Source organism: Panthera leo, chromosome A1 (genome assembly GCF_018350215.1).
Source record: "Panthera leo isolate Ple1 chromosome A1, P.leo_Ple1_pat1.1, whole genome shotgun sequence".
NCBI lineage: Eukaryota > Metazoa > Chordata > Mammalia > Carnivora > Felidae > Panthera > Panthera leo.
This window is the reverse complement of record NC_056679.1, coordinates 130,210,210-130,354,388: the sequence shown is the minus strand read 5'-3', so window position 1 is coordinate 130,354,388 and position 144,179 is coordinate 130,210,210. Positions and strand designations below refer to the sequence as shown.

General features: G+C 37.5%; 1 protein-coding gene across 1 annotated transcript; it reads right to left on the bottom strand.

Moving 5' to 3' along the window:
- Positions 1–81,835: 81,835 nt before the first annotated feature.
- Positions 81,836–142,888, bottom strand: LOC122230141. Its single transcript, XM_042955847.1, has 9 exons — positions 142,719–142,888; positions 141,863–141,987; positions 114,968–115,078; positions 110,341–110,521; positions 102,250–102,331; positions 96,756–96,833; positions 94,715–94,747; positions 83,928–83,993; positions 81,836–81,946 (listed from the first exon to the last, which is right to left on the bottom strand). The coding sequence occupies exons 1-9, from the start codon at positions 142,736–142,738 to the stop codon at positions 81,914–81,916; spliced, it is 729 nt and encodes a 242-aa protein (XP_042811781.1). The 5' UTR covers positions 142,739–142,888; the 3' UTR covers positions 81,836–81,913.
- Positions 142,889–144,179: the final 1,291 nt, after the last annotated feature.

Below are 144,179 nucleotides of genomic sequence, written 5' to 3'. Positions count from 1 at the left end.
TGTTCTTTACCAATATATTTTAGAGAACATGAATTTAGCCTACTTTGAATAAAAATAGTATTCAAAAGGTACTGGTTTGGCAAAACCTAAACAGGCCTATTTTTCAAAATGGGAGACTGAAGGTACATAATACCTTTTATGCCTTGTTATTTCAACATTTTAGCCACAGTTTACAACAACAAGCTAAAGCAGAAGTTTATCAAATGTGCTTTCAATTCCATGCGAAATGTCTGGGTTGCCTTCAGGACAGATAGGCTGTCTCTAAAAGGAAGGGACTGGTTGCCACCCAAACAGACTTTCCACTCCCACCCCACCATTAGCTTGAACAGCGAGGTTTTGTGTGTTATCATATTAGGATCCTTTGAAGAAAGAATGCCTAGTGTTGAACTGAAAGTGATTGAAAATAATTGGACTAAACCAACAAACCCACATTTTTATCTAGATATATCCTTTGAAGAGGAAAATGGCCATTCTAAGTTGGTGAGGGGTGTTTTGATCACTGGGACTCAATTATATGTCATTATTTTCAATTATCAGCACCTCCATTTCAGAGTTTTCTTTCAAATCACCTGGGGAAGAGAAAGTATGGGAAATCTAGAAAAGTCCTGGTACAAACGCAATGCCCCTCACCTCTAAATAATTCAGTGCCTGCCACTCTCTCTAAAGCATTCCCATATCCTTGTTTTGACCTACTAGCATTTCTGCCTCTGGTCTGTCATGGTATTTTTAAGACACACTTTAGCTCAAACATTCACTTTAAACTCCTCTAAAACTGTCACTTCAAAAGGAAATGTTATTTGTCAGAGTATATGCACTTTTAAGCTAAGAGTTTGAAAGGTTTTATAAACATAACTTCTGAAAAGAACACTAGGGCAGAAAAAGTAAAGATACCTTAAAGTTTTTGAGGTAAAACCATATATTAACCCTTGGTTTAGAGCAGCTACCATCTTCACATTTGTGACTTTATCATTCTAAATACCTGGAGCCTTAAATGATTCTTGTGCCAATCCCCATTGCTTGTTGTTAGATTATTTCCTCCTTTACTCATGACCATCTCTGGACAGTTTGCACATTGCTCTAGTTAAATTGCTGCTTCGTGGAAATCACTGCAATTCTTCTGATAGCAAGTAGATAGTTTACATGTGGTTAAGACTGTGGAGTGGGAACCACAGTCCTTGGATTCAAACACCATCTCTTTTCTTCACTAATCTGTGACCCTAGGCAAGGAGACCTCTCTGTACCTGCGAGTCCTCACTTGTAAACCGGGAGTAAGAGGAAGACCTACCTACCTATAAGGTTGCAGAGAGACTCTCAAGATGTCAGCGCTGAGCCCAATGCAGGACTCGATTCCACAAACTGGGAGATCATGACCTGAGCTGAAATCAAGAGTAGATGCTTAACCCACGGGGCCACACAGATGCCCCCTAAAGACCTTAAATCCTTATAGGTAGATCTTCCAGCCGTGTACTATCAGGCCAAATATGAGTTTTCACTGCTTTTCCTCCTCAGGGTCTCTCAGACCTGATTCCCCATACCCCTACCACTCTATTTAAATATTCAAATCAGACTTTACCTATATCTAAAATTTGTCACCAAAGGAAGCGTATATATAAGTAATTTCTATTTTTTTTTTTTTTTTAAGAATTAAACTAGGGGGTGGAAGAGGGTAATGGCTACTTCAGTAGCAAAAGGGATTATTCAGAACAGCTTAGTTCAAGGTCTTGGAAACGAGTTCTCTTGAAGGAACTGCTGCATTCATTTCAAAGTAGGCAGAATTAATCTGACTCAGGATCCATTTTCTGTGAGTCTTTCCCTGGGCATATGCCTGACCATCAGAGATTATAGGGAGCATATAGGAAGGAGGTGAACTGTTTCAAGAAAAAGGAAACTACAAAGGAGATGTGATTAATTGGCTTCCTCTGCTGAAGCTTTATCAGGGCCATATGTAATTCTCCACCTATCTCAGTGGAGCACTGGAAAAAATCAATCCCTGCAGTCTTGGATAAGCTTGATAGGGGCCACTGGCTTTTCTTTATATACTTATTCTTGCTAAATAATTCCTAAGTTTTCCAATATAGGCCATGTTTTTCTTCAAAACATGTTTTCCATGAACTCTTTAAACCAGTCTTCTTACTCAATAAATTCTCACTTATCTGGAGTTTCAACTTAGGTCTATCTTTAAATATATATGAAATTGCCACAAAAAGAAAATCATAACAGATGTGACTGTGAAATTCATAAAATCTCAATTAGACTCAGTTCTTAAATTCATTTCTGAGTAGCTAATATTTTTTTCAAAGCCCAATTTGCACTTGGGTGAAATATTCAAAGCATGTTGTATGTTTTTGAAGAGTCTGTTTCTGTATTTGTAAAAGAACACAATTCTCAAGTGCAATTTATTTTCAGGACTTTCATCAGAAAGACCTGAGAGGATTTCATTTTTGTCTTGAACAAATTAGATAAATGTTATTACTACAAGATCAAATACAAACACCTAATTTTTAAGATTTCTGGAGTATTTTAATTTGAAGGTAATATATTCAGATTTTATTTAGCTGACAATAGTTCTAATTAGAGCACACTTTTTTCTTTCTCTTAATATCACTTATCTCTATTTTATGTTCAAGAGTCTTTCCATTTTTCCTAATATAGAACCACAAATCTTTTCTCCAGTCTGTAAGACTGAAAGTTTTGTGAAATAGTCTACTTTTTGTTCCAGTTAAAGTAGAATTTTTCATCTCTTGGAAGAAAATGAAATAAGAACCAACAGAAAATGAGGCTAAAATCACCTTGTCAGGAATGACTGAAGGCTACAGAGAAAATGAACAAGGGAAAAGAGAAACAAACATTCAAATGAATATAAATGGATCGAGCCAGTCTGCAAAGAGAAGCAAATAGGTCTCTGAGAAAAATGGCCAAAGGAGCAAATGTTTAGAAAGTACACAAACCCCTCTGCTCAGCTATTCTAACTTCACTGCACCTTCTGTCATGTTCTTGGTAAAATTAACAGAACTCTCTTACTTATTTTATTCATGTAAACTTCCCTGACCAATACAGCTTCATTCTGCCTTTTTAGAAGTCAAAGTAAATAGATAAATATTTGACACAGCCACCCCAGGAAGGAGCACTACAAGGAGAAATGAAGAGGGCACTCAGCCATAAATGAAGGGGTCTAGGTTCTGGTCCCAGGGCTATTCCCCCCGCCTCCCACCAAAAAAAAAAAAAAAAAAAAAAGTGTTTCACAACCCACCTGGCAGAATGTACCAAACAACTTACACTAGCAAGTGATGTATGCAAAAGGATGTCAGAACAACGAATGGAGTTAAGAGGTCATGGTGTGAACTGTCCATAGAGACATGAAAACAAACTCAAGACCTAGCACATGGTAAGTGTTCCGTAAAGATCTACTGAATGAGCAACTGAATGAATGAATAAATGCATCTATTGATAGACAATTCCAGCCTGACCAGTAGAAAAAAGAGAAGCTTAAACTTTTTGTTATTCTCTTTGTACATAAGAACATTTTATATCATTTTTTCCATATATACTTTATAGATCTATTTTTATATAACACATATATTCATGACTCACATGCAAACATAAAATGAACATGTTTCATTTCAAAGATTTTACTTAACTCATTAATTAATGAGGAACCCAGTAAGACATATAAAGTCAATTCAAAGGAGAATCCGAAGAACAAACATATATGTGGGCAATCAAGAATGCTGAAATAAATATGCTAAAAGATACAAAACTAATACATATCCACATGATAAGCACAAATTATAGCTCCACTGAACAAAACTAGTTTGCAGCTTTATGGACAAAAAAATATTAATTACCATCAGTTTTATACAACTGTCCAAGTTGTAAAGTAGCTCAAAGATAAGGAATGATAAAAATTGATGGATTGGGGGCACCTGGATGGCTCAGTTGGTTAATCATCCGACTTCTTGCTAATAGTGACTTCCAGCCCCTTGTTGGGCTCTGGGCTGACAGCTCAAAGCCTGGAGCCCGCTTTGAATTCTGTGTCTCCTCTCTCTCTGCCTCTCCCCTGCTCTCTCTCTCTCTTTCAAAAATAAATAAACATTAAACAATTTTTTTTAATTCATCTATTGAGAAAACCCCTAGAAGAGTACTTTAGACATCTTCAAGCTTCCATTTTATTCATTTTATTTTTTTCACAAACTTTTCTTGATATAATAGAGATACGAATTATTTTCTGCCTGTTTATCTTTTCATTGAACTCTTCTTCTAAACCCCCAACCCGGGATGGACTTAACTATCTGCTTTCTCCTTGCCTGAACCTGAGGAAATCCCATAATGATGAAGACCATACATTCACAATGACCACCAGCAACTGAACCAGTGAAAGAGCCTTCAGGAATGATACTGCATTTCTGAGGTCATTTCACTGTCCCCCTCTATATAACATCAGTGCCAAATGTTTCCTCTCTCATTAAAATCTCTAATCATGGTAATCTTCAAAATATTTAACTACCAGTAAAAAATGGCCATACACTGATCAGAAAAGAGGTCATAGGTAGCCTCAGTGCCAGACAGCTATCCTCTAAATGCTGGATCATGGGAACAATCTGGAAGTACTGGATAAAGGTAGGGCACAGAAACAGAGCAAATGGAGACTCAGCATGGCTTAGGACTATTTACATATTTTAACCACCTATCAGGCCGTATTTCTCCATGTCTCCAATTCACTCCACTACCTCCTGCCCCAATTGGCAATGGATGACCTCACTTCCTACTCCACAGGGAAAATTCGAGCCATCAGAAATCCCTTAGCTTTCAACTAACAAACCTATCCTCCTACTGCTTTCAGCCCATCCTTTCCTCATTACTGAATGTAGAAAGAAATCTGTAATACACATGGAGAATATATCTGACATGTCTTACAAACAGAATATCAGAAGAAGAAGAATATAATAATATTGGGCTAAAATTGTCCAGTAATATAGAGGGAAGGAAGGGGCCACTGAAAGGAAGTCAACACCACTGGTGATTCTGTTTTATATTTCATGAAAACTACCAGATAGTATGAACAAGAATGATCAAATATACATGGCTTCTCTAAGAGGATCCCTTCAAGGAAGATTTACTAAGCATCACTTCAAAAGGCTGAGAGAGTCACTCCCCAGCATGAGTGTATTAGAGAACCTGATTATAAATTCAATTGAAATGAACCCAAGGGACATTTGCAATATATCAAATCCCCCCAAATAAGAATTTTATGTGTGCTTCAGACATAAGCACTTATGAATTCATAAGGAAATTGAATTCATAAGGAAATTGAATTCATTTTAAGGACAACACCAAGATACAAAGGACCAGAAAAACTAGAAAAACTTTTTGTACTTCCACTTAGCAGACAAGGATAAAAATTCTGTTTATTCTTTTGGGAGCAGAAAAGAGATTCACATACCACAAGTGGGTAGAGAAATACCACAAAATAAAAAGACTTACAAGAATCAAGGGACTAGGCATTAGACTCAGCAACCTCTAATAGGAACTCAAGAAATGAAAATTTTGGTATGAAACACTGAAAGTTAGCATCCTTGAAGACAGTTTTTTATATTTTAACCAGTACTTCTTAAACTTCAGCTTACATCAGAATTTTCTGGAGGCCTTAAGAAAGCAGATTGCTGAGCCCCACTTGCTGTGTTCCTAATCCAGTAGGTCTGAGACTCAGCCTGAAAATTTTCATTTCTACAAATTTCCAGATTATACTAGTGCAGCAGTTCAGGGGCCATACTGTGAGAGCCTCTGGTTTAGAGTATATCTGAAAAAAGTGAAATAAACCAATGAGTAAAAACTTATTTGAGTTAATGGAGGGGAAGTAAATTAATGGCAAGTTTAAAAAATAATAATCCCAATGAAATAATTTTTAGGAGCTTTTGACCAAACATAATGTTAATGAACTCAGGACATCAGAGTTGAGGAAAATAAACCGTCCTTTCTCAAAGTCCTCTGGCCATATTTTTCCAGACATGATATCGTTTATTTATTTTACAGTCTTCTCCCCATTTGCTTAGCTTTTGTGGCTTCTGCCATTTCCCTGATATTTCCCTTTCTTTTACATCACTGCTATTCAATTAGCTGATACTTGTTTGAGCCTTTTTTCTCCTCAACTTCTGGAACTCCTTCTCTCCCCACAGTATGCTGTTCTGACTGGCATCAGTGAGTCACTGACTCCCCTAGATTTTCTGTTTGTTTTGTCTTACCCCCAACTGATTTCAATTTACTGAAGATTAGGCTAACTAGAAGTGAACATTCTAAATTAAAATCACACAACTAAAGTAACATAAATGGGATAGTCTCCCCTCAGAATGTGCCCCATCTTATTTTTTGCAGGGTCAACAAAGTCCACCCACACAGTGTAAAAGTATCATTTACTTGACTGGCTTTGCTGGTGGCCAGAGATCTGTAAAGAACAGGAAATCCTGACCAGCCTCTTGCAAGATGTGGTAATGGATGAGGTTGGGTGGTACTACATAGCATATTCAGAGATATAAGATTACCAAAAAAAAGAGAAAACATTGTAGCTTCTCTTCTTTTTTGAGAAGAGCTAACAAAAGAATAGAGATAAAGAGGTTTGTGAATTTTTAAATACTGTGTTGGAAAACAAAGCTATATAGAAACTTATACAACCAAAAGTTAATGGAAGCCTCTGTCACCTGATTCAGAATGTAGTAAATTGTGTTGGGGAAGCGACAGTGGGAGGAGAAGGATAGGAAATTAATACTGAATAAATACATCTGAAATAGCAAAATTCATCAGTTATTTCTAAAATCCAAATACTAAGTTCGAGGGTTAGAAAAGTGTTTTCCAGCTGCTTGAAATTGATTTCTCCAAGATTGTATTCCTAGACCATATAATCTCTCCCCCCTCCCCCCAAGGAAACAAACTAGTTTATAGGAGATTTTAAGTATTGTTTTCTGTGAGGCTCAGTTTTATGTATCAACTTGGTTAGGCTATAGCCCCATTATTCAAACACCAATCTAAGCGGTGCTGAAGATATTTTGTAGATGTGATAAAAGTCTGTCATCAGTTGACCTTAAACACAGAAGATTATTTTTAGATAATCTGGGTGGTTCCAACTCAACCAGCTGATGTACTTTAAGATTAGAATTGATGCTGAGGGAGGAGCCAAGATGGCAGAACAGCATGGAAGCTTTTTGTGGGTCTTGCGTACATGAAATACAGCCAGACCAACACTCAACCATCCTAAACACCTAGAAAACCGATTGGAAGATTAACACAACAATCTGCACAACCTGAACCACAGAATTCAGCAGGTACGCGACACGAAGAACTGAACTTGGGGAGCAAGAAGCCCCAAAAGGTAGGGAACCCCACAAAAGGGAGGAGAGAGGACAGAGGCTCAGGAGGGGGAGATCATACAGGAAAACACCCCTCCCCAAAAGCAGCTGGAGAGAAAGCGGAAAATTGGAAGCAGCCGCAGGGACTAAACTAAAAAGTGAGAAGAGAGGGTTTAAATTCCATTAAGACTGTAAACAAGGGGAGTGCAAAGTCTGCAACTCTGCAGCTCGATACCTGGTGGTGCTCTGGTGGGAAAGGTGAATCCCCAGGAACAGAGTGGGGTCCAGGAGGTCCTCAGGCCACACGGGGAAAAGCGGTTCCACTGCTGGAAGGAGATTTGGTAGAGACTGTTGAAGCCACCTGGTCCCAGCAGACCCCGGAAGGCAGCCACATTCTCTGGTGCTGGGGCAAGGTTGTTGAGGGTGAAGCCTGGTGCCAGATGTGTGTTGCGATTTTCCATAATCCCTTTAACTCTGATGCTATACTGTCTCACAATCTTTTTTGGGGGCGGGCTGGCACGTGGCCACAATCTCTGGACATCGGCATCAGCAGGGTCCAGCAAGCGTTCCTAGGTGCAGCCGACATTTGGCCATTGCTCGGTGAGACCCTCCCGCAGAAGGGCAGAGTGGTCAAAGCCAAAGTCCTTCGGAAGTAAGGGGCTGGGAAAAACAGCCGCATCTGAGACAAAACGTGGGAGAGAGGTACTGCCTGGGGCCTAGTCATGGAAAGTGGAAAAGTGGGGAGTGGACGAGAGCTGAAGATGGAGGACCGGGCGCGACTGCTGATCCCGGAGAACAGACTGGGTAGCGTCATTTTTACCGCTTATGCGCATGCGTACCTAGGAGCACCGAAACAATCCATCCCAGTAGCCTAGCACCGCCATCTAGTGGAGAGCGGAGCTAATACACCGAGCCCCACCCAACTGGGCCGACTTCACTCTTTAATACAAACCTCACTGCCGGCTTAATTTATGGACCATAAAGAGCTACATGGACTGACTTCTAGGGAAAAACGAAGCAATTTCAGTCCTACTTCAATCTGTTAGCAGGTTATCTATTTATTTTTTTTCTCTTTTTCCTTTTTCTCTTTTACAATTCTTTTCTTTTTCTTGAATACAGAAAAAGAAAAACTCATTTTTATTTTCAATTTTTATTAAAAATATATGTCTAATTTTTATTACTATATTTTTTACTTTTGTGTAAATTTTTTCAAATTCTACTTGATCATTTTATTTTAGTCTACTTCAATGTACTCACCTTTTCAAATTTTCAAACAATTTCCTTTTTTTTCTTTTTTTCTCTTTTTCATTTCTTTTCTTTTTCTTGAATGCACAAAGAGAAAAACTTCATTTTTACTTCCAATTTGTTTTAAAAATATTTTTATTTAATTTTTATTACTGTATTTTTTGCTTTTCTTTAATTTTTTTCAAATTCTATCCTACTCCCATCATTTTATTTCAGTCTACTACAGTGTGTTCACTTTTTCAAATTTTCAACGATTCCTTTTTTTCTTTTCTTTTTTCTTTTTATCTTTTTTCTCTTTTTAATTTCTTTTCTTTTTTCTTAAATACAGAAAATGAAAAAATTCATATTTCTTTTTAATTTTTATTAAAAATATTTTTCTTTAATTTTTTTCTACTATATACTCTACTTTTGTGTATATTTTTTCAAATTCTATTTTACCCACATCATCTCATTTTAGTCTACTTTAGTGTATTCATTTTTTCAAATTCTCAAACGATTTCCTTTTTTCCTCTGCCCCTTTATTTTTTTCGTGTCTCTAATCTGTCAAACCACTTTCAACACGCAGAACAAAACATACCTATGATCTAGCATCATCTACTCGATTTGTGTGTGTGTGTGTGTGTTTAATTTTTAATTGTAATTTTTTTTAATTTTAATTTTTTTTCATTTCAATTTTTCTACCTCATTAATTCCTTTTCTCCCTTCAAAATGACAAAATGAAGAAATTCACCCCAAAATAAAGAGCACGAAGAAACGATGGCCAGGGATTTAACCAACACAGACACAAGCAAGATGTCTGAACCAGAATTTAGAATCACAATAATAAGAATACTAGCTGGAGTCAAAAATAGATTAGAATCCCTTTCTGCAGAAATAAAAGAAGTAAAAAATAGCCAGAATGAAATTAAAAATACTATAACTGAGCTGCAATCATGGATGGATGCAGTGGCAGCAAGGATGGATGAGACAGAACAGAGAATCAGCTGAATACAGGACAAACTTATAGGGAATAATGAAGCAGAAAAAAAGAGGGAGATTAAGGCAAAAGAGCACAATTTAAGAATTAGAAATCAGTGACCCATTAAAAAGGAAAAACATCAGAATCATAGAGGTCCCAGAGGAGAAAGAGAGAGAAATAGGGGCAAGAAGGGTTATGTGAGCAAATCATAGTAGAAAACTTTCCTAACCTGGGGAAAGACACACATCAAAATCCAAGAAGCACAGAGGGCCCCCATTAGATTCAACAAAAACCGACCATCAACAAGGCATATCATAGTCAAATTCACAAAATACTCAGGCAAGGAGAGAATCATGAAAGCAGCAAGGAAAAAAAGTCCCTAATCTGCAAGGGTAGACAGATCAGGTTTGCAGGAGACCTATGCACAGAAACTTGGCAGGCCAGAAAGGAGTGGTGGGATATATTTAGTGTGCTGAATCAGAAAAATATGCAGCCAACAATCCTTTATCCAGCAAGGCTGTCATTCAAAATAGGAGAGATTAAACGTTTCCTAGACAAACAAAAATTAAAGGATTTTGTGACCACTAAACCAGCCCTGCAAGAAAGTTTAAGGGGGACTCTCTGAGGGGAGAAAAGATGAAAAAAAAAAAAAAAAAAAAAATATATATATATATATATATATATATACCAAAATCAAAAAAAGATTAGACAGGACCAGAGAACACCACCAGAAACTCCAACTCTACAAGCATCATAATGGCAATAAATTCATATCTTTTAGTACTCACTCTAAATATCAATGGACTCAATGCTCCAATCAAAACACATAGGGTAACAGAATGGATAAGAAAATATGACCCATCTATATGCTGTTTACAAGAGACCCACTTTAGACCTAAAGACACCTACAGATTGAAAATAAGGGGATGGAGAACCATCAATCATGCTAATGGTCAACAAAAGAAAGCTGGAGTAGTCACACTTATATCAGACAATCTAGACTTTAAAATAAAGACTGTATCAAGTGATGCAGAAGGGCATTATATCATAATCAAGGGATCTATAGACCAAGAAGACCTAACAATTGTAAACATTTATGCGCCAAATGTCAGACTACCCAAATATATAAATCAATTAATCACAAACAAAGAAACTCATCGATAGTAATATCATAATAGTAGGAGACTTCAACACCCCACTCACAGCAATGGACAGATCATCTAATCAAAAAATCAATAAGGAAACAATGGCTTTGAATGACACATTGGACCAGATGGACTTAACAGATACATTTAGAACATTTCATCCTAAAGCAGCAGAATATACATTCTTCTCCAGTGCACGTGGAACGTTCTCCAGAATAGACCATATACTACAACACAAATCAGCCCTAAGTAAGTACAAAAAGACTGAGATCATACCATGCATATTTTCAAACCACAATGCTATGAAACTCAAAATCAACCACAAGAAAAAATTTGGAAAGGTAACAAATACTTGGAGACTGAAGAACATCCTATTAAAGAATGAATGGGCTAACCAAGCAGTTAAAGAAATTAAAAAGTATATGGAAGTCAATGAAAATGATAGCACCACAACCCAAAACCTCTGGGACGCAGCAAAGGCGGTCATAAGAGGAAAGTATATAGCAATCCAGGCCTTCCTAAAGAAGGAAGAAAGATCTCAGATACACAACCTAACCTTACACCTTAAGGAGCTGGAAAAAGAACAGCAAATAAAACCCAACACCAGCAGAAGACAGTAAATAATAAAGATTAGAGCAGAAATTAATGCTATCAAAACCAAAAAAACAGTAGAACAGATCAATGAAACTGGAAGCTGGTTCTTTGAAAGAATTAACAAAACTGATAAACCACTAGCCAGTTTGATCCAGAAGAAAAAGGAAAGGACCCAAATAAGTAAAATCAAGAATGAAAGAGGAGATCACAAACAACGCAACAGAAATAAAAACAATAATAAGAGAATATTATGAGCAACTATATGCCAATAAAATGGGCAATCTGGAAGAAATGGACAAATTCCTAGAAACATATACACTACCCAAACTGAAACAGGAGGAAATAGAAAATTTTAACAGACACATAACCAGTAAGGAAATCAAATTAGTAATCAAAAATCTCCCAAAACACAAGAGTCCAGGGCCAGATGGCTTTCCAGGGGAATTCTACCAAACATTTAAAGAAGAGTTAACACCTATTCTCTTGAAACTGTTCCAAAAAATAGAAATGGAAGGAAAACTTCCAAACTTTTTCTATGAAGCCAGCATTACCTTTATTCCAAAACCAAACAGAGACACCACTAAAAAGGAGAACTATAGACCAATTTCCCTGATGAACATGGATGCAAAAATCCTCAATAAGATATTAGCCAACCTGATCCAACAATACATTAAAAAAATTATTTACCATGACGAAGTAGGTTTTATACCTGGGATGCAGGGCTGGTTCAAAATCCACAAAACAATGTGATTCATCACATCAATAAGAGAAAGGACAAGAACCATATGATCCTCTCAATAGATGCAGAGAAAGCATTTGACAAAATACAGCATCCTTTCTTGATAAAAACCCTTCAAGAAAGTAGGGATTGAATGAGCATACCTCGAGATCATAAAGGCCATATGTGAACAACCCAATGCTAATATCATCCTCAATGGGGAAAACCTGAGAGCTTTCCCCCTAACGTCAGGAACAAGACAAGGATGTCCACTCTCACCACTGTTATTCACCATAGTATTGGAAGTCTTAGCCTCTGCAATCAGACAACACAAAGAAATAAAAGGCATCCAAATTGGCCAGGAAGAGGTCAAACTTTCACTCTTTGCAGATGACATGATACTCTATATGGAAAACCCAAAAGATTCCACCAAAAGACTGCTAGAACTGATTCACGAATTCAGCAAAGTTGCAGGATATAAAATCAATGCACAGAAGTTGGTTGCATTCCTATACACCAACAATGAAGTGACAGAAAAAGAAATCAAGGAATCGATCCCATTTACAGCTGCACCAAAAACCATAAAATACCTAGGAATAAATCTAATCAAAGAGGTGAAAAATCTATTCACTGGAAACTATAGAAAACTTATGAAAGAAATTTAAGGAGACACAAAGAAATGGAAAAAGATTCCAGGCTCCTGGAGAGGAAGAACAAATATTGTTAAAATGTCGATACTACCCAAAGCAATCTACGTATTCAATGCAATCCCTATCAAAGTAACATCAGCATTCTTCACAGAGCTAGAACAAACAATCCTAAAATTTGTATGCAATCATAAAAGACCCCGAATAGCCAAAGCAATCTTGAAAAAGAAAACCAAAGCAGGAGGCAACACAATCCCAGACTTCAAGCTATACTACAAAGCTGTAATCATCAAGACAGTATGGTACTAGCACAAGAACAGACACTCAGGTCAATGGAACAGAATAGAAAACTCAGAAATGGACCCACAAATGTATGGCCAACTAATCTTTGACAAAGCAGGAAAGAATATCCAATGGAATAAAGACAGTCTGTTCAGCAAATGGCATTGGGAAAACTGGACAGCGACATGCAGAAAAAATGAACCTGGACCACTTTCTTATACCATACACAAAAATAAACTCAAAATGGATGAAAGGCCTAAACATAAGACAGGAAGCCATCAAAATCCTCAAGAAGAAAGCAGGCAAAAACCTCTTTGACCTCAGCTGCAGCAACTTCTTACTCAACACATCTCCAGACACAAGGGAGACAAAAGCAAAAACGAACTATTGGGACCTCATCAAAATAAAGAGCTTCTGCACAGCGAAGGAAACAATCCACAAAACTAAAAGACAACTGATGGAATTAGAGAAGATATTTGCAAATGATACCGCAGATAAAGGGTGAGTATCCAAAATCTATAAAGAACTTATCAAACTCAACACCTGAAAAACAAATAATCCAGTGAAGAAATGGGCAAAAGACATGAATAGACACTTCTCCAAAGAAGACATCCAGATGGCCAACTGACACATGAAACAATGCTCAACATCACTCATCATCAGGCAAATACAAATCAAAACCACAATGAGATATCACCTTACACTTGTCAGAATTTCTAACATTAACAACTCAGGCCACAACAGATGTTGGCAAGGATATGGAGAAAGAGGATCTCTTTTGCATTGTTGGTGGCAATGCAAGCTGAGGCAGCTACTCTGGAAAACAGTATGGAGGTTCCTCAAAAAATTAAAAATAGAACTACCCTACGACCCAGCAATTGCAGTACTAGGCATTTATCCAAGGGATACAGGTGTGCTGTTTTGAAGGGACACATGCACCCCCATGTTTATAGCAGCACTATCAACAATAACCAAAGTATGGAAAGAGCCCAAATGTCCATTCATGGATGAATGGATAAAGAAGATGTGGTATATATATACAATGGGGTATTACTCAGCAATCAAAAAGAATGAAATCTTGCCATTTGCAACGACGTGGATGGAACTGGAGGATAGTATGCTAAGTGAAATTAGTCAGAGAAAGACAAAAATCGTATGACTTCACTCATATGAGGACTTTAAGAGACAAAACAGATGAACATAAGGGAAGGAAACAAAAATAATATAAAAACAGGAGGGGGCCAAAACAGAAGAGACTCATAAATATGGAGAACAAAGTGAGGGTTACTGGAGGGGTTGTGGGAGGGCGGATGGGCTAAATGGGTAAGGGGCACTAAGGAATCTCTCCTGAAATCATTGTTGCACTATATGCTAACTAATTTGGATGTAAAATTTAAAAAATAAAAAATGAAGTTAAAAAAAAAGATTAGAACTGATGCTTTCCTGCAGAGGTAATACTGCCTGTGGACTGAAGTTACACTTGGGCTGGAGAGTTCCAGCAACCATTCCTGCTGGACTGTCTATGGATTTCAGACTAATTTTTTTTAAATAGAGTAAAACATTAATTTTTTTAATTGGATAATACTCATAAGCCAGAAAAAAATTTTAATTACACAATCTATGACATATGTGGAACCAGAGAGGAGAAAAAATTTACTGAAACTTGAAGTGATTGCCAGGAAAGTGAGTAGACTATATGCCTAGCATATCACCAGCCACTGCAAAATCAGATTAATAATTGTAACTGACATCAGAGCACTTACAATGTGCCACGTGCCTGTTCTAAGTACTTTGTAAATTACAACGCAAGCCTCGCAACACTCCAGTGAAGGAGGTACCAGAAATAACATCATTTTACAGGTATAGAAAAGTAAAGGAAAACAATTACACAATTTGCCCCAAAGCACTCTGACAATGCCAAAACCATAACTCAAACCTAGACTGTGGCTCTAGAATTTGCATTCTCAATCCATATTACCTTGTGAGTTGGCAAAACATTTAGAATCTACCATGAACTTCATTAGGCAGAATGCCAGCATCAAGAATGGCATGAGCAGAGGAACCCATCTATAGTGTCATTTCCCCCTGGAGTAAATGGTATGCTGAGTGAAGTCACAGCTCCTGAGGCAGGCAGTGTGCCAGAAACAGAAGGGTGCTACCAGATAACTCCAGGCTACTTTGGCAAATAAGAAAATGAAATCCTTGTTTCTCATGAGAATTATCAGTCATCCATTCCTCTTCATGATGCTTTCTCCCCTATACATTTCTTAAATATGTACACTAAGTTTTACCTACATTACAACAAGCCTGATCCAAACCACAGTCATGTCTTGTCTGGATAGATGCGAGAGCATTCTAGCATTCTAGTGTTTTCCCCATATCCACGTGGCCTCTGCAATCTGTCCTCCACAATGGATGCTAGAGTGGGCCTTTAAAACACAAATTTAAATACACTATTCACCTACCTCATATTTATCAATGGCTTTCCATTGCTTTTGGGTTATTCTCAGCATACTTAATTATTCTCAGCATACCTCATGGTCCTGCATGATCTGTCCCGTCCTACCTCTCTAGACTCTTCTGTCTGCTCACTATACCCTGAACAACAGTTTCTGTCTGTCCAACTAACCAGGAACCCAGTAAGTTTATAGAACTGTTACCATTACTGGGAATTAAGATCTGGGGTAATTATTTGATATATGACTTCCCCAGGAACTTGTAAAGGATATGAGAGTGAAGAAAAATATTTTAAAGCAGGAAGATGATTGAAGTTAGTGCATAAAAGAAGCCACTGAGGCCTGGGTTCATATTCTGACCTTGATGAAGCTTTGTGTTTTAAAGCAAGAGACTTAATGTCAAGGAATCTATTTCCTCATTGAAAAAAAGTGGGGTAGTAATATCTACAGGGCTGCTGCAAATATTAAATAACATATGCAAAGCACTCAGCTTGCTACCTGGAACATAGTAGGCACTCAAGTTGAAAATAAAACTAAATTTTTTAATAGAGAAGAGTATGAGTTCATGTATCCACTAGAAGAAAAGAAATGCCAAGTAAAAATAGAAAATTGCAAAGAAAGGGGCACCTGCGTGAATCAGTCAGTTAAGCATCTGACTTTTGATTTCGACTCAGATCATGGTCTCACAGTTTGTGAGTTCTAGCCCCACATTAGGCTCCATGCTGATGGTGTGGAGCCTGCTTGGGATCTCCTCTCTCTCTCTCTCTCTCTCTCTCTCTCTCTCTCTCTCCTCTCTCCCTCCCTCCCTCCCCCTCTCCCTCTCCCTCTCTCTCTCCCTCTTTCTCTGTCCTTCCCCCAATTGTTCTGTCTCTGTCTCTTAAAATAAATAAATAAACTTTAAAAAGAAAAAGAAAACTGCAAAGTAAACCCAAGTATCAGGAAAATAAAGGGAAACAAGGAATATAAAAAATCAGAAGGCTGAATAAAATAGGATAGGTATATATAAAACCAAATTATGAGAAAAACAATGACAAAATATAAATTCATTTAGCCCCGGTTAAAGTAGAAGATTTTATATACCTATCTCAGTTGGTAACAGAGAAATATAATCATAGAATTAAAATACAGTTTCTACCAAACTTTGTATCTGCAGAACATATGGACTAGTTTTGAATATTCAGAAAATATTTACAAAAATTGATCAAATTCTAGGCTGCTAATAACTTCTCCATAACTGCCTTGGAAATGTCTAGAACTCATAGGGGCAAAAGGGTAATCCAGGCAGGGAGCAGAATCAGTAAAGCCCTATGCCCCTGGACTCAGCACAATAGAGAAGCACATAGTTTATCTTTACACATGATTCGGATCAACCAACCAACCAACCAAACAAAAACAAAAAACAAAAACAGGAGGTTTTTGCTGTGTGTTGTTTCTTAGACAAAAGCCTCTGTCCTGTGATGAATCAGCTCCTATTCAGATAAAAATTGACTCTCAAGAGGAACAGCAGTGCTTGCCAATCAGTAGGGTGACATTTCATACTTCAAGGCTTCTTTGTCTTTGAATTGCCCTCCAGTTACTACATCTTCCAAAGGAAGCTGGGAGGGAAAAATTCAGCAGCCACTACATTTTTATTTTATTTACCTACAAGGAGTATCTAATAAAAAGCAATGACTGTCCTCGACCAGATAAATGAGAAATCTTCAACCCAGGGTGTCCCACCTTCAAAACTAAAAAAAAATAAACAAACAAACAAACAAAGAAACAAAACAATGACCAACATAAAAATCCTTATGATACTTTGCAACTATGAGGGGTCACCTGCCATATCAAACTGAGACACCTTGCCTGTAAATTCAAATGTGTTTGGAAGTAACTTGCCTTTGAAAGGAAATTATTTTTATCAGATGCTCTCTGACGACAAATGAATTTGAAGAAAATTACTGTCCCACATAAAACACATCATACTCATTCTGTTTTCTAGACCTCATGCTTCCTCCCCTGGCCTCTTCTTTCACACATGCCTCATTGTCCGTTGAGGGTCCCTATTTATTTTATGCAACTTCCTAACTTCTCCCATCCACGTAAACCGCTCTTTCTCTGAGTCTTACTGTTCGCATGGACCCCATTTAATACTTGTTTATTCCTTATATAACATAAAGACCATGTCTTACTTTCTAAATAAGCATCATAGAAGCTGGAATGATGCTAGATACAAAATTATGGGCCTTTATTTAATATTTTCCTCCATTCTCTATTGCTGGTTTTTTTTTTCAAGTTCCTTTAGATCCAGGACTCTACTGAAGTGATTTTATTCCTTGTTGTCATCTGATTTCTGCTGAAATGATAATTCGTTAGTTTTTCAAAATTTTGCAATGAAAAATTTTAAAGCTATGTGATATCAATGGGACCGTTTATGCCACAAACGCAACACAATTTTCCTTGAAGCTGAAAAAATGAGAATTAGAGTAGTGAACTTGAAAATAATCTAATTTTGGCTTTACCCTCTATATTTAAGGTCTTGACATTTTTTTAGCAATTAGAAAAATCTGTAAAACATAACAAGTTAACAAATATAGCTATGGAATTCATAACATGTAATGCTTAAGAAAAATGCAACTCTGAAGGCTTTGAGATTCTGGAGACTGCATCAAATCAGCAGAGCAGTGCAAAGGCAGAATGTTATTTGCATAATGTGAAAAAATATGTTAATAACCTTTCATTTGAAGAACTGCACTGAAACCTATTTAAACAATATGATTCTTTTCAAGCTGCCATGAAAAAAAAAAAAAAGGCAGATCAGCCTGACTGAAATAATAAATGATCAAGCCTTATAAGAGAAACTGATAAACTATTCCTTTTGACTACATTTTTGGCAGTTTCAGATATTATTACTCACATCCAAGTGCCTCTGCCCCTTTTAGTTCCTCACTTGGAGGACACCAAAAAGTATGTAAACAACAACAAACTTTGAAAACATAAGCATGTTTGGTTTTACACATCGCCAAGGCCACAAAATTTCAAAATAACCTTTCTAGCACCAGGAACTTCAGAAACTGGTAACATGTATGGATCGCAGGGAGGATTTGAGCACTGTTTTTCTCCTCACCCTCCCAAGACTACATTCTTTCCTTTCATCTAGTATTTCATACTGTTTTCAAAAAGAAATTGGGACTATGCCTTCTCTCCCTAATAGAACCAAGTATTAAGAAATAGAGATAACTATATAAAAAGCTGGACTCCTTTGTAGCATCATTACACGAGTTTCTCTTCTACACTCCTCTAAGATGAGGTCCGAGAATGTGGTATATGAGGAAGTGTCTTGAAAAATTGTTGAAACACCCTTTATGGTTTAGAACATGTTCATTTTTTTTATAAATATTTTATCAGCCAAGAAACTTTTCTATTTTTTTAACTTACTTTCATATTTGTTTATTTATTTTGAGAGAGAAAAAGAGAGCATAAGCAGGGGAGCGGCAAACATGGAGAGAAGGAATCCCAAGCAGACTCCACACTGTCAGCGCAGAGCACGATGAGGGCTCAAACCCATGAACCATGAGATCATGACGTAAGCCGAAATCAAGAGTCAGACACTTAACCAACTAAGCCACACAGGCACCCCAAAAAATTCTATTTTTAAATATTTACAAATACATATATTTTTCTCCAAATGTCGGAGCAGTCAGTGTTAAAAAAAAGTACCTAATTGGATGGGGTGCCTGAATGGCTCAGTTGGTTGGGCGTCGGACTTCAGCTCAGGTCATGATCTCACGGTTTGTGGGTTCGAGCCTTGCATCAGGCTCTGTGTTGACAGCTCAGAGCCTAGAGCCTGGAGCCTGCTTCAGATTCTGTGTCTCCTCCTCTCTCTGCCTCTTCCCCACTTGTGCTCTGTCTATCTCTGTCTCTCAAAAATAAATGAATGTAAAAAAAAATTAAAAAAAAAAACTAATTGGAGGCTAAAATTAACAACGCAGGAAAAAACAGATGTTGGCAAGGATGTGGAGAAATGGGAACCCTCTTGCACTGTTGGTGGGAATGCAAACTGGTGCAGACACTCTGGAAAACGGTATGGAGGTTCCTCAAAAAATGAAAAGTAGAACTACCCTACAACCCAGCAATAGCTCTACTAGGAATTTATACAAAGGATACAGGAGCGCTGATTCATAGGGGCACATGTTTATAGCAGTGCTATCGACAATAGCCAAATTATGGAAAGAGCCCAAATGTCCATCAACTGATAAATGGATAAAGAAGATGTGCTTTATACATACAATGGAATACTACTTGGCAATGAGAAAGAATGAAATGCTGCCATTTGCAACAATGTGAATGATACTGGAGGGTATAAGTCAGAGATACTGTATGTTTTCACTCATATGTGGAACTTGAGAAACTTAACAGAAGACCACGGGGGAAGGGAAGGGGAAAAATAGTTTCAAACAGAGAGGGAGGCAAACCATAAGAGACTCTTAAACACAGAGAAAAAAAACTGAGGCGTGATGGGGGAGGTGGGGGAGAGCAGAAAATGGGTGAGGGGCAAGAGGAGGGCCCTTGTTGGGATGAGCACTGGGTATGTATATAAGCCATCAACCACAGAAATCAATCCCCAAAACCAGAAGCACACTGCATACACTGTATGTTAGCCAACTTGACAATAAGTTGTATTTTAAAAAAAGTAACTAATTGGATATATGACATTATACACTTGTGTAAACCCAGACAATAAACATTAGTGTCAACTATGGACTTGGGGTAACTATGCTGTATCAATGTAGGTTCACCTGTAATAACATCTATAGCCTCCAGTGGAGGCGGTTCATAATGCGGAAAGGTATGTGTGTGGGGAGACAAAGGGTATATAGGAAATCTTTGTCCTTTCCACACATTTTTTTCTGTGAATTCAAAAATTCTCTAAAAAGTAAAATAAAGATAACCATTAGATCAAGACAGTTGATAATATTTTTCAAATCTATATCCTTATTGACCTCTGTCTCTTTTACTCATCAGTTAATGAGAGAGAGAAATAATCCCATTGTGATAACTGGTTTGTCAGTTTCTGCTCATATTTTAGTTCGATTTTTATATTCCATTCAATTGACATTTTTTGAACCTAAGCTAGAGTACTTCAAAATTAGAAAATATTAATATCTTTCTGAAAAAAGTGAAAATTTTATCAATATGTGATAAACTTCTTTATTTCTAGTAATGTTTTCAAAATTAAGTCTACTTTTTCTAATTAATATAGTTACACCAACTTTCTTCTCTGCTTTCTTATTTCCTGGTATATATTTTTCCATTCCTTTACTTTTACTCTTTCTGGGTCCTTATAAACAGCACAAGACACTCTGTCTTTTGTAAACAGCAAACTGTGCAATGTGTTTTTAAATCCAGTTTGAAAATGTTTGTACTTTAAGTACAGTATTTATGACACTTACATTTATGTGATTACCAATGTAACTGCAGTACTTTTGACTATCTTATTTTATGTTTCTTCTTTGCCTCAACATTTTCTTTGTCCTTGTTTGTTCCTCTTCTAACTTTTTTTAAATTCTTTTTAATTTTTTTTAATGTTTATTTTATTTTTGAGACAGAGAGAGACAGAGCATGAATGGGGGAGGGGCAGAGAGAGAGGGAGACAGAATCGGAAGCAGGCTCCAGGCTCTGAGCAGTCAGCACAGAGCCCTATGTGGGGTTCGAACCCACAAACTGTGAGATCATGACCTGAGCTGAAGTCAGAGGCTTAACCAACTGAGCGACCAAGGCATCCCTTTTATTATTCTTTATTCTATTTTTTCAAACCTAGTTTGGAAAATATAAACTCTACTTTCATTCTTTGGTGATTACCTTGAAAATTTTAAGGTGAATATTTAATTTACTAAGGTCTAAATTAAACCAGTATTTGTAAAAAACACAAAGACCTTAGAATGTTTCTACTTTCATTATCCCCCTTATCGATTTATAAATTATTGTTCAGCGATTTAGCTCTGTCCTTACTCTTAATCCAACAAACTAGAGATTATATTAGATGTGTGATTCCAACATGTATGAAATTTTTCTGTAATATTTCCATTCCTTTGTTTCTCGATGCAGCATTCTGAGCCATTTCTCCAGAGCATGCCTGCCTGTTTGCTAACTGGTCTACTTCTCCTCACTATGTCTAACGTGCTATTTACCTTGTACAACATTTCTAACTTGAGTTATTAAATATTTTTATACCTAAAACTTCTCTTTTGGTTCTTTTTTCAAATATCCCTAAGTATTTCCAATAAACCTGTGTTCTTTTGCCATACTTTCGATGGCTTATTTCCTTAGACCATATTATAACATGGTTACTTTATATTTGGCATGTGAATATTCCAAAATCTCTATTCTTGAAAGTTTGATTCTGTTATTTATTCTTTCAAGTGACTCTTGTTAATGCTGGCTTATTCTTCATATGTCATGTGATTTTTTTTTAACGTTTATTTATTTTTGAGACAGAGAGAGAGAGCGCGCGCAAGGGAGGGAGGGGCAGAGAGGGAGAGAGGGAGACACAGACTCTGAAGCAGGCTCCAGGCTCCAAGCTGTCAGCACAGAGCCCAACACAGGGCCCAAACTCACGAACCCTGATCATGATCTGCACCAAAGTTGGCACTTAACCCACTGAGCCATCCAGCCTCCCCTTGTGATTTTCTTTAATCGCACACTCATGTTTGTCAGAAATGTATCTCTAAGAATACTTACAAGTCAGTTTAAAATGCTTTCCTCCAGAGATATGTTTCCTTCTCCAGGGATCTGGACACACAGCCAATCCAGCAGCACTTTAGACTAAATATTCTATAGGTCTCACAGGGAGTGTAATTTCTATCCTCAAACTCAGGTATCTGTGGGAATGAAATTAGCAGTTTTCTGGAGAGATGTGTTTTCCCCACTCTACCCAAAACTAAGATAAAAACACACAGTATTTCTACCATCTGCCTCTGTGATGTGGGGTTTTTCCTTGCACATTGATGGGAGAAGTGGCTTTATTCAAGCGTCTCTGATCTGAGCTCTACCCTCCTCAGACCCAGCCTTTATCCACCCATGCAAAGTGTGACCCACCATGACAAATGCCCCCTGGCAAAGGCCAGATACAACATTCACTACCTGCCTAGACTCACACTTTCTTATTGTCTCTAGCCTATTATAACTTCCTTTACTTTGCTACTAGCTTAGCCATTATTAAATATATTTTAATAAGTAGTTTCTATAATTTTTGAGAGGATATATTCTCCAGATAACTAGTCCAGAAGAGCAGTAAAATCAGAATAGACCCTTTTCCACTAAAGTTCTGCAGGAACTTTGGATTGACCCTCCATTACTCCACTGAAAAGGGTGCACCAGTAAGTAATTTTGAACACTTCCGAACTTACCAGGGAAATTCTCGAACACCAGCCTCTGTTTTTTTTCAAGGAATGACTTGATGACATTGGACCGGTTTTGCTGCTTTCTCTACGAAAAGCGATTACTAGATGCTCGCTCTCAACAAACCTCATTTTTCTTTTACTGTTTGTAGCGGAAGCATAATTTTCCTTATTTACAAATATAGATAAAAAAATAACAGAATGCATAGGTCACTGTGAGCAGCTGGAGGTGAACGCCGTGGGTGGAGCCTAAGGGAATGGAGTCTGGTCATTTCTTTCATAGTGCTTTGCTCTTCCCATGCAGGCTGTGCAGTTCTGCACAAATTAGAACTAGTTTGTAAATAAAAACTGCACCAGGCAATATCTTAAGCTTATCACATAAGTGTCTAGTCAAAATTGTAATAGGAGTCCTAGAAAACCATTTGGCATGTAAATGTGGAATGTATGTCCCATGCTAAAAAGGAAAAAAGTTGGGGGGGGGGGGACTTATTTATGCTGATGCAAGTAATAAGGTTAAGAAAAATCTGTTCATTTCTCAAGTCTTTCACCAGTGCTCTTGAATTATGAGCAATGACACATCAGCTCCTTCAGACCTCTGTGGCTTGCAATTGTCACACATCCATTATAGCTCTTACTGCACCAGCCTGATAACATCTTCTAAGGGATTTGTCTGTCTTGACTAAAGCACAAATAAACTGATGGTTGGAAAGGGCACATTTTAATCAAAACTGAACACTCACACTCTGAGACAGGGCAGCAACAAGAAAAAGAAAAATTAGTGTCAGTTTCTCCTTGACATCTCAGGAATTTAGCAAACAGCCACTGTCAAAATATATGTCCTATATATTTTGCTCCCAAAATGTGCTGAGACCAGTTCCCTATGACTCTGATCGCTGCCTTGGGAAAGATGACAACATTCGGCAGGGGATTATAGGCACACTCAACCGAACAGACCCTTCAAGAGACCAGCAGGAAGTACCTCCCAGCACTCTCCTAGAACTCTAACCTTGAGGTCATGACAGGAACTCAGCTCTTTCTCAGTGTTGCACCAAACACTGATAGGTGGGTCTAGGTTCAGCACGTACCAAAAAGGTCAGAATCTGGCTAACAGCTGAGCAGACACAGGGGCAAGTAATAAGATAAAGATTAAAAACATGCCTCTACTGTTCCCATCAAGTTGCCTCTCAGTTCATAGGAAATCAACCCCAGGCCAGTCTGAAATCCATCTGTCATCAAGTGATCGGTTCCAGGGCCTTTCTCCTGACACTCTCTCTGTAATAACATTGAGAAGATCACCATTCCTGCTTCTCTTCCTGGCTCTACCCTTGGATATTTCCAAGTGGCACTTACAGGAAATATGTACGTCTCTCTTGCTCAATAGAGATTGCTTCACCTAGCACTACTTTGATGGGTTGTTAGCCTGAAGGATCCCTCTCCCCACCATGGGTAAGGATGTGAAGAGTCAAATGGCGTGAAGGGAACAAAGAACCTTATTGTCCCACAGCATAGTCACCACCCTTGAACAGGATGCCAAATTTCATGTGACAGCTGGACGTAGCACAACGGACTCCTTAAAACAAAACATGCCTCAGTCTAATCATCAAACCGTATCCACAGGGACAAAATCCTAAGTGACATTATAAGTGAACATGGAATCCAAATAAAAGATGAGGCCATGGATGAAAAGACATTGCCAAGTCAAATCTTAGTCATTTTCTCACTTGGAAGATCTAGGATTCTGGGAACAAAACGCCTAAGAGTATCCATTTGAATTCCTGCATGACATGGGGTGCCCTCCGCCGCTGAAGTTACAGGACATGAGCCGCAGGGCAGGGATTCAGTAAGGGAAGGAACATAAAGGCAGCAGGCACTCCCTCTGTTAATAATCTCTTCATTTACCTTATCTGTAAAATCAGCTCTAAGCTGCAAATCATCCAGTCGGGAAGGACTCCAACTGCTCTTGCTCTGCATCGTGGGAGGTAACAACAACCCACAGAGAGGTGCACTCCTTGCTGTCCAACTTCTGCATCCTTCCTTACATCCCATCATTTTACCAGAGATCTGTGAGTGGGAAGACCAGCATGGATATCTGCAAATGCCTAGGCAGATTTGGCAAAACACCCCAATAAGCATCTGATAATGTCTACAGAGAGGATTCTGTGACTCTCGCGCTGTGCAATCTGAGTCTACTGAGATGAGCCTGTCTAGAAAAGATTCAGTATGACAATAAGGAAAAAGGGGATTTAGCAAAGGAGACTGAAGACTGGCTGCAAAGACACTGCTGGTGGACGCAAGAAGGAGGCAGAGGAATAGCAGGCAGTGTCTTCGGAAAGACAGCTTTCCTAATCAGTTTTTTTAATTTTAAAAATTATATGGGGCGCCTGGGTGGCTCAGTTGGTTGGGCGTCCCACTTCGGCTCAGGTCATGTTCTCATGGTTTGTGGTTCGAGTCCTTCCTCGAGCTCTGTGCTGACAGCTCAGAGCCTGGAGCCTGCTTCGGATTCTCTGTCTCCCTCTCTCTGGCCCTCCCCCACTCACACTCTGTATCACTCTGTCTCTCAAAAATAAGTAAACATTAAAAAAAAAATTATAGGACCACTTTCAGAACATTTGGAAAAGGGAAAAAACAGTCATCCATAAATGTAAAAGTTAATGATATCTTCTTGCTCAATTACATTTTTAGGATTTGTCCTTATGGATCTGGTTTTTGACTGGGTCACTATCATCAGGGACATACACTATGTCCGAGTCTTACTGTCATTTTTTTTCTTCCCATGTACCATCTTGATTTTTCCTGACTTACTATCTTCTAAAACTTTCTCTCTGGGCCATTTTCTCCAGACACAATATGCATCTTTTCTATAGGCTTGTTTTGTGGCCTAGGCCTCCTCTGAAGTTAGTCAATTAAAGGGCTCTCAACAAACTGCAAAATCTGTGCTGTTGACTCTTGTTATATGCGCCTCCTGTCTTTTTTCACTTCCTCTTTCTGCCTCTATAAGTACCCACCCTGCACTAGGCCATGACCATTTAATCCTAGAAGAAAAGAATGATTCTATCTCCCTGGTAGGAAGAAGAAGTTTCTTCCTATAGATGAGACAAGAAATTTTATCCAGTTCCATGGAAGCAAAAGCAAAAAGTAAAACAACATGGGAGCAGGTAAACTGATATTTTGCTTATTGTGTTTCTGTTTTCTGTCTTTGAATTGTGTTTGTTTCTATTTTGAACAGTTTAAGCAGTACCCAACTGAGGGCTTCTCTTTTCTCTGTGAGAGACAGATCATTGTTTAAATAATGAAAAGAGACATTTGGAGACCTTGATGGTATTAAGGAAGGGTTGAGAGAGGGGAAAGCAAGACGGCTAGATAAATATAGCAAAATCACTAGGCTATGCCAAAGGGCCCAATTCAATGTCAATGTCATAAAGGCATCAAACCTTCTCCTGGATTTTCTCAGCCTTGATTCACCTAAAATGTAATTTTTGATCCTATGATGTAAGGTAAAATAGTGTGCTTTTCTTCTCTTTTAAACATGTTTTGCCATGATGTCCCAATGTATGTATCAAACAATTCATCCTTTGCCCACTGCTTTTAAACTATAAGATACGCATTTATATACTTAGAACTGTCTCAGGACTTTCTATTTTAATCCTCTGATTTGTCATTCTATTCAAGCTCTAATTATTTACAGATATTGCTTTATGATATACTAATATGTGGTAAGATGTGTACCTCTTAATTGCTTTTTTTGCACTATTCTTCAAATTTATGGTTTGTAAATAAGAATCCACACATCAAATGTTAAATGTTGATAAAAAGTTCTATCCTGGTTTTTTTTTTTTATCTCTGATCATTTCCATGGGAATTTGATAGTAGTGGTATTACACATAAGAGTTCTTGACCTCAATTTAGTTTTTTTAAATCTGAACTCATTGTTTAACACAACACCTGTGTAGCTCCTCAAAAATTATGGAGTCCAAGCCCTAACTCTACAAATTCTAATTTAACAAATGTGGGATGATCTGTGACCACACTCTTTTTCTTACAAGTAATTTTGATGTACAGCCAAGATTAAAAACATTTGAAAAATACAAAAAAATAGAAGCTAGGTTTAATAACTTAGTGTTTCCTTGCTGGATTTTCTATCTTGATTTTTAAAAATAGTATTGTATCTAATTTTCACTTATGTATTTTTACTCTTAACATTTGTCCCCTGTGACAATTAAAATGTCTTTTAAATACCAATTTATTGCCTGCATTACATTCCATCTTATGGATGAATGTTGCATAATTTGCCTAACTGTTCTCTATGTTTTCTCTCATTTTGTTATCAGATTATACAATATTATGTCTTTGTAAGGGGGGAATAAAGAAAACAAAAGTAAAGATTCCAGAATCCTAAATATTTCATTATTTTTCACTAAAATGTTCTAGGACAGACACCTTTGTTCAACTCATAGTTTTACCATGTGACCTAGTTGATGTTACAAGAAATGAAACTCTAGGGGCGCCTGGGTGGCTTTGTCGGTTAAGCGTCCGACTTCGGCTCAGGTCATGATCTCACGGTCCGTGAGTTCGAGCCCCGCGTCGGGCTCTGTGCTGACAGCTCAGAGCCTGGAGCCTGCTTCAGATTCTGTGTCTCCCTCTCTCTCTGCCCCTCCCCTGTTCATGCTCTGTCTCTCTCTGTCTCAAAAATAAATAAACGTTAAAAAATAAAAATAAAAAAAAAAAAAACAAATGAAACTCTAGTCTATATCTTTACTTTTACTTCCTAAAATTCATACCAGTGTAGATACACTTAATGAAATAACCCTTGTTGCTAAACTGAAGCAGAAACTCTGATATAATTGAATATTTAAGGAAATACTATATAAAGTCATTTGTTATAAGAATCAAAAAAGGTTTACCAGTTTTATAGTATGGACCAAATGTTTCTTCTTACAATTTGTTAAAAAAATCATGCAAATATTGTCTTGTGAAATCTAGTGGAAAGTCTTTTAGGCTGAAATGAATTTATAAGTCATGTGTATTCACATAACATATAAAATGTTATAGCACAATTATAATAAATGAGCTAGAAGTACATGTACAAATGTAGATAAATATCAAAGTTATGATGAGGATGATTAAAAGCAAGTTGCAAAATGGTACTTACTGTTCAATCTACATAAGTATTTGCAATTTCAGGACAGTGCTAAATACTGTGCAAGAGCTAATACATATGAATTAGTATAAGAGAATATGTGGGAATGATTAAAATTCAGTTCAGAAATGGTTGCCTCAGGGGAGGGAAGAAGAAATATGAGAAAATAAAGGAGTATAGGGAAATACATATTTCAACTCTATCTGAAGTATTTATTCTTCCAAACTTGCAAAGTGTTAGGATGAAAAGATACTGGGTGATAATTTCATGAATATTTGTTATGCTAATTTTTGAAAATCACTAAAATAATAATTCAAAGCACTAAATTATAATCTTGATGTTAATGTTCCTATTTGATCTGGAACACATTACTTACTTTATCTGTTCTCCAATTATTTTGTCAGTAAAATGAAGATGTTAATATTTGTCCCTCCTCACTTTACACAGATGGTAATCGGCTAAGGAACAATAACTATAAAGTACATCAAGTTCTATGTAGAATTAAAAGACTTAAATCAAGAAGAAAAATCTTTTTCCCCTCTAGTAAAGAACCAATAATCTACAGGAGTAGGAAAAAAATCAATTGAACATCATAAAACTTACAAGTGATGTAATTTAGTTTTTTTGTTGTACTCTTATTAGAGTGAAAAAAATATTCTACTTGTTGACTTTTTTAAATTAACAAGAAACATAAAATGGTATACAATAAATACAACAAATAAACTTCCATTTTGTGTTATTTCTAGGTAAAAGAAACAGAGCAAGGAAAGGGAAGGAGGTGATGTGACAGAATAGGGGAGAAGGTATAAATAGAGCCACAGGGAAAAAGGATCACATATAGAAGTAAAGTGAGTCATTGGCCCTAAAAGAGAAACATGCAGAAAAGGATCATCCATTCACATACAGAGAAGCACCTACAAACAAAATGAGCACTGAGAAAACATGCAAGAGACCTTTAGTTATGAAAGAGACAAAATCAGAATCACAGTATATATTCGACTTGTTTGTAGCCTCCGCGTGCCTTATATAAAAACCTCTCCTTTCTTTAGTTCCAGTTGAAGACAGTGACGTAGGAAGACTCTCAGCTCATCTCCTCCACAGAATACACCAAATTACACCTATTAACAGAATAGTCCCTCCTGAAGAACTGAAGGCTGATCAGTTAGTGAACAAACAAAGATGGAGAGAATGGCAAGACATCAGCAAGAGAGATGGAGACATATCACAGTTTAAGAGTGACAACCATAGACAACCATAGCTCCAGCCAGCCAGTGAAGTTATCAAGCATACTTGCTCTGCACAGGGAACATCAGACAAAATATTACTCCTTCAACTTTTGGAGGAGAAACAAACACAGAAAGTCAAGCAAAATAGAGAGACAGAGGAATATGCTCCAAAAGAAAGAACAAAAAAAAATATATATATATACACACACACACACACACACACACACATATATTTTTAAAAGAACTAAATGAAAGAGATAATCAATATGCCTGATAACAAATTTAAAGTAGCAATCATAAAGATACTCACAGCTGGAAAAAGAAAAGGAGAGCTCAGTGTGATGTTCAGTAAAAAGAAAATATTAAAAAGAACCAATCAGAGTTGAAGAATGCAATAGAGGAAATAAAAAACACATTAGAGGAAATCAATAGATTAGAGAATACAGAAGAATGTATCAGTGATTAGGAAAACAAGGTAATGGAAAGCACTCAAGCTGAACAGCAAAAAGAGAAGTTGTTTTCTAAATGAGGATAGATTAAGAGATCTCTTAGACAATGTCAAGCAAACATTCACATTATGAGGGTCCCAGTAGAAGGCAGAGAAAAAGGTGTAGAAAATTTATTTGAAGAAATAATAACTGAAAACTGTCCTCATCTAGGGAGGAAAACAGACATCCAAGTCCAAGAATCACATAGAGTCTCAAACAATATGAACCCAAAGAGGTCCATAGCACAGCACATAATAATTAAAATGTCAAAGTTTAAAGATAGAGAGAGAATCTTCATCTTAAAAGCATCAAGAAAAAAAAGTTACATCCAAGGGAAACATTCTAAAACTATTGGCTGATTTTTCAGCAGAAATTTTGTAAGCCAGTAGGGAGTGCCATGATATATTCAGAGTGCTAAAAGGAAAAAACCTACAACCAAGAATACTCTACACAGCAAAGTTATCATTCAGAATTGAAAGAGAGAGAGAGTTTCTCAAACCAAAGCTAAAGGAGGTTATATAAATCAACAAACCAGCCATACAAGAAATGTTAAAGAGACTTCTTTAAATGGAAAAGCAATGGCCATAATTATACATAAGAAAAATACAAATAAAAAGATGTGAAATATGACAACGTATACATAAAATGTGAAGAAAGTAAAAAGGGAATAGAAGGGGGAAAAAGAAAAGATTTTTTCTTTTTTCATTTTTTTTTAAAAATGTATTTGAACTTAAATGACCATCAAATTAATATGCACTACTTAGCATGTTATACATAAACCTCATGGTAACCACAAAACCCAAACCTATGATAGTTACACAAAAAATAAAGATAAAAAAAGTCAAAAAAACACTATACATACATCAATTACAAATAAAGAGAGCAAGAGAAGAAAAAAAGACCAAAGAATAAAAAAAAAACAGAAAACAAATGTTTTAAATGGCACTAAGCACATGCCTATCAATAATTACTTCAAATATAAATGACCTAAATGCTCCAATCAAAAGACAAAGACTGGCAGAATGGTTTTAAAAAAATAAGAGCCATGTATGCGCTGCCTATGAGAGACTCACCTAAAATGCCTACAGACTGAGAGTGCGGGATGGAAAAACATTCACCATGCAGATGGAAGGAGAAAAAAAAGCCAGGGTAGCAATACTTATATAAGCTAAAACAGACTTTAAGACAAAGAGTGTAATAAGAGACAAAGAAGGTCATTAAGGAATCAATTCTACAAGAGGATATAACAGTTGTAATTATCTCCATACCCAACATTGGAGCACCTAAATACATAAAGCAAATATTAGTGGACATAAAGAGAGAACCTGATGGTAATACAATAATAGTAGGGGACTTTTTTATTTTATTTATTTATTTTGAGAGAGAGAGAGAAAGAAAGAGAGCAGGGGAGGGGCAGAGAGAGGGAGAGAGAATCCCAAGTAGGCTCTACACTGTCAGCACAGAGCCTGACGCAGGATTCAATCTCATAAACAGTAAGATCATAACCTGAGCTGAAATCAAGAGTTGGACTCTTAACTGACTAAGCCACTCAGGTGTCCCAATAGTGGGGGACTTTAAGTTTCCACTTAGATCAATGGACAGATCATCCAGACAGAAAACCAATAAGGAAACAATGGCTTTGAACATCACATTACACCAGAATGACTTCATAGATATACAGAAAACATTCCATCAAAAAACAACAGAATACACATTTGTTTTGAGTGCATATAGAACATTCTCCAGAATACAGGTGCCTGGGTGTCTCAGTTGGTTAAGCATATGACTTCAGCTCAAGTCATGATCCCACAATCTGTGGGTTCGAGCCCCACATTGGGCTCTGTGCTGACAGCTCAGAACCTGGAGCCTGCTTCAGATTCTGCGTCTCCCTCTTTCTCTCTGCCCTTCCCCCTCTCGTACTCTGTCTCTCTCTCTCAAAAATAAATAAACATTTTAAAAAATGGGAAAAAAAATTCTCCAGAATAGATCACATATTAAGCCATAAAACAAGCTTCAATAAATTAAGAAGACTGAATTCATAGCATGCATCTTTTCTGACAACAGTATGAAACTAGAAATAAATCACAAGAAAAAAACTGGAAAAAACACAAACACATGGAGACTAAACAACATGATACTAAACAATCAGTGGGTCATGAGCAGTCAAAGAAAAAATTAAAAAATACATGAAGACAAGTGAAAATGAAAGCACAATGGTCCACAATCTCTGGGACACAGCAAAGGAATTCTAAAAGGGAAGTGCACAGCAATACAAAAGGGAAGTATACCTACCTCCAGAAACAAAAAAAATTCAAAGAAGCAATGTAACCTCATTCTCAAAGGAACTAGAAAAAAGGAAATAATAAAAATGAGTGCAGAAATAAATGACATAGAGACTAAATAGAAAAAAATCATTGAAACCAAGTGCTCATCTTTGAAAAGATAAACAAAATTGACAAACCCTTAGCTAGATTCATGAAGGAAAAAAGAGAAAGGACCCAAATAAAGTCAGAAATAAGAGAGGAGAAATAACAAATGACACTACAGAAATACAAAGAATTTTAAGAGAATATTATGAAAAACTATTTGCCAACAAATTGGACAACCTAGAAGAAATAGATACATTCTTAGAAATATACAATGTTCCAAAACTAAACCAGGAAGAAATAGAAGATCAACCAATTATAAGTAACGAAATTGAAATGATAATCAAAAACTATCAAGTAATAAAAGTCCAGGAACAGAGTCACAGAGGAATTCTACTACACATTTAAAGAAGGGTTAATACCTATTCTCTTCAAACTACTCCAAATAGAAAAAAGAAATCTTCCAAATATGTTCTATGAGGTCAGCATTAGCCTGACACCAAAACCAGACAAAGACACCACAAAAAAAAACAAAGAAGCAACAAAAAAGCCCCACTATAGGTCAATATCCCTGATGAACATACATGTGAAAATCCTCAACAAAATGTTAGCAAACCACATACAACAACACATTAAAAAGAGCATCCACCACAATGAAGTGGGATTTATTCCCCAGGATGCAAGGATGGTTCAAAATTTGCAAATCAATCAACATCATACACATCAACCAAACAAAGGATAAAAATCATATTATCATCTCAATACTTGCAGAAAAAGCATTTGACAAGATTCAACATCCATTCATGACAACTCTCAATGAAATGGAGTTAGAGGTAACATACTTCAACATAATAAAGCCTTATGTGAAAAAACCACAGCTAACATCATCCTCAATGTGGCAAAACTAAGAGCTTTCTCCCTTATGTCAGGAACAGGAGAAGGATATCCACTCTTGTCACTTTTATTCAACATAGTACTGGAAGTCCTAGTCCCAGCAATATACAAGGAAAAGAAGTAAGAGGTATCTCTATTGGTAAAGAAGTTAAACTGTCAGTATTTGCAAATGAATGATACTATACACAGAAAACCCTAAAGATTTCACCAAAAAAACCTCCTAGAGGCAATAAATGAATTCAGTAAAGTGGCAGAATACAAAATTAATAGCCAGAAATCATCATCATTTCTATACATTAACAATGAAGTCACAGCAAGAAATTTTGAAAACAATACCATCTATGATTGCACCAAAAAGAATAAAATAACTAGGAATAAACTTGATCCAAGAAGTGAAAGACCAGTACTCTGGAAAACCATAAAACACTGAGGAAAGAGATTAAAGAGGACACAAACAAATGGAAAGGCATTCTGTTCTCTTGGATTGGAGAAATTAAGATTGTCAAAATGTCAGTATTACCCAAAGCAACCTACAGATTCAATGCAGAAGGCTCTGAATAGCCAAAGGAATCCTGAGAAAGAACAATGCTGGATGTATCACAATTCCAGATTTCAAGATACACTACAATGTGATAGTAATCAAAACAATATGGTACTGTCACAGAAAGAGACACAGAAATCAATGGATCAGAAGGGAGATCCCAGAAATAAACCTACACTTATATGGTCAGTTAATCTTTGACAATGTTAGGCAACAACATACAATGGGGAAAAGAGGGTCTTTTCAATAAATGGTGCTGGGGAAACTAGACAGCTACATGTAAAAGAAAGAAACTGGATACTTTCTAACACCTTATACAAAATAACTCAAAATGGATTAAAGACCTAAATATAAGAACTAAACCATAAAAACTGTAGAAATGAACACAGGTAGTAATTTCTCTGATGTCAGCCATAGCAACATTCTTCTAGATAGGACTTCTAAGACAAGGGAAATAAACATAAAAATAAACTACCAGCACTCCAAAATAAAAAGCTATTACACAACAAAGGAAACCATCAAGAAAGTAAAAAGACACTCTGTTACTGAATGGGAGAAGATATTTGTAAATGACATAGCTGATAAGTGGTTAATAGCCAAACTACATAAAGAACTTTTACAACACCAAAGAAATAAACAATCCAATTAATAGACACTTTTCCAAAGAAGACATACAGATAGCCAACAGACACATGAAAACATGTTCAACATCACCAATGATCAGGGAAATACAAATTAAAACCACAATGAGATATCACCTTACACCTTTTAGATTGGCTAAAACCAAGAAGACAAGAAACAAGTGTTGGCAAGGATGTGGGGGAAAAGAACCCTCCTGCACTGTTGGTGGCAATGTGAATTGGTACAGCCACTATGGAAAGAGTATAAAGGTGGCTCAAAAAATTAAAAATACAAATGCTATATGATCCAATAAAATGACTTTGGGTATTTACCCAGGGAAAAGGAAAACATTAGCTTGAAAAGATATATCACCTCTATGTTTATTGTAGCATTATTTACAATAGCCAAGACACAGAAGCAATCTAAGTGTGCATCAAGAGATAAATGTGTAAGGAAGATGTGGTGTATATATATACATGGACGATTACGCAGCCATAAAAAGGATGAGATAATGCCATTTGAGACAACATGGATGGACCTGGAAGGGCATAATGCTAAGTGAAATAAATCAGTCAGAGAAAGGCAGCTACCATATGATTCCACTAATAAATGGAATCTAAAAAAGCGAATAAACAAACAAAAGGGAAAATGAGAACTACAAACAAAGAGAACAAATAGATGGTTGCCCAGGACAGGGGTGGGGGACTGGGCAAAATGTGAGAAGGGGACAGGGAGATACAGGCTTCCAATTATGGAGTTAAGTCTTGGGAATAAATAGCAGAGCATAAGAAACAGAATCAATGATATTACAATAGTGATATAATGGGACAGATAGTAGCTATAGTTGTGGTGAACACAACATAATGTATAAACTTGTCATATCATTCTGTTGTACACCTGAAACTAAAGTAACATTGTGTATCAACTCTACTCAAAATAAAAAGGAAAGAAAAGGAGAGAGAAAGAACAAAAACCTCTATATTCCTCACCCACCAGCTCAGCCCAGCTCCCAGTTCCCTGAGCTAACACTCAGGTGAAGCAGGAGAGATTAAGCAGTTTTTATGGCTGTGCTTCAACATAAGTCACCATTCATGTTGGCTCCACCTTTACCTTTCCTCACTTTCATCCACTGAGATCTTGCCCCTCCTAATAGCCCAGTTTATCTTTTAACAGCTTGGGTCTGCTACTAACACTTCTTGAGTGCATATTATGGCAACCTATCTGTTTTTATTCACAACAATCACTTATCTGGATTCCCCACATTTCTGCTTTCTCTTCACCTATTCAAACTTAGTAACACTTTATCTTGGTCTCTTATCATAGATGGTCTGCTCACCTGGGAGATGATGCTATACCATCTGAAAGCTAGATGTACTTGCTTAACCAATTATTACATTTGCATCTTCAGCTGGGGTTATTCCCTGACCATGTAAACCTAATTCTAGGCTCTGGTCTCCCCATCCATGGCCAGATATGTCCTGAGATAAGAGGGAATACATCCATCTTTTCACAAAGTAGCAACTCAAGACTTTTGTCTAGGTTGACCATTCATCCTGATTTATCTGAGACTGCCCCAGAGTAATTATGAGCACTGCTCGCGCTCGCTCACTCTCTCTCTTGGAAGTGTCCTGGTTCAGGCTATAAATGACATGGTCATCTTTCGGTTCTTGCCACTAAAGACTCCCAAATCTGTTTCATTTTTTTTTAGCTAGAGTTAAAACTGGGCTATCAATTTTCAACTGCATTTGAGTAGATTAATCATTCCAAATGCTTAGTGTGACCACTGACTGAGGATTTATCACCCCAGTTTAAAAATTATATAATAATAATAATAATAACTTACATTTTAGTGAGAAGAAATCTAACACTAACTGATAGTATTCCAGGAAGTGTGCTAAATATGTCACCTGTATTTTTTCCTTCACTATCACAAAACCAGGAGGTAAGTATTTGTATTGTCACTGCTTAATAACATGTTGATGTATAATGAATAATGGCCACTCAAAAATTACTAGAAAACTAGTAATAGGAATATTCTTACAGGAAACTAAGCTATTCTCTGGATTTGTTCCTCAATACTGTATTCTATGTTTCTGTACATCTCATGTATTCAAGATTCTCACTTCTGAAGCATTTACTCTGGTGCCTCTGTCTACAGTTTCCAACTTAGTAAACTGACCATTTCTCCAAAGAACATCACTGAAATAAGCATTATACATAACATTTTTGAGGAAACTTTGTTCAACTGAGAATCATTTTTTTATTGCTGTTTACATAGAGCTGATATGAGGTGTCTCTCCAGACTAACAGATTCAATTTTGTAAAGCATTAGGAAAACTGGAAATAGTTCAATGTTTCTGAATATGGAGGAAAGGGCTTCATTTTACTTCATCTTGGGCTTTGAGCTCAATAGACCTATCTGATTGCCTCTAAATGCAACATTGCAGCACAGAGAGATACTTTTTGATTTCATACATCATTTATAACTTCTATAGCAATTCTACAAAGCTAATACATATTATTCTTCCAAATCAAAGAAGCACTGTCCCAATTTTGTTATTCTACTGGTCACTGGGACTTCTGTTCCAACATAAACTGCTTTCATTTCTATAAATAGTGCCGACAAGTTTTTATAACACCATCACACAATTTTATCTCAGACCAGACACTCCTCTCATTGTTTCTTTATTTCCTTTCTCCTTCCACTTTTAATAACAGGTGTTTCCTCAGATATAACTCATGGTCCCCTCCTTCCACTATATATAGTCTCTTTTCATCACACCTATGGCCTCAAATATCACCTGTACTCAAAATTCTCTCCTATACCTGATTTTAAAAAAGAAAAAAACTTAAAATAAATAGAAAGAACTCAAGATATCTTGAACATGATCATGCTTAAAAGGAAAAAATAGTGCCACTGTCCCCCAGTAAAGTCAAGAACAAGTGGAAATAATTCCAGTGTTATGATTACATTGTTCTGGAGGAACTAGCCAATACAATTAGGCAAGACAAACAAATGAGATGCATAAAAGTTATACAGAGAAAGGTAGAATTATCTCTCCTCCAGGTAAAATGAATCAACTGGAACATCATGTTTCACAACCCCAGGGACCATCTTCACCATTGTAGTCTGGTTGTGCAATGGAGCTAACTGGAAAACTGCATATACCTGGAAAACCAATAGAATCCACTGAAAAACTATTATCAACAATAAGAAAATTTAGTAAGATGATGGGGAAAAAATAACATACAGAAAATAATAGCTTTCATGTATAAAACATCACTAGTTACAAGATGTAATACTAGAAAAAATAGCAACCAAAAAAAGTACTAAATACATAGTAATAAACCTAACATGAAAAGGACAATATAAGACTTCTGGTTTCCATTCCAGCATGTAAGGGGCTTGGAAGTTGTCACTCTGCCCTAACGTGTAAAAAGAAGAACAATCTAAAAATCGACAACTCTTTACATCTGTCACAGTAATAACATAACAAAATTAGAGAGGTACACAGGAGAATACAAAGATCACAATTTACCAGAGCAAAAACCCAGAAACCTCCTCAGAAACCAGCACCAGAGTAGGAAAACCCCCACCATAACTGAACAAATGCAGGAGGCTCAGTGCACAAAAGTATGAAAGCTAAAATCTCTAGGGGTCCCAAATCATATGCAGTACCTCCACAGTTTTGTGGGTTACATCTCCAGCAGCCCTACCAGGGTCTCACAGTGAAGATCAGACAAAATACGTGTTCCAGTGAGAGGAGAAGGAAAGCAATCATTTTTAAATACACCAGAGAGGGGTACCTGGGTGGCTCAGTCAGGTGGTAATCCTCTGACTTCAGATCAATCAGGTCATGATCTTGTGGTTTGTGGGTTCAAGCCCCACATCAGGCTCTGTGCTGACAGCTCAGAGCCTGGAGGTTTCTTCAGCTTCTGTGTATCCCTCTCTGTCTGCCCTTCCCCTGCTCATGCTGTCTCTCTCTCTCTCAAAAATGAGTTAACATTAAAAAATAAATTTTTAATACACCAGAGAATGCTGTTCTCCTGAACAAAATCTGCCCTCAAGCAAACTATTTTGTGTGTGTTTTTTTTATTTTATTTGAGAGAGAGACACAGAGACAGAGCTTGAGTGGGGGAGGGGCAGAGAGAGAGGGAGACACAGAATCTGAAGCAGGCTCCAGGCTCCGTGCTGTCAGCACAGAGCCCGACACAGGGCTTGAACCCACGAACCACAAGATCATGACCTGGACTGAAGTCGGACACTTAATTGACTGAGCCACATAGGTGCCCCCAAAACTAATTACCAGAGCCTAACCTACTGGAGTTTTGTCAGAGCCCAACTGACCTAACTCTTAGAAATAATAAATTAATTCAATAAATTAAGATACAAAATCAACATACAAAAATCAGTTGAAATTTAATATACTAATAATGAACTGCCAGGTAGAGAAATTAAGAAAACAATTCCAATTATAACTGCATCAAAAAGAATAAAATACTTAAAAATAAATATAACCCAGGAGGTGAAAGATTTGTAAATTGAAAATTCAAAGACACTAGGGGGCACCTGGGTGGCTCAGTTGGTTAAGGTACCAACTTCAGCTCAGGTCATGATCTCACGGTTTGTGAGTTCTAGCCCCGAATCTGGCTCTGTGCTGACAGCTCAGAGCCTGGAGCCTACTTCAGATTCTAAGTCTCCCCCTCTCTCTACACCTCCCCTGCTCACACTCTGTGTCTCTCTGTCTCTCAATAATACATAAACATTAAAGACATTTTTTTAATGAACAAGAAGAAAGAAACTTCAAAGACACTGATGAAAGAAAATGAAGACACAAATAACCGGAAATATACTTTATGAACATGAATTGAAAGAATTTTTTAAAAAATGTCCATACTACCCAAAGCCATCCACTGATTCAGTGAAACCCTATAAAAATTCCAATGGCATTTTTCACAAAAATGGAACAAACAACCCTAAAATTTGAATGGAATCACAAAAAGAACCAACCAGAATAGCTACAGCAATCATGAGAGGAAAACAATGCTGAAAGTGATTATGTTTTCTGATTTCAAAGTATACTACAAAGCTATAGTTACTAAAACAGTATGGAATTGGCATAAAAACAAACACAGAGAGCAGCAAAGGTGGTCATAAGAGGAAAGTATATAACAATCCAGGCCTTCCTAAAGAAGGAAGAAAGATCTCCAATATACAACCTAACCTTATGCCTTAAGGAGCTGGAAAAAGAACAGCAAATAAAACCCAACACCAGCAGAAGACAGGAAATAATAAAGATTAGAGCAGAAGTTAATGCTATCAAACCAAAAAAACAGTAGAACAGATCAATGAAACCGGAAGCTGGTTCTTTGAAAGAATTAACAAAACTGATAAACCACTAGCCAGTTTGATCAAAAAGAAAAATGAAAGGGCCTAAATAAATAAAATCAAGAATGAAAGAGGAGAGATCACAACCAACACAGCAGAAATAAAAACAATAATAAGAGAATATTATGAGCAACTATATGCCAATAAAATGAGCAATCTGGAAGAAATGGACAAATTCCTAGAAACATATATACTACCCAAACTGAAACAGGAAGAAATAGAAAACTTGAACAGACCCATAACCAATAAGGAAATCAAATTAGCAATCAAAAATCTCCCAAAAAACAAGAGTCCAGTGCCAGATGGCTTTCCAGGGGAAGTCTACCAAACATTTAAAGAAGAGTTAACACCTATTCTCTTGAAACTGTTCCAAAAAATAGAAATGGAAGGAAAACATCCAAACTCTTTCTATGAAGGAAGCATTACCTTGATTCCAAAACCAGACAGAGATCCCACTAAAAAGGAGAACTATAGACCAATTTCCCTGATGAACACGAATGCAAAAATCCTCAACAAGATATTAGCCAACCGGAACCAACAATACATTAAAAAAATTATTCATCATGACCAAGTGGGATTTATACCTGGGATGCAGGGCTGGTTCAATATTCACAGAACAATTAACGTGATTCATCACATCAATAAAAGAAAGGACAAGAACCATATGATCCTCACAATAGATGCAGAGAAAGCATTTGACAAAATACAGCATCCTTTCTTGATAAAAACCCTCAAGAAAGTAGGGATAGAACAACCATATCTCGAGATCATGAAAGCCATATATGAAAGACCCAATGCTAATATCATCCTCACTGGGGAAAAACTGAGAGCTTTCCCCCTAAGGTCAGGAAAAAGACAGGGATGTCCATTCTCTCCACTGTTACTCAACATAGCATTGGAAGTCTTAGCCTCTGCAATCAGACAATACAAAGAAATAAAAGGCATCCAAATTGGCCAGGAGGAGATCAAACTTTCACTCTTCGCAGATGACATGATACTCTATATGGAAAACCCAAAAGATTCCACCAAAAGACTGCTAGAATTGATCCATGAATTCAGCAAAGTGGCAGGATATAATATCAATGCACAGAAATCAGCTGCATTCCTATACACCAACAATGAAACAACAGAAAGAGAAATCAAGAAATCGAACCCACTTACAGTTGCACAAAAACCATAAAATACCTAGGAATAAATCTAATCAAAGAGGTGAAAAATCTATTCACTGAAAACTATACAAAGCTTATGAAAGAAATTGAAGAAGACACAAAGAAATGGAAAAATATTCCAGGCTCCTGGAGAGGAAGAACAAATATTGTTAAAATGTCGATACTACCCAAAGCAATCTACATATTCAATGCAATCCCTATCAGACTAACACCAGCATTCTTCACAGAACTAGAACAAATAATCCTAAAATTTGTATGCAATCATAAAAGACCCCGAATAGCCAAAGCAATCTTGAAAAAGAAAACCAAAGCAGGAGACATCACAATCCCAGGCTTCAAGCTATACTACAAAGCTGTAATCATCAAGACAGTATAGTACTAGAACAAGAACAGACACTCAGATCAATGGAATAGAATAGAGAACCCAGAAATGGACCCACAAACGTATGGCCAACTAATGTTTAACAAAGCAGGAAAGAATATCCAATGGAATAAAGACAGTCTCTTTAGCAAGTGGTACTGGGAAAACTGGACAGCGACATGCAGAAGAATGAACCTGGACCACTTTCTTACACCATACACAAAAATAAACTCAAAATGGATGAAAGACCTAAACCTAAGACAGGAAGCCGTCAAAATCCTCAAGGAGAAAGCAGGCAAAAACCTCTTTGATCTTTCCCACAGCAATTTCTTACTCAACACGTTTCCAAACGCAAGGGAAACAAAAGCAAAAATGAACTATTGGGACCTCATCAAAATAAAGAGCTTCTGCACAGTGAAGGAAACAATCAGCAAAACTAAAAGGTAACTGAGAGTATGGGAGAAGATATTTGCAAATGACATATCAGATAAAGGGTTAGTATCCAGAATCTATAAAGAACTTATCAAACTTAACACCCAAAAAACAAATTATCCAGTGGAGAAATGGGAAAAAGACATGAATAGACACTTCTCCAAGGAAGACATCCAGATGGCCAACTGACACATGAAACAATGCTCAACATCACTCATCATCAGGCAAATACAAATCAAAACCACAATGAGATACCACCTTACACCTGTCAGCATGGCTAACATGAACAACTCAGGCCACAACAGATGTTGGCAAGGATGCGGAGAAAGAGGATCTCTTTTGCATTGTTGGTGGCAATGCAAGCTGGTGCAGCCACTCTGGAAAACAGTATGGAGGTTTCTCAAAAAATTAAAAATAGAACTACCCTACGACCCAGCAATTGCACTACTAGGCATTTATCCAAGGGATACAGGTGTGCTGTTTCCAAGGGACACATGTACCCCCATGTTTATAGCATCACTATCAACAATAGCCAATGTATGGAAAGAGTCCAAATGTCCATCGATGGATGAATGGATAAAGAAGATGTGATATATATATACAATGGAGTATTACTCAGCAATCAAAATGAATGAAATCTTGCCATTTGCAACTACGTGGATGGAACTGGAGGGTATGATGCTAAGTTATATTAGTCAGCCAGAGAAAGACAAAAATCATATGACTTCACTCATATGAGGACTTTAAGAGACAAACAGATGAACATAAGGGAAGGGAAAAAATAATACAAAAACAGAGAGGGGGACAAAACAGAAGAGACTCATAAATATGGAGAACAAACTGAGGGTTACTGGAAGGATTGTGGGAGGGGGATGGGCTAAATAGGTAAGGGGTACTAAGGAATCCACTCCTGAAATCATTGTTGCATTATATACTAATTTGGACATAAATTAAAAAAAAAAAAAAAAAAAACACACACACACACAGATCAGTGGAACAGAAGAGAGAGCTCAGTAATAAACCAACACATACATCATCATCTAACTTACAACAAAGGAGCCAAGAATATATAATGGGGAAAGGAGAGTCTCTTCTATAAATGGTACTAGGGAAACTGGACAGGCACATGCAAAACAGTGAAACTTGACCACCATCTTACACTGTACACAAAATTCAACTCAAAATGGATTAAAGATTTGAATGTAAGATCTGAAACCATGAAACTCCTAAAAGAAAACATAGAGCTATCCTATGATCCAGGAATTCTACTTCTGGGTATATATACAAAGGAAATGACAACAGGATCTTGAATAGGTATCTATACTCCCCGTGCTTATTGCAGCATTATTCACAATAACCAAGATATGGAAACAACATGTATGTGTCAATAGATAAATGGATGAACAAGATGTGGTATATATGTACCATGGATTATTATTGAGCTATGAGAAAGAAGGAAATTCTGCCATTTGTAACAACATGGACGGACCTTCAGAACATTATGCCAAGTGAAGTAAATCAAAGAGAGAAAGACAAATGATATCACTTATATGTGGAATCTAAAAAAGCCAAACTCATAGAAACAGAAAGCAAAAGAGTGGTTACCAAGGACCAGGAGTAAGGTGGGGAAAATGGGGAGATGTGGTTCAAAGGGTACAAACTTCCAGTTATGAGTTGTGGAGATCTGCGTATACCATGGAGATGATAGTTAATAATATTATCCTATATACTTGAAAGTTTCTAGGAGAGTAGATCCTTAGAAATTCTTACCACACATATACAAAAAATGGCAACTATGTGATGTGATGGAGGTGTTGTCTAACACCAGAGTAAGTATCGTTTTGCAATATATAAATGTACCAAATCAACACCCTGTACATCTTAAACAACATTAAATATCAATTATATCTCAATAAAGCTGTCAGAGGGTGGGGGAGGTGCTTTCACAACAGCAAGTTGCAGAAAATTTGCAGATATAATCTTTGCTCATTTTGCTTTCCGCACCTGCCATATTCATAATGAAAACCTTACATCAAAAGTTCAAGTCTCTTACATTTTAATGCCTTCCAAAAACAAAAACATGGGGTGATGGGAGACAGAAGAAACTTAATGTGCATGTGCCCTGACATTGTTTATTAGCTATTCTGATTTTATATTTGCAGTAAGGGTAAAATTACTTAATAGCAAACACACAAGAGTATTCTAGAAAATTTGTGTTTCCCAAAAAGTATTAAGAATCTCTCTGGCTTCTTTGTGCTATGAGAGACAGAATAATACCATTAGCTAGTTATCTACTGCTGAAGTGACCCATGGCTTTACTTTGTCTGTGTAGCTCAGAAAGAGAAAGTCTGGTTGTTGTCATTTTTCTAGTATTACATATGAATTACAAGAACAATTTTTAAAAAGGGATTACTCCAGGGAGGGAAAAAGATCAAATGGTGAATGGACATTCATTTGATAAGATGCCTTTCAGAGATAATAATGTTAATTTCTTAGAGATTTAACATCCTGTTGGGACAATTATTTTCTGAACACAAAAGAGAAAGATAAAAAGAGTGAGAAATTCTATATCAAAAAGTATAACTAAATTCTAAGATCTTACAAGATTTGCAAAGTATTTTATGTTTTCATAGCAGATAAACTTTTTTGATCCGGTGAGCTATGATATAATTTAATCTATAGGTAACACATAACATTTTTTTTCTCAAGAGATTAGTTGTAATTTAAGAATGCTTCTAACCACTTCAACAGTGTAGTCTGCTAGTTTTCCTAAGTGTTTTTAGGAGCTGGTACTCATAAACATACTAGCTAAACATGATTGAAGGTGAGTGACAAAAATATTTTAAGGACTTAGAGCAGCAATATCAACAACAGATCACATTTTAGTTTGAAAATAGTACTTATTAAGATAATTGATTTGGATTTTATTAAAATTCAGAGATAGAGGGAATTTATTTTTTCCCCAAATAAGATGATTCCATTATATCACTTGTAAATGGAAAAACTTTCCTGAAGACTCCTATCATCAATTAAACCAATTTTACACTTGAATGGGAACTTGAATGGGAAGAAAAAGTCACAGGCTATTTTCTCATTTCCCGGACATTGCTTATTTCTGGTTTCAGAAACTCTTTTCTGAAAGTACAAACTCTTTTCCCACACATTACTTATTTCTGAAATCAGAATCTGATTTGCAGTCACGTGCAACTTAATTGAGCAATTGTTTTCAGAAATAGCTTCTATGGAGAACAGATCAACAAACTTTGTATGCAGTGAAGTTCTTCATTATTATTATTATTAAAATATCTTTTATTATTAAAATAAATTAAAATATCTGCTGGTGACACATGAAATCTCTGAAATCAAAGAAGAGAATAATGTATGTTTATACAGTGCCTTACCTTAATGCAAGGTGGCTTACGAGACTGCTGAAGGCAGGATATCAGGATATATCAGGATATATATGATATCAGGATAGCATAAAAGTTGCATTGGTTTGTGCATGGTTTTTCTATTTTAGCCTATTAATAATTTGTGCCATCAAGTATCAGTAGATGAATTCACACAACACTAACAAAGCTGAGAAAAGCAAGCTGCTAGGCATGTGTCCCATGTCCTCCCTCTTGACTCAGTTCAGTCAACTACTTTGTCTTAGAAAAGCTTACTGTAACTTCTTCCAGATCTCTGTACCTTTTGCTCATGTCTCCCTAATTCAGCAACCTTTTTTTCTTAACTTTTTAATGTTTATTTATTTCTGAGAGAGAGAGAGAGAGAGAGAGAGAGAGAGGGACAGAGGGTGATCAGGAGAGGCAGAGAGAGAGAGAGGGAGACAGAGAATCCGAAGCAGGCTCCAGGCTCTGAGCTGTCAGCACACAGCCCGGCGCAGGGCTCAAAGTCATAAACCATGAGATCATGACCTGAGCTGAAGTCCGACGCTTAAATGACTGAGCCATCCAGGCACCCCCTAACTCAGCAGACTTGATCTTGTCTTAAATCTTCTCCCACCGTCCCTCCATCAAAGTGCCTTTTGTTTTTTGTTTCTTTGCTTTCAGGTAAAGTCCTACATTTACTGTAGCATTTCTCACATTTTAGAAATAGAACACATTTTTTGAAACTACTAAAAGCTATAGTAAGATCATTCTTGTTTTCATTAGTGCTGCGGTCACAAACCTCCATAGGTTTCTAATGATCTACCCCAAACCCATTTTCCTATAACTGTTGGTCTTTTTAGTGCATGATGGTGCAGAATACAAGGTTCCCCAGGAACACCTATACTGGCCAAATGGGAACTCAAGGGAGGCAAATCACTGGGTGTTGGAAGATGATCAGACATGGTGCCACTGGCACACAGCCTAATTCAGATACTGAAGGAAGTGAAAGACTCAGTTAAGCACAGAAGAGGAAAGTGGTGGAAAGAACAGCAGGAGCAAAAAGGGAAAAGCAATCAGGGTAAATCATATGTATAGAAATAGAAGTAAAATTAGATCAAATAGGAGAAAAGTATTTTAAATTAGCATTGTCCGGAATATAAAGAATATAAAGACCTAAGATCCTAAAATTTCTCTTTTAAAGAGTGAAGAGCCATTAGAGACTTTGGGGTGGAGGTGGGGGCTGGGGGAATGCCAAAGCAATTCTCTTCGGGGGCAGCAAGGACTTCTGAAAACATTCTAGCCTATCCCCATTCTTTTATGTTCAAAAACTGAGGTCCAGCTAGATAAATGACCTGTTCACATTCACATTTATTCATGACCTGTGTCTCCTGGTTCCCAGGCCAAAGTTCTTATGCCTATCCATGGAGCACTAAAGGCATTTAAAAAATAATATGATGAATACTGCAACAGTCAATAGTCCATGACCCAGGTCTATGAGGGATTAAAAGAAATACAAAGAAAGAAATTTATTTGTGAGACTCCACAGAAAAAAGTCTGCATTGAGGCATGGTGAATGACTAACAAACAATCAGTGTTTGCTCAAGTACTAACCTTATATGTTATTCTGTATACAACCACGTATGAGAGGTAATTCACATGTCTCTTTGGTGATATAACTGTTAGGGTAGTATTTGGTATTACTTACCAGGTATTTTCAGGGATAAAATGGAGACAGTATGTGTGGATCATCTCTAAGAAGTACAATTTTAAAAAGGAACAGGAAAAGCTAAGTTGTGCAAAGGATAGTAGAATTATTCCATGAAACTGGACCAAGGTAGGGCCTCTACTCTGTTTTGCCCAGGATGGGAGATGCCAAGTGAGAAAACCCTTTCCTCTCCATGATCTGGCTGGCTAGGAAGAGAGACTCAGTGGAGACCCCAGTTCAAGAAAGCAAATCCTTCAAAGTCACAGGTAGCATTTCAGAGCAATTATATCCATTTGTATTTCCAGAGATTTAGGGGAAATTGCCACCTGGGTGCAATGATCTAGTGCCTTAAGGACACCTTACCAGAGTGACATTTCCTTGGGGCAGTCCAGTGTTTTTTTTTTTTTTGGGGGGGGGGGCAGTCCAGTTTTTAAAGTCTAAAATTATTATTTTGTCAATGCACCCAAAGTTCACCATTCTTTAAGGAACTAACACCATGTTAGTTCTCACATGTTAATCAGATTCATAAAACACTGCTGCAATCACCAAAATGCCAATGAGAAAAAGTGGACCACAATACACAGGGTCACTCATCAAAGCATGCATTCTCTTTGAAAATCTATTTAGGACGTCAAGCACAATCAAAAAATTGTGTAGTGTGCATGGAGGCAGAAGAAGAACTATGCAAGTGGCCTTGAAGCCCACTGAGCAATCCACATGCACATCCACATAGATCCGCCAAACAGGAGAGAACACACATGTTCACTGGTCAGGGCTTAAGTAAGTTAACAATTTTTTTTCATGAAGTGTTTTATACTATTAAAAAAAAAAACTTGGAGGTAGATTTTTGAGCAATTCTAAACAACTATGTAAGAGGTGCAATTAGAATCTTAACATGATAAGTGGGTTAAAAATACTCAAAGCAAAATGTTACTTGGCTGAAAGTTTGTGTTTGTTAAAACTATTCTATGAACTCTTTCCAGGTAATTTCAGATTAATATGATAGCAGCTGCTAATTAGACTATGAAGGAAATTAGTGAATTAATTGCAGTTATCTTGGAACAGCAGCCTTCCAGAAGATCGTGGTGGGAGGGGGACTTGCTTAAAATTGCTTATTTCAGAAATAGTTTAGAGAGTAATATAGGAATACTAGAGAGACAGAAACACACAGCATTGTTAGAGAAAAAGCAAACACTTTAATACTGCCTATAAAAGTGATTTATGAAAATATTAAAATTAAAAAAAAAACAGATACTTCATTCAATTGGATTTATTTAAAGTGTACTATTAAAATTAATGGTACAAATATATGCTCCAAGTTAAAAATCTTATGTAGTCTCTGCAAAATCTCATAATTTGATGTTTGACCAAATGTTTTCATCGTTTCTCTAAGCTTGACTTGGATCTTTTGGGTGTTTTCAAATTCTTAAACTGTCTAACTAAAATAAGCTTCCATTTTATCTATTCTGGTGCAATGATCAAAATATCAATGGAGGTAATGAGCTCTACTGTCTGCTAATATAGCCAGGATACCCACTCTGCCAGATAACTTCAAGATTCACAGATCCTTTTATTCAGCTTCATGGTAACTCTATCACAGCAATACACTATCCGGCTGGCCTTCCTGATTACAGAAAAAATGGCTTTATTGCAGGGATGTGTAGATACGTGGGTATAACCTATATACAAGAGATACAATCCCAGAGGAAAATCCAAGCCAAGCTTTGTCCTTCTTTCAGTTAGAAAGAATTCTGACCATCAGATTAACTTATCCTACTATTTTTCTGGTCTGAAATGCTTCCACTTAGAAGTTGGTAGTTTCTTTCTTTCTTTCGCTTTTTTCAGAATTTATTATTTTTTTGTTTTTTTATTTTTATGGCTTTTTCAATTCCTGCCCCTCTTTCAGGCTGAACTTTTCTCTCACAGATATTCAAACAATCTTCCCATCCTTGTTCTTCAATTACTACTTTCATTTATCCATAAATGTACCATAAAAATCGTTTCTAGGCAAGAAGACTATAGAACTGCGCTAAAGATTGGAAACAATATAAAAGGGTAAGACATAGTCTCTAGCTTCCAAATGCTGTACTCTAAGTAGGAAGAGAAACCAGGCCCATGGTACAGTTAAACAACAGCAACAACAAAAGACTATTCAAATAAATTCTAATCCACCAATGCTGACCAAGCACAGAAAGCACTGCTGGAATTCGGATGCAGAGAAGACAGGCCGTCAACAAGGAGGAGCTCACAAAAGTGTGGGTGGAGCAGTGACAGCCTAATTTGGGGTGGTGGACCTTTTGCCACTGCCAAATTCTCAGGAAGGCTAGACTGTGACACCATCAAAAAAAGAAAAGAAAGGAAAGGAAAGGAAAGGAAAGGAAAGGAAAGGAAAGGAAAGGAAAAGAGAAAAGAGAAAAGAGAAAAGAAAAGAAAAGAAAAGAAAAGAAAAGAAAAGAAAAGAAAAGAAAAGAAAAGAAAATCCTTTGTGTGGAACAGAGGGCAAGAGCCTGAATTCTGAGAGCCAGATCGTCTGTTCACACCACGGATTCACTACTCAACAACTACTGGCAAGTAACATACTATCACCATAACTCGGTTTCCTCACCAGTCACAGAATTTGCTAAAGTTAATGTACATAAAATACTTAATACTGTGCCTTACACACAGTAAGTGCTATATACACATTTGCTATCATAACCATTATTAACTGCTGAGGATGCCAGGGGTTTCTAAAAGCACATTTCTAGCAATACCGTAAGGATGTATGTCTAGTCTTGAATCACAAGACTTGTCACCCTCCTTTTTTAGTAAGCAGATTCAATCAGCAGAAATAGTTATTTTGAAGAGGGAGTTTACAGGAATTTAAGTAGGAGAGAGGAAGAGAAGAAAAAGTAGAGATGGTTATCAGATCTTCTCCAATTTCAGGTCATACTAACCAAAACAGCCCAAATGATGATTCCTTGAGCTTTGTTTTGAAAAAAATTCACAAGTTCTAAAGTAATTTTCCAAAAAAAACCTGTTTTTTGCCTCCACCTTCCTACGTTGTGTATTAATTTCAAGAGCTGGCCCAAAAGCACAGCTTGTTTTTCTAAGCACCTTTCTCATTTATATATAAAACTCTGTCTCACCTTTCATCCTTGAGGAATATCAGTAAGAGGCTTTAAAACTTATCACAAGAGTCCCAGAAAACTGCCACATACTTTGCTCTTGCAGGCCATGACTACTATTTAAAAGCGTTATTGAGGCACCTGATGGCGCACTTGGTTAAGCGTCTGACTTTGGCTCAGCTCATGATCTCATGGTTCATGGGTTCAAAGCCCGAGTCCGGCTCTGTGCTGACAGATCAGATCCTGGAGCCTGCTTTAGATTTCTCTCTCTCTATCAAAAAATAAAAATAAATGTTAAATAAATAAATAAATAAATAAACAAAAGCAATGTTGGTTGCTGCTGGACAAAGGCTCTTTGGTGACAGGAGGAGTGGATATAGTTATGATATTTGCAGTAAATTATTCAAACTGTGATTTTTTTTTTTTTTTGTTGCAACATTTGAAGGAAGAATTTGAAAGCTGGGACAGCCTTTGAGCCAGAAAGGCAGGGTGTGTTCAGATGTAGATAAGAATTATAATCAGTAGTAAATACCAATATAGGAATGGGAGCCAGGCAACAAATTGGAAATCAGATGTTTATTTTTATTTGTTTTAATTTTTTTAATGTTTATTTATATTTGAGAGAGAGCACAAACAGGAGAGGTGCATACAGATAGGTAGGCAAAGAATCCAAAGCAGGCTCCAGGCGCTGAGCTGCCAACATACAGCCCCACGCAGGGCTTGAACTCACGAACCATGAGATCATGACCTGAGCCGAAGTCAGACGCTTAACCAACTGAGCCACCCAGGTGCCCCCAAAATCTTCACTTTAAATGTGCATTTCAAATCACATTTATGTGTCATTCTGCTAGGGAGACCTAGACAGTTCAAGTAACCTGAAATAATTAGCATGTGGAATACTTCAGAAGAAAAGTAAAACAAAAATTGAAAGTATCATTGTTGTCTACAAAAATACAAGTATTATTTGTGCTGTGTAACACATACTTTGATACAAGTTTCAGATCTTGAGGAAGCTGATGTATTTTATAGAACATCTCTTAAGAGCCCTGTATATAAAGCTATAATCTTAAAAAAAAATCCAAAAAATGACAGGAGAGAGCAAAAAGGAACAGATGGAGGAAATGAAAGGAACCAAATGGCAAAGGCAAGTTAACAAACATATGAGAATTAAACAGAGTGATACTGCTTTCCTTTGTAGCTACGACTTACCAGTAGGAAGACTAGAATGGGTTTCTCCTAACATTCTTTTAAAGCTCATCATTCCATGGGGCGCCTGGGTGGTTCAGTTGGTTAAGCATCCAAGTTAGGCTCAGGTCATGATCTCACAGTTGATGAGAACGAGCCCTGCATTGGGCTCTGTGCTGTCAGCTCTGAGCCTGGAGCCTGCTTCTGATTCTGCGTCTCTCTCTCTCTCTCTCTCTCTGCCCCTCCCCCACTCATACTCTGTCTCTCTCTCTCTCTCACACACACAAAAATAAATAAAACATTAAAAAAATTTTTTTAACTCATCATTCCTGGGCTCTTGGGTGGCTCAGTCAGTTGTGCAACTCTTGGTTTGGCTCAGGTCATGAGCCCAGAGTCATGGGATCAAGGCCCATGTCACACTCTACACTGCGGGTGGAGCCTGCTTAAGATTCTCTCTCTCTCTCCCTCTGCCCCTGGCTTGTGTTCTGTCTCTCTCTCTCTCTCTCAAAAAAAAAAAAAAAAAAGGTTTTAATTTAAAAAAATAAAGCTCATCATTCCTATTCAAATTGTTGAAACCACTAAAAATAAGTGAAAACACTACAAATCTAACATACCCTTCAAAATTCTTCATAGTAGGACAGAACATAGGATTTAAACCCTGGATTTACTGGATTCTAGAGATATGTGTGGCCAAGGGAGATGTAATAGCATATGTCAGAACATTAAAATGATTTATTATTCAGAAAAATAACAATGTTTATGAATTTTAGACTGAGGGTAGGGTGCATACTTAAAATAGCTAGGATAAGTACTACAAAAAGAATACGTGCAGTACATAAATTCAAAACAGTAAAGAGGGACTAGACAGAATGAAGAAAAGAAATCTGAAAAAATATAGGAAGGAAAAACAATAGACAAAGAAAAAATGGATAATATACCAGGCAAATATTAACCACCAAAAAAATGAGGTAGCTATACTACTAGCACATAAAACAGCTTTTCAGACAAAATACAAAACCACAATTAAAAAATTTTTTTACCGTTTATTTATTTTTGAGACAGAGAGAAACAGAGCATGAACGGGGGAGGGGCAGAGAGAGAGGGAGACACAGAATCGGAAGCAGGCTCCAGGCTCTGAGCCATCAGCCCAGAGCCCGACGCGGGGCTCGAACACACGGAACGTGAGATCGTGACCTGAGCTGAAGTCAGACGCTTAACCGACTGAGCCACCCAGGCGCCCCCAAAACTGCAATTAAAAATGGCTACTACATAATAATAAAATGGTCAGTTTACTCATGCACACCCAATCACATGCTCTTACAGGAAATACAACAAAAACAGAAATACCAGGAAAAAAATGACAGTGGGGGATTTTCACACATCCCGTTCTTTTTCATCAAACAAGCAAAATATACTCAGGAAGAATAAAATTAATTTAAACAGCACAACTGACAAGTTTGGAGACGATGAACATATATGGAATATTATATACATTTGGAGAATAAATCTTTTGAAGTACAGATGGAACATTTCAAAATTTGACCACATACTTTACCACAGAAGAACTAAGTTAGAAATCAGTAACAAGAAGGTATCTTAGAAAGAAAACATAGAACATTTTTAATCCACGAGAAAGTGAGAAAAAATCATAATGGATATAAGAATATGTTTATACTGAATGATAATTAATATAAATACCATAAATCAAAACATGAGTGATACAATTAAGGCAGTACTCAAAGGGAAATGCACACTTTTCAAAGCTTACATCAGAAAAATTAAGGCTTATAATTAATAAGAAAAGTATCCTATCTAATAAGGTAGAAAAAAGCAGTATAATCAATCTTTAAAAAAATTATGGAGGCAGGACTTCCAATTATCAGCATGCTAAAAGTTCAGCAAATTATACCCCCAAAGAAGCAAGTATAAAATGGCAACATTGTCTAAGTCAGCTCAAACTGGACTCTGAAAATTGACTAAAGGCACACAACTAAGGAAGACACCTTAGCAAAGAAGCAAGTATAAAATGGTAACATTGTCTAAATCAGCTAAACCAGGACTCTGGAAACTGACTAAAGGCAAACAACTAAAGAAGACACATTTATTCATGAACTACTGTGGGAAATGTGGACGAGGCCGCAGTCAGTCTGAGGCCTCTATAGCGAGGACTGCTCCTTCTGCCTTTCCCCACCTCATTTACTAAGAATGACAGTTTTGCCAGCATGGGGATGGGCATGAAAACCCACCTGTTTGTGGCCATAGGAAAAGGATTTGATTTGGGGTGGCAGACGCAAAGCCCCGTGGACACAATGACAGTGAAGGTAGGGAAACAAGTGAAGAAAATGTACCCATCTAGAGTCTTAATACGTAGTTCTGGGTACAATAAGTGACAGACGACCAGAAATTTAATGGAGAGATCCTGGAAATGAGAGAGCCACAGGAGGGCTAGATGTGCTGTCCACACATTCCTGGATCTCTATGAAAATATGTACATGTGCAGGAGAACACCAGAAGAGCTAAGCATAACAAAAGTCAAGACAGACTTGTCAACTGGTTCAACTTTAAATGAACCCATATTCAACCAGATGAGCAGAGGTGGGCAGGGGGGTCTTACACGTTTGAAGTGTTTGAGCAGAATCTCTGCCCCAGTCAGTGACTTATCCATAAGCTCTGGAAACACAGGGGTGACCTTTCAGAAGTCAGGCTATAAAACTAGAAATAGCACCAAACTACCCACTAGGATGATTATAATTAGAAAGACAGATAACAAGTGTTGGTGAGAATGTGAAGAAATTAGAATCTTCATTGTAAAATGGTATAGCCACTTTGGAAAACAGTCTGGCAAATTCTCAAAAAGTTAAACAGAGTTATCATATATCCCAGAAATTCCACTTCTAGGCATATACCCAAGAAAAACTGAAAACCTAAGTACAGTAGCCTCGCCTCATCCAGAGTTTCTCTTTCTGCATTTTCAGTTAACCATGGTCAAGCACGGTCTGGAAGCAGATGATCTCCCTTTTGTTTGTTTTTTTAATGGTTATTTATTTTAGATAGAGAGACAGAGCATGAATGGGGGAGGGGCAGAGAGAGGGAGGGAGACACAGAATCTGAAGCAACTCCAGGCTCAGAGCTATCAGCACAGAGCCCCACATGGGACTCCAGCTCACGAACCGCAAGATCATGAGCTCAGCCGAAGTCAGACACTTTACCGACTGAGCCACCCAGGTACCTCAGATGACCTCCCTTCTGATGTACTGTCACAAGCTCAGTAGTAACCTGACGCTACATCACAGTGCCTGTGTCATTCCCCTTATTTCATCTAGCCACTCAGGCCTTTTGTCATCTCACATCATTACAAGAAGAAGGGTGAGTACAACAAGATACTTAGAGAATGACCACATTTACATAACTCGTATAATAGTATATTGTTATAAACGTTCTATTTTATTACTGGTCATTGTTGTTAACTTCTTCCTGTGCCTAAATGATAAATTAAGCTTCATCAGAAGTTTGCATGTATAGGAAAAACACATGGTATACATAGGGTTAAGTACTATCAGGTTTCCAGCATCCACTGGGGTCTTGGAACATAACGCCTGCAGAGAAGTGGGAACTACTGTATACACAAAAACCTGTAGGCAAATGTTCATAGCAACATTGTTCATAGTAGCCAAAAAGTGCAAACAGCCTAAATGTCTACCTATTGATGAATGGCTAAATAAAATGGGTCACATTTATACAATGGCATATTATTTGAAATATTTGGCAGTAAGAAGGAACTAATTACTGACATAAGCTACAATATGGATGAACCGTGAAAACCTTATTCTAAGTAACAGAAACCAATCACAAAAGACCATATTATATAATCCCATTTATATGAACTTTCCAGAATAGGCCAATCTATAGAGGCAGATAGATTAGTGGTTACCTAGAGCTCTAGGGAACAGGGAAGTTTGGGGGGAAATGGGGAACGACTGATAATACATACAGGTTTTCTTTTAAAAGTGATGAAAATGTCCTAAAATTAAGTGTAAAATTTTATTGTTGCTGTTGTTGTTATTATCTCAACAGACTGATTAAACCTGCTTCCCTTCCCCCACCTACTCCCTCTATATTCCATGAGAACAGGCACTTGGTTGGTTGGTTGGTTGGTTGGTTGGTTGGTTGGATGATTGGTTGGTGTTTTTCACTGATGAATCCCCAGCACCTAGAATAGCACCTGGAACACAGGTTGAATCAATGTACACAATATAACTTTTTATCATGCCATTCATAAAGTCACAAGTAGCTTTTATCACCTCCTTTGTCCTGGTCAGCCCATTACTTGCCCTTCTCCTCTGTCAGTCAGGTGAACAATAGCTACTCAGCTGTCCTCCTGCTACCAGTGAATTGTGAAAAATCTCAACGTCCTTCCTCCCTAGTGAAAAGACAGAGGCGGTTTAAATACATACCAAACTCACTGGAGTTATTTGCTTATGTGTTATTAAAAGAGTACTAAACGTTATTCAGGCTGCCTGTTGTTCTTTGTCAATGAGGTTTAAATCATCCTCCCATGCTTTCTTTTTGCCACATCGGTTATTTTATGAAGCGATAACACTGTGAGTAAAAAATAGGAGTGCTCCTTTGATTTATGTGTGGGTTTGGGGAGGGGTAAGGTATGCTCAGCCATTTATGTTAGACATATTTCACAGAATTCAAGAGAGCCCATTTTAGAAAATCACTCCATTCTCATCCCTTCCTATCTTCAGAATTAAATTACTTATGTTTCATTTTATTCTGAAAATAGCTTGTCATAAGCCAATTCTTTGTACCTTGGAACCTACATTTTGCTTGCAGAGGGAATAAGTATAAAGTCACATTTGTTAAATCTGAAGCCCTTCAATTGGTGGTTTGATGGGTTTTTTCCAGAATTATAGACAAATGTTAAATTTTGAAATGTCATCTCTTCATTGTCAAATAGCCAGGCTTTTCCCTGAGAAATTGCTAGTTCTGAGATCACTGATTGTATTTTTTTGATTGCACCATATTCCAAATATGAAATTTTAGCAATTGTAACTTTTCCAGAATGAAACACAAAAAGTCTCAGAGCCAGGCATTTTATAAATAGGAGATGTCTTATAGGTTAATAAAAAATAAAGTCTGTCTCCCTTGCTTGAAACAACATATCAAAGTATATTCCAAATTTTAAAAGATACTATCTGCAAATTTTAAGTTTAAAAAAGAAATTATGCCTTTATTATAAAAGCGACTTGAAATAGTTCATTCATCTTATAATGTCTCTCAACAATGGGAAATTTTTAGAATTGTGCCTTTCTTTCTTCAGACTACTGTCTCAAACAAGTGTGTTCTTTTATTTCATCCATAATGTCACAACTTGTGACTAAAATTACATACTGTGCCAAAATTTAAAAAAAAAATTAGAGTTGAGCTCCTTAAGTTAAAACTACATGAACAGTGAGAAGAAAACATAAGGACAAAAATATTCCTAACATTGGACTTGGACTGCTTGGGTATGACACCAAAAGCACAGGTAACAAAGGCTAAAGTAGACAAATGGGACTACATTAGAATAAACACCTTGTGCATCAAAGATGTACAATGAATGTTCATTCATTATACAATGTACAGATGTTCATTCTGTACAATGAACAGAGTGAAAAGACAACCTATGGGTTGGGAGAATATTATTCTGCCTTAAAAAGGAAGGAAATCCTGTCTATGACACAGATGAACTTTGAGGACATTATGCTAAGTGAAATAAGCCAGTCACAAAAAGACAAACACTATATGATTCTATTTATATGAGGTACGTAAGTAGGCATATTCAAAGTTTAGCAGGAGAAAGGGGAAGTGGCACAAGGGGAGTTGTTGTTCAATGGGCACAAAGTTTCCGATTTGCAAGATGAAAAGGTTCTGGAGATCTGTTTCACAACAATATGCATCTACCTCACAATGCTGAACTCTATACTTCAAAATGGGTTCACGATGGTAAACTGTGTTATGTGGTTCTTACCACAATTTTCTCTAAAGTTACATGAGGGGTTTAACAGGCCTCATTGTCCAATTAAGGTGATCCTTCATGAAAGTGTGTTCTTAACACATGTCTAAAAAGTCCTTCAGAGAAAGAGGCCATTGCTGACTGCTTAACACTCAGCCCGGAGCTACGCAAGCATAAAATGGTAGGAAAGTACACAAAATTAAGGTTACCTATGCAACACAATTTAAAGAAAGTCAGGGGGCGCCTGAGTGGCTCAGCTGATTAAGTGTGCAACTTTGGTTCAGGTCATGATCTCACGGTTCCTGAGTTTGAGCCCCACATCAGGCTCTGCGCTGGCAGCTCAGAGCCTGGCCCCTGCTTCGGTTCTGTGTCTCTCTCTCTCTTTCTGTCCCTCCCTGGCTCACTCTCTCACTCTCACTCTCTCTCTCTCTTCCTCAAAAATAAATAAACATCAAAAAAAAATTTTTTTAAGTCAGAAAAATTCTGTATGACTCAAAATACCTGCCCCTTTGTAGTTTCAAAATTCCTCCTCTACTTTTGCATGATGCCTCAGTTACTTCAGTTAAAATTAGTATGTGTCAGTAGCATCTACTTCCAAAAAGGACTTTGCAGGAATGAATTTGGTCCTATGGTATTTTTTCTGCAACTCACAGAGATTTGCCAGAAGAGATATTATTGGAGAAGAGAGGATAGAAGTTTAGGTCACTGAACACTTCAATGGAAATCCATCCCAGGTGGAGTGCTATCAGTCAATGCTATCTATTAGCACTGAAAAGCTTATGTTAGACAAAAAGCACTAAATAATAGGGAAGAAAACTCAGACATACCAATGAATTGTCTAGTGGACATCTAGTGGACATGTGGAAGCTCACTGAGGCTATCCAGTTCTATCCAGCAAGTAGGGAATTTGAAGTTTTATTCCATTTAAATAATGATAGGCTAATAAAGTAGAAGTTTAATTACAGAGTGGGCTGTCTTAATTGCTTGGCGTCTGTGAAGGAAACATTATTTTTCATTTACTTTAATACAAATGTATTATTTTGTGTACTTTGTATTTAATATTTCAATACTTTAATTATTATTTTCTTACAATGAACTGATGAACTACTAAGAACATTCTTATGGACATGCATACTATGCTGAATTTTACTATAAAAATAGTGCCAATACAATACATATAAATAAAAAGTTCAGGAGCACCTGGGTGGCTCAGTTGGTTAAGCGTCTGACTTCGGCTCAGGTCATGATCTCATGGTTTGTGAGTTCCAGCCCTGTGTCAGGCTGTGTGACGAGTAGAGCCTGGAGCCTGCTTCAGATTTTGTGTCTCCCTCTCTCTCGGCCTCCTACCTGCTCGCACTCTCTCACTGTCTTTCAAAAAATTAATATATTTTAAAAATAGATTTAAAAAAATAAACAAAATAAAATAAATCAAATAGAATGTGATTCTAATGTGGTTCTCAAATTTAAGCAGATATTAGAATCACATTAGAGGGCTTGTAAAAATACAGACTGCTGGACCTAGCCCAAATTTCCTACTCAGTAGTTCTGGGGTAAGGCCCAAGAATTTGATTTTCTAGCATTTGAATTTCTAACATCTAGCTGATGTTACTGATGGTCAGGAACCAGTATTTGAGAATCCTTGCTACAAAAATTATGTTCTTGTAGCAAGCTGAGTGAATGCCATGAGACAAAATTTTGAATAAAATGTATTTCTCATTAAAAAGTATCATCAACCTCAAATTCATTCACTGTTTATAAATGACATGGCTGTTTGGTTGCCTAGGCTTACAGCTCAGTAGACAGTCCAAATGTTCCAGCATAAGGTTCGGCAAAAGACTGTAATCATTTCCACAACGGCTCCACTACTGTGTGAAGGTCCAGCCTGAGGCACGTGGGCACAGTGGATTTTTGTGTTGGTAGTTCTCTATTATACAAAGCACATCACATTCCGGCAATACCCTATGTCACTTCACAAGTTCATAAATAAATGATAAAACAAAACTGAATACCGAGTTGTCCATCAATAGGAACCACTGCTGTTAAGTGGTCTGTTTAATGTTGCCTTGAAATACACCAGTATACACATTTGTATTTATTTCAAAGGTCATACTGAAGTTCTCTGTAGTCTCTTTATTTTGTTTTCTGTGAGGTGATTTATAGAAAAGCAAGGCCCAAAACGTGATTGTGTTCATAAACACGATGTAAGGATAACACTAATTAACTCTAATTCTTGGCAAGAGAACACACATTCGTACCTCTTCAAGAACACATATATAGCACTGCACGTAATATTTTCCTCTCATTTATCCTGACAGAATTAAAAACAACCTGTCTGAGAGTATACAGATCGCAAATCACCATCTCTTTAGGCTACATTTCTCAGCTTTTGGTTGACAAGATTAGTAAACAAGCAACTCAGTCGGCTCTGAGATGACTTCTCAAAACTTTTCTGCCATGATCTTGGCACCTTCTCTTCCAAGACTAAACACAGCTTCTATCATGATACGTCTCTACGCTGACAGATACCTTGATTGGCGTTTTTCCCATGGGAAACAATTTGAAATAAAGGACTGAAGTGTTAGTCAATGCTAACGAGACTGACATTGTGCTAGGGTCCAACAGCTGAAGAGTCAGGGTCTTTGCCCTTGTGTACCAGACATGAGGGTTGGGGGACTGGCATCGAGCCTGTAGGGAGAGGCCTTCTGCACCTGTAAGTGAGCCTACCTCAGGTAGAGATGGGGCAGGAAGGGATCGTCATAGTGTGCCCGACATGTTCTAGAATATACTATAGATTTCTTTTAAAATATTTGTTGATGGATTCTATTGTTTTGTGATTGAAAGAAACATAAAATGTGCCAGACAAAGCCCTCTGGAGTCATTCCATCCATAAATATTATATGAACTGCCAGAAAATTCACTCATATGACTTTGATTTCTTCATAAATTTTAAGGTTTCCAGGAAAGGAAGTATTTCAGATGCCAAATTTCATATAAAAGTTGTCACTTCCTTCATGATCTAAAATACATTTTCTCTAATACAAAACATAAATGTGATAAAGATACATGCTTTTTACATATTTCTTTATTTTATTCAACCAACCAATATGCCTCATATTTTTAGCAAACAGAACAAACCAACTGGTGACTTTTGTATTAACTGCCAATTTGACTAAATTGCTCAGTGAGTCAATTTGCTTATAAACCTAGCCAATAATTTTAAGAGTATGCATGTTTCCTTATGTACCTCCAAAATACCTTTAAGCCTAAAGACAACATTTGGTGGGGAGGTGTTTGTTCCATTTAATTGAATAAGGACTTAGGTATGACCTGATTTTCAGTTTGCATCCCCTTAAAGGAAAATGGAAACCAGAGCTACCATATACTTTCTGTCTTATAACAAATGCTTTCAATTTCCTGGCTTTGAATTTCTTCTTCTGATCTTGGATTCATTCACTCATTCATTTATTCGGACAATATTTTTTAACAGAATTGTCTTCCAGGCACAGAGTTAGGTGCTAGAGGCAAAATGATAAACATTAAAATGACACAATCTCCTTCTTCATCATAGAGCCATATATAAATCAAATTATCACCAAACATATAAAATGACATCTGTAAGGGCTACAAAGTAGAAGACCATACTTTCATGAGAGAGCATATACTAGGGGGAATTAGCTTCCCCAGGAATGAAATGCTTAAACTGCAACGAGGAAGAATAATATGGACACATGAGTTAGCAGGGTGGTAAGGAAAGGTGGTTGTTCCAGTTACCAGACTAGGAAAAAAAAAAAAAAAAAAAAAAAAAAAAAAAAAAAAAAAAAAAGCTTAGTAGCTTAAATTAACAGTTAATCATTATATCTTACAAATTTGTAGATCAAGACTTTCACTAAACAATTTCCTGCACCATGTGGCATAAAATGCAGTTATTCCAGGATATTCAATTGGCAGCTGGGCTCTAGATGGTCCAAGATGGTTTCTCATTCACATGGCTGCATTCTTAACAGGAACAGCTAGAAAATGGGGCTTACCTGGGCTCCTTTCCATCTTCCCCTTCTCCCTATTCCCTTCCACATTTTCTCTACAGACAGATAGACTTCTAAAGTGGTAGCTCAAGGCTCTATGAGGCTAAGGTGGAAGCTACAGGTTCTCTTAAAGATTAGTCCCAGAAATGGCATAGTGATACTTCACTATACTTCTCTGGTCAAAGTATTTACAGTCCAGCCCAGATCCAACAGAAGGAAAATGGACTCCATTTCTCAACGGGAGGAGTGTTGAGGAATTTGTGCACATCTTTAATCCACCATGGTGGCAAAAAGAACATTCAAGGTATAGAAAATTACACACAGAAGGCCCCATGGCAGGAGGAACTAGGGTACAGCTGGGGAACTGGGAGATCTATCTGTGTGATTCCAATGCACAGATCCAAGTTGAGGCTAGAGAGGTATACAGAAGGCAGCCTTGGAGGGTCAAATAAGAATGGATTCACTGTCCTATCAGCAATGAGGAATCATTAAATGATTGTAAGCAGGGCATGAAGTGATCAGTTGTGTAGCTCAAAGAGATCACTCTACACAAGGTATGAAATAACAATGAGAGGGAGGCCACAGTGACTGCATGGAGGGTAGAGAAGAAAAAACAAAAAAGAATGATTATTAGGTCTGGTGTATGTAACAATATGATAAAGATTTCTTTTCATTGTGCCAGAAGTGCTAAAAGATGTGTGTGGAGGAAGTACATCATGAGTTCAAACCATTTTAGATTTGTAGGTGTGAAATCAGACCAATGATCTGGATTAGAGGTAGAAATCCTGTATACACATGTAAGAATAATCTCTCTGTAATAACACATTCATCCCAGCTTCTTTAAGAAACTATTGTGGCTCCTATTGTTTTGCAGCTCAAATATCTAAGGTTATTACCAAGCTCTGAAGTCTACCCTCCCTTTCACTGACACCCATATACGTCTCCTATATTATTCTCTATGTGACTTTTCTGTCACACAAGCCTTTATTTATTATTATCCATGACAATAACCTTCTTTAGGAACCAGCAGATACTTCACGTCTTTTTCGTGAACATTTTTCTGATTAATCCAACTCTCATCCACTGTATTTTGTCATCATTCTTATTGTTTTGGAGGCTACCTCATGTGAACTAAGGTTTACCTTTATTCTGTTTCATTTAGGTGAATCTTATTTCACCAAGCAAAGCACAAACTTTTGGAAGGCAAAAACTGTGGGTTCTACTTCTTTTGCAGTCTTAAATAGCATATAGTAGTCTGAACACAGCAAGCATGTCAAAATTGAATTAAATTGCATTTCAGCTTATGATTTCTCTACTTATGGGAGTTTCTAAGAAATCTTTCTTAGAAATGGAATAGAGGGAGAAATGGAGATTGCTGGAAAAATAAAGCAAAATCTTTGCAAAGTATGATGCTCTACAAGTAAGGAAGAGAAGCAAGTTTAATACTCTACCATGCACTATTCTAACTGTATTGCTTTTTAACTTGACTAAAAGATGATAGGGCTACTGACAGACACAAATAAAAACAAAAATGAGTGTACCACCGTATAACACAAATGCAGATTAAACTCACTGAGATAAACAGCTAACATCATGTGGACTTCATTCTTTGCCTGCCCCTTATGCTTTTGTAATTCTTCCATGTTACTATATGTCATTGAAAAATTGTGCTAAACGGAGTTACAAAATTCTTGAAGTATTCCTAATATTTCAAGAAATCGAATTTATGTCCTAAATTAAATACACTTCTAAGTGTGTTTTATTTTCTTCAAGCTTAGAAACAGCTTGAAATGTTATCTGTGAACTTTATTTTTAGATATAATTTACTTTTCTAATTTGCTTCACTGAGTTTTTATAATTTTCAATAAAAATTCTAAATGGGATAGATTTTGTGAGTCCTGAGCAGCCATTAGAGGTAGCCTTCCGAACAATGACCAGTTGTCTCAACCTATTCCAAGGGCCCTGTTTCCACGCCAGGGTAACTTTACTGAGATTCAAAATCACCAACTTTCACTGCAGTCCAAAACTGAGTAATAGGAACTGGATTTATTCTTAAAATGACATTTTGAATTAGAAACTAAATAAAACAAAGTCTACATTTTTTAGACATTGGGAAACACGTGGTAATGGAAAACATACTCCCTTAAAATAAGGGAAACAAATGAGATTAGTAGAAATCCAAATGGAGCTCAGCCAACTCACTGAGCTGGGGAGAGAGAAATATGGTATTGCAGGGGCCAAGATGTCCAGAATTTGTGGGATGAAATAAAAGAAAGGAAGGAACTGCACAGCGAGTTATCTGCAGAGGTCTTCAGAAGGGTTCCTAAAGTCTTTGACTGAGTACTGATCTTTTCATATATAAGAAGAAAGCACCAAAGGCCCTGGAAAACAACTTTCTGGAAGAAGTAGGCAAAAAATCTTTAGAGTTCACACAGGACTAGGGAAAATTTTTATTCCTACCACCCAGAGTGAAAATACTTCTAATACCTAGGGCTTTGGTAGAATCCTCCAAAAGATAGTACTTTGGTAGTGGGGAAAAATTAGTCCTTGACTAAGGGCTGACCCAGCACACACAAAGTTTTAAAAGAAGCTTTGGAAGGATCAAACCAATTTCACATAATTTTCCTATGTCCCAGAACAAAGCCCAACAATATATAAAGGAATACGACAAAATCCATGAACTATCAACGTGAAATTTACAATATCCAGCATCTAATCTAGAATGACCAGGCATGCAAAAATATCAGAAAAATACGAACCATAACCATGAGAAAAAGCAATCAATAGAAACAGATCCAGAAAGGACAAAAATTACAGAATTAGCAAATAGCAACATATTATATCTCTAAACATATAGTCCACACATTTAAGAATATATATCTATACGTAATATAGATAATCCACTATTATCTCCATACTCTCATGTTTAAGAAGTTAGGAGAAACTAAGACCATGAGGAGAAGGAAAATACTAAAGACATAAAAACACCCAAATAAACTTTTGGAGATAAAATATACAATATGAAATGAAATAACCCAAATGAAATTATCTACATATAGCAAAAGAATAAAAGATCAGTGAACTAAAAACATAATAAAAGAAACTACCCAAATGGAGGCCCATCCTTGCCTCTGTCCTGGCAGCTGTACCTCAAGAACCACTGTATCTTGATATTCAAGACATGCCCTTGGCAGATGTCTGTGCCCTCACCCTAGGGTGGACAGCCAAGAAGGGATTCACCAACTGTCCAACTAAGAGTAGACTCAACTTGGCCTAGTATTTCTTCTGCTTCAAGAATTTGGAAGGATGGGAAAGAGATGGTGACCCAGAAGAAAACCAACCAACTATAATCAAATGAATTAGAAGAAACTGCACAGAAAGTACAATATGCCATTGAGCATCTGGCTGCCTTACAGGGCATCTCTTGCCTTATTGACTCAATCTCAAATTTGAAAGAAAAAAAAAAAATTACTCCCAAGGCGTATCCTCCTAGGTTACCAATCTTTCTGTGAGACTCATTAGCCATGCCTTTGCCTTCAGAAGAAAGAACTTCAAAACTGAAATAAGAATTTTTAAACTATTTTTTCTTAAAAGTGGCAACAAAGACTACTTCGCTCCGGAAAGCTAGTGATGATTTCAATATATCCTTTCTCTATCTCTGTCTGTCTCTCTGCCTCTCTGTCTCTCCCTCCAGTAATTTTTACTTTATTGACTCTTGAACTCAATTTTACTTTGCTTCCTGAGAGGTATGTCTGAGGGAATAATCATAATTCCCCTTTTTCTAAAACTGATGGATTCGGACATGTTGATATAGTAACCCTTTGCATAGAGAATGTGAACAGACTTCATGCTGTTAACTAGAGGCTGCTCACTCACACCAGAATTTGAGAACTAGATTATTTGGTATGTAAATGAGATCACAGATCCATTGTGAATGAACAAATACAGAGTCAGGGAGGAAATTTCACAATTTACTCATACAATAATTTAAATTTATAGTGTGCATATTCTCATAAAATATTACGTCATTTTTCACATTCATGAGAACTTTGTCTTCCTCTTATTTCCTTAGACCTCTGATATTACAGCAGCTCCTCCTTACTCCAAAGTAGATTATCTAAAATCACATCACTTGACACACTTCTGAATTTACCACACATCCAAAGATTTTCCTTGCTTGTTTGTATTGGTTTCTGCCTTTTTCATCACTTAGAAGTGCAAACATTTCATCACCTGAAAATTCCATATATGAGAAGGAGGCAAACCTTAAGAGACTCTTAAATACAGAGAACAAACTGAGGGCTGATGGGGGTGGATTAAATGGGGGACAGGCATTAAGGAGGGCACTTTTCAGGATGAGCCCTGGATGTCATATGTAAGAAATCAATCACTGGCTTCTGCTTCTGAAGCCAAGACTACCCTGTATGTTAACTAACTTGAGGATTAAAAAAATAAAGTAAGAAAAAAAAAATAAAATAAAAATTCCACATATGAAGAGTGACATTAACTAGCAGGACCTTGCCTCTGGAGTTGATGTGTTTGGTCACATTCCTTATCAGGTGACTATAGCGTTGAAGGATAGAAGAAATGAAGGAGGACCAATGTCTTTGTCTCTTCCTTTAAGGTCAGTTGAAAATATTTATTTTATTATAATTTACCTCCAATGGGCTCATGGCAAGGCTCCAAAATCTCTCTAAAGCAGACCAGAAACTTTCTGAATGCCAGACAAGTTATTTTCCACAGTCAGCTCACTATTCCTTTCTCTACTTAGGAAAGTGTCACAAATTAGACTACTCACAGCAATCATGGCAAACAGGCCCAGGTTATTCTTGAAAAAGGTCAGTCTAAATGAGGTTACAATCTATTGGTGGTGAAGTGGAGGGAGTAAAAATTAAATCCCCATGTTAAAGACTTCCTGGTCTTCATATTCCCAATTTTAACCAAACAGCTGTTCCCCACTGATGACATGGATTAGTTGGTTGATAATTGATCTATGTATGAATCTTCCTCCCAGAAGGCAATGAGTCTAATTATTTGTTTAATGAACTGGGGGAAAAAAGAAATCATCCAAAATAAAACACAGATAAAAGAAAGGCTTAAAAAACATGAACAGAAAAGGACTTGTATACCAATATCAAGCAAACTAATGCATGGAATTGTAGTTTAAAAAAAGTAGTTGTAAAATAAAGGCCAAAATGATCTCCAAATGTGATAAAAACTATAAAATCACAGATCCAAGAATCTCAGTGAAATCTGAGCACAAAAAACCTAAAGAAAACTACATGAAGGCACATCATAACCAGATTAATAAAAAGAACTCTTAAGAGCAGCTGGAGTAAAAAGGACGCATTACATATTGAGGAACAAATACAGCTGTAACAGGAAACTTATCAGAAAATATGCTAGATAGAAGACCATGGGGAAACATCTTTAATACGTAGAAGAAAAAACTTGAAACCTCTAATTCTGTGACCAGCAACAATATCTTTCATTAGTTAAGCAAACATAGAGATTTTGTCAAGAAACAAAAGCTAGGATTCTGATTTCCAGCAGAGCTACTGCCTAAGAAACGCTAAGTTCTTCAGACAGAAGAAAAAATGATACAACATAGAAATTTGCATTTACACAGAGGAGTCAAGGAAACCATAAATGATAAATGTGTAGATAAATATAAAATTTTTCCTCATTTAAAAATTTTGTTTCCAAGATGATTGGTTGTTTAAAGAAAAACAGTAACATTTTGAATATAGAAGTGATATGTATGGGGGCACCTGGGTGGCTCGGTCGGTTAAGCGTCTGACTTCAGCTCAGGTCATGATCTCGCGGTCCGTGAGTTCGAGCCCCCCCTCGGGCTCTGTGCTGACTGCTCAGAGCCTGGAGCCTGTTTCAGATTCTGTGTCTCCCTCTCTCTCTGCCCCTCCCCTGTTCATGCTCTGTCTCTCTCTGTCTCAAAAATAAACATTAAAAAAAAAAAAAAAAAAAAGTGATATGTATGACAATAATACCAAAGAACATAGAAAGGAGAAATGACAGTGTGCTGTTTGGGATTCCTACAATACACAATAATTTGTGTAATATTACTGTAAATTCATATAATATTAGTGAATGTAGAATGTAACAAGATATATATTATAACCCTAGAGCAACCATGAGAAAAAGGGAGAGACAGAAAATTAGTAAGTCAATAAGAAGCTATATAATTGAATTTTAAAGCAATGCTCAATTAACTTAAAGAAAGCAATAAAAGAAGGGAGGGGAACAAAGACAATGGGACAAAGAGAAAACAAATAGCAAGGTAGTAATGTAAACCCCAACCATACCAATGATCACATTAAATGTTAAATGGTCTAAACCAGAGCTGTCCAGTAGAAATAAAATGTGAGCAGTGGCTGTGATTTATATTTTGTAGTAGACACATTTAGAAAAATGGGGGAGAAAAGTGTGTATTTTACACTTAGATCACATCCCAGTTTGGGCTGGCTATACTTCAAGTACCCAGTTTAGCCATGTGTAGTAAATACAATGTTGGACACCAAATATATAAAACCCTAAAAAAGTCAGACGTTGTAAGACTGGGTAAAGAAGCAAGATCCAGCAATACACTGTCTATAAGAAATCAGTATCAGATATAAAGACAGACTACTTCATTTTTTTATATTAAATATAATTTATTGTCAGCTTGGTTTCCATACAACACCCAGTGCTCATCCCAACAGGTGCCCTCCTCAATGCCCATCACCCACTTTCCCCTCTCCCCCACACCCCCTCAACCCTCAGTTTGTTCTCAGTATTTAAGTCTCTTATGGTTTGCCTCCCTCCCTCTCTATAACGTTTTCCCCCGTTCCTTTCCCCCGTGGTTCTATGTTAAGTTTCTCAGGATCCACATATGAGTGAAACATATAAAGACAGACTACTTCAAATTTAATAAGTAAAAAAGGGCATACTGTGCTCTAACTAATAAAAATAAATCCAGAGTGGCTATGTTAATAGACAAAGTGGATGTCAGAAAAGCAATATTTCCATGGATAAAGAAAGGTATTACATAATGATCAAAGGGACAATTCATTAGCAGAAGACCATAACTTTATATTCCATTTATATTAAATTCTAGAAAAGGAAAAAATGTACTGATATAAATCAGATCATTGGTTGCCGGATCTCAAAGTGTTGAAGGGGTACAATGAATATAAAAGGGCACAAGAGAACTTTTTGAGATGATGGAAATACTCTATCATATTAGGGTGGTGGTGGTTATGTGATTCTAAATATCTGCCAAAACTCATCAAATTATATATTAAAATTTAACAGTTGTCATCAGGAGGCTTTTTAAAAAATGATGAACATATAGTGGAATGAATACCAATGCTGAACTTCTATATTTTTTAAAAGCAGTCAAACATGTCTAGATCTAAAGGACTATTTTCAAATGTCATTATTAGGGAGGCCTCCCCTCCCTTAAAAAAATGCTTCCAAAAATTGAAATGAAGATACCTTAAATCCTTGGAAAAAGAAAAAAGGATGTAGATATCTGTCATCGATTAAAGAAAACTCCCATGGAAAGATGTGAAAAGAGCCTCCAATGTGCTGGCTTCTCTTCACTAGAGGAGAAATCTGCTCACTTATTCAAGAATCAGAGAGGGCACTATTGCGGGAATTTGCTGATCAGAAAATTAGTCTTCATACCCAAAATGTTGTGGTGAATAACATTACTAAGGGGAACATATCTGACTACCTAACTTAAAACTTAAGAAACACTTATACATTACTATCCTTGAATTCAAAAACTCATTTCATTATCATTTCAAGCTACATCTTATCAGACTAAGGCAGTGAAAAGCTCTAATATCATAGTGCCTAAAGATGGCCTATCATTCTCTGCACACTTGTGCAAAGAACAAAGATGGTGTTTTTGCAGTAGAAAAGCATATGAATGAAACAGGCATATTTTTAGGACCTTTCAATTGGTTCTGAACTCCATGTCATTTGAACCAAGAGTATCTAAAAAGAAAAACTTCAGCCTCTGAAAAAAACAAAAACAAAAACAAAAAACCAACCAACCAACCAACAAACAAAAAAATCGGAAGAAAGAACCAGAGCTCCAAGAACCAACAATATGTGTGTATATTTAATGGCATGTCAAATACCAAAGTAAAAATTGGTTAAATAAAAGAAACGGCTTAGAAATTCATGAGTACGTACTTCTGAAAGAGAAGCTGTGTAACAAGGATGACATTCAGCCAGTGAGGACCAGTATGATAAAGAATGGAGAGCCAAAGAACCCAAGATGTGAGAAGAATCTAAGCCAGGCTGACTGCTTGAAACTAGAAGCAGAGAGGGTCTGCCCTCCCTCCAAAAGGAAGCCGTAACAGTACCAGCTGAAACCACTGCCTGAGGCGGTATGCACCCTGGACAGACAGAAACAAACAAATTAGCTTCCACATCAGGACCTTAGTCCCAGGTCCACAGCTCAGTGATACTGATAATCAGAGTGCGAAAGAAAATTCAAAAGCTGAAGATACCTGGACAGTTGCTAAGTGGAAAAGTGTGAATGCAGAGAGAGAGACAGAAAATACAACTCAAGCTGAGACTGCAAACTAAAAACTTCCAAACACTGCACAACCAAACAAATCACTAGAAAAGTAAGTTTATCCCAAGCAAAATTAAAATGAGAGAATGAACTAATCTGAACCTAATATTAAGCAGAAATGGAGAACATTTGTATTTCCGTAATTCTGTAGAATATACACTGGTCCACGTATGAGAACATTTACTGCAGCATTGCTTGCAGAAGGAAAGAGTGGAAAGACAGTTGATTGATTTGGGATGAGAAAGGAAAATGTAGCACAATGGAGAAGTATGCAGTAATCAGAAGCAATATATAGCATGGATTAAGGTCAACATTAATGGTTAGTGAAATATAATTAAAGTTATGTAATAATATAATTGCACATAATATATAATTTTGCACATTAAAGCACAAACACAAAACGAACACTAAATGTATAAAAGCTCACACAAATATTGGGGACCTCTGGGTGTCTTAGTCAGTTAAGCATCCGACTCTTGATTTGGCTCAGGTCAGGATCTCATGGATTGTGAGTTCAAGCCCCACATTCGGCTCTGTGCTGAAAATGTGGAGCCTGCTTGGGATTCTCTCTCTCCCTCTTTTCTTCTCCTCCCCTGCTCACATGTGTGCTGTCACTCTCTCAAAATAAATAGGTAAATGTTTTTTTTTTTTTTTTTTTTTTTTTTTATTTTATTTTATTTTATTTTATTTTTTATTTTTATTTTTTTTTATTTTTTAATATATGAAATTTACTGTCAAATTGGTTTCCATACAACACCCAGTGCTCATCCCAAAAGGTGCCCTCCTCAATACCCATCACCCACCCTGCCCTCCCTCCCACCCTGCCCTCCCTCCCACCCCCCATCAACCCTCAGTTTGTTCTCAGTTTTTAACAGTCTCTAATGCTTTGGCTCTCTCCCACTCTAACCTCTTTTTTTTTTTTTTTTTTTTTTTCCTTCCCCTCCCCCATGGGTTTCTGTTATGTTTCTCAGGATCCACATAAGAGTGAAACCATATGGTATCTGTCTTTCTCTGTATGGCTTATTTCACTTAGCATCACACTCTCCAGTTCCATCCATGTTGCTACAAAAGGCCATATTTCATTTTTTCTCATTGCCACGTAGTATTCCATTGTGTATATAAACCACAATTTCTTTATCCATTCATCAGTTGATGGACATTTAGGCTCTTTCCATAATTTGGCTATTGTTGAGAGTGCCGCTATAAACATTGGGGTACAGGTGCCCCTATGCATCAGTACTCCTGTATCCCTTGGATAAATTCCTAGCAGTGCTATTGCTGGGTCATAGGAGACTATAGATGCTGGAGAGGATGTGGAGAAACAGGAACCCTCTTGCACTGTTGGTGGGAATGCAAATTGGTGCAGCCGCTCTGGAAAGCAGTGTGGAGGTTCCTCAGAAAATTAAAAATAGACCTACCCTATGACCCAGCGGTAAATGTTTTTAAAAAGAGGCGGGGGGTGTGCCTGGGTGGCTCAGTTGGTTAAGTGTCTCACTTTAGCTCAGGTCATGATCTCACAGTTCATGAGTTCAAGCCCTGAATTGGGCTCTCAATTGTCAGTTCAGAGCTGCTTCGAATCCTCTATCCCCCTCTCACTCTGCCCCTCCCCTGCTCTCTCTCAAAAATTAAAAAAAAAAAAAGCTTAGAGGTGCCTGGATGGCTCAGTCAGTTAAGACTCTGAATCTTGATTTCAGCTCAGGTCATGATTTCTCGGTTCGTGATTTGAAGCCTCACATCAGGCTCTGTGCACTGGCAATGTGGAACCCGCTTCTCTGTCTCCCCCTCTCTCTCTGCCCCTCTCCTGCTTGTGCTTTCTCTCTCAAAATAAATAAATAAACTTTAAAAAAAAGTAAAAACAAAAAAACCAAAACAACAAAATAAAGCATACACAAACATTTAAGTAAATGCAATATGATGGAAGTTTATGAGCAAGAATGAATGCATCTTAGGATAGACTGAGGATAAAAATAACTATTTTTAAAAAATAATAAAACTGTTGACAACGTTTGCATGAATTGATGATAACAGTGTACCATGAGCTAAGGAAAAGAAAACACAAACAGCTGGTCTTATCCACCTGAGGTACTTGAAAAAGAAGACAGGATATGAATTAGTCAATCATAGCTTAACATTACAAAATCTCTTCCCTTCTGTGAAATTTCAACAGAGAACAAAACAACAATTTTGATAAGACTGTACTTTAAAAAAATTATGATTCAACTACTGAACATAATACAATGAAGAAAAAAAATACTTCTCTTCAAAGTGTGGGATGAGTTAATTTCACATCACTTACTAGTGAATGGGGATGCCTCATTCAACAAGGATTTAAGACTTTAACTCAAAATGGCTGGAAATCCCAATTAAACTAGAAAACTAATGTTTCAATAAAACAAAAGTAGGAAAATTGTCTCCATGAAAGCTATTATTATATGTCATCTTTTTAAAAGTTCTTTTCTTATCCTGTAAATGGAAGGGAGCTAACCAAGTTTGCTCTCTATAAGTTGCTCTCTAGAAAAACTGATATTTATCCTGTGAAATTCAAAAAATATTTGTTCACTTTGTTTTTTGTTGTTGTTGTTTATTTATTTATTTTGAGAGAGAGAGAGCACAAAGAAGGGAGGGGCTGAGAGAGAATCCCAAGCAGGCTCCATCCTGTTAGTGCAGAGCCCCATGTGGGGCTCAAACTCACGAACCATGAGATCATGACCTGAGCTGAAATCAAGAGTCAGATGCTTAACCGACTGAGCCACTCAGATGCCCTTGTTCACTTTAAGTAGCAAAAAAAAAAAAAAAAAAATCTGTAAATAGCTGAGTGCTTTTCATTCCAAAATATCTTTCACCACTATTGTGTTCAATGATAAAATCATAACAATGTTGTTTGGTAACAGATGGTGACTGCACTTATTGTGGTGAGTGCTGAGTAATGAACAGAAATTTTGAATCATTATGTCATACCCCCAAAGCTAATATAACACCAGACGTTAATTTATTTCCATTAATAATAATGAATAAAAATACAAACTTTTTAAACATTATATGCTTTGCATAACAGAATCTACGACACGTCCCTTCAGTAGCCTACAAGATGACTATCTAAACCCTTCATGAGAGAATCAAAATCTGACAAGCCCATCACACTGCCCTTCAGAATTTCTGTTTAGAATAATCTCATAAATCACTGAAGCACCTTGGTAAGTATGTGTCTGTGCTGCTGCCCAAGAAAAAGCAGAAATGGTGCCTGAATTTTGCAGACAGTGAAGCTTATCCACAGAAAACTGGAAAAATATTTTGACAAGGAATGATCTAATGATGGTTTTTGAACAAAGGGTACTGGGCTGAATTAGCACACAAAATTGTTTCCACCATTTAGTCTTAATTAAAGAGTTCACTTAGTAAGTAATATCCTACTGTTGATAATAAAACCAATTAATAGATAATTATCTTAAAGGTGGGAGTAATTCATTACAATGAATCTGACAGGCTGTTTAAATAAATTAATCTGACAGTGTAATCAAAACCACTGAATCATTTAGGATATTTATTTATGCCACCAATATTACCATCTTTGTTTAAATCACTTTCAAGCAAAAGTCTCTCCAATCTGTAAGTAAGTTACTTTTTTAAATTAGTGTTTTCAGGGGCACCTGGGTGGCTCAGTTAGTTAAGCATCCGACTTCAGCCTAGGTCATGACCTCGCGATTCATGAGTTTAAGCCCCACGTTGGGCTCTGTGCTGACAGCTCAGAGCCTGGAGCCTGTTTCAGATCCTATGTCTCCTTGTCTCTCTCTGCCCCTCCCCTGCTCATCTCTCTGTCTCCCAAAAATAAATATATGGTAATAAAATTTATAAATTAGTGTTTTCATTTTCTTTTGGTAAATACCCAGTAGTGAAATTATTGGATCATATGGTATTTCTATTTTTAATTTTTTGAGGCACTGTTTTCCATAGTGCCTATACCAATTTACATTCCAAAGAGCAGGGCACAAGTTGTCCTTTTTTTTTTTTTCACTTTTTTGCCAATACTTATTTCTTTTTATTTATTTATTTCTTGTCTTCTTTATTTTAGCCATTCTGATAAGAGTAAGGTGATATCTTGTTGTGGTTTTGATTTGCATTTCCCTGATGACTGGTGATGTTGAGCATATTGTCATGTGCCTGTTTTCCATCTGTATGTTTTCTTTGGAAAAATGTGTATTCAGGTCCTCTGCCCATTTTTAAATCAGATTTGTGTGTGTGTGTGTGTGTGTGTGTGTGTGTGTGTGTGTGCTGAGTTATATAAACCATTTATATATTTGGGTATTATAATACCTCTTATCAAATGTTTCATTTGAAAATATCTTCTCCCATTCAGTAGGTTGTCTTTTCATTTTGTTGATGGTTTTCTTTCCTGTGAAAAATCTTTTTATTTGGATATAGAGGAAACATACCTCAATATAATAAAGGTAATATATGAAAAACTCACAGCTAACATCATACTCAATGGTGAAAAACTTATAGTTTTTTCTCCAATATCAGGAACAAGACAAGAATATCTATTCTCACCATGTTTATACAACATAGTATCTGAAGTCCTAACTGCAGTAATCAAACAAGATAAAGAGGCATTCACACTGGTGATGAATAAGTTAAACTGTCCCTATTTGCAGATGACATTATACTATACATAAAAAAGCCTAAAGACACCACCAACAAAGCATTAGAATACATTAATTCAGTAAATTTGCAGGATACTAAATTGCCATAAAGAAATCAGTAGTGTTTCCATATACTGAAATGAAGTGACTTTAAGAAGAAACAGTCCCATTTAAAATTGCACTGAAAGGAATAAAATACCTAGGAATAAAGTTAAACAAGGAAGTAAAAGATTTTTACTCTGATCAAAGCAATTGAAGATGACACAAATGAATGAAAAGATACTCCATGCTCATGGATTCAAAGAATCAACATTGTTGAAATGTCCACACTACCCAAAGCAATGCACAGATTTAATACAATCCCTATCAAAATGCCAACAGCATTTTTCACAGAACTAAAACAAATATTCAAATTTGTATGGAACCACAAAAGACTCCGAATAGCCAAAGCAATACTAAGAAAGAAAAACAAAGGAGGTATCACAATTCCAGATTTAAAGATATACTACAGAACTGTAGCAATCAAAAGAGTATAGTACGAGCACAAAAAAAGACACAGATGTCAATGAGCAGAACAGAGAGCCCAGAAATAAACCCACACTTTTTGGGTTAATTAATCTACAACAAAAGGAGGCAAAAATCTGCAATGGGGAGTAGACCGTCTCTTCAATAAATGGCATTGAGAAAACTGGACAGCTACATGCAAAAGAATGAAACTGGACCACTTTCTTATACCATCCACAAAAATAAATTCAAAATGGATTAAAGAACCTAGAACACAGGCAGCAATTTATCTGATATTGTTTGTAGGGATATTTGTCTAGAGATGTCTCCTAAGGCAAGAGGAAAAAAGCAAAAATAAACTATTGGGACTACTCTCAAGAGTTTTTGATCCATTGAAAATATATGTATTTACGTATCATGTGGTTTGATCTTCATAATCTCAGGCTGTAAAAAAAAAAGGTATTCTTATTGACAAAATCAGTTATAGCAAGTTTGTGGCTTACAACCTGCAAATGTAACTAAAGCTAAGGGATGCATAAGAATCAGTAACAAATCAAAATTGCCTTCTCTCTCCTCTGCCTTTATCAGCAATTGGACATGTCAACCCCTCCCCATGCCATTGGTGCATTATTTTATATTTAACAAAGTGCATTCCTTTCAATTGTCCTATATGTTTGTAACAACCAACTCTGAAAGTAGATGAAATATATTTATATTCTCAATTATTAGATAAGGAAATAAAGACAAGGAGATAATGTATTCACTTATTCAACAAATACTAAGCCCACAAAGGAAGAGGGGGAATGTGCTAAAGCTCTAGAAATACAAATATGCAAAAACATAATCCACACTGTCTAAGGTCTTGTAATCAATAAAGGGTAAAGAGATAAATGTAGAAAAAGAAAAACTACCATTTAGGAAGAAACTCTATATGATGTGTCAAATACTGTACTAGTCAGCTTCCATACAATATCTACTTTAAATTTCACAAGAACCCAGAAAGATAATTTTACAGTTAAGAAAAATTAAAATTTGCAGAGATTATCAATTAGCTCTAAATCTTACAGCACAAGCTCATATCCGCAAACTCACTTCATGATTCCAAAGCTTGCCTTCCAGAATAATAATTAGTGCAACAGTGAGCTCTATATGTTCTGATAAAAGAAGAGAGTACAATGGGAACTTGGGGTATGGAGACAAAGAGCAGAGAAGGTAGAAAAGAAAGATTTATAGACAAGAACTTTTATCAGTGTGGTAGGTGGAATTTTGAAAATGATCTCTGCCCAAAATTATATGTCTTAATCCCTAGAACCTGTAGATTTAATGACATATTGCTCACACAATTAGGTTAAGTTTTCTCACACAGCTGATCCCAAGATAGGAGATTATCCAGATGAGCCAGATCAAATCATAGGAGTTCTCAAAAGCAAAGAGCTTTCACTGGCTGGTGGCAGAAAAGGTAATCAGAGATATCCTAAGCATGAGATGGATGCCATGTGTCACTGCTGACTTAAAGATGGAGGGGGCCACATGATAAGGAAGGTTGGCAGCCTATACAAGCTGACAGCCAGCAAGAAAAGGACTTCAGTCCTACAAAAACCAGGAACTGAATTCTGCCAACAATTTGAACGAGCCTGGAACAGATTTTTTTCCCAGAGCTTTGAGCTAAGAAAAAACTGAACACCTTGATTTCAGCCTTGTGATCCCCTAGCATAGAATCCAATTGAGTCCACCCAGGTTTTTATAAAACTACAGAACTATGACAGCCAGATAACAATTAATAAAATATCAATAGTAAGTTTTTACCTATCAATAAGTACTTTAAATGTAAATGGATTAAATTTTCCAATTAAAAGATGTATAATGACTGAATGGATTTAAAAAAATAAGATCAATGTGCTGCTTACAAAAGACTAATTGATTGTAGCTTTTTTTAAAAATTTTTTTAAGTTTATTCATTTATTTTCAGAGAGACAGAGACAGTAAGAGTGGGGGAGGGGCAGAGAGAGAGGGAGAGAGAGAGAATCCCAAGCAGGCTCTGCACTGGTAGTGCAGAGCCCGATGCGGGGCTTGAACCCATGAATCCGGGAGATCACGACCCGAGCCGAAACCAAGAGTTGGCTGCTTAACTGACTGAGCCACTCGGGTGCCCCGATTGTAGCTTTAAAGACAAACAGCTTTAAACACTGAGAGTGAAGGGATGGGAAAGGACATCTCAAGCAAATTATAAAATAAAATCAAAGAGGAGAAAACACTTCCAAACTTATTTTACAAGTCCAGCACATTCTGATACCAAAACCAAAAAAGGACACTACTAGAAAAGAAAACTGCAGGCCAATATCCCTGATGAATATAAATGCAGAAGTTCACAATAAAGTACTAGTAAACCAAATTCACCAGGACATAGAAAGAATTATTCATCATGATAAAGTGGGATTTATCTTGGGGAGACAGGATGATTCAACATACACAAATCAATCTGTGATATGTCACATAAATAAAAGAAAGAAATGAATGATAGCATCATCCCAATAGATGCAAATAAATTATTTTTTAAACTTCAGCATCCGTTCATCATAAAAACTCAACAAACGAGGCATAGAATGAACATAGCTTAACATAATAAAGGCCATATATGACAAGCTAAGTTCACAGGTAATATCATACTCAATAGTAAAAGTTGAAAGCTTTTCCTCTAAAATCAGGAACAATACACAGTTGCACACTCTCACCACTCCTATTCAACATAGTACTGGAAGTCCTAGCTAGAACGATCAGGCAAGAAAAAGAAATAAAATATATCACAATTGGAAAAAAACTAATAAAACTTTCTCTATTTGCAGACAATATGATTTTATGTATAGAAAATCTTACAGACTCAATAAAAAACTGTCAGATCTAATCAGTGAATTTAATAAAGGTGCACGATACAAAACTAACATACAAAATTAGTAGTATTTCTATACACCTAATAATAAATTTTATAAAAAATAAATAAAGAAGGTGCCTGGGTGGCACAACCAGTTAAGCATCCAACTCTTGATTTTGTCTCGGGTAATGATCTCACTGTTTGTGAGACTGAGCTCCGCATTGGGCTCCACACTAAGAGCACAGAGTCTGCTTGGGATTCACTCTCTCCATCTCTCTCTCTCTCTGCTCCTCCCCCCTCTCCTCTCTTTCTCTCTCTCTCTCTCAAAATAAATTAAATAAATAAATAAATAAATAAATAAATAAATAAATAAACAAACAAACAAACTAACTTTAAAAAAATTAAAAATTAAAGAAATAAAATAAGAGAAATACATGACATTTACAAAATAGCATCAACACAATAAAATACTTAGAAATAAATTTACTAAGTATGTGAAAGATCTCTACTCTGAAAATTATAAGACATTGATGAAAGAAATTGAAGAACACAGAAAAAAGTGAAGAGTTTCTCATGTTCATAGATTAGAAGGATTATATTGTTCAAATGTCAATACTACCAAAAGTTATCTATAGATTCACTGTAATCCCTATCAAGATTCCAATGGCTTTTTTTTTACATAAATTAAGAAAACACTCCTGAAGTTTATATGGAGCCACAAGTTTTTGAATAGCCAAATAAATCCTGAGGGGAAAAAAAAAACAGAAGACACCACACTTTATTATTTCAAGTTATATTATAAACCTATAGACATCAAAACAGTATAGTTTTGGAATAAAAGCAGAAGTACAGACCAGAAAAAAAGAACTGAGAGCCCAGAAATAAACCCAAGCATAAACAGTCAGTTAATACTTGACAAGGAAGCCAATAATCAAGGGAGAAAAGACAGTCTCTTTAATAAATGGTCCTGGTTTAAGTGTACATTCAAATGTAAAAAAAAAAAAAATGGAACTAAACCCATAAACTTACATCACTCACAAAAATTAACTTGAAATGGATTAAAGACTTAAAAGTGAAGTCATGAAACCATGAAACTCCTAGAAGAAAACATACGAATAAGCTCCTTGACTTGATTCTTGGTAATAATTTTTTAGACATGACACCTAAAACACAAGCAACAAAATCCATAATAAACCAGTGAGACTATATCAAACTGAGAAGCTTCTGCCCAGCAAGAGAAATTATCAACAAAGTGGAAAGACAGTCTGCAAAATGAGGAAAAAATACACACAAGCTACATACCTGGTAAAGGTTAATAAGCAAAGTACATGAAGAATTCATACAACTCAATAGGAAAAAAAAATAACCCAATTAAAAAATGGGCAAAAGGTTTGAACAGACATTTCTCCCAAGAAGATATGCAAAAGGCCAACATGTAAATGAAAAGATATTCAACATCAGTAGTCAGGAGGTAAATGCAAATTAATACCACAATGAGTTATTTCTTGCTTGTTAGAATGGCCATCATCATAAAGACAATAGATGACAAATGCTGGATGTGAAGGCAAGGAAACCCTTGTGCACTGTTGGTGGGAATGTACACTGGGACAGCAACTATGGAAAACAGTATGGGAGATGCTCAAAAACTTTCCACAAGAACTACCACATGATCCAGTAATGTCACTTCTGGGAATACATCCAAAAGAAATGAAAACACTAACTCAAAAAGGTACCTGTACTCCAATGTTCATAGTAGCATTATTTGCAATAGCCAACACATAGAAACAACCTAAATGTCCACTGATGGGTAAGTGGATAAAAAATTTCTGGTATATACATAGAAAATAGATTTCAGCCACTCAAAAAACAAAAAACAAAAAACAAGGAAATCCTACCGTTTGTGACTACACAGATGGACTTTGAAGGCATTATGACAAATGAAATAGTCGAGAAAGACAAATACTGTATGATCTCACTTTTATGTGGGATCTAAACAAACAAAACAAAACAAACTCATAGGAAAAGAGAACAGACTTGTGTTTATCAAAGGCAGAGAGGGAAGGGTGGGAGAATTGGAAGAAGGTGGGTAAAACCTCCAATTTCCATTTACAAAGTAAAGAAGTACTAGGGATGTGGGGAGCCTGGGTGGCTCAGGCAGCTAAGTATCTGACTTTGGCTCAGGTCAGGATTTCATGGTTCATTGAGTTGAAGCTCACATTGTCAGCACAAATCCTACTTTGGATCCTCTTTACAAACCTCCCCCCACCCGGCCCCCACTTGTGTGCTCGCTTGCTCTCTCTCTCTCTCTCTCTCTCTCAACAATAAACATTTTTTTAAAAAGTACTAAGGATGTAACATAGAACACAGTGACTGCAGCTAACACTGATGTATGATATATATGAAAGTTGTTAAGAGACTAAATCTTAAGAGCTCCTATCACAAGGAGAAAATCTGTCTTTCCTTTTTACTCCTGTTTATTTTTATTATTGTATCTATATGAGAAGATGGATGGTAACTGACACTATTTTGGTAATTTCACAATATATGTAACCAAACCATAATGCTGTACACCGTAAATTTATACAGTGATGTATATCAATTATTTCTCAATAAAACTGGAAAAAATATATGTTTTAAAAAAACCCTATAGGACTGTTAGCTAATAAATGAATAGTTTTAAGCCACAAAGCTCATGGCTATTTGTCATGCACCAGTATAAACTAACATATCAAGGAAGTAACTCTTCATAGGGTTATCCTGTGTGTTCCTCAGAATAAGAGAAATAAGGAGAAACACATTCACAAGTATGGTGGTGTAGCAAATGCTTTAAATGTCCACACCTCTTGGGCTTTACCACTGGATGACTTTCCAATGCCAGATTCTGAGTTTCTTAGATTCAGGACTTTTCTTTTCTTTTTTTAATGTTTATTTAATTTTGAGAGAGACACAGACAGAGGAGGAGCAGAGGAGGAGCAGAGAGAGAGGGAGACACAGAATCCAAAGCAGGCTCCAGGCCCTGAGCTGTCAGCACAGAGCCTGATTAGGGCTTTGAACCCACAAACTGCGAGATCATGTCCTGAGCCTAAGTTGGACACTCAATCAACTGACGTACCCAGGCGCCCATTTGAGGGCTTTCTAAGAAGTTGGTAAAGGCTGATCTGCAAAGGGCATGGCAGATCAGAAGAGCTAACTGGTTAATACAGCCAGGTAACAGCCCCCAACCGATGGCTAAGAATAATTGTGTATGGGGTGCCTGGGTGGCTCAGTCGGTTGAGCATCTGACTTCAGTTCAGGTCATGATATCACTGTTCATGAGTTTAAGCCCTGTGTCAGGCTCTGTGCTGACAGCTCAGAGCCTGCAGCCTGCTTCAGATTCTGCATCTTCTTGTCTCTCTGCCCCTCCCTGGCTAGCTCTTGCTCATTTGCTCATGCTCTCTCTCTCTCAAAAATAACATTTCAAAATTTAAAAAGCAAAAGTTTTCAGGGGACCTTCTGAAAAATTCCTTTTACCACTATGCCCTTCCTCCTTCCAGCTTAATAGGAAAGCAGACACAATAGCTGAAGCTTCAGCAGCCAGCTTGGGACTATGAGAGAAAGAACAAAAGAACTACAGAGACTTTGGCCAGGAAATTCATGAGTCAGTAAACCAACACCAACAACTACCTACTTCAGACTTAGTGTTACATAAAAAAAAAAAGAAAGAAAAAAAAAAAACTTTCAAGCTGCTGTTGTTATATGTCTATCACTTGCTGAGCATAGTTCATAAATGATAAGGAGATAGATCTGGAAAAGGAATTTGGATGTTGATTGTTTGCCTAATGGTCTGACCCAACAAGGTCAGAGAGATTTATCCCAACTTGCCATGTAACCGGAGAAATACACCATGAAATCTCAGGACATACTTTAGAAACAGCAGGAAACCCAGCAAGAAATTTCAGGACACATGGCAGAAACATCAACAAAGCCTTCCAAATTTTACTTATGAAACTTCCATGCCAACTTTATATTGCCATTTCACATTTACTTACACAGAACCTTTTGTGTTTTCAAAGCCATTTCCAATAGTATTAATGAGGCACTAAGCGACCACGTTTGGTGATCTCTGCATTTTTTGATAATGCCAACAACACATATTTCACTTCAACATCATTAAAAAATATCTTACCACATTCTAAGATTTCTAACTATATTGAAAAGAACCCCCTCCAACAGAAAACAAAACAATACTATTTTTACAACTCTGAAAAGGATAAATATAGTTCATTGTTTTCTAATGCATGAGGGATGGGGTCTATTTCTCTCACAGCATCTTACTACTACCGCAAAAGGTGAGATGAAATAACACATAAATTTTGGCACATGTTTAGACAGACAGACAGATGGATACATAGATGACAGATAAGGTTGCTGAACATTTTATAATGCAAAAAAAAAAAAAAGCTTCTATTTCACTAACATTTGCTCAAGTCATCTTTTGCTGCATTGATGTCATCAAATTCAATAAATGGCTCCAAGTCGTGCACTGTTTTTTCCTTTTGTATTAATGCTTGTGTTTCTGTTCCTTCAGAGGCATCTGATATTAAAAGCAAGGAGGAAAAATGAGCAGAGGAACCTTGTGCCACCCAGAGCAGATATCTGACGTTCCTCAATATTAAAAGATACTTATCATATATATTGCCAGGAGGCTAAGAAACCTACCTATGTAAATATGTTATCTGTTGATCTAAAATCATTTCTCCTGTGTACGAGATCATTTGTATAAATGACGCTTGGAGTGGCATAAATACATTTTTCCTCTCTGCTTCTCATATTTATTCAATTTAGAAACCCCAGCAAGCCTTTATTCTTTTCAACACTGCAACATTAATACTGAGATGAAAAGACATGATGATATTTCTGCTTCATGCTTCAGTCCTAAGAAATTGCTCCAGAGTTGTACAAACTTTTCTTATCTTGTTACCTTTGTGACTTTAAGCGGCATTAAATAAGGAAAGCCAGGGTCAATTCAACCTTGAAGCATTTAGAGACACGTATCCTGCCCCAAACTAAGGAAAATCCATTGTCAAGAAAGGTAGTGCCATTCTCTAACGCACAGGTGAATGGTAATCAAATGAAAGAGAGGGAAGAAAATCAAAGGGATTCGGGAAGAGGTTCTATAAATGAAATCAAACCTAGAGGATTAAATTTGTCCTAAGGAGTTTTATTATTTCTTTGATTCCAAGATAAGAACAATTTTAAGAAGCCATTATCATTACAATAATGCTTCTGAGGTGAAAATCACTACATTTTATTGTCAGACACATCCTATTTTCAGGGGGTAAATATGGGGGGGGGAATCAGATAAAAAATAATTAAAAAGAAAGATGTTACTGATCAGACTTTGTCTTCCTGTCTGTGCTCAATTTCAGGCACGGATGCGTCCAACCTGCTCACTCAGCTGCTTGTTGCATTTATTTGGTAGCTATTAGAATCCCACATCCTTACCTCAAAGTCAGTGGGCACTGAGCTGTGCCACACCCTCCTTCAAGCTCATGCAGCTGTTCTACATTTGCCCTACCGTCCCTCCACATGACACAGCAGCCTGCTCTGGGTTCCAAAACAATAGACAGAGCCCCACTGACAACCGTGTCTATCTCCACTCCTGTCTGATCTCAGGTGCTGCCTGAAAAACATACAGGTGTGGCCCTGACCAGCAACAGTAACATTAGCAAGAAACTCGTTAGAAATGCAGGTCTGCAGGACATCCCCTATACCCTACCCCAGAACTACTGAATCAGAAACTCTGAGGGTGAGGTTGTAAAAAGGCTTCCAGATGATTCTGATGAAGGCTAAAGTCTGAAAACCACTGATCTCAATCATTTCAGTATTTCCCAGAGTTTTGCTACCAAATGGGAAATTCCCTCTGTAACAGAAAATAAACAGACTGCCATCTACTAGCAATAGTAGCTGACACTTATTGAGGAACTGCTATAATCCAAGGACTGTTTTAAGCTCCTGATGAGGGAGTTACTGTTATAATTTGTCCCACTTACACTTTGAAAACTGAAGCAAAGATGTTCAGTTATTCCAGGACGCAAAGATATGACACAAAAAAGCAGGATTCAAACACAACTGTCTGCTCCAAAGACGGGGCTCTCAGCCTCTTGGCTACACGGCCGCTGATCACCCTGTGTCTTGGCATTACGTCAGTGATTTCAATAAAGAAGACCAGGCACTCCAACACTAAGGGGCTTTAACACAGGCTTACTAAACCCTCAAGACAAAAAAGCGAGGTAAGCATTAATGGCCCAATTTCCCAAAAGAATAGGGAAATCTCACTAATCTGAACTTTGTTGATTTAGAATTAACAATAATTGGGTTATATTTTAGCTAACAGTTAGAATATGAAATTTTTCCATAAGAATTTTCAGACTTCTGCTTACAAAGGGAATCCAATTTGAAAATCAATCACATTTTACAAACGAAGAACCCGAAAGATGGACATTCTCTTCCTGGTGCCTTTGGTCCTAAAAATACATAAATAAATAAACAAACAAACAAACAAACAAACAAACCTTGAGTTGTCTTGTATTCACCCTGTGTCGAACACTCTCGGTCAAAAGAATATTACAAGTGGCAGTCTATAGGGAAGAGATCAGGAGAAACTGCCTGAATAAGTGACACACCTATTGGGGGCGAGTGGACATACAGGGCTGTCCGGGTGATAGTGCTGACAGTGCTGTTCCTATAGGACATTGGAAGCAAACTCTGATGGCACCAGTACCAATATGAAGGATGCTCCTCATTTCTGCACAGAACTAAGTGTAGGGCTCCAGGAACACTACAGTGTGGTACCCATGGGGCACTACGGCACTGAGCAAAAGAGCAGCAGCATCTGGCAGATACAAGCACACCCTGTGTGGACGGTGATTCCCAGGGGAAAACAGCTCCCCTGTGGGCTCTTCTGGCAGCTTAATCAACAGCAGACACCTGAGAAGCAGGCCTGAAGCGAGCGCCAAAGGAAGACAAGAAATGGCAGGGGCCACCCCTGAGCTCAGGAAAAGTGAGCCACCATAGCAAGTCCCAGAAAAGAAAGGGGGGGTGGGGTAGGGTGTGGGGGAGGGGGAGGTCATTGGTTCAAAAAGACCCGCATCAGCAAGGGAATTTAGGACAGCAGAAATTTCATATTGCATATTTATACTGCACTATTAGTTTACTTCTGTTAAGTGATGTCATATCCTTTTGGGGAGAGTTCAGTTTTTAATCATTCCAATCGCTACCATAAAATGACTGTGATGTTTAACTTTCAGATTAGTGATCGATTCTGTTGAATTTTTACCATAACATGCAAAGTAAAGCATTATCCTTTAACTTGTCTGCTTCACCTGATTTTGTATCTGCATTATACAGTTATCTAAAATGCTCTAAAATGCTTGAAGGTATATTTCCTAAAAAAAGAAAATGGAAATTGAAATGTTGTACCATGACTCATGTGCCTTTCCCCAACATGGTGAACTATTCACTGAGTGTGCTTTATATGCTGCAATCTCACTGCACTCGTGAAGAAACTATAAACCATTTAAAAGAAAAAATTATGTTAATTGGTAATGCATGTGACACATGGGAGACTTCATGCTATCTCATGCTGCACCTGAGTAACACAGTCAGTTAAGCATCTGTCTCTATTCTCAGCTCAGGTCATGATCTCAAGGTTTGTGGGTTGCAGGCCCTGCATCAGGCTCTGTGCTGGCAGCATGGAGCCTGCTTGGGTTTCTCTCTCTCTCTCTCTCTCTCTCTCTCTCTCTCTCTCTCTCTCTCTCTGTGTGTGTGTGTGTGTGTGTGTGTGTGCCCCTTCCTCACTCATGCATGCTCTCTCTCTCTCTCTCTCAAAATAAATAAACTTTAAAAAAATTAAAAAATATTTAAAAAACGCTGTTTCATTTATTTCATAACACAAAAGAAAACATTTTAACAAATGGAAAGAACAAAATAAAATGATGCAAAATATGTTGTATTAGGATTATTTTGCAGCAAAGGGCCATGGAAATTATTCTAGAATGACATTTTTTCCCCTAGCATGGCATTTTTTATTTCACATCCTATGACCAAGCAAGAAAGTTTGAATCCTGTGGCGTTTCAAATTGTATTTCCTATGTCACCTCCAATTATATAGAAAGAATTCCAAAGGCTGTTGCCTGAATAAGACCATTTGGATCACAAAGAAGCTTCTCTCGTTTGAAACAGATTAGCTTCTCAAACACTGTTCTAATTAAATCTATAGATTTGTAACTTCAAGATAAGAGGGGTTTAAGTTTTCAGTTTCCAAATCCATTTCCTCAACATAAGAGCACAAATTAGTCCTTTGAAGCACTAAAGCCAGTCACAACCTACTTATCCTTCAGGTTATATAATCTGATGCCAGGTTTTTTTTCCCCCAAAATTTACCATTTTCATCCACATTAAAAGCCTACTGAGGCAGATTTGAAGGGAACTCCTTGGCATCTTTGATGGGCAGACTCATTAACCCCAGTTGACCCCTATTAGTCTAAAGGGGTATAGAACAGAAGGGACTTTAACCTAATGAGCCCTTTTGAGTACACACACCAACTTTCCACCAGCAGCTCTTCCTTGTCCTGTTTTAAGTTCTCACAGTCTCAGAGCCCCCACTACCTGACCAACAGTGGGGGGTTACTATGCTAGCAATATCCCGAGCCCTCAGCCCTAGTCCTATAACGAAATAGGCAGCCCCTCCACACCCACTCAGATGCAACTGTTTTTTGTTTTGTTGTATTTTTTAATTTTTTTAATGTTTATTCATTTTTGACAGAGAGAGACAGAGAACAAGCAGGGGAGGAACACAGAGACAGGGAGACACAGAATCCGAAGCAGGCTCCAGGCTCCGAGCTGACAGCACAGATCCCCATGCAGGGTTTAAACTCACAAACCGTGAGATCATGACCTGAGCCAAAGTCAGACGCTTAACAGACTGAGCTACCCAGGCACCCCTAGATGCAACTGTTTTTTAAACACTGCCTCAAGATGAGTCCTAGCTTCCAGTTTTCATTAATCTAGCCATACACAATTTTTTATAGCTACTTGATCACTTGTCTTTGTCTCTTTCTAAAGGACTTGGCATTTTTTCCATGTGGATTGAATCACAGGCACCTACAGTGTGCATCACTTTTTATCATATTTTGATTTTTAAAAATTATCTTATTAACTATTTTAGTTATTTTATTTTAATGATTTTAGTTTCTGTCATAATCCTAACAATGCCAGGGCTTTTAACACTCTAATTAAAGTGTTGCCCTTCTTGGACACGAAAGAGTTAAGGTTTGAACTCACCTCGAAATAAATTTCAAAGAGCAAATGATCAATGACCACAAACAACTAAACTTGCTATTTGTTGAGAACAGACAGAGCTATTTCCTTGGCACACAGCTGCGTTCACATCTGTGGAAGTTACTACATAGAAAGCTACATTATGACAGCTAAGAGTTTGTTAGGATGTCACTATGAGCTAGGTGTTGTGCCAAGGACTTTGCCTGCATTATCTCTTTTGAAACTCATCACAATCCTAAAAGGTAGGCACTTTTATTGCCAGTATTTTACAGAGTTGGAAACTGACACATAAAATAGCTGTTAACAGTCCTAAGCCACATCCAGGTTGAGCGTTGGATATGAATCCAAGTGTCTGAATCCAGTCTGCAGGCTCTAAGTCTCTATGGACTTAATACAACTCAGAGCATACAAGATTTTATTATTGGAGGAAAGCCAAATTCTCAAATATGTAGTTTCTTTATTACAAATCATGCATTTAATACAGCCATTTGCAAAAATCATCTCACATGATGAATGAAATATACAATGCAAAAATCTGTATTTCAAATGCTTCAGTTTTAAGTTTTGGAAAATAAGTAGAGGCTATCTACAACTTGGTAAAAATCATTAACAATTTTCTGATGACATTCATGTGAAGATGAAAATTCATCCCCAAGAAATATTAGAATAGATTAGAAAATACGTGGATTAGGCTTTTACATACTAAAGAAATGAGTAAGCCTAACAAAATTATGAAGGCTATATAAACAGATGGAAATCTCTTTTAAGGGGAGAAAAAAAATTTAAATGTATAAAACTCAAAAATATTTAATCTTTTATGTATATACAAAAAAAATATAGGAGAAATACCAATATTCACAAGGTTATGCCAACTGTATCCCAATAAAACTGGAGGGAAGAAAAAGATCATCTAAAGAATCTTTTAAGAGGCAACAGTTGAGAATTTAATGAGAAAAATGTATGACAGGATCTACATGTCTCCCTGAAGCTTGCACTCCAAACCTGTTCAGCCAGGGCATTGTCATCCTGACTGTATTTGAACCCATGGGCATGAGCAGGAAAGCACTTCTGCACACAGTCAGAAGTGGTGGCCATTTATGCTAGCTACTCAAGTGACCATGAAAATCTTCTCTAAAAATACGTGTGGACAACAGACCCTTGTTTAAAAACCTGTGACACGGAAGCTACTGCTTTCAAGACAATTCATCCTTTGACTCTTCTTAGTTAAAAGTTCTTCCTTATTTTTAGGGAAAATTTACTTCCCTGAAACATCTATCCATCCTTGCTCTGCCCTCTGCAGCAGAAGTTGGGCTGCTGGGTGGAGAAGAATCACTGTGTGGGGGTGAAAGAAACACAAACTGATGAGTAGAAACTATCCCCCCCCATCCCCCGCCAGCAGGGTGGACCTTACACAACATGTGGGAAGGGCAGAGGAGAAGCATCATCATTACCTGGTTGGCTCTGAATTTCTTTCCCTGGGGGAATGTAACATTGTATGTGATTTGGGAAGAAATGTCATCAGAATCTTCCCTCCCCCTACCACAGAAGTCAACCCAAACTGGCTAACCACTATATTCTATCACCCTGGATCACCAGTTCTTTTGGGGTACAGATCCTGGGAAGGAAAGAAGGAGCCTCTCCCATGCTGAGATTGCAAGCTGTGCTTGAGAACTGTGCTGTGCAGTGCCCAAATCTGAACATAGCACAATAGGAACCTGACCTCATTATTTGAAACTCTGGATGCCTTCAGCTTTGCCTTCATCCTTTGGACCTTCTGGTTAAAAGAACCAATAAATCGTGGTTTTTTAAAGTAATATGAGTTTAAGTATTTTCAATCACTTTGAACCCAAAGAGTTTTGTCAAATACATCCCACAGGGACAAATTTCACCATCCTTACATGTTTTCCTAGCATAAACCCTAACTGGAGGAGAATGCTAGGCAGGAGGACTGGTGGGTGGAACAAGCCAAGTACAGAGAGATTAGCAGTTGAAAGAGTGGCACAGTAGAGAATTGGAAAGGTAAGAGATGAAGAACTGTCCCCTGAACCTACCTTAACTTATCTAGAAACTTGCCTGCCTGATAGGATTTCTGGAGTATTAAGGAGTATCATTAAGCAATAAAAAGATCCTGCATTAATGATCCATGACGTTCTGAAGTCTCTTTACAAAGTAGAGAGACCTTCATGAGAAGACTGGAGATGAACTGCTAATATATCTGACAAGCCCAAGTGTGAAGAGACAGGAATCACAAAAACATTAGGAAGAGGGTTGTCATCAAGGTACCTGGGTATTGAAGAGACACCAGGGACTATCTCTGCCCACTTCACGATTTTCCTGAGAACACATCATGCTGTCACAGCCCAACTCTCTGAAGCAGGCAAAGAAGACCCCTGCCTATAGCTTATCTCCACTAGAGGATTTACATCTGGCTGATGCCTTGGTGTTAATTAAAAATGCCCATAAAGATTTTCAGAGAGGTTTTCAGGACAAAAGTCCTATCCCCAAACATTTTACTTGCTTGTCCCAGAAAATTATGCCATACAGTGTAATTTAAAAATTTATACTAACATTTTAAAAAATTAAATAAAGATAAATCTATCCATTGACAATAATTAAATCTAAGCTGTAAGTAAGGAAAAATATGAAGTTTCACCCAAATGCAGTGTCTCATCTAGAACTCTCTGCCTCTTCACAGATTTACTCTTCCCCTGTGGTTCTGCATATTTTGCTGTCTTTCATCAGTACAACTAGAGAGTAAGCTACTAAATATATGCTGGGAATAAATTGTCTTCTATCAGCTACTTCCGTTTCCCTTCGCACCTTCTGTGCTGAAAAGTCACTTCTACAAATATTCTCCATGAAAGGTAGCAAAGAATCAAAATGACATTTCACTAGGAGTGAATCAGCATCTCTTCTCATTGAAACAGCCTAGGCTCTTCACACATATGACATAAGTGCCACCATATATGGGCTTGAGGAAGTAATGGTCCAGAGTGTGGGAAACACCAGTGCCAGCTCCCTTTACTAACTGATCCACCACTGGATGCTCCAGTGAGTTTCCAAATGGAGAAAATCCTTGGGCAAGTCTGAATATAATACGAGTAAAGTATGGCCTTGTTAATAAAAAAAAAAAAAAAATCCTCAGGCATTTGAAATTATTTCCAGAACCACTAGCCACATTTCTGTGTTAAGGAGGATTCTATATTAAAGAAGTAGTTTGCAGGCAGTCTGTTTGGAAAAAAACAACTGTGGGGTGATGTATTATATTATATTATATTATATTATATTATATTATATTATATTAATTATAATATTTAAGTAGACAGGATGATTAAAATAATTATTCAGTGCTACCAGGTTCCAGGCACCATTCAGGCACTGAGGATAATGAGGAGCAGCCCAGAAGAGTCCCTCTTCCCATGTAGCATACATTCCTGCCAGGGGTAACCTTCAGACACCAACCATTATTTACAGGGTGTTATAGACACATAAACCTAGATAAAGAGATTGAGAAGGATTCTTTGAGCAAGTAATAGTTGACCTGGACCTGGAAAGACTTGAGATTAACCAGCAAGTGGGGGGAGCAGGGAGGGCATTTCAGAGATGGGGGGAAATATGTGAAAAAGTGCTAAGGGGAAAGGAAATTGCTGGTCACTCATGGAAGTGAGAGATCAGCAGGACTGAAGCATGGAGGTATGGGTTCAGGGCGTCAGGATATGGAAAGGTAAATATGCCCTTGAAGGTCATGTTAAACATTTTTTTAACATGCCCAAGCTGAACACTCCTCTAAATCTGTTCTGTGGAAGATTCCTCCATCTGGATAAATGGCAATTCTGTCTTGTTGGCTGCTTGATATCATCTGTGTTTCCTCTTTCGTTCATACCCAACATTGAATTCATCAGCAAAACTTTCTCATTTTTATCTTCAAAACATACTCTTCTAGTGAACTACCTCTCATCATTTTCACCATGCTATCCTGGCCCAAGCCACCATCTCCTCTCTCCTAGATTACTGCAATTGCCAAATAAATGGTCTATTTCTCCAGTTGCTCCCCAAGAATATGCATTTAAAACAAGAGCCAGACCACATCACTGCCCTTCCCAAGGTCTCCAGACGCCCCCCTGTCTCACCTTACTATGGACCACAAAGCCCTACATTATCTGGTCCACTAGTAAACCTCTGACTTGATCCCCCACTTGTCTCCTTCTCATTCTGTGTGCCCCCTACCCAACATTCCAGCTTTCTTTGAAAGGTAGACATGCTCCCCTCTAAGAGCCTTTACACTTACTATTCCCTCTACCAACATTCTTTTTCTTCAAATATCCACATGATTGTCACCCTCTCAGTAAGGCTTTCCCTAACTATCCTATTTAAAGTTGTAAATCACTCTTCCCCTTTTCTTTACCTGGTTCACTTTTATCCCTAATAAATCACAGTAAATATTTGCCCTTATTTACTGTGTTCCACACACATGCTAGAATGCAAGCTCCATGAAGACAGAAATTTCTGTCAGCTGTAGTCGCTGTGGTATCCCTAGGGCCTGAAATATTGCTTGAGACAGAGTAAGTATTCACTAATATTTGGTGAATGAAGGTCTTTATCCTAAGACCAATAACAAGCCACTGAAAAGCTTTGAACATGAAGATTTATGATCAGAAACAAACTGTTAAGGTCTCTTCAGCTGCCCATGAAAAGAGTGTTCTGGAAGAAGGGGGCTAGGTGTGGTGGGCAACAGTGGATGCCTGGGAGAAAACTAACTTGTCTTCATTTCTAAGAGGAGTGAGTACAGTGAACAGAAGAAGCGAGGCTCACTATCGTTGGTGACGACTTACTGTGGTAGCCAGCTTCCAAGATGACCCACACCCCTTCTCCCAATGATCCATGCCATCTAGTATTCACATCTCCATGAGGTCCCCTCCCATGCTGAATGGGGGCTAGCCCTGAGGGACAAACTAAATATGACAGAGTGATGCCTTATGACTTTCAAGAGCAGGTTACCAAAGCCCTGACACCTTTCAGCCTGGTGTTTTAGAATACTCCCTCTTAGAACACTGAGCCCCTGTATAAGAAATTGTGCTACTCCAAGACCACCATGGTGAAGAGATCACTTGGGAAGATCACATGGAGAAGCCCTGAGACTACATATAGAGAAAGATGACTTACTAGTCCCCAGCTGTTTCAGCCTCCAGGCATGTGAGTCATCCTGGTTGAGGCCCAAGACCCTGGGAACCAAAATGGGCTTGCCCACAGTATCACATCTGAATGCCTGACCCTTAAAATCAAAACAAAAGTAGTATATTTGGGATAGTATGCTACACAGCAATAGATAACCAGAATGCTCAGTAAAGAGGATTCCTTTTCAGTGTAACTTCACCAACCAGGCAGAAGTTCCGGGTAAAAAAAAGAAAAAAGAAAGAAAAAAAAAAAGAAAACTTGAAGGACAGAATATCTCAAGGTGCCTTCTTTGTTTAAGGGCCTAGCAAGGATAAGCAAAATGGATCACTTTAATAAAAGAAAATGCAGCTGCATGCAGGTAGATTTTAATCTAAACTGTCAAAACTGTAGCTGCCTGATTTTTCCCCAGACATATTTTTATTGCATCTAAACCATTCAAGAAGCTGACAATTTGCTTGATTAGCTGAAGGAATTGGATTACCATGACACCTTCCTCTTCCAACCCTCTGGAATACGTTAGGGCAGTATCTCCTGTTAGAGCATAAATGGGAATGAACATTACCTTCTCTCAAGGACAAGGAGTTAATTGTTTGCTCTGAAGTTCATCAGAGAACTAATGGGAACTGTTTTTTCAGGAATATTTGATGCCTAAACTCTTTATGCTTTTTTGTACAAACCCAAGACTAAATTATTACATCTGAGGCCTTAAATTGTAAGTGGAAATAGTAGAAAATGAACTTCCCCTTTAAAATCATGAACAGAGTGTATGCAATAGATAGTTTAAATGACAAAAAAAATTAGTGACGTTTCATCAAAACGTGAAGAAAAAAAGAAGGCAAGAGTTCTACAAGCAAATATCAAGATTTTGCATAAAATTCAAGTATAGTTATTCTAGAAGCACTAATTAACATGGCATGTTGGAAAGCCTGTATCTGCAACAAATCCCACCCATGATAAGCTTATGCCAGGTTGTTGTCCTGCCCCATACTCTTAGCTTTATGAAAAAAAAATGCCAAAATTCTCAAAAGCATAAACCTGAACTACCTCAAACCCCCACCCAGAGCAACACTGACACAAATGTACATATAGTTCGTATCTTACTTAGATTGTGATGGTCTCTCCAAAGGTCACGGTGGGCCTTTGTGTAAGGGTGCCTAAGCTATTAGGGAAAGCCCATGATGCAGATAGGACAATAGTAAGAGGTCAACAACCTAAAGTCCTATTTTTTAGCAACACGCACAAAACCTTTGAGCTCACCCTTGCTGACACCTCCAACATCATTCTTGTTATAACTTCTCAAATCAGCATTATCCTTACCCTGCCTCTACAACATACCTACAGCATACCTACCTACTACTGTGCACATGTACACACATGCCTACACACAATCCTCCAGCACTACTGAATGAAGCTGCAGTTTCCTGGATATACTACACTATTTCAGGTCTCCCCGACTTTGTTCACATCCCTCTCCTTTCCTAGCATGTCCTTCTGCATGTTTTAAGATTCAGTTTAAGCATTGCCTCTCCTCTGAAACCTTTCCTCTTCCTTCCCTCCAGGCAGACCCTAGCCATTGTGTCCTCTGAGCTGAAAGAGGCCCCATACATCATTCTTTCACTTTGTGTCCCCACTTGTACTTGACATTTGGGAGAGCAAGTAACCTTATCTGATTATTTCCCTGTGAGAATCCCCTAAAACAGAGGCCAGGTCTCATTTATGGAAAGAAGAGAAGGAAGTGTAATAACCCCTCCAAATGAAAGGAAAAGATTTGAGGACCCCACCTTTCAGAGACAGTGCTGTTGACCCTTTCCTTACACAAAATAAATCATTTCCTAACTCCCATCATCAGCATTACTTTCTAAATAAGGTAATCTAAAGTGCTTCCAGGAGTTACCTTCACATCATGACATTTATTAGACATAATTTTGACTGACAAGTAAATAAATCCATGCCACACCATTTTGTGGAACAGAGAAATATTGTCTATTTTACAAAAACTACCACAAAACTGCAAGAGAGACAAAAGTGCAGCTAAGCACTGTGCATGATTCTGTTCAGCATGCATCGTATAACAACACAGAATTCTACTCCCAGACACTCTGTGGTTACAGAAATACACATAATATTTTATGGACAAAGTGTCTTTAAATTATTAAGAATTTTTAAGATAATCAGAACAGCTGAAAGAAATACCAAATATGCCAATCTGATGAGTAAGTAAAGAGAGAGGGTCAGGATGCATATTTAGTAAGGAGAAATGGCTGACAGAGTTATTCACCTCTATGCCTGGGAGCAAAACTGGAGCTAAAAATAGAGACCCCAAGAGGATGAGGTACACTTGCTTTGTCTTTTAGTCTTCATCCATTTTAGGCAGTGACTATTTTGCCAGTTCTATGGGGATTCTAAACATTTGAATACTTAACAGAAGATTTGCTTGTGGGTGGAAAATACCATAAAATGTTGAATTCCATAGAAAGTTTCAAGGTAATATGGTCATCAACTTTCAGCTCAGCCTTTCAACAATGAATATGACAGTCACAATATAAAAATTGTACTCCATATTATAATCTAGTCAATTCTTCCTATAACAGACCTCTTATTTCGATGGACACATAACCTTGAAGAAATGAATGAGGCAGAAAATAGTTTTAAGTCAGTAACCATTAGAAACCTTTGTCATTTCAAAGAACCTCTATCCGATAAAAGCCATCTTAAACAGAAATTGAGCAAAAACAGTACCTGGGAATTATGGAAGAAATCTCTGAGAAATAGAATCATTTCTCTGACAAGTAGAGGCATTTCCAGTGCTGGAGCATTTATAAAGGGAGATGACTGGCAGTCTTACCTTCTTTGACTCTATATAGTGGGTGATGGTGCCCTTCGGAGGAGAGGACAATCAAACGAGTGATGTGAAACAGAATATACACCTTCTTTACAGACTGCTTGACCCGCCACCTCTCAAATATACCCAAAAGTATAAAGAATGAATCTACAAAGAATGAGCACCACCCACCCTAAGATTTAGCAACATTCTATCATTTTTTTTGTTTTATCTATCCACCTTCCAACCTTTTCTTTTTCTTGAGAAGTATCAGATATGATATCATTTCGTTCACAAGTATGTCAGACTGCATCTCTACACATAAAAGCATTTAAAATAACAGTACCATTTTCATAACCAACACAATTTATAATTATTTCTTAATATCAACTAAGCCCAAAATCTACTCAGTTTTCTCTGATCATCTCAAAAGTGTCCCTTAACATGAGTAGTGTGAAGTAGAATCCCAACAAAAGTCACATACTGTATTTGTTGATATGTTTTGTAAGTCTCTTTAATCTATAACATTTCCTCCCCCCACCTCTCTCTCTCTCTCTTTTTTCATGACATTTACTTGCTAAATATTCTAGATTTGGCTGATTGTACCTTCATGATATTATATAAGATGATGCTCTATTCCTCATGTTTCCTATATATAGTTAAGTTTGAGATTTGATGGAATTCAGATTCAGTTTTTTTGGCAATAATATTTCAAAAATGGTGCTGTACATCACTAAGGAGTCACGTAATATCTATCTATCCCACTTTTAGTGATGTTAACACTGATCAGTGGTTCAAAGGGTATCAGCCTGAACCACTCATCACAAAGTACCCAAATATTATTTCACCTGATGATTTAGCATCTAGATTGCCTAAATCCATTATTTCATTAGGGGTTGAAAAGAGATTATGAAAACCCTTTATTTTTTCTGCTTTTATTTTGTGTTATTCTTCTGTTAAAAAGGAAAAAGATGGAAAAAAAAAAAAAGCCTCTTTCTCACAGGAACAGAAAAGCAGTCCCTAAACTCTAAAAGCTGGCCTGACATTCATTGCTAGACCTCAGGGTTCTTTTGCTGGATGTAAATAAATTCATAGAACATCAAATCACCTTGTGACTTTGAAGAAGTGAGGTTAACAGAAATAATAATAACAAGACCATTTCATAATGTTCTTTAACCACAGGCAAAAACAAGGTCACTGTGCAGACCACAAAAATATCAAACACTCACCTTTTCCAGATATGAATGACTGCTGCCTCTATAATAATTACAGCTTTAGTCTTGCTCTAGCCTTGTAAGATTTAGTAAGTACCTAATCATATCACTCTTTAAATTAGATTTATTAAAATATCCAACCATAGATTTATCTTCCCTTCCAATCTGGAGCAAAGTACCTCTTCCTTGAACCCTCCCCAGCATCATCTACACCCTCAAAAACACAACCAGGAATAATATTTAAGCAGTATTTGGGCACCCCAGGGCTCAGTCAAGTTGACACATAAAATTAACTATCACCAAAAAATCAGCCATTTCTCTATAATATTCACTTTAAACAAAATGAAAGTGGTGATACCTTGTATAAAGATAAACTTTGTATTAAACTGAGGGGAAGAAAGACCTATACATGAACATCATGGGTAGTTTCAGTTACTACTCCTTTAAAGGAATGTAGAGGCCAGGAAATCTCAGGGAAGAACTATTATAAATGATGAAAGAAAAAGAAAATGTGTCCAAAGAGGAAATATTAAGGAACTTACTCAAAAAAGAGAAAACTAAAGAATTTTTTTACTGTCCTTAAATAACAAAGATTTCTCCAAAGAGAGGTGTTGGGCAGTCAGTGCTGTGTTATGAAATATTCTACCAGAGAAAAAAATAATAAAGCCAAGGGTATTTGGCTACATCTACAGAATGTCAAATGATCCAGTCTTGGGTATAGAAGTGGCCCATTCAAGTTTCGAGAACAGCTCTAGATGATTCAAGAATTACCAAAATGTTAAAACCATATGCTGTCAAAAGATACTTTTGGGGATGCAATTCTATTGTTTAATTCAAACATATCCTCCCACCTGACAATGTGGAAAGTAGATAAGCCCATCTCTAATCCATCCCCAAAGGCTCCACTGCAAGCTGGCTGAGGGCTGCCTCTAAAAAGAGAGGATAGTTCAATTTTTAACTTTTTGGTTAACCTCCATGCTGTTTTCCAGGGTGGCTGCACCAGTTCACACTCCTCTTAACAGTGTTAAGAGGGTTCCCCTTTCTCCAAAGTCTTACCAACACCTCTTGTTTCTTGTGTTGTTAATTTTAGCCATTCTGGCTGTTACCTAATTGTACTTTTGATTTGTACTGCCCTAATGATAAGTGATGAATGGATAAACAAGATGTACATACATACATATACCCACAATGGAATATTACTCAGCCATCAAAAAGAATAAAATCTTGCCATTTGCAATGACGTGGACAGAGCTAGAGTGTATTTTACTAAGTGAAATATTCAGTCAGAGAAAGAGAAATACCATAATGATTTCACTCATATGTGGAATTTAAGAACAAAACAGACAAACACAGAGCGGAAAAAAAGAGAGGAAAACCAAGAAATAAACTCTTAACTATATAGAAAAAACTGATGGTTCCCCACGGGGAGGTGGGTGGGGGATGGGGTAAAATAGGTGATGGAACTTAAGGAGGATGCTTACTGTGATGAGCACCAGGTGTTGCATGTAAGAGATGAATCACTAAATTCTACACCTGAAACTGATATTATACTATATATTCACTAACTGGAATTTAAATAAAAGCTATAAAATAAAGTAACATAACATAACATAACATAACATAACATAACATAACATAACATAACATAACATAACATAACATAACATAACAATAAGAGTAGAATGGCAAATGGGGTGGCCCATTGTTCCCTGCGTGGGAAGGCAGGCCAGCAATTTCAGAAACCACTCTGAGGGTGGAAGTGAGCAATGAGCTTCTCCATGGGCTAAAAAACCCAAGAGGAACCCCTTTTATCTTCCTCCAGGAAGCTTGAGGCTTCCCTCGTAAAATTTCTAGAGCCCACTCTTGTTTCCAGGGGTGAGGACAGGGGCAAAACAAGTGAGTTTAATAATTGCAGATGCTGCTAAACTTCACAGAATACAGGTCCCTGCATTAAGGTCCCTGTTTAAAGTCAAATTAGGTAGACTAGATGTAAACATGAAGATGGTGCTTCTCAGAGGAAACAACTCTGGGGTCTTCAGACATCCCAGAAGAGAAAGTCATTAATTAGATCCTTAGAATAATTCCTCTCCTCTAATTTAGTAGGTGGAACTTAGGAGTTAAATGACTGAAGAAAAGAGCTCCGACAAGAATAACTATATAAAAGGAGGATTTCTTCCAGAAAGGTGGACTCAAGGACAGCACTGTAACCGTGCTTTCCTGAGCTAAGACAGCAGGGTAAGGGAATTGTACAGAGAACACTCAATGTGGCAGAGGAAATGACTCCAACAGCTTTAATAAAGCTACAACTATTCTTTCTCATCCCCTTCTAACTCCAGAAGCTACTTCCTACTTATATACCTGTTTTCCCTTTTTCACTGACAAGAAAAGACAGCAAGGTAAAGGCAGACTGTTCCTTTAATAAACTGTTTTACCACACTTCGCGATAATGCCTATTTAATCAATTTCTCTTCCACAGTTATCTGCTGCTTTTGTTCTGTATATACAATATTCAACAAGGAGAAAAGAGGTTTGGTTCAAATGCATTCTCTCATTACATAACCAAAACGGTGCCAATGAGTGCTATTTTTCAGTGGGACTATCAACAATATTTAAGTTACCACAAATCCTTTTCGTCAGATGGTTACTCAGAGACTAATTGAGGCAAAATATTGAATCCAACACTTGCACCCTTTATCCCCAATCTTATCCTTTAGAAAATGTTTGTCAAAGGGGAATGCCTGGGAAACATTCTTAAGAGTTCAAGTAACTGTGTAGAGTGGGCTGAACGGCGGCCCTAGAAAAGTTATAGACACATCCTAATCTGTAGAACCTATGAATATTACCTTACATGGCAAAAGAGTGAACACTACTTTATGTAGCAAAAGATGTACTTAAGGATCTTGAGAAGATGACCTCTCCAAATGATGCTATTGGGCCCGAAACATAATCATACGTAACTTTATAAGACAGAGGTAGAGGGAGTTTTCCAACAGACACACAGAAAAGGGACCCACCTGGAGAAGGCAATGTGAAGGCAGGGATTGGAGTGATGTGGCCACAAGTCAAGAAATGTCCAGACATGCCAGCAGGCACTTAGAAGTAGGAGAGGCAAGAAATGATTTCTCTTCTAGAGCTTCAGGAGGGTGCATGGCTCTGCTGCTATCTTTATTTTGAACTTTAGGCCTCCACAACAGTGAGAGAATACATTTATGTTGTTTTAAGACACCAAGCCTATGGTAATTTATCAAAGGAGCCACAGGAAATTAACACATTTTCTAATCCACACTGTATTCTTTACAATAGCCCATGATAAAGAACTTAAGTCTACACTGCGTGTTTGTTCAAGGTCTCCAAGACCTTCAGCTATAGCTAATGGGATCGGAAGTAGACAGTGACCCAAAGCTAAGACACTACAATGAAGCATTCAGGTTTTCCCTCTCAGCATTCTTAGCAAGAGACATAAAAGCCATCGTAAGACCATTTTGATCACCAGAGCTATAGAGTCTCATAGATTTGAAGTTAGAGTTGGTCCCATGGCAAACCAAAGTCATTTTCAAGCTAATATTATAGAAGAGTTCAAGCACTAAGTAATCTGGGAAATGGGAAAACGAAGAGCTGAGCAGAAAGAATCAAATACCAGAGACCTCACCTCATACTTCACAGAGAAACTACATGTAATCAGATGAGAAGGATATTTTCCCACCATCAAACTATCATCCTAACTGGACCTATGCCCACACATGCTGCTGTCTTCCTATTACTAAGGAGAAACTGTCCCTGCCCCTATCTAAACAAAAACCTTTCACCTAAGTCACAAATCCCAGTTCCTCAAGGACTTCACTCCTGCAATTATCCTCTTTCTCTCTTCTTCCTTTCTCCATCTCTTCTGGATATTTCACAGTGAAAATCAAACACATCTTAGTGTTTGTTATCCTTCTTCAGAATCAGTCCTTGGAGCCCATGTCCTCCCCAGTGACCACCGATCATCTATCTCTGCTCTCTTCTAGCTCTTCAAAGGGGTTGTCTATACTCACTGTCTCCATTTACTTGCCTCCAATTTTCTCCTCAACCCAATGCAAAGAGGATTTCTCTCTACTGCTTTTTTGAGATAAACCTTGTTAAGGTCACAAATGACCAATGAAATCCTCAGCTTATTTCAACTCTCATCAGCATTTGAAAGAATTGGTATTTCTCCTGGAAACAATTTTTTCACAGTTTTATGACACCACATTTCCTCCCACCTTCTGTAGTCTCTTTGTCTTCCTTGCTGACTTGTCTACCACCAGCCCCTAACCACTGTCATGCTGCCAGGATTCTGTCTTTGACTCTCTTCTGATCTCTACCCTTCTTCTCTTCCTAGATAATCTCCCTTGGCTTCAAAAAATATAAACATACTCTGATAATTCAATTTTGCATCAACAATTTTAGTGTGTTATTGAACTTCACACTCAGATATCCAACTACTTAATCCCAGTGGGTGTCTAACAACTCTCTCACCCTTAGTGTGGCCAAAGGAATTTTTTGATTCCCCAGTCCACACCTTCCTTGTCTTTCTCTTTTGAGCAAATGGCACCAACGTCCACTCAGTTGATCGAATCAAAAATCCTCAAGTCATCCTTAATTCCTCTCCTTCCTCATATTCTGTATCTAATCCAAAGCAAGTTCAGGGAGGTCTATTCTAGAATCATTCTTGACTCTACCACCTTGCACCAACTGTGTGCCACCATCTGTCAGTCAATTTCTGTAGCTGCCTTTTAACTATAACCAGTTCTACAAATAGCAGAAAGATCATTTACTACATCGCTTATTACTCGTTGATGAATTTCTACTGCACCCACATTAAAATACAAGTTTCTTACCAAAGTCTAAAAGGCCCTGTATAATCAGTTCTCTGCTTATTCCTTTAACATTATCTCCCTTACTTTTCTCCTCAGTCTTAAATTTGAGCTACATCAGCCTACTTCTTCCCCTCATACATTTCAAGGTCAGTTTTGTTTCAGAGCCTTCACCCTTCTTGTTCCTTCTAGTCAGAAGTATCTTCCCCAGACTTCAGGTGCCCAATTTCCTCTCATAATTCAAATGTCATCACAAAGGACTTTCCTGACTACCTGAGGTGAAGTAGAACCTCCTGGCCCATTACTGTCTGTCACATCTCCCTCTTCAATTTTCTTCACAGAATTTATCAGTATCTGAAATTTGCTCCATGAATCCACTTGCATGTTTGCTGTTTGAATTATCCCATTGCAATGTCCGCTCCTTGAGGGAATGACTTTGAGTTTTTCACTTTCATGTTCCCAAGGACCTGGCAGCACCCCCCCTCTGCCTATGCTGACCCTTGTTTCCCTAATTCAGGCTTAAAACATAACTTCCAAAGCCCATTTGAGGAGTTAAGAATGTTATCTCTGTGGATTATACCCTGCTTTCTACTACTTTATACTTCTCCCCAGGAAAAGGAATAAAACCTTAGATATGTATAATCTATTTTCTGACTTGTCAAGGACATTGAGCATAAACTAAGTGTAAGAGTTTATGTCATAATTAAACATAAGGCAGCATAAAAATAACACCTGCCTTGGAGACAGAGACCAGTTGACATGTTGGACGAGTTGACCACAATGTTCTCCATGACTATTATCCATCTTTTTCACCTATTTCTTTTTTGTTGGCTCTATTTTAAAACCTGCTTTTTTTCTCACTTTCCTAAGAGAATTATACCTCTGGAAAAGCAGCTGGCTAAGTTCCACTTGCAATGCACTGCTGATCACACAGAAATGCACACTGCTCCCCCGGCAGAGAAATGTGTAATGGCTGATTTGTGTCTTGCTGGTTGGAAACACGCAATGGCAAGTGGGAGTTTTACTGGGTTCCCGGCACTGGAGTATAGCAGGCATTCTATTCCTTTTAGCTCATGGGTATTTTTGTTTGTTTGTTTAGTTCGACAAGAAAACACATTTATTCAGGTGCTCAGTTGCAAAGTGAAATGTGGCTCCACGCAATGAAATCATGTGCAATGAAATTCAAACTGAAAGCTATAAACCTCCACATATTTAAGCTGAGCAAGCCAACTTCTCAGAGATTTTCAAAGGCAAAGTGAAATGCACATTGCAAATGCCAGGCTATACATATCTTGAGCAACATAATACACGTTTGACTAATCTTACCATGAGTGCAGGTTAAATTGAAGCCCCCTCCAAAGTAGATCTCTGGGTACCAAGCCTTACTGAGCAGATATCTGAGGCAGTTTTCACGTCCACTGACCACTTTCTGCAGTTTTATGGGCTTCCCATAAAATGGGGTGGGAGCAGTAAAACAGTGAGTAGTAGGTCACCCTGTGTTCATACTCACACTTGGGCACAGATCTTCATTTATCCTATCATTCTCCAATGAAGACAACCAGGACTCTTCAGAACAATGGCTGATTCTAGGACTAATACAAAAAATATACAAGATGAGCCTGGAGGTTCTTGTAGTAGAAGTAAGGAAATTCTTAAAAAAAAAACAGTAACAACAACAACAAAACTTAAAAGCCACAATCATGGGAGTATGTCAACAGGCATAGGAGCCAACTGAAAGAACTCTGTATGGCCAAAGCTCAAAATATTTAAGAAACAAAATAAACAAAATAATGTTGAGTTATAACTCTAAGTATAAAATAAATATCCATGAGTCCATATTAATGTGAATAAACTATTGAATAAATAAGTAAATGAGTAAGAAGAGACAAAGCACCTATGCAGAACAATTTCAAATAATCTACATAGATGCTCCTCCCTCAAGGAGATGGAGTACAACTTTCCACTCCTTAAGTCTGTGCTGCTTATACTGTCTTCCTTCCAAAGAGTATGGGAAAGGTAAAAAGATTAACTCTACAGCAGAGAAGCCAGACAAACACACATTTCCCCAGCCATGTGGTCAAGGTTCACATCAACAGTGATAAGTATGTGGTGAGAATGGCACTTTTCCTCTGTGGTCTTCCTCCTCACAATTTATAATCCCAGTGTAATCAGGGGAAACACACCAAGCCAATCCCAACTGAAAGACATTTCACAAAATACCTGACCAATACTCCTCAAAACTTTCAAAGTCATCAGCAAGGAGAGTCTGAGAAGCTATCGTGAACAAGAAAGGACCAAGGGAGACATGGCAATGAAATGTCCTGTGATATCCTCGATGGGATTCTGGAACAGAAAGAGGACATCAGGGGAAAACTTGGGAACTCTGAATGAGGTATGGACTTCAATCAGTGAAAAGATAGATAGATAGATAGATAGATAGATAGATAGATAGATAGATATGCATAATATTAGGGGATATATACATTAGGAATATATTTTTCTGTATATCAAAACCTATTAAAAAACTGAGTACTTATCTTCAAAAATTCTGCTGGTTCCAAATAAATTTCTTAAAACATAGATATAAAGCTACTTTTCTTATTCAACAGTTACTTCCTTTATCTATTATCTTGTTTACCAAACACCTAAAAGTTACTTTCTTGCCTGTTCCAATAAGTCTTTCTCTCTCGCTATCATACCATTGCATTTCGTAGAAAGAATGTGATTCTTTTTTTTATTGAACTGCAACTTTTCTTTCCTTCGCTTTGCTGTGAAATGTGAAACCCACAGAGTTTGTTCTAGTATTGATGTGATCCCATTTGTAAATTTGACAGGAGTACAGATTTGCAACATCTTCATTTATCTCTTTCAACATTAAATCTCAGGTGCTTCTCAAAGTCATTTACCAAGACTCCTCCACTTCAGCTCCTGATTGATTTTCTAGTTTGTTCCCTCCACCAGTAGTATAGAATCTCTCCTGGCTCTCCTTAAATGCTACGGAGAGCTGAGGTCCTCTATTTCTTCAATTTCCATGAACAGAAAGGTCCATTCTCAATAATAAACAGGACTGTTATAGTCAAGGATTTTCCCTGCTAGGAAAAACCATTGATAAAACTGTCTTTTGGTGAGAATGGAAGAAAAGGGAAGCTGGCATTTTTCTTTTCTTAATCACTAAATCCTTGATAGTCAGCATTTTTTTTTTTTAAATCTTCTTGAGACTAGCTTAAGAGTCTCCTCTATTATTTGGTAACTTTGGAGAAGAGTGACCATTAAGTTCATATTACAAATTATCAATACAAAGTTACATTTCCGGAATTTCCCCCAGACTTCCACAAGGAGAAAATGTTCACACGTCTGGTATGTAAGCACACATGACAGTGAGCAAGTGTGTGTGTTAATAAGCAGTGGCAAGGATTTGCACAGTAGGAACTGAGCAGAAAGTCAAGTCCTGTTGTCCCTTCCATTCTTCCAACAAGTCTGAGATAGCACTGCCTATTGGAATCTTCACCATTAGAACTGTTCTCCTAGTTTAAATGCTTTTTTTAGCCTTGAATCCCTGTTCCTCCTGGGCTCCTAGAGCCTTTCTAATATCAAAATTCTCTTTGTATGTCATTCATTTATTCAAACTATAACATATTTATGATGCTCAGGCTAAAACACCAAGAATGCTGATACTTATTTCGAGCCAAATGAAAGCTCTAATTAATAGGGAAATACATCCTTAGTTATATTTGTTCAGTAGACAAAATTCTCATAAAATCTGGAGTCAAGGGAAGAAAATTATAAGACAGACTGTCAGCGGTAGAAAGACAGGGAAACACTGGGTTATAGTCCTTAAAGATGGAGTTTGGTCTTGAAAAAGCCCCTAAAATTGTATAGAATTGGGGGAACTGAAGGAGAGCCCTTCATGTCTCCTCCAAGCTTCTCCTGTGAGAATTTAAGAGACTGATGAGGGACTACCTCTAGCAAGGGCAGAGGGAGGATGCGATCCAGAATATATACTTGTGTAACTGAAGCCCAACACTCTGGAAAGCCAGTATGACAATCCATGCAATCAGAGGGAAGGAAACCAAGAGGGATGACACAGTAGGGGGCCAGGGTGAGGGCACCATGAGGACACAGTCAGGAAAGTGGGGCTCCTGGCTCAAACAGCTGGTACAGGAGGGTTGGAAGAAAATAGGGGGAATGGTAAGGAGCTGTGTGACAAACTGGGAGGAACAGTGAAAACAGCTTTTCCATACAGACGTAAAATCGCTCATAAACATATTTAAATCTTCACAAGCTTGGCAAAGCTTCTGTTTTGTTCTAAAATGTTAGTGGTTTCATACAAACAGATCTTGGGAAGAGCTATGGAATCATGCGTTTACCAAAAATACCCTACCAAGGTCGTAAGGTTGGAAAAAGAATGAAATCTAGAATTATTATAAAACCCCTCAATGGAGAAGTTGAAAATCTTAGAATATAAGTGTGTTGAGGCTTTATACAGCTTTTCAAACACTACCTGAATGCCAGCTGTTCCTCTTATTCTAATTTTTATTAAATTGATATCACTTACATACACATTTGTATATAAATTCATTTAATTCATAATAGTCCATAGAAAAAATAGTTGCTTAATGCTTACTCCCCAAGAAAGAACCTCTCATGCACTTTCTCCTTCCCAGAATGACTTCCTTATCCCTCTTTTCCACCCATTGACATTGTATTCATCTTTAGGTCCAATGTGAATCCCATATGGGGAAGTACAATCAACAGAAGAATGGTAGCTTCAACTGCAAATTTCCCTTCTTCCTAGACAGTCCCATAAAATGTGTGTAATACTGACTCAAAATTTACAAATCAAATTGCGCACCAAATCACATGTGCACCAAACTGCCACAGCTTTTCTTAGATAGTCATACTATATCTTCCCCAAGTAAGACCCTGAGAAGTCCTAGAGTGAAACCATCACAGCTTTTTTTTTTTTTTTTACCAACTTGGCTTTGGAACTCTAGAAGTACCAAACACTAGTGAATACCACACAAACACACTTGTCTACCCCAATATTTGTTTGTTTTTTTTAGTTGAGGTATAGTTAACACACAATGTCATGTTTGTTTCAGTAGTACAAAGTAGTGATTCTGTAACCCTAAACCTCAATGCTTTTTTTTAAATGTTTATTCTGAGAGAGAGGGAGAAGAGAGGGCCTGGGCAGGGAAGAAGCAGAGAGAGAGAATGAATCCTAAGCAGGCCCCACAGTGCCCGTTTAGACCCCGATGCAGGGCTCAGACTTATGAACGGTGGGATCATGACCTGAGCCAAAAACAAGAGTTGGAGGCTCAACCAACTGAGCCACCCAAGAGCCCTATACCTCAATGTTTATTAACTTGACCTTGGAACTTTGACTACTATATATAAAGATTTATGTATTATTTATTTATTCCTTTATAGATAACAATTATAACATATAAGTTTACATACATTATAAACCCTAACTCTCAAGCCATACTAAAAGTCATTAATGCAAAGGCCCTCTCCAAGCCTGAGGTCAGCGACCCGGTCTCACTCAGTCCTGTCATATTTAGTAGCTAGCAAATGTTAGGCACACAGTAGGAATTCAGTGGGATGAATGTAGTAAAAGGAGAGCAACATAAAAAATAACTAGCACTTATTGAGGGACTGTTTTATGTCAAGCACTTAGCTGGAAGTGTCACATTTAATTCCTACAAGTCAATAAAATAAACATTGCTATCTGTATTTTATACAAGGGAAAACAGACTCAATGGTTAAGTAATTTTTCCAAAGCTCATACAACTAATGACTATTTGGGTCAGGATATTTCTGTTTTAAAATATTGGAGCTCTAGAATATTTCATTAGAAAAATATTTCTGTTGCTTTGAAAACCCAAGTCTACATAGGAAACATTCTAGTAAAGAAGAAAATACACTGAAATATTACTAAACTGGTTTCTGATGACAAAAGCATTTTTTTAACTTTAATTAAAAATTAAAGTCACCATCTAATAAAATAGTCTACGCAGCCATTCCAAGAATTCTGAAAAATAAATCTCCATCTGACATTCATTCTTTTAAAATTGCTTTAGGGTTTGAAATAAATGTATTATATTTATCGAATATATATATCATCTGAAAGTAAAACGTAAAATGAAAACAAGACTTTTTTGTTTAGTGTGTGATGTTTACCAGCTGCTCCAGGGCTTAAGAAAAGCATTTAATTGAATGTCTAAAAATATAAATTTTTAACGCTTCAAGTCCAGTTTTATAGTCATGGAGACCAAGGTATACTTTCTTACTTTAAATTTAAAATTGCCCCCCAGTGGAAGAAAACAAGCTTTAACTTTGCAAGTTTCAAAAAAAAAAAAAAAAAAAACTTTGTAAGTTTCATCTAAAGATGTCATTACAGTAAACAAAAATGGTACTTCATTTTATGGCTAAGAGCATATCTTAAAAGAACTAATGAACAAAAATAAGGCCATATTTTTAGGGATGTGTAAGGGCTAGCACCAGCTGCTATTTAACCAGAACAATAAATATGTGAATGTCTATGAGATACCAGGGGGTATCTACAGACACTTGGTGGAAATGCCAGGCACTGTACTGGGCACTTGGTGATAAAACAGCATTCTTGAAAAAGATTTACTCTCCAGGCAAGGCTAGGAACAAGTTATAAATAACTTGGCATGATCTCTAAAAATAACATACAACAGGAAGATGTGCTATAGAATGTAAGGAAAGGTGGTATGTGGAGATGTTTACAAAAACGAGCTCCAGAAGAAGAGTTCTCCAGGCTAAGGACCTCAGCCAGAAGTAAGATTGTCATATTCAAGGGCAGAAATAAGGCCTGTGGGGCCAGAATGGGGTGAATGAACCAGTAATATGAGGTCAGATAGCAGCAGGGATGAGGAAACCATATGGATCTACTCTCAGAGTAATGGGAAATCACGGAGGGCTCAAAGTAGGGGAATGAAACACTGTGATTTCGCTGTTCACTGTGGGGGGCATGGAGGTGGGCAGGTAGGTTGCATCATGGCTTAGGATGATCTGTTTGGAGGGCAGAACTGAGAAGACAGAGAGAAGTGGATGAGCCAGAGGATACACTTTGGAAATGGGGGGGAGGGAGAAGACTTGCTGGTGGACTGGAAAGCAAGGGGTAAGGGAAAGAGAGAAGCAAAAGGGATTCCTATGTTTTTAACTGGAACAGCCCAAGGCAACAACAGTCCATGTCCTGCAATGGGAACTACTTCCTAAATGTGTTTGACCACAAATCCTCTTCTGCTCTGCTTCTTAACAAGTTATGACACCAGTGTCTGTGAAGCACCAGAGGACAACGCAGTTACGGGTCTAAATAGGCATCACTTCATCCTCTCCTTGGAGTCTTAACATATGTCTATTCTCTGTGGAAAAGTGCAGTGCAAAATGTCATGTTGCCTGGATTTTAATTTTCCTTGTGACAGGCTCTATCAATAGGTACAGGGAATTTAAAGGAGTAATTGATCAAACGTAAACAAGTCTCAAATCTGACAATATTTTAATGTGACTATATTCACTGGGACTACAATCCCAAATCTTACTGGCTAATGAACCCATTACTAAATAATAATGACTGCCATTTTTGTTTGTTTTTTCTTTTTGTATTTGAACACATTTTATTGAACTATATAAATAAAATATGAAGTCTTTTGAATGAATTATATTCTCAGTGTGACTATGCCAATAATTTTTTATTAAGGTACAATTGGCATGTAATATTAGTTGCAGGCGTTCAACATAATGATTCAATATTTGTATGTAGTGTTAAATGATCACCACAATAATGTGGGTTAACATTCATCACCATACAAAGTCACAAAAAATATTTTTTCTTGTGATGAAGACCTTTAAGTTGTACTCCCTTAGCAACTTTCAAATATGCAGCGGCATTATTAACTATAGTCACCATGCTTTAAACTATATTCCTATGACCTCTTTACTTTTTAACTGGAAGTTTGTACCTTTTAACCCCCTCCACCCATTTCACACAACCCCTACCCTTGCCCCTCCACCAATTTGTTCACTGTATCTATGAACTTGGTTTTGAGTTTTGTTGTTGTTCTAGATTCCCCATGTAAGTGGGATCATACGGTATTTGTGTTTCTCTGACTTCGTTCAGCTAGCATTATGCCTGCAAGATCCATCTATGTGGTCTCAAATACCAAGATTTCATTCTTTTGTACAGCTAAATAATATTCCATTTTATGTATATAAAATTTTTCTTTATTCACTTATCCATTGATGAACACCTTAGCTTGTTTCCAAGGCTTGGATACTGTAATAATTCTACAATTAACATGGGGGTGCCTATTGTCCTTGTGAATTGGTGGTGTTTTCTTACACAGAAATGAAATTGCTGGATCATATGGTAATTCTATTTTTAATTTTTTAAGGAATCCCCATACTGTTCTCCATACCAGCCAGACCAACAGTGCACAACGGTTCCCATTTCTTCACACCATCCACAGCATTATCTCTGTATTTTTTATTATAACCATCTTAACAAGGTGATATCTCACTGTGGTTTCAATTTGCAGTTCCCTGATGATCAGTGATGGTGAGCATCTCTTCATGTACTGTTGGCCATCTCTATGTCTTCTGTGGAAATATATCTCTTCAGAACTTTTGTTGGATTTTGTGCTATTGAGAAATATGAATTATTTATATATTTTGGATATTAACTCCTTGTCAGATGTATAACTTGCAAATATTTTTTTCCACTCAGTAGGCTGCCTTTTCATTTTGTTGATGATACAACTACCATTTATGTTACATGTGCCATGCTAAGGGCTTCACGTAGATCAGAGCTTTTAATCAACATTTCAGTCCTGGGAAGTAGGTAGAATTACTTTAATTTTATAGAAGGGGAAGCAGCCAGAAATCACACAAGCAGGAAGGGAGAAGTGTCTATCTGTGTTTAATCCTGTGACTGTTTTTCCCAAAAATTTGGCTACCAGAGCTCCAGAGTTCCAAGTAGACTTCACCATTGAACAAAAAGCAAAGATAGGTAAGAAAAAAAAAATGACAATTTTATCTAGTCCATGGAGAGTTAAAAATTAATTGTTTCAAATTTCTTTTTCCTCTACATTTATCCTAATTGCCAAAAATAATGAAAACATCTAAAGACGCTGGGAAAATCCACCAAGTAGGCGAGAATTCTTTTTTGTTTCAAGTTGTAAGTTCTCTGGCCTGGGTTGATTTTATTTAAAGCTTACCAAAAGAGTGTGAAACACTTAAAGAAAACACTATTGAAAGAGGAGGCAGAATGAGAGAAAGAACTGCCTGAGACAGCATCCAGAGGTCACAAAGCCAAAGAAAAATCCAGAACTTGATATAAATACGAACTGGCTTGTTTTAGGAAAGAACAGCCCCCAGAAAAGGCCAAAGCAGACCATTCTTTTATTTAGTTAGTTTTTACTTGAATTCCAGTCAGTCAACATACACTATAACATTAGTTTCAGGTGTACAATTTAGTGATTCAACACTTACATACATCACAAGGAGCTCATCACAACAAGTGCCCTCCTTAATCCCCTTCACCTATTTAACCCAACCCCCCCATCCACCTCACCTTTGATTATGTGCTTTAATTCCACCTATGACTGATATCATATGATATTTGTCTTCCTCTGACTTATTTCGCTGAAGCATAACGCTCTCTAGCTCCATCCACATCATTGCAAATGGCAAGATTTCATTCTTCTTTATGGCTGAGTAATACTCTTTTACATAGCTGTGCTCTCTCAGGTCACCTAGCATGGTAAACAGTGAACAAACATACTCTTCCACCTGAAATTCATCTTCTGTTTATTATGGTTCTCAGCCATCCTCTCCACTCTAGACGATCTTAGATATTGATCATTTCAGTACGTTTGTCTACCAACTGTGTTTGCAGCATAGGAGAGATTATTATTATCCCCGAATTACTGAGGACCCAGAACTTCCTCACAGGTGGGGGAATTCTGTGTCAACAACAAATGGGAACAAAATCTACCACAAATCCAAATTAAAAGTTAATCAGCATCTATTGTAGCTTCAACCATATCTTCAGGATAAGGAGGAAATAAAAGGCATAAAAAGAACACCAGCTTTTGTTTCTTTATTGTTCTATAAGGTATTTTGTATTGTTTTGTTTTGTTTTTGAAGTTTTGTTTTAGCAACTAAAGCAACTGACACTGAAGATAGGTAAAAATTACCAAGTTTGTTTTTTTAGTTAATTTTTAAAAATCCTTAACTTTGGATATCTTTGTGAACCAAATTGCTAGAAAGCCTGTCCTAATATTTTTGAGGTAATGTTTGTTAGATTATTTCAAATAAACTGATACTTATTCACTAATTACTCTGTGCCAAGCATTGAGAGATACAATGATGTCATCGTATATATAATGAGGATATATAATGATGTCAGACTCTCTTTTTGCCTCTCTGGCTCTCACTCTCTCTCTCTGTGCATATGTGTGTGTGTATTTGTGGGTGTGCATTCATAAAATCCTGCCTAAACTTCTACTATGTCGGATTCATTCTCTAAAGTTACTCTGAAATCTAGTCTTTGTCTCCCAGGTACTCAAGACACTTACTTAACATGATCTAATTTGCACACTTAATAAAATGTTCTCCAGTCTGCCTTCCAAATCAAAGTATGAAATGGGACTGGGACAGTGTGACCTTATGCAGTGTCACATGACACATGCAGGCATTCGAATCATAGCTACAGGGCTCTAATTTCCAACAAATAGTTGTTGAAATTCATATTGTACCTATTCACAGGGAAACTCAACAGAAACCTTGTAATGTTGACCCATATCCCCCTGAGCATCTACTGAGACAAATCTACTGATTTGTCCCCTAAGAAGTGACAGAGAGTGGGTCAGAAGCTTAGCTGGCACCTGGTCAGCTAACTTGAAGGGATCTACACAAGAGACTTGCACTGAGAGGGATAAAGAAGGAGCCAAGATTAGAAAAACAGAGCAAGCACACATTTACACCTATGAGCACTTAACGAAGTACAGGCTTTTTGTGAGGACACAGATATGTGGCCCATGGAGGTTAGACAACTATCTGCCTTCTGAGCCTTTAAAAATTTTTAATTTTTATTTATTTTTGAGAGAGCCCAAGTGGGGCTTAAGAGAAAGAGGGAGACAGAGGATCCAAAGCAGGCTCTGTATTGAGAGCAGCAAGCCCAGTGTGGGGCTTGAACTCATGAACTATGAGATCATGCTCTGAGCTAAGTCAAGAGTCTTAGCTAAGCTAAGAGTCATGCTCTGAGCTTGGTATAGCCTGGGGAAGCATCTGTTGGTCTAAAGTGTTTTTGTTTCATTTGTTTTGTGCTTTTTTTCATAAACCTAAAATGATCAGGTGTATGCCCTGGCTTTTAGCAAAAAGTTCTAGGATTATATTTAAAAATTACTCAAAATTAAAGAAGGCATTAGAAATCCTACACTGAATGCCTAGTAGGGATAAAATGTAGCCAAATATACTAATGGAATAAATGTTTGTGATGACACTAAAGGCATTAAGGAAAAAAGGACAGCTCTCTGTAATGTGAGCAAGTGACATTTTTATCAAAATTATCAGTAACTTTGTCCGGACATCCACTGTTAAATGAGTGTTTGCTCTACCCTGAGCACAAGCTTTGTGATTGTGCACGTAGTTTCCTCTGCTTTTCCCAATAAAATTGTGAAGGAAATACTACTCTCCCAACTCATAGAAGAGAAAAAATAAAGCTTAGTGGAGGTAAGCAAATCACCCACAGTGATGATACAACTTAAGTAACAGAGCAGAGACAACTGTCCATCTTATTCCCAAATATGCAACAATCACAAAAAGAACACCAGCATGTGATCAAGCTGCCTTAAGTGTGAGGTTGAGTACGCCTGGTCTAAAATAAATAAATAAATAAATAAATAAATAAATAAATAAATAAATAAATAAATAAATAAATAAAATTAAAAAAAAAAAAAAAAGCAAAGCACCTAACTCCTTTCCAGAGATACCCTTGGAATATGTCCCGAGAGGCAAATTTCAAGCCAAAGGTGAAACCACAGCAATAGCCAACGTGGTCCTTGACTGACCACTTTGGCCCCAGTGGATGTTTATTCCCGGAATTTCACTTTGGCATTATTAACTTAGCTGGTGTGCTAATAAGCTGACACTTGGAAATACCAATTGTGTTTATTGCTGGAACGTGCTATGATGTTGAGGCTATGGGTCACTATTTCACATGGTTCTCTGGTATGACACAGAGCAAAAACTTTTCCCAGGTTTTGAAACCAGGAAAAACACATACCTTTCTTGAAGAACAGATATGTTTCTGGGGCTCTCGTGTGCCTGGGGACTGATCACGTTGCCCTGTTTTCTCTGAGAGCCAGGAAGTCGAAGACCAGCTGACAACAATGTTAGGTATTGCCTCATGTACTAACAATTTTCCAGGTGTAATTTTATCACCCTGACATTTTTACCCCCCCTTTCCTCATAACTTTACATTGGTTTTCCTATGGTATTATACTGCAGATGTTTACATACTGATTTTCAAACCCTACTTGGGATAGAGACACTCACACATTTCTCTATTTCTGAGTGTGACAGGATCTCTATATTTGTACCTGGAACAGATAAATGACCCCCATTAGACTGGGACCTCTTCAAGGAAAGGAGAGATGTCTTAATCACCTCGGTCTCTTCAGTACAAGCCCTCCACTAGGCATATTGTCAGCACTTACGAAACACATACTGAATTGAATTTTGAAGTATCCCCAGGGAACCTTCAGGAAGGTCTGAAAAATGATTTAGAGCTTTGAACGACTGTCTCAGCACTTCGGCCCCCATTAGATGAGGGATCTCTTTGTTTACACTCTGGTTCTTGGTATAAGTGAGAAGAGAGAAGATTCTGCTACACTAGAGTCCATGTCTGAAAGTGCCAGTGCGCCTAATGGAGTGCTCATGACACAATACTCTTAACACAGCGCCTCTAACACACCACCCCTCTGAGAGGTAATATCCTTCTAAGTGCCCCCACGTACCCCGGGGGACTTAATAAATGTTTCCTGAATTAATGTTGACAAATGGGCATCTCCTTATTTCTTATATATAAAAGTAAGAAACGGTTCCTCTGGTGCCTTCTTTTGACTCTCCTTAGTAATATATGTGGAGTGAATGGAGCACCGCATGGGGCTACAAACTAAGATGCTGGACTCAGACATATGTGTTCAAATCCTGATATGCCACTAACCAGCTTTGCAACCTTACCTCTCCTAAATAAGCAAGTTATCTGATACATTTGCCCATGTTTAAATGGTGAACAATCATGGGGTACCTGGGTGGCTCAGATGGTTGAGCATCTGAGTCTTGATCTCAGCTTAGGGTGTGCTCTTGTGGTTCCTGGGATCAAGCCCTGCATCAGGTTCAGTACTGGCAGCATGGAGCCTGCTTGGGATTCTCTCTCTTTCTCTGCCCCTCCCATACTTGTAGTGTCTGTCTGTCTGTCTCTCTCAAAATAAAAAAATAAACTTTAAAAAAATTAATAAATGATGAGAAATCTTAATATTTACCCATGAGATTACTATAAGGATCTGATACAGTGAGTTCTGTGCACTCAGACCAACACCATGCACATCGTGAGTACTCAGTAAATGGGAGGTTGCCTTACCTGTTTTCTTATATTCATTCCAAAGTCAAACAGAAAATATCTACCCTTAGGGAAGTGATCTCTGGCTAGCACACTTGTAACCAAAACACCCTCAATTTCAACCCCTAACAGCATCTCAAATTTGCTCAGTCCACTCTCTTTCCCCAAATCTAGGGTCAAATAAGCATGCACCCTCCTTCTTGCTCTAGAGAGATGCTGTGGGGAGGGACAGGAGGGGAGCAGCACTCATTAATAGATAGCTTCAAAATCCTCTTAACATACTAGGAATAGCTGGAAAATGACAGAGCTTCTTGACTATGTCAAAGAGATATTGAGAAATGGGATTTGAATTTAAAGCAAGCATCATTAACAAGAATGAAATATTTGGGAAGCTCATGGCTGATTTCTTAGGATTAGATTTAGAAAAACAAACACTCTTCTAAGTGAAGCATGGACTGAATTTATGAGCTAGAGATAATTCTTTGCTGTGAAAGATAAATCTCTTCAAAGTGATGACAATATAAAAGTATGTTTGCATTTAATTTAGTGTTTATGAAAAACATTGTATGCTTACCTACGTAGAACTCAAGCTCACAGGCGTACGAGTCAGTGATTAGTATAATCTCCTGCTGAAGCCTTGTCCTCGAGCCACCACAAGTCCATCTGGCTCCTCTGTATGCTCCATCTGTATGCAGGGAAAAGAGAATGACATTAGCATCATGTCTACACAAAGAACAACTTTGCGTTTAGAGACAGGATGAGGGAGCCACTGAATGCACAATTACCCAAAAGGTTGAGCCTCCTTAGTAAAGGAATGTACATCCCTGGGAACTGACCTCAAGGTCATGAGTACCATTGTTGTGGGGGGTGGTGTTGTGCAGCTACCCACAGTGGACTACAAAGAACTCATGTTCAAACACTTCAAGTCAATCTCATTTTTAAAGAGCCAAGCTAAGTGTTCTATCCATCCCCCCAACCCCACAGCCCTAAAGGCCTATCCTCTGGGCTCAAAAATAACACAGCTATTGTTGTTTTCTGTCCTATAATTATAAGTGAGCAACCAAATGACTACACCAGCTGCACTACACCCTGTCCCATGAGGAGCCACAATATGAAACATGAAGGCATCTCACTGAGCTGGCAGTGAGCCTCCTAGAATGAGCTCGTCAGTTCTAACAGATGGCTTATATTTGAGATTTTGCACAGTGTTTTCATATACTGCACAGTGGTTAAGAGCATGGGTTTGGAGTCTGACTGCATGGGTTGGAATCACGGTGACCTTGAGCAAGGATTTTATTCTCCATCTGCAGTTTTCTATCTGCAGAAACGGACTAATAATATGACTTATTTCAGAGAGCTATTGTGATGATTAAGTGAATTAATATGTGAATTAATATGTTTATTAGTCTGCTTGGGCTTCCATAACATAATACCATACACTGGGTGGTTTAAACAACAGAAATGTATTTTCTCATGGTTCTGGTGGCAGGAAAATCAGAGATCAAGGTTCTCGAAGTCTTTGCTTCCAGGTGTGGACCCTCTTTCTGGCTTACAGACTGCCATCTTTTCATTGTCTTCTCACCTCTCTCTCCTCCTCTTCCTAAAAAGCTCCTGATACCATCATAAGGGACCCACCCCCATGACTTCACCTCACCCTAATTAGCTCCCAAAGATCCCATCTGCACATACAGTTACATCGCAGGTTATGAATTTGGGGGGAATGCAATTCCTTTCATAGCAATATACATAAAGACTTTAGACCAGGGCCCAAAAATGGATTAAGTACTAAATAAATATTGACTATTATTATTCTTGTGCCAGCCACTTCATATAGAATGGTCTTACTTAAAAATTACAGTAGTTGGGGCACCTGAGTGGTTCAGTTGCTTCAGTGTCCAACTCTTGATTTCAGCTCAGGTCATGGTCCCAGGGTCATGAGATCAAGCCCCATGTCTAGACTCAGCATGGAGCCTGCTTGGGATTCTCTCTCCCCCCGCCCTCTCTCCCTCTCGTCCTCTCACCTATTAGCACTCTCTTTCTAAAATATGAAACAAGCAAAAAAAATATTAAAAATCACAGTAGTGCAGCAATCCCTATGAAAATAACACCAGCATTCTTCACAGAGCTAAAACAAATAATCCTAAAATTTGTATGCAACCAGAAAAGACCGTGAAGAGCCAAAGCAATCTTGAAAAAGAAAAAGAAAGCTGGAAGCATTACAATCCCAGACTTCAAGATATATTACAAAGCTATAATCATCAAGACAGTATGGTACTGGCACAAAAACAGACAGATCAATGGGACAGAATAGAAAACCCAGAAATGGACCCACAAATGTATGGCCAACTAATCTTTGACAAAACAGGAAACAATATACAATGGAATAAAGACAGTCTGTTCAGCAAATGGCACTGGGAAAACTGGGAAAACTTCTCTCATGGAGAGGAATGAACCTGGAACACTTTCTTACACTCTACACAAAAATAAACTCAAAATGGATGAAAGGCCTAAACATAAGACAGGAAACCATCAAAATCCTTGAGGAGAAAGCAGGCAAAAACCTCTTTGACCTCAGCTGCAGCAACTTCTTACTCAACATGTCTCCAGAGGCAAGGGAAACAAAAGCAAAAATGAAGGTCCCAATAGGGACCTCATCAAAATAAAAAGCTTCTGCACAGCTAAGGAAACAATCAGCAAAACTAAAAGACAACTGATAGAATTGGAGAAGATATTTAGAAATGACACAGCAGATAAAGGGTTAGTATCCAAAATCCATAAAGAACTTATCAAACTCAACACCCAAAAAAACAAATAATCCAGTGAAGAAATGGGAAAAAGATCTGAATAGACACTTCTCCAAAGAAGACATCCAGATGGCTAACCAACACATGGAAAAATGCTCAATGCCACTCATCATCAGGGAAATAACAAATCAAAACCACAGGAAGATACAACCTCACACCTGTCAGCATGGCTAACATTAACAACTCAGGCAACAACAGATGTTGGCGAGGATGCAGAGAAAGAGGATCTCTTTTGCACTGCTGGTGGGAATGCAAACTGGTACAGCCACTCTGGAAAACAGTATGGAGGTTCCTCAAAAAATTAAAAATAGAACTACCCTTCGACCCAGCAATTGCAGTACTAAGCATTTATCCAAGGGATACAGGTGTGCTGTTTCGAAGAGGCACAGGCACCCCAATGTTTATAACAGCGCTACTGACAATAGCCAAAGTATGGAAAGAGCGCAAATGTCCATCAATGGATGAGTGGATAAAGAAGATGTGGTATATATATACAATGGAGTACTACTCGGCAATTGAAAAGAATGAAATCTTGCCATTTGTAACTACATGGATGGAACCAGAGGGTATTATGCTAAGTGAAATTAGTCAGAGAAAGACAAATATCCTATGACTTCACTCATAGGAGGAATTTAAGATACAAAACAGATGAACATAAGGGAAGAAAAATAATATAAAAACAGGGAGGGGTACAAAACATAAGAGACTCTTAAATATAGAAAACAGGGGTTTGGGAGGGGTTGTGGGAGGGGGGATGGGCTAAATGGGTAAGGCGCACTAAGGAATCTCCTCCTGAAATCGCTGTTGCACTATATGCTAACTAACATGGATGTAAATTAAAAATTAATTAATTAAAAAAAGAAAAATTCCTTAGAGGAAAAATAAACATTAAAAAAAATTTTAAAAAAAGAAAGGAGATTTCAAATAACACAGAAAAAAAGGCACCTTGTTTTTTGTATCTTGATTTATATAAACTATGAAGAAGAATTATGAAGAAAATTGGTAAATATCATCAATACCTGGATATTTAATAATATTTAGGAATAAATGTCAAATTTGTATATTTGTATATGTAATAATGGTATTATGATTACATTTTTTTAAAGCCAAAAATAAAAAATCACAGTAGTGCAGACATAGGTATATCCTCTTCATCTGAGGAGCCCAGGGAATTATCTGCCTTGACCTGATGTAACAGAACTGTCTTGACCTCAGTCTAAGTCTAAAACTAATGTGCTTTGTTTTACCATACTACACTTTAAAAAAAAATTACCAAAAGCTATAAATTTTCTATACCATTTTTGCTATTAAAATGTGAACATTTAAAAAATATTTTTATAAAAACATATCATCTAATCCTACAAATACCCTTCTTAGATGGAAAGAAATTTTCACGGCTTAAAACAAAAAAGGCACCTTTTACACTCATACTCTATGTGCAACCACAGATAGGCAGGGAGACTTTGCTCATCATCATCACTCTGGGACTCAGGCAGGCAAAGCAGCCACCTTCCCTGAAATTACAGATCAATGCACAGAGGATGGAAAGAGTTCCGATGATCTCATACCAATGGCTCAATGTTCCAGCCTAGAATTGACACACGTCACTTCTCACAAATCTTTGGCCACGACTGATCCTTTGACCTCAGATAGCCACAATGTGGCTGAGAAATACAGCCCTATCATGGGCTTCAAGGGAAGAAAACCAGAAATATTTGGTGGAAAGCCCTAAAGCCTACACAACATAACATCTGACAGTCAAATGCTGAAGCATAATTTTTCTAACACCGCAACAGTATTAAGGACCTATTTATAAAACAAAGGGAAAAAAATGTCTACTTTAGTCCCAACTGATGGGGTGATTTTTGTCTTTCCCTCTTGGTTGGTAGCTGAAAGTAGTATAATTATTCTTTTACTCCTGGACAAGCCAGCTATGGGGAAAAACTATTAACTTATGGGGTTGGGGCAGTGGAGAGGGGGATGGGGAAGAAGGTCAGAGGATGGGTAAGAGCCTGATTTCCTATGTTTAAGGGATGATGTCTTCATCCATTTAGGCTGCTACTGAATGAATATATTTTTTTAAATTTTTTTTCTTCTTTTTTCTTTTTTTTTCCTGAAGGCTGGGAGGTCCAAATTCAGTGCCTGGTGAGAGCCTACTTCCTGGTAGGCTGGTATAGACAGCTGTCTTCTCACTGTGTCCTCACATGGCAGAAGGGGCAAGAGAGTTTTCAGGGTTTCTTTGATAAAAGCACTAATCCCACTCATGAGGGCTTTGTGCCCTTCATCTCCCAAAGGCCCACCTCCTAATACCATCACATTGGGTATTAAGCTTCACGATATGAATTTTTAAATATTCAGTCCATAGCATTTCACCCCACTGAACCCCAAAACGTATGTCCTTCTCAGACACAAAATACATTCAGTTCACCCCCAACATTAGCACATAATTAATACATAATTTGTGTTAATACAGTCATTAACCTGAAAGTGGCTTGACTCTTCCCAGCATCAAGTCTAAGTCTAAAGTCCAAAGTCTCCTACACATCGTCTCAATCAGACCTGCATGAGGCTGGAAGTACAATCCATCCGGAGACAAAGCTCCCATCCAGGTGCCAACCTGTGAAACCAGACAGGATATGTGCCGCCAAACACAATGGTGGGACAGGCTTAGGAAAGACAGTCCCATTCCAAAAGGGAGAAAGAAGAAAAGAGTGACAGACAGATTCCAAGTCCAAAACCTAACAGGGTAAATTACATCAGGCCACGAGGCTCAAAAATAACCCTCTTTGGCTCAATGCTCTGTCTTCTGGACCCCCTGGATTGGGAAGGTTGCTCGTGGCTTGGTGCAGTGCTGCCCACATCACAGCTGTCTTCCAGAGCCCTGCCCGTGCCACAGCTCTGTGCGGGGCCCCCTCACTCCCTCTGACCGAGACCCTGAATGGGGCACCTTGGTCCCCTAAACTACAGAGGCAGCCCCATCCTTTGAAACCATTGAGCCTTCTGGCCCATGCTCTCTGGGCCCATGGTGGCAGTGAAATCCCTGATGATCCCTCAGTCATTTAGGGAGGTCACTCCTCCCTTGTCTTGAAGAACAGCACCTGGCTTCTCAATCACAGAGATTAATGTCCTACACTGCCACACATACAATGTATGAAAACCACTGTTTTCTATATTTTGTCCAATTTTTATGTGGGAGGATAAAACCAGTCTCTATTACTCCTTCCTGTCTAAAAGAATTTTCTTAAGAGAGAAATTGGCTGTTTACTTTTTATTTTGTGCTTCATCATCACAAATTCGTGTTATATAAAATGCTTTTCTCTTACAGAAAATGAAAGATTGAATTAAACTAAGAAATACAACACTCTGAAGATTAACTCAATTTTTATTTCCATACATCAGAAGCCCTACTTACATTTAAAACGGTCTTTTATTTCCAGTTTTCATTTCTCAGGTTATCCTTATCTTCACTAATTTCAATCACCATAGGATATGTTTAACCTTCTAAAATATTTCTGGCATGTCTATGCCGTATTTTTAATAGGATCTCATAGAATTCTCAAACTAGAGAAAGTCTTAGCCAAGGTGTATTGAAATCTCTTATTTTTCCACCTGACAAGTGTACCTAGCAAGGTTTTGGGGGCAATATAATATAATGTGGTTACCCACATGCAGAGTAAAAGCAAAAATCATTCTTCCTTTCATTAAATCCCTGATGCACTAAGCAATCAACTAGGGAGCTCAAACGAGTGCCAGGCACTGATCTAGACATTTTTTGCAAGCTATTTTCTTTCCTACTCTGCTGGTGGTCACAGTCTAACAGTGGTGACAGTTACATAACAGATAATTAGAACATCCTGTGGAAAATGCAATAGTGGAGGTAGGCACAGGATACAATGGGAATAGAAGGGAAGGGATTTTGTTGTTGCTACTGTCACCAAAACCATGACTGCATTTTCCTCCTTAATATCAGACACCAAACATCCTCTTAACTTTGTATTTAAGTGTTGCACACAATCAGAAAAGTATAGATATCATTTTCACAAAACGAACTCCCTTAGGTACTCAGCACCAAAATCAAGAAGCGAAATGTTACCAGCGACTGAGAAGCCACCTCCAAGTCATACTACCCCTCAAGGACAATAATACTAGTGATTGGTTCTGCCTGGGAAAGTGGGGTTCCTCAACTCACAGGAGGTGCCACGTAGGGTAATTTCTACTTCACTGCTCTCTTCACTGCACCAAATGTCCCTCTCATTAAAGCCCTCTAAAATCTTCCCAGAGTCACAGATTCCACAGAAGCCTCTTCTATATGATTAAATGTAGGATGTTACTATATTATAAAGTGTACAAACACATGTGTATAATTTGTGTAACTCCTGTTCAAAAAGATTTTTAAAATACCATCAAGGAACTTTCTCTTTACAACTTTCCCGGAGACACTTAACACACTTTTAGGATAATTACACAGATGATCCTCTAAACAGCAGCAAATGCAAGTCTAAAAGTTAGGAGACACCAATGATTCTACTTCTCAGGCATAAATAGTTTTATCTTATTTGAGAACAAACTCTTCAATCCTCCCTTTGTCTTCCAAAGTCAAGATGATTCATCAGTTAGGAAAACAGAATAGATAGATAGATAGATAGATAGATAGATAGATAGATAGATAGATAAAGCAAGCAAGCAAGCAAGCCATGGGCTAATCCAAGTACCAGACAAGTTGTTTATTGAAATCTGACAAGAGCCTTCTTCAAATTAAAGAGGAGGTGTGAGCATGGCTCTGTGGCTATGGAAGGAAATGCCACATTCTGAAGAGGTTTACAATGAAGTAACTCATGCTATTAGGGATTTACTTTAAGTACAGCAAGTTAAAAAAAAAAAAGAATAAAGGGATTAAAAAAGCAAAAAAAAAAAAAAAAAGGAAAACAGAAAACTATAAAAAAATTTTCCTGTCAAAAAGGAAGTAAAATGTTAATTCTAACAAGAGAATGTAATGGGAAAGGGTAGATGTTCGTTGGGAAAAATGATTATGACAGTAAGCATACTGAAGAAACTGTTCCAGTACTGACAGGGGTTCTCTCTTTTTCCTGGTCTATTGTCTTTACGATATCATGCTAGTTTTTCTCAAGCTTAATGAAATGCTTTTATCCCTTGGATTTGATCTGGGTATATAGCTAGTAAAAAGAAAAGGGAGATAGAAGGAAAGTCTAATAACGGGAAAATGCCTAAGCCCCAAAACACAGGAACAAGTAAATTTCTATTTTAATAAATGTAATGCAAGGTTGCTGTGGACACCAACCCTAATTAATCATTAAATTAATTCTTAATGCGGGTAAATTTCCTTTTAAATTTGCACTGGAAAATGAACATGTGGTATGCTAATGGGGATCAAATTACAATAAACAAAATGTTGCCGACGAGGATTTAATTCACATTTACTGCTTGGTCCTTGGTTGTATTTCACAGGACCAAATTTGCCTTCCATTCCCTTGTTAGTTAGACTTTTTTCATTAAAAAGAATTTGTAACACTTCACAAATTTTGTAATCCCATAACTCAAACAATTAGCTAGCAAGTCAATACAACCAGATGTCACTGTATCAAAATTATGTGAAAAATGCTAGTCATTGCCCAAGTTTATATCACTCCAAAGACCCCAGTTAGTGCCATTGCTATGACTGAATCTATTTAAGCCCTTCAGGTAGCTCTGGCTTCGCAAAATATCTCTATTTTTTTTAAAGTTTGTTGTAAAAGTTTTGATACCATTGGATTTAGGGTTATCTCCGGGAAACAACATATGACACTTCAAATTCCAGAACAGCATTACTCTCCATGTTCAGATAATGCATCTATTTTCTCCCTGATAATCAAGCTCAGGAAAGAAACTTCAGCAATTCTTCAAGTTATAATCCATACCAAACTTTTACCTCTAAAACATACCACTTGACAAAAATAAGCTTAGGAACCAGAACTATTTGAAAGAGGATGAAACAGATCTCAACACACGCACAACACATCTATAGTTGTGGTCTTGCCATCTCCTACCCACCATGTGGCCCAATCTAACAGCTTGGCCAAATTTCCCATCACCAAATATTCCTCCCTCTTGATAATGAAATCAGAGGCTCCAAGTTACAATCTAATACAGATGATTCTTCTTCCTCAGCATTATTCCAACATCTTGGCTATATGTTAACTCCACTAAGCTTAAGGATCAGGCCTCCTGAGGTCATGGCAGAAAACTCCCTGCAGGGTGACCCTGCTAGTTGGCTGCTTTCTCTCTTAGGCTTCTTCCTCGCTCTTTTCTGCCAGGGAAGGGTCTTCTAACATCCTTTTTCACTCCTGCTCTCACGTATAAGCACTGCACTCCCAGCCTTTAAAAGTCTTGCTGTGTATATGAATATGAAAAACCAACCTTTGAATTAATCCCCCAAGTGGGAGTCCACAATTTGAAAATCCAACCATTCAATCAGATCTCTCCATCATTCCCAGTAATTTTGTGAATTAGTACAATGGTACCTTTACACATATGTACTCCTGGCAGGCAGAATTGAGAAATAATTCTGCAATAAGTGGTATAAAAGTAATGGCTGAAAAAGGGACAAGTTGCACACTATGGACCTATTCATAGAGCAAAGTCCTGTGTAGAATGTGCAGTCTTGAGTTCTCTTAAAATAAAGATCAAATGGTCTATTATGCTAGAGCTTCAGGAGGCACAATTTTTAAATGGGTTGATTAGGGCTGGAGACTCTATGCTTTTCAGGCTTTTTGCCTATATATATATATATATATATATATATATATATATATATATAGTCTATGGAGTCCCTCTTGCACAGTTATAATTTTATAGTTCATTTACAAATTCTCAAATGGGTCAGGATCAGCTCCATAGAAGCTTATTTTTCTTTTGGTGAGATGATTACTTGATTCAACCCACAGTCACGCTAAGACTTAGTACTAACATAATGTGCTGTGTACTGAGCCATCTGCCCAGAAGTCCCATCAACTTTCTCTTCTTAAGGCTTTGTAAATTCTGAGATACTGATGAGAAAGAAAAAGGCATGATTCTGGTAGACCCCTCTCAAATTGTCACTTTCTACTGAGTTCCCCTCTGGATGCCACCAATACAAATGGCATTTCCTGTGTGGGAAGGACTCTGTGTCACATTTCTTCCAAGTTCCTTGGTGGACTCACTCACTCCCACTCACTCTTGCCTACCTGAAAGGTCAATTCTAGTAAATCAGGTACTGCAGAGAACATGCCAGAGAGAGTGAACTGCCCACAATTTCCTGTGCTATTTTGCCATTTGATCCCATTCAGCTTTCCTTCTCACCTTTTAGGGACACCAAAGTCACGGCAGAATCACCCAGAGACCTGATTAAAGATGCATATCCCTGTGCACTAGGCCAAACCTACAGAATCAGAAACAGTGGGAGAAGTGGCCAGGAATCACCTTTTTGACAAGCCCCTATATCACCCTTAGCACATTAATCTTTTAGAATTTCTAGCTTATGTAACACCTAAAGAAGCAGTAAATACACGAAATAATCGAGGCCTCATTGCTGATAATCCATAGCCCAAATAATTGGGTTCTCATTGGCACTGTCTAGCAAATCAGCCATAGCTGAGGGCACAGCATGAGGGGTGCCCAAAACTTGGAAGAGAAGGCAAGAAATTACAACATCCTTTCATTATAACACACCCCAACCGAGCACCCCCACCACCCTGGTTTTAAAGCTTGTCTCTACCTCTATTCTACCTGATTTGGCCCTGTGTGGCTCCCATTCTGCCTCAATAAGAAACCTATTTTTATATGTTTCTTCACTCGTTCAAGAATGGACTTGTTTATAATGCTTCATTCTCAGATATGAGGGATCACACTAAATTCTCCTCCTTTCTCCTCCCCTTCTAGCCCCTTTCCAGGGTCTCTTTCACATATCAGCCACTTTACAAAACAATGTTCTTACTGAAACTACCTCAGAACTTGCTCTTAATATCTACCCAGGTTTTAGCTCAATAGCAGAGAGAGCACTTTACATGGCAGTCCTTTATGTTAAAGCACCAGGAAAGAGGTGAAGGACTAGAATCTCTTCGGACCACCCTGTTGTTTTATTTATGAAAATAAAGGTTTTCTGCAACACAATGATACTTCATATGATCCTTAGGGCTAGTATCTGCCTTAAAACATTATTCAAAAGTAGTAACACAGCTTCAGACAGTAATCCAGAATTCATCGCCACTTGAAAGATGCACTTTCTTCCATTAGTACAACATCAAAGCTTGTGAACTTCATTTTGTTTATTTAAAAGATTTGCTAAATAGAATTTGGAACATTCTGTTTTATTGTGGATGGTTAAATATTCAAAAGATTACTCTGCTAAAAATTGCTCACGAAAGTAGCTGTGTCACTTTGTAAATGAGCAGCACATTTCCAATGTGTTAAAATGTTTGAAATACATCGAACAAATGCTGAATTTCATTCTGATCCGGCGGCCACACTCATCTCCCATCATAATTTTTTCTGAAAATACAGCAGAATAAATTGACATATGTTGGGCAAAATGTTATGCAAATTTTGATATTTTCTCGACAGTACAAATTGAAATGTGGATTGCTGTTGCAATCATCAACTTACAAGTGATGTTCTTAGGGAATCTGGCAATCACAGATTATAACATATTTAAAAATATTTGTAATTTGTCTTAGAATATAGAAAGCTTATAAAATAAAAAAATAACAAAGACCAAATAAGAAAGATTTTTAAAAGATAAAAAGAGGGGAGCCTGGGTGGCTCAGTCAGTTAAGCATCCCGACTTCAGCTCAAGTCATGATCTCATGGCTGGTGAGTTCAAGTCCCATGTCAGGTTCTGTGCTGACTGATGCTCAGAGCTTGGAGCTTGTTTCAGATTCTAAGTCTCCCTCTGTCTCTCTGACCCTCCCTTGCTCACACTCTAGTCTCAAAAATAAATAAAGAAAAAATTTTAAAAATAACAGATAAAAAGAAAATTAAAGCAGTAATTTTTAGTATGCAACATTATCCTATCAATGAGAACTACAGTTAATATTTAGAAAGCTATTGTTACCGTCTTTTGTGTAACACAGTTTAATATCTTCTTTCAATATATTTGTAGACCACTTTCTGTCCATTAAACTATTTTTTCAATGTTTATTTATTTAATTTGAGAGAGAGAAAGAGAGAAGAGCAGAGGGAGAGGGAGAAAGAATTGTAAGCCGACTCCATGCTCAGTGCAGAGCCCAACACAGGGCTGGATCCCACCACTGTGAGATTGAGATCATGACCGGAGCTAAAATCAAGAGTCAGAGGCCCAACCAACTGAGTCAGCCAGGTGTGCCTCTATTAAACTGTTTATGAAGATAAATGAGACCTCCCTTTTCTTCTGTCTGGTTTTCACTGTACATAGGGAAGCTGTAGATATTTTATATACTTACTTTGTAACTGAAAACCCTGCTAAACACCTCCCTTATTACTCATAATTTTATTCTGAGTAGGCAGTTATATCATTTGAAAAAAATATTGTACTTTTCCCTGGTTATATTATTTTCTTACTGAAATGTCCAGAATCTTGTCAAATGAGAATCCTGGGTATCTTTTGATATCCTTGGAATATCCTTTTTTCATAAATTTCAAAGGAATTAGTCTAGAGGTTTCTATCACGTATGATGTTAGCTATTCATTTCCAGTCATCTTAATCACTTTGGTGAGATACCCATCTATGTCTACTAAGATATCTTAAAATTGGAATTGAAATCTAAAATCTTTGCATATCTACTAAAATGGCTAAGTCTACTTTCTTCTGACTTTTGATAAACTGTAAGTAAATTTTCTAATATTAAATTATCCTTGAATTCCTGCAAGTAATCCTCCGTCACCATAATTTAAGCTTTGTAATATAGTGTCTATATCCACTATGAGTGTTTATTTTGTATTACAAGTCTGTTTTAATACTTACGGTCTTATTCTAAAAATAATTTTTAAAAAACCTCAATTTTCTTACTGCAAAGCACTACTTTAATATTGCAAAACAGTAAAACAAAGACATGGAAGAAGAAAAAAACTGTAATTCCCCCATGATTCTCTAGTGCCCCCTCTGAACATCATCACTATGAATTCTTTGGTTTATTTTGAATTTAGTTAATTTTCTACTGATGAAAGTTTGGATGGCTTCAAGCTTTTTGCAATTATAAACATTATTATAATGCATAATCATATATCTATGTATCATATACACACACACACTTTGGCATATATGTGGGGATATTTCTATAGATTCTCAGATATGGAATTGCTTTTTTAAAAGTTCAATTTTAAGATATAGGTAAACCGCCACTTTAAAATGGCAGTTTTGAAGTTGCCACCGACTAATAATGTATAAAAGAGGAACTGCTTTGCTTCTCCATACTTTTGACACAAACATATTATCAATGATCCTTAATAACATGATCATTGAAAAGCTATCCAGTTATTTAATTTATATTACTTTTTTAGTGGGAATGAGGATCTTTTCATACATTTATTAAACATTTGTGTTCCTGATTTATGAATTATCTTTTCATGAAATTTATCCCTTTGTCTATTGTGGGTTCTTTTTCTTATTAGTTACTAACTCTTTATCATATGAAAGGCATACTGGCTTTTGAGTGTAAGTGTTGTTAACAATATTATAATTTTTCTTTTGATTTTATATGAATTTTTCTGTGTGCATTTTTTGTGTTTTGTGAGATGGTATTGTGTAATATATATATTGACTTAGAGTGAATCTGGGGTCTAAAATCAAATTGGGTCCACAATTCCATGAGTAAAAGAACATTTAAATAACCCCTTGAGGCGCCTGGGTGGCTTGGTTGGTTAAGTTTCCGACTTCGGCTCAGGTCATGATCTCATGGTCCGTGAGTTCCAGCCCCGCGTCAGGCTCTGTGCGGACCGCTCAGATCCTGGAGCCTGTTTCAGATTCTGTGTCTCCCTCTCTCTCTGCCCCTCCCCTGTTCATGCTCTGTCTCTGTCTCAAAAATAAATAATCGTTTAAAAAAAATTAAAAAAAATAAAGAACCCCTAACAGTGCCTAGCACCTAGAAAATTCTTCATAAGTATTGATAAGTCTTATTATTGCCCATACTTATCCAAATTTCCTTTATGGGTCTTGGGTTTCATGTCAATTCATAATTAGGAAGACTTATCCACCCAAATATGATTTAAAAATACAAAGACATCCAGGCTTCTTTCTATTGCTTTTAGAGTTGCTTGTTTGGTTGGAGAGGATTTTTGTTTGTTGTTTGCTTGTATGCATACATCTAACTCTGTGGTCTATCTAGAATTTATTGGACTTCATTATTTTCTTTTTTCTTTTTAATTTTTCTTTAACGTTTATTTATTTTGAAAGACAGACACAGAATGTGAGGGGGGTTGGGGCAGAGAGAGAGGGAGGCACAGAATCCGAAGTAGGCTCCAGGCTCCGAGCTGGCAGCACAGAGCCCGACGTGGGCTTGAACTCACGAACCGCGAAATCATGACCTGAGCCGAAGTCGGCCGCTCAACTGACTGAGCCACCCAGGCGCCACGGACTTCATTATTTTCTAAGTAACTATACAATTTTCTCAGCACTCTTTTTGTTTCTAAATGATCCATCTTTACTTCATAGGTTTGAAATGCCATCTTCATCATATAAATTTCCATATATTTTTGGATTTACCTTCTGAGTACTGCAGAATTGCATTATCATGACACATTTTAATATTTGCTAATGTAAGACTTGTTAATATTTCCTGTTTTAGAATTTCCTTTTCATCTCACAAGTAGTTTCTTTCAGATAATCATCAGCCAGCTTGTCAAGTTTCAGAAAAAGTCTGTTGATAATTTGGCATTGCAGTGTTTGTAGATTGATTTAGGGTAAGTTTACATTTTTATAGTATTAATTGATTCTATTTAAAGCCAATTTCTTCCAGTTTTTCAAAAACTCGAATCTGTTTTTTCTAATCATTTCAATCAAGTATGAAATGATTTTTGATCGAAGATACAGATTCTAGAATACTTTTCCTTCTTTCTTTCTTGTACCATATTATACCTGCTTCTCAGCCTTGGCAATATTTCTGGTGTTTTCTCTCAATATTATATATGATATTTAAAATAATGTAATATTAATCTTTAAATTGTAGTTTCATGTTTTATTTTTATAAACAATTTAAATTCATAATTATTTTCCAAATATATAGAGTGGAATTTCTTTAAGTCCCTGTTATCAGTTTGTTTTTATTTTTTTATTTTTTATTTTTTATTTTTTTTAAAATTTTTTTTTAACATTTATTTATTTTTGAGACAGAGAGAGACAGAGCATGAACGGGGGAGGGTCAGAGAGAGAGGGAGACACAGAATCGGAAGCAGGCTCCAGGCTCTGAGCCATCAGCCCAGAGCCTGATGCGGGGCTTGAACTCACAGACCGCGAGATCGTGACCTGAGCCGAAGTCGGCCGCTCAACCGACTGAGCCACCCAGGCACCCCCTATCAGTTTGTTTTTAAATGTCTTTAGCTTTTATAGCAGTTTTAGGTTTACAGCAAGGTTGAACAGGAAGTACAGAGACTTTCCATGTACCTTGATCCCCCCACACTAACAGCCTTCCACACTGTCCCCCACCAGAGTGGTACATTTGTTACAGTCAGTGAACCTACATCAACACATCATTGCCCAAAGTCCATCGTTTACATCAGGGTTAACTCTTAGTGTCTATACTATGGATTTTGACATGTACCTACCATTATAGTATCATACAGAACAGATTCACTTCCCTAAAAATCCTCTGTGCTCTGCCTATTCTTTCCTCCCTACCTGCCCCAAACTGTGGCAACCCACTGATCTTTTAACTGTCTACATAGTTTTGGCTTTTCTAGAATATCATGGAATAGAGACCATATAGTATATAGCCTTTGCAAATTGGACTCTTCCACATAGTCATATGCATTTAAAATTACTCCATGTCTTTTCATGGCATGGTGGCTCATTTATTTTTACTGCTGAATAATATTCCATCATCTGGATTTACCAGTTTGTCCATTTCGCCTAGTAAATTAGCTGCTTTCAAGCTTTGGCAATATAAATAAAGCTTCAGTGAACATCTTTGAGCAGGTTTTTATGTGGACATACTTTCCAACTCCCTCAAGTAAATACCAAGGAATACGGATACTGAATTATAAGGTAAAGTTATGTTTACTCTTTTGTTAAAATGTTTATTTATTTATTGTCGGGGGAGAGGGAGAGGGAGATTAAGAATCCCAAGCACACTCCATGCTCAGCATACAGCCTGACACAGGCCCAATCTGATAACTGGGACATCATGACCTGAACCAAAATCAATAGTCAGATACTTAAATGACTGAGCCACCCAGGCACCCTATGGTATGTTTAGTCTTGTAAGAAATTGCTAAACTGTCTTCCTAAGCTGTTGTGCCATTTTCCATTCTCATCAACAATGTCTGAGACTTCCTATTGTTCCTTGTCAATATATGGTGTTGTCAGTGTTCTGGATTTTGGCCATTCTAATACATGTCTAGTAGTATCTCACTGGTGTTTTAATTTGCAATTTCTAATGACCTATAGAACATCTTGTCATTTGCTTATTTTATCATATATGTATCATCTTTGGTGAAGTATCTGTTCAGGTCTTTTGTCCATCATTTAACGCAGTTGTTTGGGTTTTTATTGTGGAGTTTTAAGAATTTTTTGGATATCTCACCAGTATGAATAGTCCTTCACCATTATGTCTTTTGCAAGTATCTGCTCCCAGTCTGTAGCTTGTGTTCTCATTCTCTTAACAACGTCCTTTGCAGAGCTAAAGTTTTAATTTTAAGGACGTCCAGCTTATCAATGATTTATTTTATTAATCATGCCTTTGATTTTGAATCTAAAAATTCATCACCACACTCACGTCATCTATACTTTCTCATATGCTATCTTCTAAGAATTTTATAGTTTTGCACTTTACATTCAGGTCTATGGTCCATTTAATTTTTGTGAAGGTAAGGTCTGTGTCTAGATTCTTTTTTTTTTTTTTTTTTTTTGCATGTAATGTCCAGTGGTTCCAGCACCATTTGTTGAAAATAATATATTTTCTCCATTGTATTGCTTTTGTTCCTTTATCAAATATCAGTTGACTGTATTTATATGAAGCTATTCCTGGGATCTCAATTCTGTTCCACTTATCTATTTGTCTATTCTTCTGTTATCGATTTTTTTATTTCCTTTTGTCGAAGACTGTAGTCTATATAATACCATGAACTATATTTGTAGAAACTTGTGTTATAGCCTAGAACATGATCAATTTTTGTAAATATTTTATATAGGCTTTTAATGGCATCTTTTTTAATTTGGGGGTTCAGAATTTAACCAATAAGTTCAAAGTGTTCAATTTTTTAATTCATATTTTCTTGTGTAGGTGACTTATCATGAGAGGCTTATTAAAAGTTTCCATTATTATCAAAGAATTATAATTTTTGTGATACTTTCCAATTTTAATTTATATAATTTATAAACATGTTGTAAGAACTTAAAAGCTCAAGATTATTGGGGCACCTGGGCGGATCGACTTTGGCTCAGGTCATGATCTCACAGCTCAGAGCCTGGAGCCTGCTTTGGATTCTGTTCCCCCCCCCCCTCTGCCCCTCCCCCACTCACACACTGTCTCTCTCACTCTCTCAAAAATAAATAAACATTAGGGGTGCCTGGGTAACTCAGTCAGTTATGTGTCCTACTCAGCTCAGGTCATGATCTCGTGGTTTGTGTGTTCAAACTCCTCATTGGGCTCTGTGCTGACAGTCAGAGCCTGGAGACTGCTTTGGATTCTGTGTCTCCCTTTCTCTCTGCCCCTCTCCTTCTTGTGCTCTGTGTCTCTCTGTCACTCAAAAATAAATAAATGCTAAAAAAAAACAAAAAACTTTTAGGGGCTCCAGGGTGGCTCGGTCAGTTGAACGTCTGACTTCGCTCAGGTCATGATCTCACAGCACGTGAGTTCCAGCCCCGCGTCAGGCTCTGTGCTGACAGCTTGGAGCCTGGAACCTGCTTCAGATTCTGTGCCTCTTTCTCTCTCTGCCCCAACCCACTCTCATTCTGTCTCTGTCTCTCTCAAAAACAAATAAACATTAAAAACAAAATTTTAATAAAAAAAACTTATAAATAAACATTAACAAAATTTTAAAGCTCAAGATTATTATATCTTCACAGTGAATTGTTCCTTTTAACATTATAGTGACCTTCTATCCCTATTAATACTTTTTTTGCCCCGACAACTGGTTTGAATGATACTAATTTGGCTGTCACAACTTTCCTTGCATTAGTGTTTGCATTAATGTTCACCTTGTATAGATTTTCAAAATTTTTACATTTTGTTTTCTGATATGCAATAGATACAACATGAACACAGTGGGATTATGTATTTTTAATCAATTGACTAATATGTTTTTAGTTACCCTGAACATTTTATGTATTCTATTTAACATTCTTTAGTTGGAGAGGGAGGTACTTTTTTGTCCTTCTTTTGTGTCTTCTTTAAACTAACCACATTTTGTCCACTCCTTTTTCTTCCACTCACTGGTTAGAAGCAATCATTTTATTTCTCTGTCTCCAGTGGTTGTCCCTAAGTTTTTAACATAAGCACTTGAATTATCTTCAGTAGTTCTACCCTCCTCCTCCACAATACAAAAACCTTATAATCTATCCTCCATGTGTTTGAATGCCTAATATTTTTATCCAAATTTAGCTTTTAAACACTCCAAATTAGTCATCATTATTACTTTTTTAGTAAATATTTAGAGTACCCACATGTTTAGGAATTTCTTTGCTTACCATTCATCTTTACAACCAAATACTTTCTAGGTTCACTTTCTTCCTTCCTGATGTATTTGTTTTCTTTTGCTTGGTTGGTTTTCATAAGAAACTATATTTTCAAAGGGATAGCAAGCACAGGATACACAGGCTTTACATCTGATTCTCTACTACCTGGAGGCTGTTCAGTACAACAGCTGAGAGCACTGGCTCCAGAGGCCAGCTGCCTGATTTCAAATCCTGGCTCTGCTGCTAGCCACCTTGACCTTGAGCAAGTTACTTCCTCTCTCTCTCTCTGGGCCTCAGTTTCCTCAACTGTAAACTGAGATGAAAGCATCAGTTAGTGCACCTGTTCCTCTTCCCTGGAGGCTGTCTCTTGCAGATCATGAAGAATCATGCTGCTCATTTTGATGATATCATCTAACTTTGGGAACAGGATATCCAGATCTCCCTGGGGCAGCTGCTACAGGCAGCTCCTGATGTCCAAGGGGGAGAGCCCGAGCACTGTCCAGGTAGGAGACCTTACTGTCAATGAGCTCCCTGACAGTCACCCTCTGATAGAACAACCATCTGTCCTAAGAGACCCAACAACCCCATTCAGAGTCCTGTCCTGGAGGAAAGCACATCAGTCCCACATTCAGCCATGACAGAAGGCATGGAGCTTGGCCATCCTGGAACGATACACCTGCAGTGGGCCCTGATATATTTTTAAGGTTATTTTTTAAAAAAAGGCCCACACTTTTTTGAAAAAAAGCCCTTAGAGACAGTTTAGGGGAGGAGCCAAGATGGCAGAACAGCATGGAAGTTTTTTTTGCATCTTGCGTCCATGAGATACAGCCAGATCACCATTAAACCATGCTGCACACCTAGGAAACTGATTTGAGGATTAACACGACAATCTGCACAACATGAAACACAGAACTCAGCAGGTACATGCCACAGAGAGGTGAACTGGGGGAGAGAGAAACCATGGAAGGCAGGGAGCTGTTTTTGCTTGCTTATGTGTGCGTGTGTTGTTTTTAATTTTTTAATTTTAATTTTTTTTTTACCTTATCAATTCCCTTTCTTCCTTCAAAATGATGAAATGAAGGAATTCAACCCAAAAGAAAGAGCACGAAGAAACAACAGCCAGGGGCTTAATCAACACAAACACAAGCAAGATGGTTGAACCAGAATTTAGAATCACAATAATAAGAATACTAGCTAGGGTCAAAAATAGATTCAAATCTCTCTCTGTGGAGATAAAAGAAGTAAAAACTAGTCAGGATTAAATTAAAAAAAAATGCTATAACTCAGCTGCAATCTCAAATGGATGCCATGGCAGCATGGATGAGGCAGAGCAGCAAATCAGCGATATAGAGGATGAACTAATGGAGAATAATGAAGCAAAAAAAGAGAGGGGGACTAAGGCAAAAGAACACCATTTAAGAATTAGAGAAATCAGTGACTCATTAAAAAGGAGCAATATCAGAATCATAGGGGTCCCAGAGGAGGAAGAGAGAGAAAAAGGGGTAGAAGGTTATGTGAGCGAATCATAGCAGAAAACTTTCCTAACCTGGGGAAAGACACAGACATCAAAATCCAGGAAGCACAGAGGACTCCCATTAGATTCAACAAAAACCAACCATCAACAAGGCATATCATAGTCAAATTCACAAAATACTCAGGCAAGGAGAGAATCATGAAAGCAGCACGGGAAAAAAAGTCCCTAACCTACAAGGGAAGACAGATCAGGTTTGCAGCAGACCTATCCACAGAAACCTGGCAGGCCAGAAAGGAGTGGCGGGATATATTTAGTGTGCTGAATCAGAAAAATATGCAGCCAACAATCCTTTATCCAGCAAGGCTGTCATTCAAAATAGAAGGAGAGATAAAAAGTTTCCCAGAAAAACAAAAATTAAAGGAGTTTGTGACCGCTAAATCAGCCCTGCAAGAAATTTTAAGGGGGACACTCTGAGGAGAGAAAAGATGAAAAAAAAAAAAAAAGAACAAAAGCAACAAAGACTAGAAAGGACCAGAGAACACTCCCAGAAACTCCAACTCTCCAAGAAACATAATGGCAATAAACTCCTATCTTTAAGGACTCACTCTAAATGTCAGAGGACTAAATTCTCCAATCAAAAGACATAGGGTAACAGAATGGATAAGAAAACAAGATCAATCTATATGCTGTTTACAAGACACCCACTTTAGACCTAAAGACACCTTCAGATTGAAAGTAAGGGGATAGGGAACCATCTATCATGCTAATGGTCAACAAAAGAAAGCCGGAGCAGCCATACTTATATCAGACAATCTAGACTTTAAAATAAAGACTGTAACAAGAGATGAAGAAGGGCATTATATCATAATTAAGGGGTCTATCCATCAAGAAGACCTAACAATTGTAAAAACTTATGCTCCAAGTGTGAAAGCACCTAAATATATAAATCAATTAATCACAAACATAAAAAAATTCACTGATAATAATACCATAATAGTAGGAGCTTCAAGACCCCACTCACAGCAATGAACAGATCATCTAAACAGAAAATCAACAAGGAAACAATGGCTTTGAATGACACACTGAACCGGATGGACTTAACAGATATATTCAGAACATTTCATCCTAAAGCAGAGGAATATACATTCTTCTCCAGTGCACATGGAATGTCCTCCAGAATAGACTATGTACTGGGACAGAAATCAGCCCTAAATAAGTATAAAAAGATCGAGATCATACCGTGCATATTTTCAGACCACAAGGCTATGAAACTCAAAACCAACCACAAGTAAATTTGGAAATATAACATATACTTGGAGACTAAAGATTATCCTACTAAAAAATGAATGGGCTAACCAAGAAGCTAAAGAGGAAATTAAAAAGTACATGGAAGCCAATGAAAATGGTAACACCACAACCCAAAACCTCTGGGATGCAGCAAAGGCACTCATAAGAGGGAAGTATATAGCAATCCAGGCCTTCCTAAAGAAAGAAGAAAGGTCTCAGATATACAACCTAACCTTACACCTTAAAGAGCTGGAAAAAGAACAGGTACTAAAACCCAAAACCAGCAGAAGACAGGAAATAATAAAGATTGGAGCAGAAATCAATGCTATCGAAACCAAAAAAAAAAAAAAAAAAAAAAAAGAAAGCAAAAAAACAAAAAAAAACAAAAAACAAAAAACAAAACCCACAGTAGAACAGATCAATGAAACCAGAAGCTAGTTCTTTGAAAGAATTGACAAAATTGATAAACCACTAGCGAGGTTGATGAAAAAGAAAAAGGAAAGGAACCAAATAAATAAAATCAAGAATGAAAGAGGAGAGATCACAACCAACACAACAGAAATAAAAACAATAATAAGAGAATATTATGAACAATTATATGCTAACAACATGGGCAATCTGGAAGAAATGGACAAATTCCTAGAAACATATATATTACCAAAACTGAAACAGGAAGAAATAGAAAATTTGAACAGACCCATAACCAGTGAGGAAATCGAATTAGTAATCAAAACTCTCCCAAAAAACAAGAGTCCAGCGCCAGGTGGCTTTCCAGGGGAAGTCTACCAAACATTTAAGGAAGAGTTAACACCTATTCTCTTGAAGCTGTTCCAAAAAATGGAAATGGAAGGAAAACTTCCAAACTCTTTCTATGAAGCCAGAATTTCCTTGATTCCAAAACCAGACAGAGACCCCACTAAAAAGGAGAATTATAGACCAATTTCCCTGATAAACATGGATGCAAAAATCCTCAACAAGGTATTAGTCAACCGGATCCAACAATACATTAAAAAATTATTCACCACGACAAAGTGGGATTTATACCTGGGATGCAGGGCTGGTTCAATATCCACAAAGCAATCAATGTGATTCATCACATCAATAAAAGAAAGGGCAAGGACCACATGATTCTCTCAATAGATGCAGAGAAAGCATTTGACAAAATACAGCACCCTTTCTTGATAAAAACCCTTAAGAAAGTAGGGATAGAAGGATCATACCTTGAGATCCTAAAAGCCATATATGAAAGACCCAATGCTAATGTCGCCAACTGAGAGCTTTCCCCTAAGGTCAGGAACAACACAGGGATGTCCACTCTCGCCACTCTTATTCAACATAGTATTGGAAGTCTTAGCCTCAGCAATCAGAGAGCACAAAGAAATAAAAGGCATCCAAATCAGCCAGAAGGAGGTCAAATGTTCACTCTTCGCAGATGACATGATACTCTATATGGAAAACCCAAAATATTCTACCAAAAAACTGCTAGAACTGATTCATGAATTCAGCAAAGTCGCAGGATATAAAATCAATGCACAGAGGTCGGTTGCATTCCTATATCAACAATGAAGCAACAGAAAGAGAAATCAAGGAATAGATCCCATTTACAATTGTGCCCAATACCATAAAATACCTAGGAAACAAAACAATAGAAAAATATTCCATGCTCCTGGATAGGAAGAACAAATATTGTTAAAATGTCAATACTACCCAAAGCAATCTAATATTCAATGCAATACCTATCAAAATAACACCAGCATTCTTCACAGAGCTAGAATAAACAATCCTAAAATTTGTATGGAACCAGAAAAGACCCCGAATAGCCAAAGCAATCTTGAAAAAGAAAACCAAAGCTGGAGGCATCACAATTTTGGACTTCAAGCTGTATTACAAAGCTGTAATCATCAAGACAGTATGGGACTGGCACAAGAACAGACATTCATATCAATGGAACAGAACAGAGAACCCAGAAATGGACCCACAAATGTATGTCCAACTAATCTTTGACAAAGCAGGAAAGAACATCCAATGGAATAAAGACAGTCTCTTCAGCAAGTGGTGCTGGGAAAACTGGACAGCGACATGCAGAAGAATGAACCTGGACCACTTTCTTACACCATACCCAAAAATAAGCTCAAAATGGATGAAAGACCTAAACCTAAGACAGGAAGCCATCAAAATCCTTGAGTAGAAAGCAGGAAAAAAACCTTTTGACCTTGGCCACAGCAATTTCTTACTCAATATTTCTCTGGAGGAAAGGGAAACAAAAGCAAAAGTGAACTATTGAGACCTCACTTCTGCAAAGCAAAGGAAACAATCAGCAAAAGTAAAAAGCAACCGACAGAATGGGAGAAGATATTTGCAAATGACATATCAGATAAAGGATTAGTATCCAAATTCTATAAAGAACCTATCAAACTCAACACCCAAAAAAACAAATAATCCAGTAAAGAAATGAGCAAAAGATCTGAATAGACACTTCTCCAAAGAAGATAACCAGATGGCCAACCAACACATGGAAAAATGCTCAATATCACTCATCATCTGGGAAATACAAATCAAAACCACAGGGAGATACAACCTCACACCTGTCAGAATGACTAACATTAACAACTCAGAAAACAACAGATGTTGGCAAGGATGCAGAGAAAGAGGATCTCTTTTGCACTGCTGGTGGGAATGCAAACTGGTGCAGCCACTCTGGAAAACAGTATGGAGGTTCCTCAACAAAATTAAAAATAGAACTACCCTATGACCCAGCAATTGTACTACTAGGTATTTATCCAAGAGATACCAGTGTGCTGTTTCGAAGGGGCACATGCACCCCAATGTTTATAGCAGCACTATCAACAATAGCCAAAGTATGGAAAGAGCCCAAATGCCCATCAATGGATGAATGGATAAAGAAGATGTGGTATGTGTGTGTATGTATACACACACACACACACACACACACACACACACACACACACAGACACATACATACACAATAGAGTATTACTCGGCAATCAAAAAGAATGAAGTTTTGCCATTCACAACTACATGGATGGAACTAGATGGTTTTATGCTAAGCAAAATTAGTCAGAGAAAGACAACTATATGACTTCACTCACATGAGGACTGTAAGGTACAAAACAGATGAACGTCAGGGAAGGGAAGCAAAAATAATAAAAAACAAGGAGGGGGACAAAAACAGAAGAGCCTCTTAAATATGGAGAGCAAACAGAGGGTTACTGGTGGGGTTGTGGGAGGGGAAATGGACTAAATGGGTAAGGGGCATTAAGGAATCTACTCCTGAAATCATTGTTGTACTATATGCTAATTAACTTGGATGTAAATTTAAAAAATAAATTTAAAATTAAAAATAAAAAACGCTCTTGGGTCCTAGGAGCTGTGCTTGTAATTTATCATAAATGAAGGAGTCCTGACTTGCTTATGTGGGTATATGAGAAAGTAAGGCAATCATTTTTACAGAAAGTGGAGTGAAAAAGGTACTACAAAACAGCTGAAGAGTACTGATCCACAAAACACAAAGTCCAAAGAAGGAATTTATCTTCAGTGGATATGGCAGTTGAGAAAAGACTTAAACAATCAGTAAGCTTTTGACTAAGGAGGGAGAAAGAGAAATTAATTAGAGAAATTAGAAGTTAGTCAGATGAGGGACTACACAGGGCATATTCAGAAACCAGCCATTTGGATGTCACTTAAAGTAATTATAAAGTAATGAGATATGACTCTAAAAATAGTGTGAAATGTGAGATTAGAAGTCCTTCGACCCAAGATAAGAACACAGGTAAATACTTAATCTGGAAAGACATAGGGATCTGTTGAAAGTTCTAGAGCAATGGGGCAGCTCAACAGGCTATTTATTTGGGGAAGACTAATCTGATTCCAGAGATATGATGAACTGAAGAGAGAAGAGAGAGAAGGGTGGAAACCATTTCAAAGGTTATCCATACTGTATGATCAAGAAATAACAGAATCTAGGGGCGGCCGGGTGGCTCGGTCAGTTAGGCAGCCTACTTCGGCTCAGGTCATGATCTCACAGTTCCTGGGTTCAAGCCCCGCATCGGGCTCTGTGCTGACAGCTCAGAACCTGGAGCCTGCTTCGGATTCTGTGTCTCCCTCTGTCTCTGCTCCTCCCCCACTAACGCTCTCTCTCTCAAAAATAAATAAACATGAAAGAAAGAAAGAAAGAAAGAAAGAAAGAAAGAAAGAAAGAAAGAAAGAAAGAAAGAGAGAAAGAATAACAATCTGAGACATGAATGGCAGCTGTGGGATAAAAAAGGGAAAGTCAATTAAAAGAGCTGTTGTAACACTGAATTTCTACAGAACCTTTCTGTTCTTTCAGTCCTGCAGGTTTTATGTCTCCTGCCCATATGCCTAGAGTCTGGGCTTTCTATCACATATCCTGTTGAGTAACTGTGTTTCTCTGGTTTTTGTCAGTCAAACTGGTGTCTCATACCATCAGCTTTGCCCCCTACTCTGTAAGGGCAAGAGGACTCATATGGGAGGTTTATGCATCTTGTAGTCATTTAGGTACAGGATCCATAAACCTCCACACGTGTAAATCTGACCTTTACTAAAAGATGCCGGGTGTCTGATTAATCCAAATTTCTGTGCCTGTTTCAGTAAGGAGACTTCCTAAGCAGGATTCACCTGCTGGAAATTTTCAATAAGATTCAGAGACTGGATGCTTTCCATGATCGCAGGGAGTTCTTTTTCAGAGTCATTAACACTCAACCACAGGGTGCTCATCAGGATATCTCACTTGGGCTCCCTGCAGGTGAGAGGAGTGCGATGCCAGAATAATTTTTAAACCTATTAGGATCTTTCTGCTTGGGATTTCACAAATGGTGATAAAGGAGCCCCTCATTTCACATAAGCCTTGTGGTAAGTTTTCTGAAAATATTTTCAAAGTAATTGTGACAAATCAAAAGAAATCCCTGCTTGTCACTGAAAATGGCCCACAGGTTTTTTTTTTTTTTAACATTACTTCTGTAGTAAACCTTTTACCTAAATCACAGAGATAAATGAAAAAGACAGGTGTAAGCCTTAGTCAGGCTATTCATTTCATAGGTAATAGAATAAATATTCATAATACCCAGACATTACATTTTGATAATAAGGTAGTTTTTACTTCCTAGGGGAAAGCCATGCTTTTTATTCTTAGGAACATTTAATTTGATCAGTCTCAACTGTATACACACACACACACACACACACACACAAACACATATATATATGTACACATATATATGCCACACATATGTGTGTGTATATGTGTGTGTGTGTGAACACATAATATATATTCTATTAAGCTATTTTTATAACTATTTTTTCTTAGATACTGTAACAAACCTCTAAACAGAGTTCTTGCATACATCAAACCAGATAACAATGTTTCTAGAAGGAAAGGTATCGAGGCTCCACATGTAAAGAAAAATATGAACACTTAATGATTCAAAATATAGGTACCAGAGTAGCACCTGGGTGTCTCAGTCAGTTAAGCATCCAACTTCAGCTCAGGTCATGATCTTACGGCTCACAGGTTTGAGCCCCGCACTGGGCTCTGTGCTGACAGCTCAGAGCCCAGGGCCTGCTTCAGATTCTGTGTGTGTGTCTCTCTCTCTGCCCCTCCCCTGCTCTCACTCTGTCTCTCTCATAAATGAATATTTAAGTAAAATAAAGAAAGGCTAAAATAAAAAAAATTTAAACAAAATATAGGCACAGAGGGATAGCCCATAAAAGCAGACCCAACAAAAAACAAATACATAAATAAATTGGTAAACAAACAAACAGGACTTCATCAAAATTAAAAACTTTCATGCACTGAAGTACACCAAAAAACAGAGCAGAAAGGCAACCCACAGGATGGGTATGCAGAGAAGAGGCAGAAATGCCGAATGGTGAACCACAGAACACTTTTTTCTTCACAATACAGGTATTTCTACTACATCAAGTTTCCCAGATGCAATTTAAGTATAATACAATTAGCCTGCATTTTACAAATCACTATCAAAATTAAAACTTGCCACAGAGAATAGATGAAAGAGATATGGTACTTACTGTAACTCAGCTTGCAGTTCATAGTTAACTCAGGTTTAGTTCCCTTAAGTAGTAGACAATAAAGGTGATTGTTGAAAAAACGTGCAAGAATAGTGCCAGATGGAGTAGGAAAACACAGGTCAGTACTAGGAAGAAAATCTTAGCTATAAATTCTATATAAGCTCAGTGATGTTCAGGATATGCAGCCATATACTCATTTTCTTAAATTTCAACAAGAAATAGGGGCACCTGGCTAGCTTAGTTAGAAGGGCACACAACTCTTGATCTTGCGGTTTTGAGTTCGAGCCCTATGTTAGGTGTAGAGATTACTTCAATAAATAAAACTTTAAAAAAAATTTTTTTAATTCAACAAGAAATAAAACTTTGGGGTGCCTGAGTGGCTTAGTCAGTCGAGCATCGAACTATTGACCTCAACTTAGGTCATGATCTCACAGTTGTGAAATCGAGCCTTGTGTTGGCTCTGCATTGGGCATGAAGTGCTTAAGATTCTCTTTGTTAATTCAAGTCTCTATCTCTTAAACCACCTTTTCCCACTGAAACTATTATTTATATCAAATATCAGGTTTTCTTCTATAAAGTTCACCTACTTCATGGGCCATTTTAGCATATGGTCTTGCACTCAAGGAAAGAATGGTCCAGATGGTCAAAAACTAATATTAAAAAAACTAACTACAGCATTTTTGAAGTGACCAAAGAAGTATAACACACACCATCTATAACACACACAATTTCTTAAAATTCCCTTTCCCCATCTCTTCTCTCAATTTTACTCATTCATGGCAGGTGCTCTATTTCCTTTTCCCATTTCTACAAACTCCCAAATATCCCCCAAGCCCTAACCCCAGGAGAATCTCACCTTTCATTTATCTTATCCATTCTATTGTCTTCTTCCAGTTACTCCATCCTTTCCAGTGTAAATCTAGCTCACCTGTCAGGCTTCTCCAGGGTTTTTTCCTTTAGCCTATCACTTCCATTAAACAATTACCAGTCCACTACTGAGTGGGTCTCGGTAACAAAGGCTCCTTCCTCCTGGAAGACTAGGAAAGGAGAACAGGCAATACCCATTTTACTTTAGTACAATAACAAGTGTATTTCTCATACCAGAAAAGATTGCCCTTATGTAACATTCTGGAAACATAAAATTATAGACATTTAGTGGTGATCAAGGGCTGTCAGATTAGTGGTTGTCAGGGATTAAGGAAGGGGTTAAGTGGGACCAAAGGTGGGGTAGTTCTAGAAGGACAACATCGGTCAGTATACATAAAAAGTTTAAGTTTTAAAATGCTACCATATTTTTAGCTGATCGTAAACAGTATTTCAGATTTAAAGGCTTGCAACAGCTATTAAATGAAGATGATGAGCCAAAAACTATCTTTGCTGTAGGTCGTGGGACTGTGTAACACATTGGGAGTAGAGCAGCCCTAATATTCAGACTGTGTATGATTGTGTGCCTACCATAAATTTGCCTGGCATGCTATGGAATCCATTTAGTCCTGACAACAAGGCAGAGTGATGGCTATTTCAGCTCCATTTTACCATGAGAAAACTGGGACAAAGAAGTTGTATAACCTGCTCATGGCCCCATGTCACAGGCAGATTCTGAACTCTGATCCCTCGGGCGACAACTCCTGGCTACTCATCAGTAATAGCACGTAATCTACTGCCTCAGAGAACTCACTACGACCACAATAGTGAGGAGATGGCTGGGGAGCCCATAGCATTCACATTCTTCTCAAATGTTCTCAACTCCTCTTGCTAAGACTCCTCGGCAGAAGAGAGCACAGATTATTCAAATCTGCAGGGGTCACTAGGGCAGACTCAGGCAGAATCATGAACTGCTTTGCCTAAAAAGGCAGCAGCTCTCTCTGGGAACTGTTGGACCAACTACCACTATGACTGTCAGACCACACATGAGATGAAGAGACCACTACTCTACTACCTTATCAGCCAGGTCCTGACATACCCCTACTGGTTCCAGACTGGGAACTAAGCATCCAGCCTCCTGCCATTCCTGTGCTAGGACATCATGGCATTTGTTCTTGACAAAGTGGATAAAGAGGATGCTAGTGAATTAGAAGCAAATCATTGGTCAAACAGACATGACACTGCCAGTTACCCATTGGCAAGCATGCTCCTTTATTTACCATCACTAAGCATCAATATCTTCATTAGAAGAATGAGAAAAATAGTACTGATGTCACACAGTGGTTGCAAGGATGATCTTAAATGAGGCATGGGGCATATACAGCAGAGTGCTGGGCATATGGTTAGGGCTAGATAAATGAAAGCTGTTATGGTTATTATTGTTGTATCTAAA

Excerpts from the sequence above, each read along its gene's own strand:
- LOC122230141 (XM_042955847.1), bottom strand. The coding sequence starts at position 142,738 with ATGGATAAGATAAATGAAAG. Across the intron at positions 141,988-142,718 it reads ATGGATAAGATAAATGAAAG|TACTGACCTGTGTTTTCCTA; the intron begins GTGAGATTCTCC and ends TTTTCTTCCTAG. Across the intron at positions 110,522-114,967 it reads TGAGCTTGAGTTCTACGTAG|GTGACCTGAGAGAGCACAGC; the intron begins GTAAGCATACAA and ends TTACCATGCTAG.